The 144,179-nt window shown below is 31.3% G+C and overlaps 1 protein-coding gene across 3 annotated transcripts; it reads left to right on the top strand.

Annotated features, from left to right (window-relative positions):
* The first annotated feature begins 31,741 nt into the window (after positions 1 to 31,741).
* LOC139503897 (innexin unc-9-like) lies at positions 31,742 to 139,490 on the top strand. 3 transcript variants are annotated; one of them, XM_071293895.1, is made up of 2 exons: positions 31,742 to 31,880; positions 132,282 to 136,078. In XM_071293895.1, exons 1-2 carry the CDS (start codon positions 31,804 to 31,806, stop codon positions 133,483 to 133,485), a joined length of 1,281 nt encoding a protein of 426 aa, XP_071149996.1. In that variant the 5' UTR covers positions 31,742 to 31,803; the 3' UTR covers positions 133,486 to 136,078. The 3 variants fall into 3 exon arrangements, with proteins under 3 accessions (XP_071149996.1, XP_071149997.1, XP_071149998.1); XM_071293896.1 differs by lacking the exon at positions 31,742 to 31,880 and adding an exon at positions 57,756 to 58,384; XM_071293897.1 differs by lacking the exon at positions 31,742 to 31,880 and adding an exon at positions 108,315 to 108,723 and having other exon boundaries at positions 132,282 to 139,490.
* The last annotated feature ends 4,689 nt before the right edge of the window (positions 139,491 to 144,179 follow it).

Raw genomic sequence — 144,179 nt, 5'->3', positions numbered from 1 at the left:
GATTGGTCTATAAACTTACAATAAAAAAAGCTTAACATTAGAACTTAATTAATGAGATTAACTTTTTTCTTGAAAACATACAATTAAGTAAATAAATTATTTAAGAAAATGGTATGTAAGTGTTAAATTCTTATATGCATTTTATTGTTTGAACCTAGACCAACAATCAAGACATACTTTTTGTGGTGATTTTTTTTTATTATTGTCATAAATTCTGATTACCGGAACATGAAACAAGGGGAGACCATCTAATCACTATAAATAATGACACACCAGGCGGGAATAGACGTGAAAATTCAATTGTTTTCTAATTTGTATTTCTTCGCATGAATTATTAAACAGTGATAAAATTGCGAAAATTAACCGTTTTATCTCCTAGCCATAATTGTTTTTAGCTCAGTCTGTAAATTTCACAGCTCATGGGTTTCACACCCTGTCATGACAGATAACTTGTTTTAATAGTAGTTTATCAAGGTTAAAGATGCTGGGTATGTGTATTTGTGTCAAATATAACACTGATAAATGGCGGGAAAGGATGCAAAAAAGTGAAAGTAACAAAAGATGGTAACAAAAGAGTATTTGTAGTATATTGTTAGTGCTCGTCATGACAACCAAAAAAGTCCACACATTTATCAATCCGTTGCACGCCTTCACTGAGTATAAATTCCTACACATCCGAAATAGTTCTAGAAATGTTTATGATGTTTATTGGCAGTACATGCCATTTATACAAACTATTAAAAAATAAATGGTATTGTATTGTGTCTGTTGATATCATGTTTACTCGAATTCTGCCTTTTATTCACAATATTCACATCTGATAGAAAAAAGTATCTCTAAGTATGATGTAGAGGTACTCGATTTTGTAGGTTAAAATATAGAACAACGAAGCCTTAAACAGAGCTGTCATCATATTCACTTTATCTCAATAAAATGTGACATTTTATTTAGAATACCTATATCATTTTGTGAACATATATAAAGAGATTATCCTATTTATCATAATATGTACAAAAAGAAGCCAAAAACTACAGTCGGCATTTGATATACCTCAAGATTGGAAACATCTACTAGCTAAGGTCGGGTTCCTGTATTGAAAACTTCTTGTAGACCAGTTTACATGTTAAAAGGATCCCCTCCCTCTTCTGAAAAAAAAAACCCTCAACAAAACAGACATCTTAAAAAATTAAGTGTCAGAAATAAGGAAATGACAGTGTTTCCCTTGAAGAACCGAAAACAATACATCTAAAACATGATAAATAAGGTACAAATACATATATATTATGTATGTGTATGTCCCAAGTCAGGAGCCTATAATGCAGGGGTTGTCGTTTGTTTTTGTGTTACGTATTGTGTTAAGTACATAAATAAGGCCGCTAGTTTTCACTTTTGAATAGTTTTACATTAGTCGTTTCGATTTGTTGTCCATTCGGTTGATGTGTTTTATCATTTGATTTTGCCATTTGAATAGTTTTGAATTTTCCTCGGAGTTCAGTATTTTTGTGATTTTACTTTTTTTTCGAGGCAGTTTTTTTTTATTAGACTATGCGATATGAGCTCTGCTTGTTGTTAAAGGCCGAACGGTGACCAATATTTGTTAATTTATATGTTCCATTAAAACTTGTCTCATTGCCAATCATATCACATCTTTTTTTTTATATATATAATAAAAATACAGTTGTGTTCTCAATGTGACTTATTTGCCAATTACTATTACTTGATTGACAATTGTACATGCTGTTGATAACTCCCTCGTGCTATCATTAGTGGTGAAGCAGAACATTCGCACCTGGTACGTTTAAAAATTCATATCTATGAGGGAGGGTAGGAGGGGTCCTGATCCCGAAATCCACAAGAGACCAAAACGACACAGAAATTAACAACTATATGTCTTCGTATTGGCCTCAACAATGAGAAAAGCCCATACCGCATAGTCAGCTATAAAAGGCCCCGACATTCATCAATATGATATCTCAACTGTTTCCAGAAAGAAGAATTTGGTAGTCATGTGATGACAGGTCTTTTATATTTTCAGTTTTTTTTTAAGTATTACAGCTTTAGACTTGGGACCACTTAGAGTTTGATATTGCATAGAGTAAATATTTATTTACTGTGTGTATTCCTGTAAGTTCATTAATTTTGCATTGACGAGAGGTATTTGGGAGGGTTGAGGTCTCATGAAACATGATTTTACCCCGTCGAATGATTGCGCCTATCCAAGTTCAGAGCCTCTGGCCTTCTTTGATCTTGTATGTTTATTAATTTTAATACAGCTATATGGTTTGGAGTTTAATGTGACGTCCATTGTCACTGACTTTGTACACATTTTGTGTAGTGGCTTTCTTAACCTTCCTATGGAATTTTATTGTTTGTACGTTTTTTTCTGTTTTTTTTTTTTTTTGTATTATCAAAATGCGAGATGTTACTGCATTTTTAGAGTAATGAGCAAATTGACAGTAAGTGTCGCTAGTAATATAAAAACACAAAAATACTGAACTCCGAGGAAAATTCAAAAAGGAAAATCAAAAATCAAAAGGCAAAATCAAAAGTCCAAACACATCAAACGAATGGATAACAACTGCCATATTCCTGACTTGGTACAGGCATTTTCTAATGTAGAAAATGGTGGATTGAACCTGGTTTTATAGCTAGCTAAACCTCTCACTTGTATGACAGTCGCATCAAATTCCATTACATTGTCAACGATGCATGAACAAAACATGTTTTTTTATGTGAAATTCGTGTTCCTCAATCTTTTAACTTTCACTACTATGTATATCAAAGATTCGAAGATAGACTACAAGAACTATACCTTTTAATGAGTATACCTATTATATAAAGTAGTCTTGAAACATTGTGTTTCAACAATACACATAAGGCTTTAATGAGGAATTTGCATTCCTGAATCTTTCAACTTTCACTACTATGTATATTAAAGATTTGAATATAAACTGCAAGAACTCTATTATGAAATTAGTAAACATATGTATATAATATTCTTGAAACTTTGTGTTTACTATTCGGAACATTTCGGTTTATGACTCGTGCTCTTTCTCGACAAACAGACGACAGTGTAATGGAGCAAAAGAGTTATCTTTTGTATAAATAATAAATTCTGTTCATCAAAAATCATTAAATGTCCGTATAATTATTTTACCGCAACAGATAAGACTGGAAAATAGTGTATTGATATTTAATCTGTATGTAATTGGGTCTTATCAGTCCGATGAAATATAGTTCTCACATCAATAATTAACCAGAAGCAATTTTCTAATCTTTAAGCACAAAGAGGCGCTGAAGGGTATTTTTCCCTTGTTATTTTTGTTAAAACTAAATGCACTAAGAACATAATTTCAATGTATCTACTGCAAACATATGATAATAATAGTTATACGTCGGTTGTTCGTTTGGTTCTTTTTTTTCTACAATTATCGGTATTATAAGTTCATGATATACATGACCCGACAAACAGTTCAGGATATATTTCATTAACAGTCTAGCTAGGTGCTACATACAATTAAATGCTTAGATTGTTTCATCTGTCTTTGAAAGGTGATTATATGGGTTTGTTGGTTTCTGATAAGTTATAACTTACCCAACCATGTCAACGTTTGTCAATCAATCAAGTAACAAGATTTCTTTCCAATTTTATGATTTTCTTCTTAATAAATTTGCCATTTTTCTTACTTAGATGATCAAGTGGAATCAGGTTTTTTATAAACTTATGTTCAGTTGACAGTTTTTGATAAATTCCAATTACCAAAAGTTTAGCTTTTAACGGTTAATTTACATGTACCATGACTTTGCAATATACCTACAGGATGTTCGAATAATGTAACGAGACTGTCATTGTAAAATACTGAAAAGATTCGAAAACTTATGAATAAAGGACTTCGTTTTAAACTATTCGTGTAGTTATTTTGTTAGTTTTCTGTCCGTATCATTTTTTTTCTTAAATGAAAGAACAAAGCCGTCAACGACATCATGCATCATCTGGGCACGCTTCCGGTCACGGCAACCAGGGACATCATTCGGGACATATGCATAGTTTATGGTAAGTTCATTTTAAACAACAATGAAAAATCAATACCGTTCATAAATAGTTACTTGTTTTAGCTCGGTCTTAGATATAAGTGTACTAGATTTGTTATTTTACCAAACTCCTATTCCTGATTGTGGATTTTGGACTACGTATGTGTAGAATCGCATGGCATGTGATACTTGTGTAACCGGAGGGGTTTTTACGTTGCGTATTTTCTGTGTCAACTTTTATATATTTTACCCCAGTTTGTATAAAGAGTAGGTATCGGAATCCTGAGTCTCTGATCCTTCATATTCAGTGGCTTTGTATGACTTAACACTAGCAAGTTTTCAAAGTTTATTATAATAAATTACAATTTAGCAAATATCAACTATTATAAAGATAAAAGTATTCAAATGTAAATAAGTTAAAACTCACATAAAAGTGACAAGATATGGCGAGGTCTGTGCAAGACCAGCAGGACTGAAGATGGACATTTTGTTCTATATATAACAATGTCACCTTACAGTTAGTTGTAAGGTCTGTGCAAGACCATCAAGCTTTCTATATGTAATGCTATACTGCAGTGTGACTAATGTCGACAAGCAGTGTTGCGTAGTTTTCCTTTCATAAAAACACTTACCGTAAAAAGTCTCTTTAAAAGACTGTGGCTCTCTAAATGATTAAGCAAATTAACAAATATTAATCTTAGAACTAATTTTACAAGAGCAAGATCAATAGAATAGCTCTATAAGTGAATGATATGTTGCAAATTTATCAAAATCTGTGAATATCTTCAACAAATTAAAGCACAATAAAGTAAATAGATATTATGACATGTAACACAATCAATTTTATCAATAATTTATATCAACAGTAATATTTAAATGTTAATTTCACAACAGTTCATTTTCAAGGGAAGTAATGTTGTTTTTAAAAACTGGCTCTCCGCCACATTTGCATCATTGCAGGACAGCTTGCATTATCGACGCCTTTTGGTTTCGTCTTTTTGAGGTTCAGGTGAATCACTTTGAAATTGTTGTTAGGGAGCTACCATTTGATTTTTATGGGGGGGGCTAGGATGAAATTTGAAAAAAATAGGCAGGACAGGAGTTTTGAGTTAAAAAAAAAAGGCAGGATGAGACACTTGCAAAATTTAGGTAAGAAAAAGTCAGGATAAACTAAAAAAAAAAAAAAAGGCAGGACCGAACAGAGTAAAAAATAAAAAGGCAGGACAGAGATTACAGCTAAAAAAATGCAGGACAAAATTTTTCATCCTAGCCCCCCCCCCCCCCCCCCCCCCCATAAAAATCAAATGGTAGCTCCCTTATTTTCTTTGATTTGTATCTTCAGAATCGATTTATTAGATAAGAACATTGACCTATAATGGTTTAATTTTATTTATAATTTGTCACTTGGATGAAGAGTTGTTTCGTTGGCACTCATACCGCAGCTTCCTATATTTTTTGGCCAAATAAGGTTTCCTGAAAATACTCATATTATTTTCATATCTTTTCGGCGTTGTTAAATTGGATCTATGTGTTTTATTCACTTTTTTATTTATTTTGCAAAACACTCACCCGGACCTCTTCATAAATAAATGACATATCTGACGTGCATGAATGTAAGTGTAATTATAATGTTTAGATTTAAAATGAAATGTTTCTTGTAGATTTTAAATACTTTTAAATGTCTCCTTAAATCCTCTTAATTACAATATTAGAAAAAATAGATTTTTTAAGATCTGACTTCAGAAAAGAAACACATAAAAAAATGACATGTATGCAAAAGGACTTATTCTAATATGAGAGGAGTTTTGGTTATTTGCCGTCGCTGTATGTAGGGTACACTTTGAAATGTGAATGGCGTTCATTATCACGGAACTAGTATACATATTTGTTTAGGTGTCCGCTGGGACTTTCTCGTTACATTGAAGACCAATTGGTGGCCTTCGGCTGTTGTCTGCTCTATGGTCGGGTTGTTGTTGCTTCGACACATTCCCCATTTTCATTCTCAATTTTATTGCATTATGATGACTCTCGATTTGTACAAAAAAAAGCAAATGTAATGCACTTGATTTGCATTTTCTTTCTAGACATTTTAGATGCATTAACAAAGATGAAATTGATGAAGTTATACACAATTGCAACCATCGTGTATCTCTACCGGTTTCATCAAAATTTATCTAAAGTGTTGAAAATGCAAATCTAGTGCATTATATTAAACAACACATAGATATAATTAGATTTCTTAGAAAAAATGTAATATGATATGTATGTCTGACTATATTACGACCAAGGTTAATACATTTGTACGTCATGCATTTAGGATAGTCATAAATTCCAAACGAATGCAATATTTTGAGTATGCAATATAGCTTTCATTTTCCATTTTCCTACATTATGTAAGAATAAGCCTTTCTTGTGTCTTTATGGCCTGCGATAAAACTGATTCTATATATTTGTCAGTATATGACATGATGGAAAAAAGATAAGGATGCTAATATAGAGACAATAAATCTTAAGAGACACTTGGTCTATTTTCTAAGAACAATGTCTTTTGCATTTTCCAGTATTTTACGATTGTCGGTAGTTTCGGATTGTTTCAGTTATATTCAGACCTAATTTTGTGGGATTGTGTGCATTGTTTGAAGACAAATGTCTTGCAAATTTGTTTTTATTAGATTTGTTTCTTTGATAGGACATTTTTATCTTCTTCTTTTTATTCTGTACGAAACAGATGAATGCCTTAGGCAATGCAAACATCTATAAAGGTTTTTTTTCTTCTTCGACTTTAAACATATTAAGTTTGTGGTCATAAATAAGTTCTGTTTGACCTTTTTGAGCCGGAATGATAAGGTTTCCCTTTAATTTTACAAGAACATATAAATTGAGTTTCATACGATTAATGTCATCATGATAAATTGTGTTTTTATTCTGCACCATGAAGGTATTTGGACCATTCGCGTAATGTCATGACCATTGTTACATGTATATACCACTTTTTGGTATTTCTGGTTACCGGATTTAGGACATTATTTGACCTGTTTTATGTTATTTTACGGAACTGTATGCTTGTCGGTGGAGAACAGCTAGTGTCGTCTGTCGGTCATGTGGTTTTATGATGGCAATCTAATTAATTCAGTCCCCCAGACAACAAAGGCCTACGACACCCTCTGCTTATATTCTCGACGTATTGTCAGACCATACCTGTTAATCCGGGTCATCAACACGTTACACGTTAAAAAGGTGTTACATAAATAAAGAGTGACAAAAAACTAAATCTTGATTTATTTAATCACATTGTAGCCATTGTTACATCAATAATTCAGTAAAGTGAAAATTAAATAATTGTAAATACTCAAGCAATTTCTCTTTTTTTACATGGTCATTTAGGATTATCGATTTGTCCTTACGTAAACCAATCTATTGACTTTAAAAAATGACCTCAAGAAATATCTAAATAAACTGTTAAACAATATGTAAATCGCTGAACCCTCTTTCTTTCAGTTCTTTTTCTAAAATTTCTTTTGGTGTTTTAATTTGTTTTTATAATACTATAATTCCTTAAATATTTCTTATTGTTTTTAGTATGTTCATGTGTATTATCATGTATCTATTTATACGATCGTGCAATGACAGTAAGACAGAAGGAATAGGACATAGAAAACAGCTATTTAATAAAAATATAAGGAAATTGTGTTTTAGATGATAATTCAAAACTTAAGAAGACAGGAAAAGAACCATTCCCCTAGCACATAGGGTTTCATAAATATCGGCAGTATAAAAGGTTATTTAAATGGACTTCTCAGCGAATGAAAGGTAGTATCTACACCAATATTCAGACATCATGTAAAAGATAAAAGAATTCAGATAGCAATTTTTGCTGTTTTTGTTCTAATAACGAGTTCCTGTAAAGTGTTATTCGAAAAATACCTATATGGTCAAAATACTCATGTGGTCGCGGGCCTGTTAATAATCCAACGAATGTTAATTGATACTCATATGGTTCGCGCATGGCCCAAATCCGGTCCGGTACATTTACACTACTCTATATCTTGACTATGTTAACAAAATTACAACTCAGACATTTCAAAAATAAATATAAAAAAGTGTTTACAGTTAAAAATTTAAAAATGAGCTTCTTTATTAAGTCACAAGTATTTTTCAATTATTTGATATATTATTCTGATAAAACATCAGTTGCTTACCTAATAGGTAATTAACTTGAAACTAGCAGCTATTAAATATCCAGACATGAATGTTGTGAATTGAAATTTTTTCACACCGAACCAAAGGTTGAATGGGAACAGTGATACATTCATCAACGCCATTTAAGTACAAAGTAAGAAAAGATATTAAAAATTCAGAAGCGTGACCTAATTCGTTTGTTTCTTTTGGTCAATCCTGGTTACCCACACACTTTCAGAAACCTTTAATTGTTTAACAAGATGTAAACACAGACCGGACCCCGATCAACGTAATTAAATTAACCGGATATAAATGGTCATGAATTCTTCATCTGGTATTGTAATTGTTTTATTGTAGTAAGTAACAATATGCCGATCATTTATAACCCCCCTGATAATGCTTTGTTTTGGAAGATCGAAATCCTCTACCTTAAGATTAGTGTAGTTCCAAATATGATAACAAAATGATATCAAGTGGTGGTAGAATTAGTATAATTTCTATATTTTGGGGGATTTAATATCTGGATCATGTTTTCTTGTTTAATGAATGAATTCTTTGGATACTTCTGACAGAATGTAAGTAGATTCTGCATTTAATGTTTTATATATTGATTTATTATACATATTGATATATATAGTGTTTTGTCTGATGATAAAGGCATTGTTCTGTGTTATCTTCTGTCAAAGTTCATAGTGACTAACGCTACAACAAAATAATGTTGTATATTGTAAAATTTGTCATTTGAATATTGTAACTATGTCATTGAATATTGTGGAAATTGTCATCGAATAATGTGTTATTTGCCATTGAATATTTTGGATTTGTCTGATAAAGAGCAAAACTTCTAGTGAGTTCTATCCTTTCCTTCAGTATATAGAAATAATCATGTAAGCTTTTGAATTAATTTTTGTGAGAAAAAAATATGGTTAGAAGACTGCAGTCAAAAGAAGTGTGATAAGATTGGTGAGATGGAAATCTAGAATTACTTGTCATGAGCTTTATAGTTCTTGATTCATGTTAAAGTTGAACGAGTACACATTTTTATTTAGGGGCCAACTAAAGAACGCCATCGGGTGCGAGATTTTCTCCACGTCGTGTTGAAGACCCATTGGTGGCCTTCTGGTATTTTTTACTGTGTCGGATTGTTGTCCCTATGACGCATTCAACATTTCCTTTCTAAATATAACTGGTAAAACGTATTTTGAAAAGTCTTTTTACAATACTGGTAGTTACTAGGTATTTCTGTTTTTGTTTCTAAATTACAATCTTGATATTTTAAATTGTACATGTACATGCATATAACTGACAAGGCAAATAAGACGTTTTAATATTTTAATTTTATTATCACTTTCCAAACGAAATAGTTTTAGTGTCTGCCAAAACATCGTCTATACTGCAATAAATGTTTAGTAAAATAGCGGTACAATGCGGACTCGTGCTGCAGAGCAGTTTGTTCATTTAGAATACAAGAGTGGTTTTTTTTATCATTGAATTTATCTAAATACTGATAAGGAAAGTTAGTCACATCTAGTTCATTTAATCAAATTATAAAGGAATGAATTTTGAAAGAATTTATGCATGCGATTTTTTTTTTATAGAAAGTACGTTAAATAGTTATACAGCATACGCTTAATCAATTTTCTTCTGAAGTTCACCAAAAGTTGAAATGTATTAAAATGTATAAAAATTAAATGTACCAATATTTCCTTGATTTAGAACATACACAACTAATTTGGTACTTATAATAATTTATAAATGTTGACTGGCTGCGAATAAATTACAGATTTTAAGTTGATATTGCTTATTTCTATGTTACGTTTTTGTTCGAGCCGACATTGAGAGGCAAACATTTTAATATGTCTGTACGTTTTTATCCAAACCTATAGAGAAGCAATCTCCACCTTTAAATTGTCGTGAATAAAAATAGTTTTATTCAGGCCAGGAAATTGTTGCGACTATCGAAATATTGATATAATTTATATGTTTTGCAATACTTTGAATTATCCGTTGTATAATTGGTATTTAGAATGTTTAGTTAGGGCTTTCACGAACTCCTGGCACCTATCCGTCTACAGAAACACACATTCGGTTTTTATAAAATATGAGCAAGTTCGAGTGAGAATATATACTGTACAGTAAATTACATATACAGTTTATTGTTACGGTACCAATCCGTCATTTGTTAAAATTTTCACATTTAGTAATCTTGAGCCTTGTTCCTTTAAAGCTTATTACACGGTCTAGAATTTAGTAAAGATTAAGCACCACACGGTATCCTATATATATATATTAGTTTTGTTTTATATTCTCGTCATTGTGGTCATTGGTGGATAGTTGTCTCGTTTGCACATCTCCTCATTTATAGAATAAGTAAATGACAATAGAATCCATGGAGAAGATAGCATCTATCTTTCTTGAAACATAATAAAACATTGCAAACATAAATAAAAATCTATATCGTATGAACTTAGTAATGATTCCGGACAAAGAGGTGAGTGGGTGTGCTAGTCGTAACGTCAAATAATGTTACTTTTGTTGACAGAATGCCTTCAAACCTTACAGGAAAATGTAACAAGCAAAGACGTAAAATAATTAGGCTTGAAATATTGATGAAGTCGCCGATTAGCCTTGACACAATCCTCGGGAGGTATCGTAGAAAAGTTTGAAAGATTTATATGTACAACTGCAAAGTCTGTAATAAACAACCTAATAGAATATCTTAACAAGGCAATGTTACATAAAATTGTTAAATTCAATATATGGGTTCTCCGTTCAAATAAAATTATCATGGAGGAAAACAGTAATGCCAAATACTTCAAATAGTTTACTACTATAGTAAAACTGTATTTCAGTAGTATCTATTGTCTAACTAACCTTATTGACTTTAAAAAGTCTTGTTTGTACCCTGATATTTATAATCGTTGGTGATATTCAAAATTAACAAGAAAAGGAGACACCATTTAGTTTGATGGTAGGACCACAGGCACGTGTCTCTAAAACAAAAGTATTTAATATAACTTAAACATGACACATTAAGGTATATGTTAAGTTTTCTGAGACTAGTGATGGGTGGTACATGTAGGATGGATATATTTTCAGTTTAAGCTGGCACTTGGTTTAATAGGGCCTCCAATTACACCAAGTAGGTCTCTTGTTTTATGAAAAATACACCGAGATCCTTAACCAATGTCACAACAAACTATACCTATCAATATGCAGTGGGTTAAAACAAAATTCTGCAATTTATCGTTCGTGTGAAATAAGCATGTGGAAAATTGGCCCTACCATTTTTAAACGTCAGACTCGCCGTAGTGAAGAAAAATTGTATCGAAGCTAATTGTGCATTTGGTATTTCTGGCAGTCACAATTATAAAATAAAAACAAACTTCAAAATAAAGACAAAAAAAATATGTCGTCATAATGGAACAATAGATGTTTGATCGGTATGGAAAAACATAAATGGAATTAGAATAAGAGAAACTCGATTATATGTTGCATTAAGAAAACCTTTTCATTTAAAGAATGAAATCTGCACATGCTTTTAATTGATAAACAACTATGACAAATTGATATATCGGTATATCATTGCATGTTATTCGAACAAATGTCAATATTAAAAGAATTTCCAACGACAAAATATCTTTAATTGATTTGTTCATCCGTATACAGCCTCATTATTTAATAATTAATTAACGACCAATCTTTTGTTACCGATCAAGCAGTAATTATATGGCGCCTTACGGAAGAATTGTCTTTAAATAATTAATCCGAAGGAAACGCTAGAGAAAAGATCATAACTCATCCGAGTCATCATTTGGCTAAACACCATAGTTTCGTATAAAAATCGAAGTAGAGGTCAATACAATAATTCATTTATTAAAAGAATGGATCTAAAAATTGAGAATTGTTTGATGTTCAGTGGCAAATATAATATGCATATGCAGGACGATAAACTGTTAATACATAGTTCTTTATCAGATTTGAATCATGGAAGTATATTAAATTTTTATAAATGTTCAATATTAAACTTCTATGCTTGGCGGGGACTCAGTTGCACAGTGGTATAAAAATTCTATCAATACTGAGGTTGAAAGTTTGAGCCCCTGAAAATCACATTGGACTCCAAATCTATTAGAATAAATCAAAGGTCAGTGGTTCTCATTAAGTACTCCGGTTTCCTCCACCAGTAACATATGGCCGTAACGAAACAGCTTATAATGCTGAAAGTTGCCTTAATCAAATATCAAACGTGTTCACTGCAATAATTCATTTTCCTCTGCAGATTTCTGCTGAATCCATAAACTCACATCTTTAAGAACCCAATAAAAAATGTATACGTTGGGTACATATAAAAAAGAAGATGTGGTATGACTGCCGATGAGACAACTATCCACAAAAGACCAAAATGACACAGACATTTTAAAACAACTATTGGTCACCGTACGGCCTTCAACAATGAGCAAAGCCCATACCGCATAGTCAGCTATAAAAGGCCCCGATAAGACAATGTAAAACAATTCAAACGAGAAAACTAACGGCCTTATTTATGTAAAAAAAAATGAGCGAAAAACAAATATGTAACACATATAAACAAACGACAACCACTGAATTACAGGCTCCTGACTTGGGACAGGCACATACATAAATTATGTGGCGGGGTTAAACATGTTAGCGGGATCCCAACCCTCCCCCTAACCTGGGACAGTGGTATAACAGTACAACATAAGAACGAACTATAAAAATCAGTTGAAAAAGGCTTAACTCATCAGATGGACAAAAATATGTACATTTGTACATGCATGTCTCATTAAACGACATCCAAAGTGCAAGGTTTTCATCTATGTTCATTGACTCAACATTTTGATTTTCTTTTGTAGAAATATACGGAAGCCATTTTTATGTGTTTGCTTATTAAACTCTTTCACAATAAAACAAAAATCTTTACTTTCAGGGACAAAATTACTCAGTTCTAACCGTTGTGCTATGTTCTCTCGTCCGATTGTTTTTTGTTTAAGTGTTGTTTATTTCATAAGTTGTCAGAAATCTTGAACTAGATTGACACCTGACAGTATGAATCTATTAATTATACTATGAGATATTTAGTGGATTTTAATCTTCTATCAACGCTCCTGTAAGATTTCTTTCACCATGAAATACATGGAATATCTGTTTATTCTCTGGCCACGGATTTTGTTGATGTCTGTACTCTAAGGGATTATAGCTAAGTTTGTATGCTAATTTAAAGACTTGTGTGTTTTGTCAACACTGTACTAAAAGAATTAAAAGTTATTTGATTTACATATTACCATTTATCAAGGCTGGTCAAAAAGTTCAAACTCTCTCTCTTCCTCTCGCGTTCTGTCTCTCAGTATGTCCCCATCTCTCTCTTCTTCTTCATTTAATTATATATATATTTTAAATGAAACTTTTTGTTTCACAACTTGAACAACCAAGACAACTATTTACTATCAATATCTCTGCTTTATAACATATTTACTGATATACCACTTGTAATCTTCTTACTGTGGTATTTTACAAAAATATAGCACAAAAATTTCGAACAAATCTAGTGCACACAAAAATTCGGACTAATCTAGTTCGTTGCCTGTTCTGGTCGTAACTTAAAGAAACCCATTTATGCTATTTTTACATGGTATAGTGCAGAAATGATGATAGAACTAAAAGGATTATGAACTCTGACAGTTTAAATGAAAAAAAAATTGCTAAAGAATTAAAGAGAGCATTACATAAACTTCCTTTATCTCACCTGTTTTCACTACAAGGTCTTAATTTATATAAAAGACAACACTATGGCAAATCTGCAATAGCAAAGCTATACAAGAATCAGCAAGACTACTCTATCACTTTCGGAAATCATAGGTGAATCCAGGGGTCCAGGGGGTCAGGGAGGGGGGGGGGGAGGTGGCCCTCCACCTTTTTGTGGTACAAAATTGGTTGATTATAAAGGGAATCATTAACGCATGACTGGAGCGCCCACCCCTTGGGTCAGTCAGCGCCCCCTTTCCCCCTTATAAAAAGGTTCTTAATCCGCCACTGGGAATGAGATGGTTACTACATTAAACATTAGTATACAGACACAAAAGGCACAAATAGATAAGATAAGATAAGACAAATAGTGATTTTATGGAATTGTAAACCGCAATAAATGCGCATTGAAACCAAATGAAATTGAATAGTAATAGCTATACCTCAAGGGTTACTTAAATTTTTATATATAAAATTGAGAATGGAAATGGGGAATGTGTCAAAGAGACAACAGCCCAACCAAAGAGCAGACAACAGCCTAAGGCAACCAATAGGTCTTCAATATAACCATCTTAATCTTATGGAACAAGGATTAATAAATGTCTCCTTTCCTCTTTCCAGCTTATTTGCTCTTAATATGTTGTATTTATAATACAGTCTCCCGTAAATGGAACTATGAGCCGGAACACATGTTAAATACATTAAGTTATCATGTCCCTGGAGACATGGTACCACGTCTTTGTTCAACCGCCTAATTATTTCTATTATCTGTCCTCATTATACAATTACAGCAATTAAAAATCAATAATCAGTAATTAAGCAGTCTCTCTGTTGTTCTGATATACAAATGATATGCAAATGAGCAGTTGTACGTTGCAATTTATTTAAGTTAATTCCAATAAAATGTAAATGTATCAGTTTATCCATAATAATTACCTTGTATTTGACCATTGGGCATGGTTTGGGGTATTTAATTGTTATTAGCTTTAACAGGGGTTCAGTAAAGGATAATTATATAGAATATTATAATTAGAAGGAAGAAATTGCATTCAATGAAATGTAGAGAACATTATGAGTTTGACTGTCCCTTTGGTATCTTTCGTCCCTCTTTTGTACACGTATGAAGCGCTTTTCTGGATTTATCTAAATCAGGAACGTTCAAACCAAAAAAAATAATATGTTAAATACATGTACTTGAGTAGTTATTTGAGTAACCTGACCAAAAGAGATTACAAAAAGAGATTACAAAGAGTAGCCAAATGGAAATAACCTCAGTTTTGACTGGGCGATTTGGAACCTTAGTTTCTCAATAAGTTTCAATGCAACGACATTTAACACATTCTATACCCAAAGAGAAGGAGGTGAATAGGCATGTACGAGGTTGTAGATGGTAGTTTACAGAAAAAATTACACAAAAAATAAAGAATAGAGAGTACTGAGGTTCTAAAATATGGAGAAAATTAAAATGGCCTGAAAATTTAAAGAATACAAAAGTAAAATGAAAGAATCCCCAACCAGACCTTTTACCAAGAGTAAAAAACAAACAACACAAAACACAAACCAGTAACACGATATCTTTGCTTTTCTCAGTCAGACCCATACATATAAAGTCTATCTATAATTTTGTAAACAAAACTAACGACAAAATTAAAATACACTCTTCGATCAGATTTGATTTTAGATTAAAAAAAAATACAAATAAAAAAAAAACCCAAACATTTGAAATATTCTTTTAAGAATCTCATATTTGTAGAATCGATGTCTCGATAGATGTACTAATGCAGGATACATCTCGATAGATGTACTAATGCAGGATACATCTCGATAGATGTACTAATGCAGGATACATCTCGATAGATGCACTAATGCAGGATACATCTCGATAGATGCACTAATGCAGGATACATCTCGATAGATGTACTAATGCAGGATACATCTCGATAGATGCACTAATGCAGGATACATCTCGATAGATGTACTAATGCAGGATACATCTCGATAGATGTACTAATGCAGGATACATTTCGCAATGGGACTTTAAAAGATTGTGTAAACAAAACTGTACTAATGCAGGATACATTTTTCAATGGGACTTTAAAAGATTGTGTAAACAAAACTGTACTAATGCAGGATACATTTCTCAATGGGACTTTAAAAGATCGTGTAAACAAAACTGTATAGACGTTGAAATATCCTATACTATCAGAATGAAGTTTAAAGTTCTTTGGTTCAAATATATCACTCCCCGATGAGAAATAAAAATATTCAGATTTTCAATAAACGAGCTTGTTTTTGTAGATTCAGGAATTCAATAGATTTACTAATGTTTGGAGAACTCAGCGGGTCGTTAAACAATGTAATGGTACCCTTCAAAATTATCGCAAGAAAAATATAAATAAAACGCTTCTAAAAATACCAGTATCTTTTTAATATGCATTACAAAGCGAGTTTACACGAGTTTCTGTTGTTGTTATTTTTCTCACTCTCTCGAATTAACATGAAAAAGGAAGAGACAAGTTTTATAAACGCCAATAATTGGCTTTCGAATTGGCAACATATTATTTTAAGTTATTTAATTCTTTCAAACGTATGTTACTACTACTAAAGAATGATTGGTTGTATCTTGGGTACTTCACGTCCAGGGGCAAATATTTCATAAATAACTTGTTTTAATGGAAAAAGGCGTCATACTTACTACCCACTATGTGTTGAATCTGTATCTGCACCAACTCATGCTTTCTCGACCATTAGTTGTTCGTTGGTATTTGTTTATGAATTCTCTTCAACTTTGTACTTGTTTGGCTTTATAAATATTTTGATATGAGCGTCACTGATGAGCCTTATGTAGACAAAACGCGCGTCTGGCGTACTAAATTTTAATCCTAGTACCTTTGATAACTATTAGTCTATAATTTCTCAGGATTTAAGATTAGCGGTTTGTGTGCTTTCGTATTGAGCAATCTTTTTGGTAATTCGTGTTATTCTTTTGAATAATCACGGTGCAGGAGATGTTTGTATTCTCCATTTTAACCGGATAATGGTATAAACGTTTGGAATTAGTAGCTGTTAACAGACTACAGTAGCCAGACTCCCAGTTGAATTGATTCAATTGAGTAAACTTGATGTTTATTTGATCAACACAAGAAATCTAGTATGACATAATCAGCTTAAACAATGCATGTGTACTATTATTGTCTTAAAATGAGATTTGTAAATTACAAACATACATTAATCTTTATTGAATACCAATACACTCCGTCAACATCGAGACTTCAAACAAAAGGAATCAACGATTATTGTAAGTTCGATGTTAAAATTAAAAATATTCAAATACGCATAATAATAAGGCTTACAATGCGGTTTATATATCACTCAACATACATTACTCTTTTTTGAATACCAATACACTCCGTCAACATTGAGATTTAAAACAAAAGGAATCAACAATTATTGTAAGTTCGATGTTAAAATTAAAAATATTCAAATACACATTATAATAAGGCTTACAATGCGGTTTGTATATTACTAACCATACATTACTCTTTTATGAATACCAGTACACTCTGTCATCATCGAGACTTAAAACAAAAGAAATCAGCGATTATTGTAAGTTCGATGTTAAAATTAAAAATATTCAAATACACATTATAATAAGGCTTACAATGCGGTTTGTATATCACTCAACATACATTACTCTTTTTTGAATACCAATGCACTCCGTCAACATTGAGATTTAAAACAAAAGGAATCAACAATTATTGTAAGTTCGATGTTAAAATTAAAAATATTCAAATACACATTATAATAAGGCTTACAATGCGGTTTGTATATTACTAACCATACATTACTCTTTTTTGAATACCAATACACTCCGTCAACATTAAGATTTAAAACATAAGGAATCAACGATTATTATAAATTTGATGTTGAAACTTAAAATATTCAAATAACTTTGTATATTACTATCCATACATTATTGAATACCAAAACACTCTTTCAATACCGATATTGTAAGTTTTGTTGGTTAAACTTAATAAGATACCTATATATACCTGGGATATAGTTTGGATATCGCTTAGGAATATTTGATAAGAATATAAAAAATAGGGCGATGTGATATGATTTCCAATGAGACAACTATTTACCAGAGTTAACATGAAGAGATGCATGTAGTAAGCAATTATATGTCGTCATCGTAGGGCCTTCAACATTGAGAAAAAAAATCAATTATAAAGACTGCCATTTTAAAGTCATTTCAAATAGCTTATGCACGGCCAAATTCATATGACAGATGAACGACTAGGGCAATGCGATTTGCTTTCAAGTCGAATAACATATTGAATACAACCATAGCTAGACTAATAGCTCACTTAACTCTTAACACATAGCACGTGGTGAGTTTTTAGTTATTACAATTTTTTTTTCTTTTTTCCTTCGCTCATCTTAATTTTATTTTAAATTTTCTTCATTAAAACACTATGTGTACAAGCGGTAATTGGTCGATGGTTTTTGCTCTAAGACCATAAAGAAAATCGTTCCTTAAGCAGATGGTTTATCGGTTCCATTAAACCAATAAAGACTAGTGTTTATATAACGATTTTTGTTAAAAAAAAATTTCTTCGCGTAGGTGTTTTATCTGTCTTTGATTTTTTCAAATTTCTAAAAGAGATACCAAGATCTTTTAAAGGGTTGGATGAAGATGGAATTGAAAGAAAAGAAAAAAAAGTCAGAAAATATTGAATCGAATAGAATTATAGAACAATAAGTGTTATAAAGAGATGAATGTTTTAAATTGATCATTCGCTCAGTATAGTCAGTGCTTTAGTACTGACGTGATTTATAACATTATTTTATAAATTTCCCGCTGAACTCTTACCTATATATGTGACAGTGATGATACTTAAATGATTCAGTGCACCTCCTTTTATTGTACACACAGTAGTGATTCCAATTTTCGTCGATTTCATGGGTACAAGTGAACCACGAATTTAGATGTTCAACGAAAAACAAATTATCAGTAGACTTTATCAACCACGAAATCAAATATCCCCGAAGTGTTCTTCAATCCACGTAAATAAGAACCAATTAAAATAAATAAAAACACAGTACACAGTTCGGAACACATCTTAATTTAAGTAGATTCATGCATCCGGATTCAATTATTAATTTGTGCTGACATATTTTAGTGCGCAATTATATTTTGCACTTTATGCGTTTTTGTTTTTTTCATATATTCCATTAATGCAATGGATTTCTCGAGTCCGTCAATTACATGCTAAGTAAAAATATTTATGACGGTACAAACACCATTTGGTAAATTAAATGGTATTACCTTATTGAAAAAGGGAAAATCATGCGTAGTTTTATTTTAAATTTCATATCGTATTAGCCAAGAGTTCCCGTACAAGTAACATATGTTTTGCTAATAGAATAATATGTTTTTCTACTGACCCTGATTCTGTACAGTTGCTGGTTTACTACTGAATAAATAAACAGTCTTTCTAAATTTCCCGCTTAACTCTTACCTACATGTGACAGTGCTGATACTGACAACTACTTAAATGTATTAGTGCAACTCATTTTATAGGAAACAGAGTAGTGGTTGATTATTATACAAGTGAACCACGAATTGTCTGTTCCATGATCGGATTGTTGTCTTTTTGACTCATTCCCTATTTCCATTCTCAATTTTATTTCGTATAATCCAAACTACAACCAAGGATGAGTCCTTCTTTACAAAACCTTGCTGCAATGGTGTAAATTAAAAATAAATAGTAGCAATCCATACGACAAACTTGTTCTACCTGTTGTTTAAATCACTATGTGCGTTTGTGCTCTCCAATGGTTAAAGCCAACAGAACTTCAGAGTTGTACGAAAACTAACCATTACATTTAATATATTGTCAATTTGTAGACTTATCCTTGTTGGTATACAAAGAGGAACATATAACTAAAATATATGACTTAAGAGAAGATGATTCCAGATTTTCATGTGGAGCAGGATCTGCTTACCCTTAGTTTCCGAAGCAGTGCGATCTTCCCTAGTTTTCTTTCTCTCTGTAGAAGGCAAAATGAGATGCCTACTATATTTGTCTCTTCTTTGTGTAATATAAAAAAGAAGATGTGGTATGATTGCCAATGAGACAACTATCCACAAAAGACCAAAATGACACAGACATTAACAACTATAGGTCACCGTACAGCCTTCAACAATGAACAAAGCCCATACCGCATAGTCACTCAGCTATAAAAGGCCCAGATAAGACAATGTAAAACAATTCAAACGAGAAAACTAACGGCCTTATTTATGTAAAAAATGAATGTTTTTATAAGAACATACATCGAATGTAATCGATATTTAAAGAAGTACATTGTAATGACAAGCTTATTCCCGAAAATTGACATATAGATACTTTAAAAATAGCACAACTATTTGAAGTGTATTTCGGAAATCTGAGTAGGTGATTTTTACGGATCTAACAATTAAATATTTAAATTGACTTGGTTAAATTGTTATACCTTTTTAAAAATATCGTCTATTAATTTCTGTAAGTTGTTTTATTTATAGACTTGCATATCAAATAATACGCATGCAGTGTTTGATTTAGTTCAGTGGAACATTCGTACAAAATAAATCAAATTTAAGGCACCAATGTTTTTTCTTCACATAAATAAGTTGACATTGCTGTCAAGAGCAACATCTTAGATTTGTACACTAAAGAAAAGCGTTAACAACTTGTATTTTTGTGGAAATCATAAATAATACAGTTGCTGTGATCTCAATGAAAGCTATCAATAACAGCCAAGGAAAATAAAACCAAAACGTATGGCTTTAGAGAAGATAATTCCAACTTTACATGTGGAGCAGGATCTGTTTTACTTTAGCTTCAGGATCCCACCCTAGTTTTTGATGGGGTTCGTGCTGCTCAGTCTTTTTTTCTATTATGTGTTTTGTGATCTACTATTTTATGCTGTTTTTCTACCATGGCGTTGTCAGTTTATTATCTTTTAATGAGTTTGAATGTCCCTCTGGTATCTTTCACTCTGAAAGTTTGAATGTCCCTCTGGTAATTTTCGAAAAACTAAGAATTTTCTTATCCCAGGAATAGATTTCCTTAGCCGTATCTGGCACAACTTTTTGTAATTTTGGATCCTCAATGCTCCTCAACTTCGCACTTGTTTGTCTTTAAAATTTTTTGATATGAGCGTCACTGGTGAGTCATCTGTAGCGAAACGCGCGTTTGGCGTACTAAATTATAATCCTGGTACCTTTGATTCGCGTCTTTTACACAATCACAAGCCTTCCTCTTTCCACGTCTGTTTGAGTGTTTATTTCATAACGTGTTAAAAATCAGTATTCCTCGCCCAATTTAGAAGGTCATAGATACAACTAAAATTTTAAAATAGGATATATTTATATATCAAATCTGGAAACGTCTTATTGTTCTTTCTTCCGTTAGTCTGACTTGTGCATCTCCTAAACGCTGCCATTCGAATTAATGATAGTTTATGCACCTTGCCAATCATGTTTATTATATCTTTGTTTTCTTGAGCGGAAGTATCAAACCAACATTTTAAGCCATTTTCGTATCTTGTTTTAATCCATTAATAAGTTCGTTAGTTTCTCTGCATTAATTGTTTCATCTCCTGTATGCCGGTACTATTTATAGTCACTATACGGTCTGTGTTTTGTTGTTGTTGAAAGCCGTACGTATGAAGACACATGTTTTGCTTATAACAATGTCTTTTGAGTCTTCTCATTTCAATCGTACCCCACCTCGTTGTTCTATATTGGTCGTCAGCTGACAAAGAAATTAACTGCTTTTATAAACAGAAAATAAATGTGTTGTGAATAAAGGGCTGTGCGATAAACGCATAATACGTCTGTCGCTTTTTCAAAGAATAAAATTCCATAACTCCGTAATGTCACATCAGAAATTTATTTAAAAATAAAGGGATATTATTTCATAGTCACAAAAGTTTCATAAAAACAAATCACTGTCACAAAAGAAAAGTTAAACAAATGTAGAAGTAAGATTCAATTTATTGGTTCTGAAAAAAATAAACATTTATATTTTAATCTTTCAACAACTGTAATGACAAAGTTGGAGTAACAAATGTAAAAGTAGGAAATATAAATTATATAAAAAGAAACATTGATCTATCATCTCACTACCTATTCACTAGCTCCATGATAAAGTGTGAATTGTTTATCAAAATCACGATCAGTAATCTTCTACAATATACCTGAAATATATTTCCATTGTCGATGATACGATATGTATTTGTGCGTATAGGTCTTAGTTTAATATAAAAACATGCATCGGTTCAATCATTTCCTTATGATTATAATTTCAAGAAACTTGTCATAAATGACTTTAAGACATTTTTGTCAATACAGAAAACGTCCGTGTGAATTTGTCAAAAAAATGACAAATAAAAAAACGTTTTGAGTTTGTTGACTTAAAGAATAAATTGCTCAGAACACCATAAGGATGGATACGTTCAAAGTTAAACATTTTTATACCACACCTATGTACAAAGTAAAGTATATGCACCAGTAAAAATTTGCCCTAGAGCGCCGATAGTTTGACCTAGGGTTGGTAAGACATCTAAAATGAAAACTGTTATGTAAAAATCTGATAGTATTCAGCACACGTAACAAGTAACATAGGAAATTATATTTCGATATTTTCCTGCTATATTAAAAAATGTCAATTATTCACGTTGTAAATAAATATTACTCCCCATCAATTGACTCTTGATCGGTGACAGACAACGCATCACACAAACAGTTCAGACTTTATTAATATACTGATTATTATAACGTTGGTTTAATTCTTGTTCTAGTTCAAGTCAAATCCATTGCATTTAAGCAAAGTTGACCAGATATATATAGGACAATACAAAATAACATGCTTACATTGAGTTTTTGAAAGAGTTTTCTAAGGTAATCATACACAAAGGCAACAGCAGTATACCGCTGTTCTTAGTGAAAGGAAGACTGTAAAACATATAAAGTAACGCACACACACACACATGCACACCACACTACTACACTGGGGTCATATATCAGCATTATAAGATTTTTAATTTTCAAAAAATTGACATAAACAGTGCGGACGGAAAATTTCATTTTATCGATACAATCTGATTTTAAAAGTATCATGTGTTTTGCTAATCTCACTACTGACAAAAGATCTGACAATGTAATGTTCTACCTTCCTTTTTATAATCATTACGTTAACAAATGAAACAAGTGAAATGTCCAGCTTGAAAGGTTTTAAGGGTAGATGTCTGTTATATAATGACAGGTTGAAAAGGTTTTTTTTCAGAAATAAGCGGTTTTTTTAACAAAATATATCACAATTCAAAGAGGTAATTTCCATGAATGTAATTAATTCCGAATAAAACAGCAACAATAAAAAACCATAAAAATGAAAAAATCATCAGACTTCTATGAACACATTTACGTCTGTTTGATTGTACCCCGACAACCAACAACGACAGTAAAACACTATTGTCGGGTCTAAATAAAACACCGGCTAAGACGGCAGCAAGAAATGAAATAAAGAGCATCTGTCCACCTATTTTGTCAACATCGAAGATCAAGAAAACGCTTCTAAACACGTACAGTATATACACTGGCCCTAGTCTGGCGCGTAGTTCTCTAAAATTGCTCCTAAAGGGTTGACATCTGATGAACTGCGGAACAGCAGCACACAATGCTGTGGCAAATGTCAAACTCGTTCTGATAAGAGGATGTAATGTACATGTAGATGGATCCATATAAATTGCAACAAGAAACGTGAGAAATGTCCACTTATCACATTCTGTTAAAATAGGCCAACTATAATAACTTACAGTTGTTGCAGCGGGCACAGACAACACGTTTAGAGGGTATGATAAACCAGCGGAGTATCCTGGAACTATAAAACCGAGAATCGTCCACATCCATTTTAGCTGGAATGATTTTCTGTAAAATATGGTGGCACCAGCGGCAAGATATGCGGATTGCAAAACCTGCAGCAACATAAGGCAGCTATTGTTTAAATGTAAAAATTCTCAGAATTACAGTTTTTAGTATACTGTTAAAAAATCAGCTGAATAATAAGACCACTTACATTTGACAGATTCTAGTTTTTCCAAGTACATATTATAAAATAAATTCCTCCAAGTATAAGTAACTAACAGTTTACCAAACTTATGCGGTCTATTACGTAACAGTGTTGCATTTTATACTATGCTAGTTAATGTTTTTTTTTAGAAGTTACGGGATATCGAAAGTAAAAGTAGAAATGAAAATAAATAACTACTAGTCGATATTTGAAAAGTTCCTGACTTCCTGAATATTTTTAAAAAATAAAATAAAACAATTGGGGATTTCTTAGCTATAAATATAATGAAAATTTTCAAATAAAACTGTGCTTCGTTTACTTGTGTATGAGTTCTTTTTTTTTCTATATGTGAGCAAAACCATTACTGGTGTAGAAAAGGGGGACACTAGTAGTTTACTGATGATCCAATAACATAAATCCATATAAGTATTGACTAATTAGATACTCATTACCGGTTATATATCATGCCTTTATATATCCGATGATAAACCTTACGTTACTCAAGAACCGTGTCCGTCCGTCTGTTGTTTTTCAGAGAAAAAAAATCATTATGTAATCCCAAAGACATAAATTTAAATTATAGTATAAGTGGTCGCAATTTTTTTTTTGTAACATATCGGTGTGTTCTTGTGCGCAAAAATGTACATAACAGAACGTGTAAACAGTGAAATGCCCACAGCATTTAAATTTATTGTGGGTAAAATTTGTAAATAAGGTATTTGTTGGAATTTTTGACTAGTTTCTAACTACTGATATGTATACATCCAATACTAGCACATTTACTTATTGTTTTCCCCTATACAGACATCTTTGAACGAGTCCGCTATAAAATGAATATAATACTTGTTTTAATATTTCCAAACTTAATGAAACCTATTCAAATATTTAACCTTTATCTTAATGAATTCAATTAGCAGTTTCAGAATTAAAAAAAAAATAATTAGAAAGGATAAATGTGTAATAGCATTGTTCATATCCAGAATTGATATACAATTGATATATGTTTGTGATTTTTTCATAGGACTTCGAAATGTAGATGATTTATATTGTTCCTATTCGATATATAATCACTCGGTTGAAGTCTCTGCAGGTGGACGTTTCGTCAACAATATTATTATCAACCGAGAAGTCAACTCTCCTGACATGAACTATAATTTATGCGCTTATTGTCTCTGATATAAAAAAAAAAAGAAGATATGGTATGATTGCCAATGAGACAACTGTCCACAAGAGACCAAAATGACAATACATTAACAACTATAGGTCACCGTACGGCCTTCAACAATGAGCAAAGCCCATACCGCATAGTTAGTTTACTATTAATAAATTGCACCAAAAGTTTGAAGCACTTATATTTTAGAGGTAGATTGCCAAACATACTTGGCATATTGTTGTTGCATTTTGGAATTCAACTCCCGACTTTATTATACCAGTCTTCTGTTTTGATATCAGCGCATCAACAACTTATATAGACAAACCGCACAACTGACATGTTGAATAATCTTTGATTATGAAGTGTTTTTTTGTAAACAATCGCTCTGTTGAATTCTATGTCATATTCTTTATAATCTGTTTTTGAATGTTTTTTTTTTACTCTATTATATTAACTGAATGTTGTTTATTTCAATTTCCCAGCATTTATTTTTCTTTTTTCACCGTAGAAGTCAAAATGAGATGCCTACTATATTTGTCTCTACTTTATCATATGTTTTTGTAAGAACATACATCAAATGTCATTGGTTTAAAAATATTATGACGAACTTATTTCCCGAAAATTGACATATCTAAATATTGATACTTCTAAAAGTAGGACACCTTTTTCAAGTGTATATTGGAAATCTGAGTAGATGTGTTTACCGGTTCTACTTCTGATCTAACAATGAAATATTTAAATTGACTGGGTTAAATTGATATACCTTTTAAAAAAACCATCTTAATAACTTAAGATGTGTTATTTATAGACTTGTATTTGAAATAATGTACATACAATGCTTATATAGTTCACTGGAATATTCGACAAGGTAAATGACATTTCAGGCACTCAATGTTTTTCTTCCCATTAGTAAGTTGGCATCGCTTTTTAGAGCGACATCTTATGTTTGTAAAGTGAAATGTAAACAATTCGTATTTTTGTGGAAATCACAAACCATACAGTTGCTGTCATATCATTGAATAATTTAAAGTTTGGTGACTATGTTGAATACATAAATCCCATAGATCTTGACATACAGAATACACCAATTACAGTTATGTCTACCTATTAATTTGACTTTTATTTTATAACTGTTCATTACTTTATAGCAGCATTCGAGCAGCATCTCCATGTAAGTAAGATATTTCAAACCAGGAATTTTTATTATGTTTGTCAAGTTTGTCTTGATAGAATGTTATATGAAACGTTCCCTGTGGTGAAGTTGAAACATTCTCTCGAATATTTAACATCCGCAAACACGATTTGGTTGACCGTTATGGAATTAAAATTTCACAGATGATGATAGATATGTTCTGATTGTCGTGATTACAATCCCTATACTTTTTCCTATATGTACGCTACTGAATTAGATTGATCAAAGGATTTGCACTCTCAGTTGCCACAAGATATACCCACCGTAATTCCATTATTGAGTACCTGAGCACATCCCCCAGATTTGGTGTCCATGTATATATTGAGTTATGTTCGGTCGGGTTTTTTCTTCTTTTTTTCACAATATCGTTTTCGACTGATACGTTTTGGCAACCCTTAAGCATTTTTTTTCTCTATTAGTGTTTAATAGCTGACTGTCCAAGAGCAAACTCATGGATCTAAAATAATCTGACAATGCCATGTCTAAAAAAGAAAAAAACAGACAAATAATAGTATACAAGACAAAACACAAATGACGAGTAAGCATTAATTTGGGTTTAATTGTCTATCTTTGATATTTTTAATTAAGCCTAAGATTCTATTTGTCTTTATCTATTTACGATGTATATTTACCGCTTTGATATTCACCGCTTTGATATATTCTATTTTGTTTTTATGTCCAATTTATGGGCATTTTTTTTCTGGTCTGTGCGTCCTTCCGTTCCTCCGTACGTTCGTCCCACTTCAGGTTAAAGTTTTTGGTCAAGTTAGTTTTTTATGAAGTTAAAGTTCAATCAACTTGAAACTAAGTACACATGTTCCCTATGATATGATATTTCTGATTGTAATGCCAAATTAGAATTTTGATCCCGATTTTACGGTCCACTGAACATAGAAAATGATAGTGCGAGTTGGGCATCCGTGTACTATGGATACATTCTTGTAATCACAATTTTGATGGATGGACCCCTGTCATTTTGAGCATCAACATTTCAAATCCGAAAAAGGAATTATCTAAATGGAAGAAAGTATTCATTTCAAACGTAGTCGATTCATGTTTTTTATTGAACCATTTATTGAAGAATGGCGTGGTTTTTTTTAATTTAAAATACAAAATATCCAAAAATAAACCACGGACAGGTCATGATTACAGAAAAAAATGTGAATGTAATAAAAAAAAGTCTTAAAAAAAAGAAAAGACAAACAGTCTTAAAAAATAGAAGAAAAACAAATGACAAAATTCAATGCGATTTTTATAAATCGCTGTTTTTACAATGCTTTATAAAAAAAAGTATTTGTATATCATGTATATCATGTATATGATTTTACAATTAAATAGTAAACACTTCAACATATTGAATTATGTCACTTGAGGTCAAACATATACAACTATATGCATGTATTTCCTAAAAACCAATTGAAAATATGCAAGTCACTTTAGATAGCGCTATTAAATATCAACATTACAAGAAACGTTATCTAGTATAGTTGCATAAATATAACACGATACAACGTAATGCATTATACTTATCAATAATAGACTAGTTTTAAATAATGTCTAGTTATGAATGTATACATTGTTTTAGAAACAAAGGTTTAACTTCCTCAGGCAAAGTAGATTTTGCATGAATTTGGATATTATTTTTATGGCCCTTTTGTTGATATAGTCCTTTAATTGTTGTGGTTCTTTTTCTTCCGTTACTTTTAGGTATTCGGATTTTAGCGTCCCTGATTAAATTAAATCCAGAAAAGAACGCTTCAAACACTTTTCGAATTGCCCTTGGGTCTTTTTGTTAGACTTTTTGTACTTACATGAGTCGTATATGACACGGGATCTGCTAAACCTTCCGGAAGACCTCAGATCACCAAGGATTTGATGAATTGACTCATAAAAGAAGTTATTGTTTTTAAATGACAGGGTTTATGTAAAAAAAAAATGCAGTATGCATTCCAATGAGACAACTCTCCACAAAAGACCAAAATGACACAGAAAGTAACAACTTTACCCATTTTACATTTTTTCTCTTATTTTTGAGTGTAAATTCACATTGCGATAAGACGGTTCACGGTACTTGTCTATCCCAAATTCATGTATTTGGTTTTGATGTTAGATATATATGTTATATTTTTTATTCTCGTGGGATTTTGTCTATATGTGTTACATTTTAGTGTTATGTCGTTGTTCTCCTCTTATATTTAATGCGTTTCCCTCGGTTTTAGTTTGTTATCCCGATTTTGTTTTTTGTCCATGGATTTATGAGTTTTGAACAGCGGTATACTACTGTTGCCTTTATTTAGGTTAGTTTTTGATCGATTGACCTTTCTCTAATTCATCAACAACAAATATAAGAAAAAGGGAAAATCTAATTGGAGGAAAGTTTCCATGTGAAATGCGATTGATTTGCCAATTTATTTCATAAGAGAGAACCAAAAGATGCAAAACAAAAAATAGAAATCTTAAGAACGAACCCCATCGCAGACCGAAAGAGATCCAAGATGCTCTAAAATGGTAAGCTGATCTTGCTTCAAATGTAGAACCCGTCGTGTAATAAAGTAATGCATAGAAATCGTTATTTTAAGATAAGCGTTTAATTTTATTTCATAATTTTTCATATATGATTTGCTTGTTTATAAAATATTCCAAAAAGACTGAAATCAAAATCGTATATTACTAAAGTAATTAACTAATTTTTATATAAGGTCACAGCTTATGAGGAGAAAAAAACATGATTATGTTCCATGCGAGTTTAGTATTTATAACAGAGATTAAAACTGCATGAATGTAGTATTTGTTTACGATTTCAAGATTTCTTAGTAAACAATCAAACGTATCGGATTAGGTAACACGAAATCCAAATATATACAATGATAAACTGTTTTGTTATACGTTGATATAAATAACTTGAAGAACAATTGAAATTATCTGTGTCACTTGAAATATCACTTTAAATTTTAACAGTACGAAGAGGTTATATAGTATGTTGCATAAATATGCCACGATTCAATGGAATATATAATACTGATCAATAATAGAAGACTTTTAAAATATATAAAGTGTACTTGTCCGTTCTAATTACCTTTAACAATCATATCTGATTCAGTTTACATACTAACGGGAAGGATTGTGCCTGATGTTCATATGATGAAATCATAATCTTTCAGTCAGTTTAATTGAAGTCTGGAGCTGGCATGTCAGTTACCTGCTAGTAGTCTGTTGTTATTTATGTATTATTGTCATTTTGTTTATTTTCTTTGGTTACATCTTCTGACATTAGACTCGGACTTCTCTTGAACTGAATTTTAATGTGCGTATTGTTATGCGTTTACTTTTCTACATTGGTTAGAGGTATAGGGGACGGTTGAGATCTCACAAACATGTTTAACCCCGCCGCATTTTTGCGCCTGTCCCAAGTCAGGAGCCTCTGGTCTTTGTAGTCTTGTATTATTTTAATTTTAGTTTCTTGTGTACAATTTGGAAATTAGTATGACGTTCATTATCACTGGACTAGTATATATTTGTTTGGGGGCCGGCTGAGGGACGTCTCCGGGTGCGGGAATTTCTAGCTACATTGAAGACCTGTTGGTGACCCTCTGCTGTTGTTTTTTATTTAGTCGGGTTGTTGTCTCTTTGACACATTCCCCATTTCCATTCTCAATTTTACATATGTATGGAATTCAAGATTTACGAAATTTTACTTTTTTTTTAAAGAAATTTACATTGCAATATTTGATTCAGATATAAAATCTCATAATACAAAGGATTGTTGAAATTTGTTTTTTTTAAAACGTTTTATTACATAGCATTGTTTTAACATAACCTGTACATAAATGTTGCGTTCTCATGTTATGTCCTTTGATATACATTATATGCAATTATCTGTGTCCCATGGACACATTCTCAAATTATTCAAAATATTTAAAAGCAATATTAGTAAAAAGTAATAGAGTGTCATTGGTTAAAAGGATTTTGTAAAATTCGTATTTGAGGGTCTACACATTTAGAAAATCAAAATGACCTGCATTATAATACGTTTTTATCAATTTCATCTGTACTGTTCTAATAAATGGTTGTATTAAGAAAAAAAATCCCAAGACGAGAAAAACTGCATAAAATGTAAATTTACTTCTGACACTATTATAACCTGGACCACCATTAATCTTAGCTTGATTAGTGTAATTATAGAGTCAATTCCGGATTTACGATAAACGCAAAACTTATATCAATTAAACGTTAACTCCTTGGGATGTTTCTTCTGTAAACTTGATATCCAGGGAATTCAAGCTACAGCTTCATTAAACAACAGTGTAATTTGAAGTTACTTCCCAATAAAGTGATTCCTTAATTCATCCTAGATGTAGAAAAACAATGGAAAATAAAGGAAGAATTTCATCACCTCAGTAATCAAGTAATCAGAATTTCAATGTTGTCATGATTTATAACAAACTTTTCTCAAACTGTCCGTTTATAAATTTCAAACTGAGGTTTCAATTCCCTCAGACAAAATTGACCTCAAATAAATTCGGCTATTGGTTTAATGTCTATTTTGGTCATACATCTCTTCAATTCATTTGGTTCTTTGGATCCTTGAATCTCAAATATTCCGCTTTGAGTGTTCCTAGTAGAGGTAAATTCAGAAAAAACACGTCTCCAGACACATGCAATTTATAAACAGTGGGTTTTTTTGGTGGTTTTTTTTCTTCATCGTTTTACGTAAATTTAAGGTTAATGAACGCTTTATTTTACCTTTCCCAATTGTATTACATTTCATCACTTTTATTGCGATCGTAACCTTATCTTTATTCATTGGATATTTCAGTACAATCTGAAAACTTTAAATGAAGAAACTTCATTAACATTGCTTTTAAACTTAGTTTGATCTTGAATAATGACATTCTAAAAAATATATTGAATACGTTTTAATGGTAGTTTAATAATGGAAAAGATATCTGGGAACAAAAGACTTTTTTCCTAGTTTTGTACAGTGAATAGTATACGGTCGATAAAATGTTTGAGAATTTATGCATGTGCAGATGATTGAACTTAGTTTGTCATTAAAACGTTTATTTTTATCGCGATTTATATGCCATTGATTGCATAAGGATAAATCTGAGTCAAATAAGCGCACTGTATTTTTTCAGTGAACAAAAGAAGTTGTCGATAGCATTAATTGAGAATTTATTGCACTGTAGTCTTTTCCAATAAATGTTATTTTAATTATAGTCCAACACGAGGATACGAAATCATCGATTCTTCTGTTATTCTTTGATTTTTTGATAAACTGAACTTTTTTTCCTTTTCACAAAAATATTTACATAGTTTAGATGTGTGGAATTTTACTGGATTTTCTGTGCAATTGGATTTGAATGAAAATTGTTATCAGAAGGAAGTTTTCTGGATTAGTGAACGATCGGGTACGAGCAACCATGCACGATTACTCAAAGTAAGTCTTATTGATTTGTAACCACATTTAAAATGACCCCTGAAAGTGTAATGTCTTTTGGAATGCTCAGTGAATTAAAAAAGGTATAAAACTATTATACTGGTCTTGCAAAACAGAGATATTTCAATTATTATCATTAAAACTGTTTTATTTGTAATTCATTACTTTTAATTTTTATATAACTCAACTTTCAAAGCGTGCTTGCTTCGCTTGAATAATAGCAATAATGCAACGAGTAAAATAAATAGTGGTAGTAGTATTTGTAATAGACTTGTAGTTAGTTTTATGTTTAATACAGTATATGCAAATTTGTATGCGGACCGTGTCTATGCTTAGCACGCTTTCATCATCAAATTGCCTCTCCAAATGAATGGTTACATGTTGAAACACGATTTTCATTATGACGATATTTAAAGAAAACTGCGTTCACTTTTATCTTATAGTATTGTCATTATGTTTTTGTGTAACAAGCTTTGTGATGTTTGCTGTTTTTGTGTCTTCATTATTTATTATATCCTCCTTTTAAAACGTAGATACCCGACTCGGTCTTAGTATCTCTTACAAAAAATACAACAAAACTAACGACCTCTTAAGTAAATTCAAAAAGATGAAGTCCGTAAAAACTGAAAACAAATAAACGCTATGAACTCATGGAACGAGTGATTAACAACTGCATTTCCTGAAGAATATGGTAGGTTTAAACATCGTATTATAGCTAGGATTGTATAGAACAATTGAATTTGAACCAAACTATATGATCAAGTGCTTGTTCCAATCAGATTAATTACCAATCATTTGAATTGACCTTGACCTAACTACAAGTAGTTGACGGTAGTTTCTTATTCCTGACAGCTTTTTTACCACCTTTGTTTGATATCGATATGTATTAACATTTTTTGGACATAAATTATTATGAATGTGGAAAATTAAAGGCAAGCTAACTTAAAATAAACCGCATAAAAAGATACTAGGTTGATGATTTGGTACGCCAGATGCGATTAACCGATGTTATGATCTCGTCAGTCATTTGAAAACAAAACTCAAGCTAAAAAAGGAACTTTACAGAATTAGCCGTTTCAGAATCTAAAGAATAATGGGTAATTTCATTGTTCGTACCCCAAAACGACAATAACGTAACGTCATTGGTTAAATTTCCATTGTTTAGGACATTTTTTACCAAACAAGATGTTTTGGTGTACACTTTTGAAAAAATTACCCAGGATGCATAAGATTCGGAAACGGCGAATTGCATGAATTTAAAACAGTGCGAGACCAGGTGCGTGGACAGAGTATCTGTATTTATGCATGGTCTATCCGTCATGCGAATCCGAACGCATTTCTATAGTGCACTATTGGGGTTCTATAAATCTGTAGATGAAATGACTATTCTTCTTATGATCTACAATGACCAAAATATGTCGCTTGTGAATTGAGACAAACATTGCGTGAAATTCAATCAAATAGTTATCAAAGATACCAGGATTGTAGTTTAATACACCAGACGCGCGTTTCGTCTTCATAAGACTCATCAGTGACGCTCAGATCAAAACGTATTACTTTGATAGCTTTCACTTGAGTAACGTATATATATAAATACATATAAATGCCTACGAACAAGGAAGAGGATACATAATTGTTGAAAAATGGGAAGTGGACAATGGGAAAGCGGAATTAGATTTCCAATTGTGTAAATATAGTACCATGAAAAAGATCTGCATATGAAGGAACATTGTTCGTTAAGATATCATCATCTATTTCCACTATGATCATGTTTATCTAGACGAAGCATCATCAATATATCTGAACTGGAAATTATAGAACGGTAATAAAAAATTCTTTGTTTTGTCCTTCAGAATCTTTTGTATGGGGTCTACTTCATATGAGTACAAAAACAAGTCGTCAGGTGCGATGAACAGACAAATTCTATTGTTATGCCTCCTGTCTGTTCAAATACACATCCATCAAACTCACCGAATATGTTGCTGGACAAATAGTCTAACATTTTAATGATACCGTCTTTTTGGTCGATGGATTCAAAATGATTATTAGAAAAGAATCACCATCCATGACCTTAAGAAATTTGTGTCTTTGATGACCATTTTTTAAAAGAAAAAAATATGTAGTCGGTCTTTCAATTGAGCATGAGCAATAGTAGTGCTGAGCTTAACTTTATAAACGTTTTGATATTTTGAAAAACTGTAAAAGAGGGACGAAAGATACTAGAGGGACAGTCAAACTCATAAATCGAAAATGAACTGACAACGCCTGGCTAAAAATGAAAGAAGACAAACAGACAAACAATAGAACACATGACACAACATATAAAACTAAAGAATAAGCAACAAGTGATTGATTTTTTAGTAGATCTTTAGAATATTTGAGAATCAACAACTGATTAACATCGTTGGTTGAGTATACCTCATCCAAACATGCTTAAAGGCAATAGTTTGCTGTGGAAAGAATGGTGGTAAGCATTCAAGAAGTATGCTCAGTTGAACATCTAAACTAGCAAGCTGAATTTGTTCTTTATAAAAAGGAAAATCACAAAAATACTAAACTCCGTTATAAAAGTCAAAATGGAAAGTTCCTAATCAAATGGCAAAATCAAAAAATAAAACACGTCAAACGAATGGACAACAACTGTCATAAACCTGATTTGGTAAAGTTAAGATATCCAGTATAAAGAACGAATATTTTCTCCTGTACTTTTTTATGTTGATACCAAAGTATAGAGTAACGGATATGAGACTTATTCAAATCTCGTCTTTTGTCGTTTTGACATTTTTGTACTCCTACGTTGTAATGAGTTATTAGTTGTCATCTTATTCTTCATTTTCATAATCCTAACCCTACTCCTAGCCCTATACCAGTGAAATGAAAATAGCTTAATATTCAGGATCAACTTAGTTTTACGGTGTTTGCTAGTTTTTACCGATAAATTCTGTGTACCCTTTTTTTCTTTTAGTTTTCTTTTAAACATGCTTATGATATTATATGGTTTTGTATTCTAACTTTCGAAATCTTCTATTTATTTATATTGATTCTATTTATCCTAAAAGATAGGCTATAACCAAAGATAATCCGTAGTTCCCTAAAAAAAATGAAAGCTTGGAAAAAATACTGTATATATACCTATGGAATGCAAACGCAATTGTGCGGTAAATAGTTCACGACAAAACTTTATTTTATTTCGACCGTGTTTGTGAAATGATTGTAGCGCGGGAAATGTAGCAACACACTTTTTGGGATTAAATATATTTCTTTTGTATTGAGACAATGCTTTTCATTATGGGTATATCTGAAATAATTCATTCAATATTTATTAATTTTTACAAAACATATTGCGTATGTGTTTGAATCACACACCTATAATTACTTTCAAAACATACATTTCATATGCAATTTACGTACTGACTTTCCGTTTAGAATTTTTCCTCGAAGTTCGATATTTTTGTTATTTACTTTTTTATGATTTTAAGAGTGCCATTTTCATAAACTAGCGAAATTCCAAATAAAATGTTATCCTGAGAGATTGAAACATCTATGGTATTTTAATTCTCCGCAGAACAATTCCCAACTTCCAAATGATGGTTTTTGAAGTTGTCCATTTACCAACGGCAAAGTACCAATGCTAATTATCAAGCATTGTGAAATGTATCGTTATGATTATCATGGGAATAAAATTAACAAGTTTTTTATTCCCGCAGTCATCAAGTATAATAAGCAGATGATTTGCTTTTGTATGTTATTTCATAAGAAACGTCTCATTTAAATCTCATGAAATAATAATTTTGTATCATGAAACGATTTTTCCCGCCTTAATTTCCCGCGGGAAATTTAATTAGGGTTTTTATAATCAAGGCATCTCATTTAAAATGGACAATATCTCCGCTTCGGATCAGTGTATGAATATAATTAATATGTTTTGTGAAATACGATTCCATTAATTTATCAAAATATGTCATATGAAATGGATATAAAAAGATTGTTTGTAATGTTAGACCAACAAGTTGCAATTGTGACATAATAGGTCGGAAATTGGTTTGTCTAACGACTGCAATTCGCGTCAATGTGTCTTAACAACTTCGTACATCTATTAGTTTGGCATTGACCGACCTAGTGAAGTACCTTTCTGAAGTGTTATAGATCTATAGATATTTTCTTTAGTTAGACCTACATAATTTTTCATTCAGTGGTTAATAATTCATTTATACCACAATTTTTTTGAGAAGATATGTGAGATGCAAACACTTATTTAACAATTCTTAAACAATTCAAATTAACATTGTTCTTTAACTTTTGATCATAATAGTTGCATCGATATGAAATATATGCATAATAAAGCAAATACACTTGTCATTTTCTTTTTACAACATGTTCAAAATAACATAAACAAAGAATCTTAACATTTAGAAAGATACAAATGAAATTAGGAGTAAACAAGGGTGAAAACAAGTATCCGATTTCCTCTCGACTTATTCCACTTATATTTTTAGTGTCTGGCGTACTAAATTGTAATCCTGGTACCTTTGATAACTATTTACACCACTGGGTCGATGCCTCTGCTGGTGGACGTTTCGTCCCCGAGGGTATCACCAGCCCAGTAGTCAGCACTTCGGTGTTGACATGAATATCAATTATGTAGTCATTTTTATAAATTTCCTGTTAACAAAACTTTGAATTTTTCGAAAAACTAAGGATTTTCTTATCCCAGGCATAGATTACCTTAGCCGTATTTGGCACAACTTTTTGGAATTTTGGATCCTCAATGCTCTTCAACTTTGTATTTGTTTGATTTATAACTATTTTGATATGAGCGTCACTGATGAGTCTTATGTAGACGAAACGCGCGTCTGGCGTACTAAATTGTAATCCTGGTACCTTTGATAACTATTCAAACTCCTTCATATCCTTTAACCCCAATCATTGATATAGAACATCTAATATAGACTATTGTTTCATTGTAAATATAGTACATGAAATAAACTCATTTTTGCAACAAAATCGGAATCGCTATGTATTGTCGAAATGCGCATCTGGTGCAAGAAAATTAGTACCGTCAATGTTATTACATGATGTATGAAAGTTTATTAGACACCAATTTTACATATTCGTCTATTAATATGTATGAGTAAAATAATTAATTAAATAGTTTTTTTGATAATGTAGCAGTATTATTCCTAAATATAAGATGCAAGAAATATTTGAAAGATATATTATGATTTACAATATGTTTTATATTGGTGTACGCCATTAAATATACTAGGTTTCTAATTTGGTACCTTTAAACGCGCGTTTTGTCTACTAAGGAGGTGTCAGTGAAGCTCTATTTAAATAATTGAAAGGCCAAATCAAATGTCACAGTCAGAATAAACTCCTTGGTTAGACACAAGAAAAAAATTGAACTAACATTAAACAATAAGACTACAAGCAAAACTTCAAGAAACGCGAAGCAATTATTGCCAAAGTCACACAAGAGTTAATTTAATGTGAAGTTGAATTATTATATTTACACAAAATAACAACTGCTTAATGGTATAAGAATACGGAGATGGTGTGGTATGATTGCCAATGAGACAACTATCCACAAGAGACCAACGGATAGGGTTGTGAACAATGTCAAATTCTTAGAAATATTTTATGTCTTTTCTTTCAATACATTTGCTCGGTTGAAAATGTTTTAGGCAGTCAGTGAATGTATTCAATTAGGAGAGTTCAATATCCTTTTTTTCTTTACTTTACCTCTTTACTCTTCTTGATTTAACACATTTCCATTTTTTTAGTTCCTTATTCTAATAACTTATTGAAGTGATATACGCAAGTGTATTAATTCTGTATTTAGAAACTTATTAAGATTTCTGCTTTATTATGTTACTGTTATATTTTCCGTTCACAAAATGTATAATCCTTCGAAACACTAGTGTGGTATACCCCCAGGTATAGATGGCCTTTGAGTATATTCAACTTTCATGGATTTAATTTCCGATTGTCTAAATCATCGTATTTCATTTGGCTTTACAACTTAATTGACTCCAGTGATACTGTGTAAACGAAAATCACGTCTTGCGTAGCAATTCCATTTTACAAGCGTTTTATACTTTTGTAAAAAAAAAACAAATACTCAAAATTAGGAATTATTTGTATGCTAACACTAACTATGAATAGAAAATTACTTATTATAAGAGTACCATTTGTTCTTTATTTTCGTGTATACGTTTATACCAAACAAAGACTTACTAGTATATCTTTTTTATTATTATTTAAGTTGTATCCTTACATAAACTATCAAAAATTCAAACTGATTCTGCAAAACCGAAGCTATAGGTTTCCAATATAACAAAATTATACGTACATGCGCAACAATGGAAACTAATATAACCAAAAAATAATTATTATAAAAGAGAAATACATAAGACAATAAATAATTGTATAATTGTAGATATTATATGAATTATAAAGATAAAGTTAGGAATCAATGTCTTAACATTAGATTAAGGATACCAGACCATCGATTGCATTAATGCATATATACTGAATGACTGAAATGAAGGAAAATTAAAAATAAAAATAAAATATTACACGGGTTAGTGTCTGTCGTTTGATTGATTTGTCATCTCTTCAAATCTAAACTATTTTTGAATCAATTGTGATGTATATCTGTAATGTATATTAACACAGTTTTGACTTATGGTTCCAAATTAAAGTCACATTAACATAGTATTTCTGTTTGGGCTGCTCACCCAAATTTGATAATAGAACGAACTATAGACAACTGTCATACAAGTGGTAGGACTAGCCCGGCTCTTCGTCGTTTTTGTTTTTTTTTGCGATGGCGTTTTTCAATTTTTATTTCGTATAAAATAGTGTTCTGGTATTGTAATAACTTTTCGTGTGATTCTTATTCCGTTTCAGCTTGTTTAAATATGTGTACATGCTTTTATGCAGTTCCTGAGTATAGTTATATATGAGCATGGCATTCGAATTTAGGTAAAGTTTGAACCTCTTATTTTGTACAAATACATTTAATGTAAGTGGTCCTGTAATGGGATGTAGAAACTCATAATAAAACACTGACCTCCATAAAACAATTTTAGATATGCCAGATTCCATAACTGACAATAGATTGAAGCTATCATACAAGTGAGGCTCCTGTCGAGTGTGTTAAGTAGCAAATATTCAAAATACATGTCTTTTGTCAACGTTGCACGGAAATGTAATAAATAATAGTTCCAAGTGCACTAGGGTTGTAGGGGATACGGATTTTGATGGTTTTGACGTTCTTTTTCCCCCCAATTTTTTTTCATCATAGTTGGTTGGTGAGGTCTTTCTCGACACTTTTATTATATGGTAAATTTCCAACTTTTAATCTGCTTAAACAAAATACGACTTTTTTTCAACTTTTCTGGAAAGTGTAATAAACATTATCTAAATGGAAATTTAGATGACATTTTGTGGGTGTTTTATTATTATTAAATTAGACAATTATTAATTTATAATGGTTTTTTTACTTTGATATTCTGAAACATTATTTGTCTGTTCTATGGTCGGGTTGTTGTCTCTATGACACATTTCCCATTTCCATTCTCAATTTAATTTACTAATATATTTGGCTTTATAACTATTTTGATCTGAGCGTCACTGGTGAGTCTTATGTAGACGAGACGCGTGTATGGCGTATTAAATTATGATCCTGGTACCTTTGACAACTGTATTATTTTCAATTCCTTGCATTCCATTATAACCATCATAACTAGAACGTTTCCGATGGAGCCTCATTGACTAGTCAGATTCTATAAGCTACAATAAACATTGTCTATTACAGAAGATTTTTATTGTAGTACTGATAGATCGAAATTCGATTTTTCATGAAAGTAGTTATGATTCATAAAGTGTACAACTACGTCATGAATGATATTACACGATAGATAACGAGAGGATGATCCATAACGTACACGATTTATAAGGCCTTACACAATCGTTGTCAATATAATGCGACAATAATCTATGAGTTTGAATGATTGTCCCTTTGGTATCTTTTGTTCCTCTTTTTATACAAGTTAGAGGTTTATCTAGTTATAAAACAGTGTTCAATCCACAATTTCTAACTTAAAAAATGCCTGTTCCAAGTTAGGATGTGATAGTTATTGTTCATTCGTTTGTTGTGTTTGAGATTTTGATTTTGCCATTTGAGTTTTGAGTTTTGAATTCATCAATACAATGTACAAATTCATCATAGATACCTGGGTTAAAACTGTATACGACAGACGCGCGTACAATATAGACCCATATACGTTTGTAAAGTTGAACCAGTCGGTTGCAATATGAAATTGATTCTGATTTTGTTTAGGTACATGATATTTCTGTCTATTGACCTTATATCCATAAATATGTAGAATTAATGTTAATATTGTATTTTTAGAAGTGATGGAGAAAGTAACAAAGCTATGTCCATCTGTTAAAGGAATGTTCGTTGTTCAATTAAACAGTGAAACATATTTTGATATTCCTGTCGAATGTAAATTGTGTTTGTCTATAAGTTTTGACGTCCTATTGTATTATTCGATTTATACCTAAAAATGGTATCTTGTTATGTTTTATTTATAGCAAACTTATGTGATTCAAAGTTAAAATCAAATATTTTAAAATTCAAGTACAAATTAATTTAATTTTTCAAATTTTCAAAGTGTGTAGCATAACTGAAAAGGCGATTTACAGGCCGAATATAAGAATTCATCTATCTTGCATGCCTGACTGGATCTACCTAGTTCTGAATAGAGAACAAATGTAGCGTCGTTGGGAATGATAATCTATGAAATGATACCATATGGCCTACAGGGATGGATATATCTCAGCTTAATGCATTTCTTTACAGAGTAATAAAGAATAAATGTAAATCTGAAGCCATTATTATAGATTTGCATGTTTGATAAGGAAGAGATAAAAACCACAAAGTGCGCATTACCTCATCGCTTCCTGTGATAATGATTATAGATGGCGCTCCATTTCTAGTTATTTTCTCACATATATAGCAGTGTTTTGATTGTGTTTGATTTTTAATGATGTAGAGATTTATATGGTAGTATTTTGACTGTGTTTGATTTTTAATGCAGAAATTAAAAGAAATAAAATCCATGTATATAGACTGATAAGATATGCAAATTGAAATTAAATCTTAAGAGCTTTTTGATACTACTAAATGACGCATACAAAGACAAATGTGGTCTCCTTAAGGAGGTAGACCTAGGTTAAGGGAAATAACTCTTAAAATCATCAGTACGTTTGTGTCAACCATTTTCATAAATATATTCTAAGCTTCTAGGTTACATAGATTATTTTTAATCTGTTTCAGGTAAATGCTTAAAATTCATAGAGGAAACTTGACTTTTACAAACACATAACTGATTTAAAGAGTTATCTCCCTGTACCAAGGTCTACCTCCTTAAACACTGTATATGTTAAACGTTTATTCTGGCATTATAGATCTAGTCGCTAGACATATCGCTAGTGGTCTCCTTAAACACTGTATATGTTAAACGTTTATTCTGGCATTATAGATCTAGTTGCTAGACATATCGCTAGTGAATTCAAACACATACATTCGGTTAGTAGTAATTGTGCATTCAGAAGTCATTGCAAGGTTTTCATTAATTGAAATAATGCGACTAGGATAGTATACATATATCAGTATGCGGGATTTCCTTTAACTCGGAATGGTCAATGTCGCATTTTCCATCCATTTAAAAAAATCACAATAATAAATGATAGCAATAATTTCTAAATTAACAATAAACAGGGACCAGAGTTGACTCCAACATCACCATATCTTAAAAGTTGTCAATTTATTTTTTTACATAAACGACGGATATTCTCAAAAAATGCGGTTCTGCCTATTCTCGGGTTTTAATTATATAACTGTTTGTAAAAGATATGAATCCCTCTGACGATAAAATTTACTGGTAAAACCATTCTAACAAAATGTTATTTAACATGATAATACAATGAGTGTTTCCCTTATGGGTTAACTTTTGGCAGGCTTGTAAAACAGATTAATAATTGATGCACAATTAAAAGATAATAAACCATTCACTGAATAGTACTATTGGTAGAAGTCTTTGTGTTAAACCATAGTCCGTGTTCCTCGTACAACATTCGTATTTAATTACGACACATGTATATATGATTACTCAAACTAAGGATGTTCTATTAAAAAAGAGGCGGAAGATAATAAAGGGACAGTCAAACTCACATGTTTGTTAACACTCTTAGTGCAGTTACATAATCCTATGTTGTGTCTTGTGCACTATTATTCGTCTGTGTGTCGTTATCTTTGTTTAACATGGCGTTGTCAGTTACTTTCGATCTATGAGTTTGACTGTCCCTCTGGTATCTTTCGCCCCCTATTCTTTAGATCTGAGTTTTTGTTTAATAAGCTAATCAGTTGTTCTTAAAACAAAATGATTTTAGTTCGGTTTGTAGTCAATTTGTTATCTCAAACTTTTGTTTTCTATATAGTGGTTTGTGGACTGTTTCTTCACCTTTTGCAGTATATTTTTCTTGTAATGTTTGTAAGTCTGAATTTAGAATGACATTATGCTACAAATATTTTGCTTTTATAGTGATTAAGATTATAACACAATGTTGACTGTTGTACCCCTATATGACAGTTGTCCGTTCGTTTGATGTGTTTGAGCTTTTAATTTTGCCATTTGATTACGGACTTTCCGTTTTAAATTTTCCTCGGAGTTTAGTACTTTTGTGATGTTTTGTTAATGTTTGAAACCATTGCCGAAGCGTTGAGTAAATGCGCCCACTATCAAGAGAAAAAAGGCGCTATTGATTGACATCGTAAATAAAAATATATTTTTCTTTACTGACAGACATTTATGTTATATTTGTAATGGTCAAGTATTGCTCACTTAACTATATTAGTATACTCAATATTAGCAGTTAATGTTTTTAAATGGAGTGGCAGTCTTTCTACAAGGCTTTAATACCACAGGGGAAATTATTCTAAGTTGAAAGAAAATATCATGCTAATTGAAAAATAGTCTCAAATGACTTTAATATTATATCTTGTGTTATTTAATATGTAAGATCAATTTAGAATCGTGCAGAAAAATGAGAAGTGATTTACCGATACGAATGGAAGTGATAAAGACAAATATGTATGCAGTTCAAGATTTAACGATTTGTAATTCAAGATTTAACGAAATGCACATTTGATTGTATCAAATTTTAAAATCAAAACGGTGAATAAAAAGTTTGTTTGAACGTTCTCCCTTATATCCTTTTAAGCAATCAGTTCTTTTACAATGTGATAAATTGTAATATGAAACGCCGTATTTTGATTTTTTAGTATAAAAACAACCAGTATTTTTATTTTATTTTTTCTTATTAAAATTGACAATGATATTTTCAAGTGTATTTTTCTTCACTCACATCGTTTTGAATTGGCATCAACTATTTGTTACTGAACTTTAGAAAAAAACAACAGTAAATCAATTATATACAAAAATCCGAGTTCAGTATTTTTGTGATTTTACTTTTTACTTACATCAAAAATGAACGAGCTGCTGGATGTAGTTAATTGAACATAACAAATGAACATAAATGTATAGATTACAAAACAAGGAGTTGCAACAAAAAAAAGGGACAATGGACAAAAAAGTAAAGAATACAGAAAAATGTCCTAAATATTACACAGAACAAGACACTGAGTGCCACCCTTTTTTTCTACCATTCAGACCTTAATACATTTATGTCTGTTATACCATCGGAGATTTGAATGAAACATAAAATTGACCGTTTTGTTTGACCAAGGACGTATTTTATATATCATTAGTTTGATGTTTTATTTCTCTATTTCTACAATTGTACGTTGTATAATTCCAAAACCACAATAAATCCAATCAAGAAAACTTCGCGCCATTTTAAGTCATTAGCTGTTGACGATTTATATAAATCAGAAAAAGGTTTCGACATCAATTACATGATTGTCACTCCATTTTGAAAGCTTGAATCCTGTAAGATCTTAATTGTACTTGTCTAGTGATAAGATTTTAAGGTTTGCGTAAGGATCTTAGTGAAATTAATGAAGACATCAAGAGAGAAAATTGTAATTGATTTAAGCTATATTTGACGACAATACCCATTTACGACTTCTCAAATATATAGAACCGGAAACGGGGTTGGTGAATTTCTGGCATTTGTATGTATAGTCTCTAAACAAAATAAAACCAACGAATATGGAAAGCGTACATATAGTTTTAAACTGATTTATTCTTTAGAAGGGAACCAGCATTCATGAATTCCATGAAAAAGGATATGAAAAAAATCCACAGGTAAATCATTTCTTTTGTCTCTTACTTAGTCAATTTTACTTTAGTTTCTATGTTTCGTTTTGAGCTTTTGATCAGGGACTTTCCTTTTTGAATTTTACTTCGGAGTTCAGTATTTTTTTGATTTTACCTTTTATCCATATGCAATGATTATCTATATGAGTATCGGTTTTTCAGTGTTTTGTTTAAGTACATGTCTGTAAATAAAAGAACATTAAATTTTGTATAAAAATCAAATCGATTATGACAATTAACTGACAAAACTTGAACTTTTATAGTTTACGCTTTTATTTTTCCACTCACAAAAGATACATCTTTTATAACTTACTAAGGTAAGTTTTGCGGTATTTTCGACTTTTTGTTTGTTTTGTAATGTAAATACAGATTTCACATCAAAAAAGTTTTTAAAAAACATTGAAACGTTCCTCAACGTTTAATTTAATTTGTTCTGTTAATAAGTCTGGCATACAAAACTATGATGAAGCTTGAGCGCGGGAAAATCGGTATGTTCGATTTTACTCATCTAGATATATTATAGATCCATAGCGCTGTACAATTATTTCGAACTTACCTCAATATGAAAGTAAAATTTCGTTAAAAAATTCGGATAATGATTTATCTTTTTCCATTATTATGTACTTTTTGACCGTTTGACACCCCTTTACAAAAAGCAGAAACTAAAATTAAATGAAATCTTACTTTTAAGCCTGCAGTTTCTGTGAGAATGGCTTATGTTTAACCCCGCCAGTCTGTATATTCCTGTCCTAAGTGAAGGGCATCTAATCTAGTGGTTGTAGATTGTTGCTGTATTTCATATTATTTGTTTGTCGTTTATTATTTTGTAAATAAAACTAGCTATTAGTTGATAAAACATCAATCAAAGACTATGTTTATATATATAATTAATAGATTGATACAATGGATGAATTTATTTATATTTGTCATTTCGGGGACTTTAAAGCCTGCTATACGGTGTGAGGTTAGCCATGATTTGCCAGTTGATTTGTCTATTTTTGAATACCGTACTGTGGCTCGTTGCTGTTAACGTCTGCATGATTTAATCTATGGTGGAGACTTATCTCATTGCCCATCATTGCATATCTTTATATTTATCTATTAAAATATACATACCTTTGAATTAAGTCAAAATAATTTAAAGCGAAATTGATTTTTTTATTTAATTTTTACTTGTAAAGTAAAGAAACTCATCATAGATACCAGGATTGAAATTTTGTACTTGCGCCAAACACGCGTATATCTACTTAAGATTCATCAGTGACGCTCGAATAACATGAATAAAAATAACTTAAATAGGCCAAATAAAAGAACAAGGCTGAAGAGCATATATGACCAAAAATTCCTAAAGGTTTTTCTAAATAGAAGACAACAAAATACAATCTAGAAACATCAATCCTATATAGGGTAGTAGTTAAGGTTTAAATTATTGAATTAATATATTCTCTCAAAACTTAATGCACTAAAGGTGTCAAATTTCACCACCGAACAGAAAGTAGGAATTAGAAGATGCGTGGAACTGATTTGTGGTAAATTTACACAAATCAGATTGCTGTCTTAAAGGCTTCTCAAGAAAAGATGTGTATGTTGGTTAATGAAAGGACAGCAGTCATCCAGCTTTAATAAATCTAAAAGAAAATGCATTAAAAGGGCGTATTTTTTCTACTTATTGTAAAAAGATTTATACAAAAGTATCATAAAATATTTAAATAGTATTAACTATGTTTAACAGCATACATGTATCTTTTTTAAATTGATCGACATTTTTAGAAATTTCTATTCCAAAATCTCTTTACATCATTTGCGAAACCTTGAATAAGATATAGCTTTGAACTGGTTATGGCTTTATTTACATGGTAAAATTCACACAAACAATGGCTTCATTATTTGCAATAATTTGAGTTATAATAGAAAATGTTTGTATATCCATGCCACGAATTCAGCATGAGCATAGCAAAAAAAACAAAAAACAACAGAACAGGACAGTGCGTGTATTGCTGTTATTCGTCTTAATTTTGCAAACTTAAGATTTGTTGATACATATAATTAATATTTCAATAGATTATAAACGAATTGTACCGATACAGTATGAGCATGACATGTTTCTAAAATGTTCAATAGCATATAAGTCATACATGTTCCGAAAAATTAACAGTGAATGCAATAGGTAGATTTTGCAAAGTATACGTTTTTTATGCAGAGGACACAACGCAAATAAAACAGTATCAGAGAGAATGGTTTGCAATCTTTATGACTTTGAACTACATCGAGTTTATGATTGAGTCGGCAAAGTTCACACACCAAAAAACTCCGTCAAAACAATCTTTATAACAAATCATAAAACTTGGTCATTATCGATAAATTATAACAAATTCATTCTCCTCAACGTACAAACCTTCTGTTGTAAAGTGCCCCTATAATTGTCAAACATAGGTCATAAAATCATAAAATATGTATTTGATCTATACAGATATCGAATTCAATTCCAGATTAAACAATACGAGAAATTGCTCATTTTCCCATATCGATAATAAAGAGTTGTGATACATGACTTCAGTTGAACGGATAAACCACGTGATGATTTGTTTAGCAATGATTTTTCACGTGACATTGAAATGAACCTGTCATTGTGACGTCATAATTGATGTCTCTCATTGGAACATGTGATTTGTAAACTAAACAACCTTTAAAAAATATGTGTATACAAATATATTTTTGATCTTTAATTCTAATTTTAATCATCAATGATGTTAGGAGCCTCGTTGCAAAGTGGTCTAAGTACTTTAACTTCTGTATCACTAGCCCCTGTTTGTGAGCTCGAACATTGTAGTTCGAATCCAGTTTTAATTGACGAGGATTGTCATGTTCCTGCCGAAGATCGATTTATCTTTGGGAACTTCGGCTTCGACTACCATACTAGCCTGCACGATATACCATTAGATCTGAAAGTGGCGTAAAGAAAGAAAGGACTTTGATAATATTTACTACATAAATCTGATGATTTTCCCCTGGCATGATGGTTTCATAATAGCGTATCTGTGCGCACAGATAACGAAATACATATTAATTGTTTTTTCCCCAATTTAAGTGGTAAAACTATTGTGATCAAGTAGATATTCTGAATCCAGATTTTCCCCATACCTTAAATTGTGTAAAAAACGATAGATAGCGTCGTAAAATTAAAAAAAAAACGTTTGCATTTTAAGAGAAAAGTAAATTCTGACAAAAAAAAAACATAAACTCCCCTCTTTAAGGTTGAATGGTTGCTCTCTTATAAGGTTCTGTGCGAATCCGAATATGTTATGCAATGTTTCTACTAATACGACAACTGTAATTGCCAACGATTTAGAATGCGCAATAGGAACACAATAAAGATCTAGATCCGATAAACAATTCATTGGCTTTCAAAATAATATGTAAAAATTTTAAAAGAAATTACAGATTTTACAACAGAAAAAATCTCCAGGTGTACCTGCATGTACCATAAGTATAGGTTTGATGCAACAATACTTACTAGAAGTAGGTATGCTAATGAAAAAAGGTTAATGGTTAATTCATATTGAAAAGGGTATCATTATGGTTAAAAGTGACCGAAGTTTTGCCAATGAAACATCTATTATAATTGTTAAGGTTAAAAACCCACTGATTGTAATGGTTAAAGTTTAATCACTCACTTAAAAAAATATAATAAGTTTAGATAATATCATCTTTCTTTCATTTTTCTAACCTTTCTGAGTACGAATATTCTTTCAAATTAGCGATATAATAACAAATCAACTTTTTTTTCTAAATTTAGCAATAATAAATCTATTTAAGGGCTGTCAACATGTCAATCGTAACTCTCTTACAACTTGGTTTGGCTCGTCTTAATTTGATTATACTGTTAACGTCTTATTAAATTCAGTTTGAATTGAGTGTTCAGCTCCATCTTATTTATATAAATCGATTGCCTCTCTTCTCGTCAATTCACGTCGATTGTCTCTCTTCTCACGTGATTCTCGTTCAATAGACTCATCACCTTTTGTTTAATGTTTTTAATTTCTATTTTTCTTAAAGCAGATTGATACTATTTGTAAACGCATTTTGTTATGGTTTTCTTGTGCACAATGTGTATTTTCAGGTATAAACTACTACCAATTTAATAACTAGTATTGGAAAAATGAAGAAAAAGAATAGAAAGATTTTAACATGTTAAAAGTTTTAAAAAAAGACATTACGTAAGGGAGCAACCATTTAACTTGAAGGGGGTTTATGCTTTTTGTCTGAGTCAGAATGTTTTTATCGTGCAAAGGGCGAACTATTTCATTAGGTTTTCAACGCGACCAAGCAAATTCTTTTTTTCAAAATGTACACTATAAGGTATGGGGCAAACAAGGATTCAGAATAAATGTTTTTAGGAAAAGGCCATATTGGATTGAATTGTGTATGTACAGTGAAACCTGTTTAAACCGAACCTCTTCGGGACTTAAGATTGTGTTCGGTTTTATCAGGTTCACAACGCATACAATTTGATATGACGGTGCTTTAGAAAATGTTTGGTTTATACAGGTTTTCGGTTTACGCAGGATTCGGTTTAGCCAGGTTTCACTGTATATATTAAGAAGACAGTGAAAGAAAACAAGTTTACATTTGAAAATGCCTGTACCAAGTCAGGAATATGACAATTGTTGTCCATTCGTTTGATGGGTTTTATCCTTTGATCTTGCTATTTGATTAAGGACTTTCCGTTTTGAATTTTCCTCGGAGTTCAGTATTTATGTGATTTTACTTTTTACCTTAAAAATTAAAAGAAACTTCCAAAGGGGAACGACTCTCGCGAAATTTTAAGAACAAAAAGAAATGAAAACGGTTTATGTTTAAAAAAAAACCAATTGGGTTTCTAATAGATTATTTATTAGCTGTTTGAAGAATCGATTCCCAGTCCACTATTTCAATGGCGAAAAGGAGTCGAATCGACCATTTACACCTGACAATAATGGAGAAAAACTAATCAATCAAACACTGGAGGTTTTCCCTTCCAATTGACTGCTGTTTTCATTTACGGCTAATACAAAATGACAACTATCTAATATTACCCCGATTATATTCTTAAACAACCTTTCCAATATTGCTTAACTTGGCCTGTTTTGATATTTATCACCAGTTTTTATGTTATTAACCTATTATATAGATCGATTTATTGGCTTTCTTCTAACCAGCCATATTTTATGACGAACAGAATAATTTCGATTTATTTCCCTTTCCCCAGTCATAGCACTGTAACAATAACTAAAATTGAGAAAGGAAATGGGGAATGTGTCAAAGCGACAACAACCCGACCGTAGAGCAGACAACAGCCGAAGGCCACTAATTGGTCTTCAATGTAGCGAGAATTCCCGCACCCGTAGGTGTCCTTTAGCTGGCCCCTAAAAATATGTATACTAGTACAGTGATAATGGACGTCATACTAAACTCCGAATTATACACAAGAAACTAAAATCAAAAATCATACAAGACTAACAAAGGCCAGAGGCTCTTGACTTGGGACAGGCGCAAAATTGCGGCGGGGTTAACCATGTTTATGAGATCTCAGCCCTCTCCCTATACCTCTAGCCAATGTAGAAAAGTATTTTGTTTTCTAAGCGATTGACATGTAGACAACATTCGATGCGGATTTTTCTCATTGTTAAAGGCCGAACGTTGGTAGATAGTCGTCTCTTTGGCAATCCTATCGCATCTCCTTATTTTTATATTTGTCAATTAGTTGCATTATGGGTAAATATATGATGAAAGGAATAATAATCCTTCTTATTTACAGCCTTACCAGGACAGATATAGATTGGCATGTATTTTACAATAGAATATAGGATATTATCGACGGAAGTTATCTCCTTAAACATGAGTTTGATAATGCCTTCTATAGAATTTTTATCTCATTTGGTAAAGGTCCATATGAAAAAATCTACATGACTTTAAGCATACATATGCACCCTAAAAGATATTAAAACTGTCAGCCCACGAATCACATTTTACATGGTTCTTCAATAGGCATATAAAAAGTATAATTCCCACACTTCTTACAGGTAGTCAACCATGTTCGTAAAATATGTAATTGTTGCCGCTTACATTACACTGACATATGTGCACTTACTTTTGATGTAAAAGATCTTAATTAACTAAACATTTTAACCGTTTAAAAGAAAACTACTAAGAACAAAATCTAGTTTCACCCACCATTTTTTTCCGGGAAATGCATGTACCCTGTCAGGTCTAGGCAGTTGGTTTTAATTTGTTCCGTTAATTGATAGCGTTTAATTTTGGCTAGTTTTTATGGACTTCTACTTTTTGAATTTGTTTTGGAGTTCGATTTTTTTATACTGTTCTTCAGATATTTTTTGTGATATGGTTTGTATTTATAGTAGAAAAAAAAGTATTCTTTTTTTGCGTACCTACAATAGTTGTTACTGAATTCTTTTTCTGAATTTGGATTACATGTAGTCTGTTGAAGCATATATAATCATACATGTATCTTGTTCCTACTAGCATGACTATTGACCTTTTTTCACTTACTATTGTTAAGTGCAATAGAGCCATTCGGAGTCACACTGGTGTGTATTTAGGTAAACATGCAGGCGTAATAAAGTAAAATTAAAAATAGTTTTATTCATATTGTGCCATTTTCCAAAATGTCAGAAATTTCATACAGTACTTGAAATTGTTAATAAATGAATCCTCCGTGCTGACAGATTTAATCTTCATAGATTCTACAAAGAAAAAAAGTGAAATCTTCATTATGCATATAAGTATCGACATATATACACTGGAGAGTAACAAAAACGAAGAATTATAACATAATGTATTTTGAATTAAGATTAATATTGATAAAATTTGTTTTACACTGATTTGTGGCCTTATCTTTTGGGTTAGAGAATATTAGAAAATTACCTCCCCTGAGATTTAGATATCGGAAATTACCTCCCTTAGGAATGAAATAGTTGCCATTTTACTGTTTGTATCATTCTCTATTCTGTCGGTTTGTGTCTATGGGTAAATCATTTCCGATGAACAATTATGTCTAGTTTCCTTAAATGTCTAGAGAATTTCTTGATCTTTTGGATAAAAGAATCAAATCATCATTCTGTTTTGTAGCGGTCTATTTCATCACTGTATAATGTAATTTGTCAATTTAAACGAACTTTTATATCTTATTTTCATATTGATGAATTTCAAGTTAAAAAAAGAATGGATTCTAGCGATTGTTTGATTGAGAAATAAGCTGATAAAAGAGAAATCTACGTAAAGGGCATATATAACTGTATAAAGGGAATCTATTGTGACTAAATCTATATAGAGCTTAATATATATTTTTAAAGCATTAACTTAGAAACAGAAACTGCAACTATGCATGAATTTATTTGTTAAAGTGCATGTTGCTTCATCTTTACTTATCAGTCCTTTTTTAGATAAAAAAGTAAAATCACAAAAATACTGAACTTAGAGGAAAATCAATTCGGAAAGTCCATAATCACATGGCAAAATCAAATAACATAACGCATCAAAAAGGAATGGACAAGAACTGTCATATTCCTGACTTGGTACAGGCATTTTCAAATGTAGAAAATGGTGGATTAAACCTGGTTTTATAACCCTCTCATTTTGATGACAGTCTCATCAATTTCCGTTATATTTACATTGATGCGTTAACTAAACTATAACAGTTCTTTGCTTTTTCCTCTTTTCTTTCTACCCTCCTTGATTGACTTCTTTTCTTTGTATCTTGAAGTTCTTATTTGTGTTTCACATAAGGTTGTGGCTCTGTCAACTTTGAAAAGCGATTTCGACTGCTCGAATGTTTGTTCGTTTGAATATGGAGATATAAGTTTCATATGACGTCATATTCAAAGTCTTCTAATCTTAATGTTGTTCTTAATTCGAGCACGACTATCTGGAATATTAAAAATATACAATCGTTTATATGGGGTAATTTTCATTACTATATCAGGAAGTGAATAAAATGACCCTTTTATACCACAAAAACAACATGACTAAAACCAAAGGATTCTGACTATCTGACTAAAAATTAAAAAAAAAATAAGTGAAGCGAACATCCTCAATACTCAAACCAGTATTGCTCTCTTAAATACCGGGCATAGCCCTTCAAGAATTCTCAAAGACATCATGAAGCATTGAAGTATAAATGGGTGAAATAATTATGACCCCGTTCCTGTCATATTCGGACTCATGACCGGAAGTCTATATGGTATCGTTTGGTGCCTCGAGTAAATTCGATAATATCAAAATTTATTTGCTTCATAATGAATAACATAATAAATACGAACCAGCGGGCATCATTAAAAGGAATAGAAAATTAACAATTGGCTCATCATTGCCAAGTTCCATTTAACTTAATCAATATTGCTTCTTAATATAGGATATAATAACAACTCAAATCATGTCAGTGGCGGATCCAGCCATTTTAAAAAAAGGGGGGGTTCCAACTATATGCTCCCATTCAAATGCATTGATCGGCCAAAAAAAGGGGGGTTCCAACCCCCGGACCCCCCCCCCCCCCCCCCTGGATCCGCCACTGCATGTTATAATAGTACTTTCAGGTATGATTTTCCTGGAACAGCTGTTAAAATATCTACTGTCTCTTTCGATAAAGTATACAAAATTACCTGGCGATTAGAAAATATACTTATTTTATTAGCGCATATGCGTTTTACAATTAAAGTTGTAGAATTTGACATGTTTGCAATGTGGCGGCTATGTTTGTTTGTTTGTTTTACTCAAACATTGTTGTCAATATAATAGAATGCTATGCGACTGTCATACAAGCGAGAGGTTTTGTTAACTATAAGACCAGATTGTATCCATTATTTACAAAATAACGAAATGTCTGTACCAAGTTAGCACTTTGGCAGTTGTTTGATGCGACTAAGGTTTTGATTTTTCATTTTGATAAAAGACTTTCCGTTTTGAACATCATTGACAGTGAGGCATTTTTGTTTGTTTGTTATTTTACTTTTTTGTGAACAAAGATAATAAATAGCCTTCAAGCGGTTAATTGGTGCTAAAATTGTTTTAATTTTTATATGGAATTGCATGAAAGTTGATGTACATTTTACAATACAAATGTCTTTAACTTCTCAGTTGTAAGTGTGTCATATTTAAATAATTCTGTTAATCCTATTTAACAGCCTCGATATCGTTATAATACCGTAATAAGTAACAATCTTGCAAAAGTCTCGTGCAACGACTTAAAAACTGGGGATTTTCACCAATTAAAACGCACCCAGGATAATTTTTGAAAATACCAAAATCAATGCAATTCAAGTTTGACAGATAAACATAATACCACGCCAACGTAAATATTTAAATAGAAACATGTCAATCAATACACCTTCTTTTAAACTTTTAACAATGCCAAGAATTATAGATTATGTATCAGACTACTCCAATACTTTGATTAGTTTTCAATACTCAGGCATTACTCGGGCTGGCTTCTCCAATATTTTGATTTGTTCACGACTCATGACTTACTCGTGCTGGCTACTCCAATATTTTGATTTTTTTCAATACTCTGGCCTGACTCGGGCTGGCTACTCCAATATTTTGATTGTTTTCAATACTCTTGCCTTACTTATGGTTATAGCTTTAATGTAAAAAAATCAGGTTCGATTCATTCCGGAAAATTTGAATATGCTCACTTAAAAATGAATTCACGTGTTTAATATTTTTTCGTTTTATAATTTTATACAAATTTAATTTTCTAAAATGATTTAATTATTGAAGAATGCTTTTTTAAACTTGAACTTTAGTAATCTCAACATATATTTGAATTGCAAACTGTTTAAAATGATTTTTAATCTACAGAACTTTGGTTTATTAAAAGTGCTCCAGATATAATACAATCATCATTAGCAAGGAATATATTGCTTTCTGAGGGCATTATCCGACATCCATTTAGCTGACTTGCATCTTTTTTACTTCTATTCATTCTTTTGTCATAATTATATAATACCAACTCTTAAACAGCAATAAAACAGAAATTTACTCAATACTTTTGTTCCGTGTTGCAAGCAACTTGTTTTATGTACATTGTAAACGACATATCTTTTCTTCAACATGGAAAAGCAGCAATGATTTTTATGAATAAATTTTCAAAATAAGATTAATTGATAGATGTATGCTTTGTGTGCTTTTGTTTCGTGTTGTAAGCGACATGTTTTTATGTGTATTGTAAGCGACATTACTTTTTCTTCAGCAGATCTAGATAGCATGAAAAGGAGCAACGATTTTTTTATAAATACATTTTTAAAATAAGATTAATTAATAGATTTATGTATTTGTACTTTTTAAGCATCCTAACGAATATAGTTTCATTTGTAAAAAAAGAAGAATGCATTTATACTGTATCATTCAACGCACATCAATAACCACGATTCCTACAAACTTTCTTACATTTTAATTTTACTCCTTGTCAGACTTAGCATTAGGCGTAAGAAAGAATTAATTTTGATAGGAAAATCGCAGCCGACATGTAAAAAAGACTTAATCCAAACGGTAATAAGAAACTCGAATTGTCGTCTGCAAGCTAGAAAGTCAATATGTAATAATAGTTTTGACACCTTCTGGTAGCATTTGTATTCAATCATATCTCCCGGACTTAACAGAAAACGTCAAATATAATAATTACGTCATTAATATACGAGAATATTGCATGATGGGAAATATTAGATATTCTTAGTAATTCTGAAGATGTTTATTTAAACATATCAGTTTCTATAAAGAGATTATTAATCCTATACAGGGAAGTCACACGATATCTTAAGTCGTGTTAATGGCGGGAAATAGACTAAAATAACTTTTTGAAGACTTGATTGGAAACATCAATATATAGGAACACTGATACTATTCAAAATAGAAAGAAAAAGCACAAACACTAACACACAAACATAGGGATAGAAAGAAATGATAGTGAAAAATGAAATGATTCAAAACCATGTTTTTTCACTAGTTAATTGCTTGAATAGTTAAGTTCTACCTTCTTAATATTTAAAAAAATATAGTCCAATAATATAAACACATTTTTTAACTCAATGTAGTTCTTTTGGTTTTTCTAAAAAAAATAACGAAAAACAAATTTCCGTTGCTCGCTAATTTATGTTTCACTGTTTCAACCTTTTCGATATATTATATGATGTGTCTGCAGTTCTTTATTGTTGGCGATTATAGATTCTATTTAAATATTTCATCAATTGAATTTTATTTTTCTGAGTCAAATAAAAACATTTGTAATTCTGTACAAAGTCATCAATATGCGGACAACAAAAAATATTTGTGTGATTTTATTGACCATGATACCATAAAGTAGCGCACAAAATATTCTGCAAGTTGATGAAATTATTGATTTATTTAATAGAATTTTAATGTTGAAATACTTTAACGTGAGACTAATTTTAAATTGTTGATATTTTACGTAGAAAAATCATCTCTAAACTACAAAATTGCAGTGCGCATTAAGAACTTCTAGGGCGAGCGAAATGTAATATTTTAACATTTTGGTATATGTTAAGTTTGTTTTATTTTCTACCCTTCATTGTAATTTGGTGTGTTTTTTCGTACACTACGTATACATTCATTTTTGTTGTATTTGTCTTATTTTATAAAGATCTTGTCTGTAAGTTTCTTAATTCTCACGTTCAGTCAGAATGGGCCGGGACTATCAAATTGAATGCCTTATGCAAAGAGAGTGCCACGCTCTTTGCACGTTATTAACACTTGCCAAACCTCCTTGGGGGTTCGTTTGTGACCTGTTACAAGTCTAAATATCTTTCCTTATCCAATGTACCCTCATTTCCCCTACATTCGTGCCCGACTGTCTCTATAGAAGGACCTATCTATTGTACTTATTGTTGTTTTGTTCTCGTTCTTAATATGCATGAAATATTTGCCACTGGACGTAAAGCAACCAGCAATTAATCAATCAATCTTTATTCTATGGATGGTGCATGCACATAAGGGATGAATGTATATTATTCTTATATTAGTTCCGTTATCTTTCTCATTGATACATGTGTTCTATTAGTCTTGAACCATGTACACGCGTTATCTTATTAATCTTGTACCATGTACATATATAATCTTGATCTTCATACAGCATATTTTCATGTCATTTATGGATACTGAACATGACATTCATTGTAAACAATCGACTGGACAAAAACAATCATGTGATTGATACATGTATCTCAGTAATCTGAAGAAAAACATTAGTAAAAAAATATATATACTATTATACAATTCGAATAATATGTGTAATATAACGTTCCGAGCGATATTGGAATTGAACTTCATTAACAACAAAGAGACAAAAGTTAAATATATATATAAAATAGTATGGAGACTTTTAAATAAACTCAATCTTGAACGAGAGAAAACATTACTTCAATCGCTTGAGAGAGCTTAAACCAGTAACCTTTTTTTTTCAAGATTACAAATTCTATATTTTTAGAATTTACCAAAACAAGTTTGATGTATCACAAAAACAGAATACATGGTGTAAACTGAAATTACTAGCCTTTTTTTTAAATCATTAAGTTCAGATATTTTAATGCTACATTCTATATCGGTTTTTTTTTAATATTTACATCACTGGCCAATCTAAGGGCTAATTTAGAAACCTAAAATGGGGTTCCATATGTAATTCCGGGGCGCCAATTTTAATAAATTTTTAATATTGTTTATTTTTTTTATCGACAATTGACCCCCAGATTCGTCTCTTAGCCCTTTGTGTGAAATCAGTAAAATTATTTACCGAATCATGAAGAGCATAAAATCATACGACCCTTCATTGACCTTTTGAAGGGTTTTTTTTAAATGTCTGTATGTGTGCCAGGAAATTTCCAGTTGTCAAAATAATTATGTGTTGTTAACTTCTATATTGGCGTCGACTAACGCCAATGCTTTGTCATATTAGAAAAATGTCCTTAGACAAAAATCTGTTACTTTCTTAAAGAAAAAAATATAATTAGATGATATCTCCCAATGAACATGGGTGCTGTCGCATTTTCGGAGTAATTATTCAAATATTCTGTCATTGTTTGACCTGTAACAGAATATTAGACGTTTTCTCTTTGCTTTAATTATATTTGACTGACAATTTAATATTTCTGAAGCTGTATCTTTCACCGACAAACAATGTTCCATTTCAACGCCAGGAAATTAAAATGGCTTCTAATTTGACGAAACATATTACCTCAATACAGAAGAGTTCTTTTTGCTGTTTTGTCGACGAGCTGCTGACAACATTGACAATCTGGCCAAGATTGTGTAGAATCTTTAAGAATCATTAACAAGAAAATCCTATCAAATTAGTGTAAATAATAAATCTGTTTTACTTGACCACGAATCATCTGTACTATTCTCCTCTTCCGACATAGAACTTTCAATCTCAAAAACCGATAAAATCGACAAGCCAAATTAATTAATCCATTACTTTTGATGGATATGAAAGACGGGAAAATTCCACAAAACTTTCGTCTATTGTGTACAAATATACACAATGATATGACCAATTTTACACACGGAAAATGTTCTGTACGATTTTTGTTTAGAATGTAATAGCATAAACACATCGTATTTCTGAATTGATATAAAATCATTTGTAATTGATAATTGCATGGAATAGACAGTCTTCTACAAAAATGCATTTTATAAATAACTTTGTCAATCGCCATTTCATGCACTTTTTGATATAGCTGAGAAGGATAATTAATTTTTCAATTTGTTCATTGTTTTGGAACAATTGCTTCGTATAATCAGCCACCCACAACATCGTAGTTCGACCACAAGCGGAGATAATTGTTATTTTGAACCTATCGTCAAAACAATGTGTTCCGACTGCTGCCACCATCAAAAGTCAAGCTTCAGATGGATTTTAAAATTTGATTTTAAGAAATCATCTTAACGTTTTAACTTTATCGAGTCTGTCATTATAGTAGTAAAATCACATATTGTGGTTCTTAATGGAGGCTCAAGCTACCTGTTCTTATTGATTTTCCTCGGAGAATTGCGACAACACCACGGCACTATATTTATAATGGTAGACATACTGTTGCAAGGATCAGCATAAAAAATGGTTCACAGTTTTCACCATCACCACGGGTTGTAAGTACAAAATTTAACAATTAAAGGGCGGGGATTAAGGTACTCCTTTTATCGTGTTTGTGTTTTGTTCTGATTAATTTGTTGTGTGCAGTAGAACGATAATTGTTTTTCAATATTGTGTACCACACGTGTTTTTTCTTCCATATTTGTTTTTAACATCTAACGGTATTAATACAATCAATGTAATTAAAAACACAAATCAATGAAATACAATTGTCATAAATAATTGAAAATAGTTCTAAGTTAAATAAATTGGAATTTTCAAAAGCATATATATAGTGATATTACTATAAATTTTCCCTTTCTGATTTTATTGGAGAAGAAATCTATATACCATACAGTATATACATGGTTTAATTGATTAAAAAAATCATTTTTGAATGTTTTTTTTAATATGACATTCCCGTATCAATAAAAAGGGGAAAGGGGTCATGTCCCTAGTTCTTTATTATAAATAGGGTAATGTATTTTAGAATCATATATGTATATGTACAGACATTTCAGATCTAGGTTTGACAAAGTTAGGCCACGTTTGGTAGATACTTTTGAATCAAGTAACACAGATAGTCTGTTAGACAACACAAACACACATACAAACAAAACAAATATGCAAACTTAAGACATTCATTACATTTTGACGCCATATTAAGACATTGCAATTGGTGTTTATTACAATGGTGTGTACCAAAAGCAAAGCACATTCTTTTGTTTAATACTTATCCACAAATGATTTAGAACACACACGAGGGGTTGGATGGAGCTGACAAAATAGAGAACAATGGACTAAAAGATAAACAATACATACATGTATATATGTTGATCGCCTCCTCCAAGACCTTGATACACATAACTGATTCAAATGTCTACATTTAATCATAACATGGTCACTTTCAAAAGATTTTCTACTGTTTAATTTTGTATTATATTTTTTTTTTCATCCTGTCCTTGTTATTTTCTTATCCTGACCTTGAAAAGTTGTTACTTTGTTACCTTGACCTTCAAAAAATAGGTATCAGACAATCGCATACACAATACATAACAACTTTTGACTTAGTTTTTATATTGATATGATTTTAGGAAACCTAAACTTTTGACTTAGTATTTATATTGATATGATTTTAGGAAATCTAAACTTTTGATTTAGTTTTTATATTGATATGATTTTAGGAAATCTAAACTTTACACATGTATTCTAAGGTCAAAAGGCTACTAATAGAGACAAAAGTTACAAAAACCTAACCCTTTCTCTTCATAGACAATCATAAAGAATACAGTCATATACAATCAACATTTATAGTATAGAACATCGGACTTCTCTTGAACTGAATTTTAAATGTGCGTATTGTTATGCGTTTACTTTTCTACATTGGCTAGAGGTACAGGGGGAGGGTTGAGATCTCATAAACATGTTTAACCCCGCCGCATTTTTGCGCCTGTCCCAAGTCAGGAGCCTCTGGCCTTTGTTAGTCTTGTATTATTTTAATTTTAGTTTCTTGTGTACAATTTGGAAATTAGTATGGCGTTCATTATCACTGAACTAGTATATATTTGTTTAGGGGCCAGTTGAAGGACGCCTCCGGGTGCGGGAATTTCTCGCTACATTGAAGACCTGTTGGTGACCTTCTGCTGTTGTTTTTTTCTATGGTCGGGTTGTTATTCCCCATTTCCATTCTCAAATTTATTGTCCTTAACCACCTGACCAGCAAGTATCAGTCATATAAATTTAAGTTTATTTCTGTATATAAACATATTATTCCTAAGTAGCCATAACGTCTGCAGATTCCAACACGTTTGTTGATGCTCTTGACCTCAACAAAGTTAACACATTCAATTAAAGTGATTGCTATAACTGTACATAATGTACATAGCGTGTCTTAAGTAATTATAAAGTCTTTACATAATGTATGCCCACAAGTTTATTTCTGTATATGTACATGTTGTTGTCAAAGGCCACCATGAAGTCCTCATATACAAACAAGTTTATTACTGTACTATACATATTGTTGTCCTTAGCCACCATTAAGTCTTCATATACAAACAAGTTTATTACTGTATGTGTACATTTTACATATTGTTGTCTAAGGCCACCGTAAAGTCTACATATACAAACAAAATTGCTAATTCTATACATGTTGTTGTCCTGGGTCTCTATACAGTCTACATTACAAACAAGTGTATTTCTGTATCTATACATATTGTTGTCGTTAGCCACAATAAAGTCTAGATATACAATAAAGATTATTGCTATATAGATATCTAAACATATTGTTGTCCTAACTCAACACAGAGTCTACATAAGTATAATGCTATATATATATATATACGTTGTTGTCCTAGGCAAACATAAGATCTACATATATAAACAAATATATTCCTATATCTATATACAAATTGTTGTCCTATGCCACTGCACAGTCTAGATATACAAACAAGTTTAATTTTGTATCTAAACATAAACTTGTTCTTAGCACACTAAATCCTACATATACAAACAAGGTAATTGCTATGTCTTTACATATTGTTTTCCTATGACACAATAAAGTCTACATATGTAATCAATTTATTACTGTACCTGTACATAGTGTTCTCCTACGCCATCACAACGTCTATAAATATTGTTGTCTTAGGCCCCATAACGTCTACATACATTGACATATATACAAACAAATGTATTGCTATATCTACAAATATTGTTGTAATATCTTCCACTTTAAAGTCTTTACATACAAACAAGTTTGTAGGTCAATCTATACATATTGTTTTCATGTATTAGGCCACTATGATATCTACATATAAAAACAAGTTTATTGATATATCTATACATAATGTTGTCTTAGGCCACCACAAAGTCTACATATACAAACAAGTTTCTTGTTGTATCTACACACACATGTATTGTTGTCCAATACCACGGCAAAGTCAACATAGACAACAAGTTTGTAGGTCAATCTTTACATACTGTTGTCCTATGCCACCATAAAGTCTACATAAGCAAACAAGTGTATTGCTATATCTATACATAGTATTGTCCATAGCCACCACAAAGTCTACATATACAAACAAGTTTCTTGTTGTATCTACACACACATGTATTGTTGTCCAATACCACGGCAAAGTCAACATAGAAAACAAATGTGTAGGTCAATCTATACATACTGTTGTCCTATGCCACCATAAAGTCTACATAAGCAAACAAGTGTATTGCTATATCTATACATAGTATTGTACATAGCCATTACAAGGTCTACATATACAAATAAGTTCTCTACTGTATCTATACATGTTGTTGTCCTAAGCCACTATAAAGTCTACATATATACATGTATCAACAAGTTTATATCTGTATCTGTACTGGATTTCATGTTTCGAGCATGATTTTTGTGCTCCAAGCACTGAACAAAGTTTTATGACTTCAAGCCCTGATATTACCCCCATTTTTTAGTGGGGTTCGTGTTGCTCATTCTTTAGTTTTCCTATGTTGTGTTGTGTGTACTATTGTTTGTGTGTTGGTCTTTTTTCTTTCTTAGTCATGGCGTTGTCAGCTTTTTTTTCGACTTTTGAATTTGAAAGTCACTCTGGTATCTTTCGCCTGATTTTTACATTTCTGTTCATTTATCATGAATTGGTACACTTTGTCCAAACCTTCATTACGAACGCTAAAACACAAAAATCTGACACCCAAAGATGTAAAAATACTTCAATTCCTGGGCAGCTATATATGAGCAAAAAGAACTACAAAAGTACATTTGAAGGTCAAACTTGTCCGAGTATGTTATAAATCATTTCATTACCAAAGCACTAACGACTGCATGAGCTCAACAGGAACTAGATGTCCACCAGCAGTGCTAGAAACTAAAAATAAAACTCAATGAATTTTGTGCGTTTGAAGCGCTTTTAAAACACGGAAAGCGCACAGTATGAATTATATTTGATTAAAATCTGTGATTACATTTGTTTATTGTTCTCTAATATGATATATTGGCTACTACACAAACGCGTTGCTCTTCTCGCTCGATTTCCGGGCAATTGCAATTATGGAATGACTATTTATTTCATAGCCTTATTGATAGGCTATCTATTCGCCATTTCAAAAACTAAAGGACACGTTGTTCTTTAGATTGAGAAAAGGCGAATCACGAAACTAGTACATTCCCATAAGAAACAGTCATACTTGACACAACAATTTCTTTTAACAAGCAGTCGTATATTACCTTTCCACAAATACACTTCACAAAAAGTAATTTGCCATAGACACTTGATGTTGTCAAATTAAGCAAAAGCGTAATCAACTATTATTAAATTTTGAAGGAGTGAGAATGATAGCAATGTTCGGTTGATAAAATGATAATCGGACAGTACAGCCACACCAATACTTGTACAGTAATAAAACATGAATTGTTGAGAATGATAGCAATGCTCGGTTGATAAAATGATAATCGGACAGTACAGCCACACCAATACTTGTACAGTAATAAAACATGAATTGTTGAGAATGATAGCAATGCTCGGTTGATAAAATGGTAATCGGACAGTACAGCCACAGCAATACTTGTACAGTAATTAAACATGAATTGTTGAGAATGATCGCAATGCTCGGTTGATAAAATGGTAATCGGACAGTACAGCCACACCAATACTTGTACAGTAATAAAACATGAATTGTTGAGAATGATCGCAATGCTCGGTTGATAAAATGATAATCGGACAGTACAGCCACACCAATATTTGTACAGTAATAAAACATGAATTGTTGAGAATGATCGCAATGTTCGGTTGATAAAATGATCATCGGACAGTACAGCCACACCAATACTTGTACAGTAATAAAATATGAATTGTTGAGAATGATCGCAATGCTCAGTTGATAAAATGGTAATCGGACAGTACAGCCACACCAATACTTGTACAGTAATAAAACATGAATTGTTGTGAATGATCGCAATGTTCGGTTGATAAAATGATAATCGGACAGTACAGCCACACCAATACTTGTACAGTAATAAAACATGAATTGTTGAGTTTGATATGCCGTTTACGAAGGTCTCTATGGAGGTCAACATTTCATTGTTCTTCTATTTATTTAATTCCCCATTCTATATTCTGTGTCTATTTTGACTTTGTGTAAATGTCCTTTCTCCAATGTTTGTCCAAACCCTATAGTGTCTTTAAAAAAATCGGTATTTTTAGATTACTTTTTAGACCCTCAAAGAAATATTTTGCTGTGATATCTCAAGATGATAAATCAAGTTTTCTTGCTGTACGCTTTCCTTCTGTGTATTATACATGTAGGCTATTATTTTTAAATTTTCAATCAAGCCATAAAAGAACATGTTATTAAAAAGAAAACGCTTTCCTTCTGTATATTATAGGCTATTATTTTTAAATTTTCAATCAAGCCATAAAAGAACATGTTATTAAAAAGGAAACGCTTTCCTTCTGTATATTATAGGCTATTATTTTTAAATTTTCAATCAAGCCATAAAAGAACATGTTATTAAAAAGAAAACGCTTTCCTTCTGTATATTATAGGCTATTATTTTTAAATTTTCAATCAAGCCATAAAAGAACATGTTATTAAAAAGAAAACAATAAAGTTCATATTGAACACAATAACATACTCAATATTCATCAGTCTAACTAGATTCATGTCCGTTTCAAGTACTTCCTCACATGTTGTTATGTAGGCGATATTGTCCATGGCTGGAGTAATCTGATAAGTCAGTAATTTTATTACAACAGGTTATTTACCCGTTTACGTCTGGTAAATCATTGTAAGCAACAAATGTAAACATCAAAGAGATTCTAATTCATTTACGTAGTTTTCTAGAAACAAAAAGAATTGAACCAAATTTAAAATGACGGTTCTTTCATGATTTAAATAAAAAAAATAAAAAAAAGTGTCCAATACTACAATCGTAATTGTGCCATCATTGGCAAAATTATAAACGATGAAAATCTATGGCCTGACTGTTCGATTTATGTTACATTGAGTATGTATCAGATATGTCTTTTAAATGTTAGGTTGCTGTTTCGTAGACGTTCATCACACTCCTCCTTTTGTTCAAACAAACATGAATCAAGTATTGGCGGATAAAGGGTTGTTCCGGGGATGGGAACTCTCTTTCATTAGCCACTGGTTCCGCGCCTGATCAATCTCTGTGATATCTGCATAGAATGTAATCATTTTGGAATTATAGTTCTTCTATATGTAATCATTTGAAATTATAGTTCTTTCTTGTCTGCTGTTTCATTAAAGGTTACGCCCACATCCGGTTTACGCTTGCTTCAAAGTACTGACATCAGCCGGATATATATTTTTTAGATATAAAATCTATTAAATTATAAGCAGAACCATTGTGTTAGCGTTATTTGTAGTACTGATATTTTACCAAATATCTTTTATTTATATGTACGAGATTGATTGGTTGGTTGTTATTGCTAAATGGCCAGTGTCAAATATTACATGCATGTTCGGGACGAGAACAAATTAACAATAGATATAATAGGTAGTTGAGGAGCACCTGGGATGCCCCCCCTCCCCCCTCTGCAGTATCCTGTTACTTAGTCATGAGTTTTATATGTTGTGTTTTGTAAACCAAGTGTTTGTTGAACAGTTTTCCTTCAGTTAATTTTTGACTTTGTATCTTTCGCCTTTCGTTTACAGTATTCAAGATTTTATTAATAGTATGATAGCAAAGTCGTTTAAATAATTGCTACTTTTCTTAAATGGTTACCACGTTACACGTCGGCCTAACCTTCCGGAGCACCTGAGATATCCCCCCCCCCCTCCCCCAGTATTGGATTCGGTTCCTATTACTTTGTCATAAGTTTTCTATGTTGTGTTTTGTAAACTTTTGTTTGTCAAACATTTTCTTTCTATATTTCTATATTTAATGCGTTTCCCTTATATTTTTTATTCTCATCAGATTTTGTCTAATGCTTAGTCCGTTTCTGTGTATGTTACATTTTAATGTTGTGTCGTTGTTCTCCTCTTATATTTAATGCGTTTCCCTCAGTTCTAGTTTGTTACCCCAATTTTATTTTTGGCCATAGATTTACGAGTTTTGAACAGCGGTATACTACTGTTTCCTTTATTTAGCCATGGCACTGTCAGTTTGTCTTGACTTATGATAGATATAAGATGATGTGGTATGAGTACCAATGAGACAACTCTCCATCCAAGTAACAATTTATAAAAGTAAACCATTATAGGTCAAAGCACGGTCTTCAACACCAAGCATTGGCTCACACCGAATAGCAAACTATAAAGGGCCACAAAAATGACTAGCGTAAAACCATTCATACGGGAACACCAACAATCTTTAATATGAGTTTGGTATCTTTCGCCTGTCTTTAACAGTATTCCAGATTTTATTAATAGTATGACAGCAAAGTCGTACAAATGATAGTTACCTTCCGTGTTGTATATCATTCATTTCTCACGTGATTAATGGACGTCAGACAAACAAACGAAGATGCTTAGCAAGACAATTATATAAACAAAATGTCAAACAATCATAACAATTATTTAAATAATTTGAAAGGTGATCGATGTTCCTTACAATTGTATATTGATATATTTTTTTAAATATTGTAAGAAAACCATATCAAATGTTTCGAATAAACATATGTCTGGTTATTATGTGAAGGAACTGTTATAAATTCCACAAGAGTCACGTCTTTGATCTAAAAGGAATTTTATCATTTGTCTCTCTCCAAAAAGAGAACAAACATTTAGCAGAAATTAAACAAATATTTTGTTTTCATTACAACTGTATTTTTATATTTTATAAGAGAACCAAATCAAATGTATCGAATGAACATCTCAGGTTTTCATGCGAAAGAACTGTACTATCAAATTCCACAGAGTTACGTCTTTAATCTAAGGGAGCTACCATTTGAATTTTATGGGGGGGGGGAGGGGGTGGGGCTAGGATGAAATTTGAAAAGAATAGGCAGAACAGGAGTTCTGAGTAAAAAAAAAGGCAGGATGAGCATCTTGGCAAAAAAAAAGGCTGGATGACAATTTGGGTAAAAAAAGTCAGGATAAACTAGTAAAAACAAGGTAGAACCGACTGAGTAAAAAATAAAAAGGCAGGACAGAGATTACAACTAAAAAAGAGCAGGACAAAATTTTTCATCCTAGCCCCCCCCCCCCCCCCCCCCCCCTCCCTAAAAATCAAATGGTAGCTCCCTAAGAGGAAACATTATCTCCTTGCAATATTATTATTTTCTTTTTCTAAAAATGGGACAAACAATTAGGAGAAATGAAAAGAAACATTTTGGAGATACAAATATAAAAAATGATGAGATATCAATACATAAACATCATCTTTATTTTAACAGTTCATATATAATATATATTAGGGTTTATTCCAAGAGGAGAATAGCCAAGCTTTGAAATCCCATTGCATGTACATGTATACTTGGTGAAAGAGTATATTCATAGTGCATTCCATACAATTTATATTAGAAATGACCTTGAGAAAAGTCACTGTTGACTTTGAATGTAACTTTGTTTACTGTATAATAAATGAAATAGGCTTTCCATCCGGCATAGTTACCTTTCCCTTTATTCTGAGGTAGAGGGATACAATAGATAATAGAAATGTAGAATGTGTCAAAGTGATAAAAAAAAAAAAGAGAGCAGAAAACAGCCTGTTCAATACAGGGAGAAAATCCCGCACCAGGGGGCTTGCTTCAGCTGGCCCCTAAAAAAAATGTGAAATTTTAGAGAAAAAAACAACAAAATCCAATGAGACAACATTTTTCTGTATGATGCCATAAAAAAGATAAACTACAGAAAGGTGTTAAACAATTTAAAGTAATATGGTATGGGGGCGTTCACGCTGACTAAACACAATAGAAATTAATACCGTAGGATGGCCATTGTCCGTAGATAGATCATACTGAACACTATAGAATGTATTACGGTATGGGAACGTTCGCAATAATTGAATACAATAAAACTTTTGATACACCATATGAAGATGTCCACAGTAACTGCACACAATAAAAAGATATAACGTATGATTTCCACAGTTACTGAACACCATTATAATGTATGAGGGAGGGTTCCACTGTTACTGAACACAATAAAAAGTAATACCACATAGAGGTGTCCGCAGTTACTGAACAAAACAAAACGTTATACCTTATCAGGAAGTTCACAGTTACTGAACAAATCAAAACGTTATACCTTATCAGGAAGTTCACAGTTACTGAACAAAACAAAACGTTATACCTTATCATGAAGTCCACAGTTACTGAACAAAACAAAACGTTATACCTCATCAGGAAGTTCACAGTTACTGAACAAAACAAAACGTTATACCTTATCAGGAAGTTCACAGTTACTGAACAAAACAAAACGTTATACCTCATCAGGAAGTTCACAGTTACTGAACAAAACAAAACGTTATACCTTACCAGGAAGTCCATAGTTACTGAACAAAACAAAACGTTATACCTTATCAGGAAGTCCACAGTTACTGAACAAAACAAAACGTTATACCTTATCAGGAAGTTCACAGTTATTAAACAAAACTAAACGTAATACCTTATCAGGATGTCCACAGTTACTGAACAAAACAAAACGTTATACCTTATCAGGAAGTCCACAGTTACTGAACAAAACAAAACGTTATACCTTATCAGGAAGTTCACAGCTACTGAACAAAACAAAACGTAATACCTTATCAGGAAGTCCACAGTTACTGAACAAAACAAAACGTTATACCTTATTAGGAAGTCCACATTTACTGAACAAAACAAAACGTTATACCTTATCAGGAAGTCCACAATTACTGAACAAAACAAAACGTTATACCTTATCAGGAAGTCCACAGTTACTGAAAAAAAAACGTTATACCTTATCAGGAAGTTCACAGTTACTGAACAAAACAAAACGTTATACCTTATCAGGAAGTCCAAAGTTACTGAACAAAACAAAACGTAATACCTTATCAGGAAGTTCACAGTTACTGAACAAAACAAAACGTTATACCTTATCTGGAAGTCCACAGTTACTGAACAAAACAAAACGTTATACCTTATCAGAAAGTCCACAGTTACTGAACAAAACAAAAAGTTATACCTCGTCAGGAAGTCCACAGTTACTAAACACAATTAGAAGAAATACCGTATGGGGTGTCTGCAGTTACTGAACATAAATGTAAATAATCGGGATACAGTATGAGTATGTACACAGTTACTGAACACAATAAGAAGTTCTGCCGTAAGGGGGTGTCCACAGCTACTCAATAAAATAAAATGTAATACCGTATGAGTATGTCCGCAAAAACAATAAAAAGTAATACCGTTTGGGAACGTCTGCATGCAGTTACTGAAAACAAGCTCAACGTTATTAACGTGCTGATAATCAGTCATGTTGGCTTACACTTTGAACTTTTATATTTTATTAATGTAACACACCCATTTTGTGGAAATTTAGATTACTCGGTTTACCTCAGAACTTATATTGCCGCAAAATTACTGTTAAGCATTGTTTAACAAATGGGAGGAATAAACCCTCCATGGCTCACCCTGCATGTAAAACCAAGGGGGTAGCATTTCGTCTAATTTAGTTAGTGTTTTTGTTTATTTTATGTTTTGTAAAATTGGGGTGATGGGTGTAGGGAGGGATGACAGGGGTGCAATTGTTTTTACATGATACCGTTAAGTGGTTTTTTTCTCGTTTATTCTAATATTTCGAAAAAAATTATCCTTCACATTATAAAAACAGAACCTACTTCATCGCAAGTTGATTTTTCCGGAAACTTATTGCGTTCTCTCCGGAATACTTCCTTCCTTAAGCTACTTATAATATTTATTATAAAAGACAATGTTTAGAACTAAGATAATTTGTTGACAGTTGCTTAGTAACGAGTTTTTAAGTAAGTATTACTTAACGATTTTTTTTCTTCTTATACTTAAAAAAATTGCGATCAATAAATTTGTCAAAAATAATGTTTTCTTGATATAGTTTTTATTGTGTTATATTTGATAAGAAGGTGTCGGATTAAAGAATACATGATATTTCATGTTATTATTTTAAAAAGAACTCAAAGGAGATTTCAAAATTGATAATAATGAACAAGAAGGGAAACACATAAATAGACTACGATTTTTTCGACAAATCAGTCTCCAAAACATGTTTAGCCCGACACATTTTGGCGCCTGTCCCAAGTCAGGAGCTGGACTTTGCTAGTCTTAAATGGTTTTTAATTTTAGTTTATTTTATATATTTCGGAGTTTAGTATGACGTCCGTTAACACAGAACTAGACTGAATACATATTTTTGTTTAGGGGCCAGCTGGAACACGCCTGTTTTCCTTCTTTTTAAAACTAGATACTCTTTCTTTAAAACCAAAGTGACAGGTTATTTGTTCCATCAGCATATATAACTACACCATCTTTAGAATAAGATGGATGCGTCATTTTCTTAAATATAATGACTTATTTCGGAGTTAAAACGTTCGACGAAAATAATATTTGCAAAAAGATAAATAAAAAACACAAAATGAAATAACAGGTATAATACATAATTTAAAGGAATATCATAAAATAATCAATATACAAATAAGAGTTATATGGTATGATTGTCAATGAGACAACTTTCCACCAGAGATTAATATAACAACCAAACGACCTTCAACAATGAGCCAAAGCTTGCAACCTGCATGACTAATTTAAAACACTTCAAAGGAGGAAACTAGAAGCAAGATGTATGTACAAACGTACAAAACAATAAACGAAAAATGTATGATACACAGAAACAAACGACAACCATTGAACTGCATACTGTACATTTGTCCTTTTTACGCAATCCTTTTTCATTAAACGATGATACCTATCACTTTTATATAAAAAAAATAAACCTTATTTGAACTTTTGTGGATTTGTTTCTCATTATCCACAAAAGTTCAAATACGGTGGATGAAATCATTTATAGGCAACCGAACGACCTTCAACCTTCAGCAATGCGAAAAACCCATTCCGTATAGTCGATCCCGACATGAAATTAACGGTCTAGTCTATGAAAAATAATTTACGAAAAATAAATATGACAGACATGAACCAATGACAACCGCTAAACTACATGCTTAATAAATGACTTATGACGGTCATCAAAAACCATATTTTTAAAGTTAATAAAAATGTTAAACTTTTTAACATCTTGCTAACAAAATTGAGACAGAAAACACAAAATGTTGAATCAAAACTCACAAGTCTAACATTATCTATTTATAGCTGAAAGAAGGCGTGCCATTAAGATTGACTATTAACTATTGATATATCGAGGCAGACTTAACCATGCTGTTCCTTTAAATCTCTGTGATGTTATATAAGTTTCCTTTTTTAGATTTCCGTCATTATGTTGCAAAATGATTTCTAAATTTTCTAAATTAAGCATTGCATTGGAGTAATCTAATTGGGTTTTCCTTTTTTTCTCTCTATTGCGTAATGGGAATCCCGTATAATTGAAATGATTCACAGTGATGCAACGACATGAAACCATATTGCTTTTTCTGAATTACACCGTGTATAAAAATACCGTGTAAATAATGAAAAGCAATAATGATAAATTATGCATGTTATAAACAAATGTATATACTTGTACGTATGATCATTTACGTCTACATTGCGTTCAGTCATAGCTGTGATATTGCTTTTTTCTGCATTACACCGTTAATTTACACATATGTAAACATTATTTATACTTATTTACATCTAACCTCCGTTCAGTAAGAATAAAAACAATCTTTTTTTGTTGTTGTAAAATTAACCTATCATTTTAAATCAACGCAATGGTAATGATCTTATATATAGTAATGAATTATATCAAATCAATTTTCCAAATATGCTATGGGCTTTGATGATTGTTGAAAATCGTGACATAGCCAGAAATTAGTAGTGGTTTTGCTAATTAATATTCATAATATGTAAATGAGAATTGTACCACGTGATAGTACTTTGAACTGGACTGGCTTGATAGGCTTGATATCATTAAAATCTTTAAAACACGGATATTATAAGTTGCCCGTCACAGAGTCCTTATTTACAATCACTTTGATATTTCCGTAAAGTTGTCAGGTCAAAATCAAAACAATGAACGCGAATTTAGTGAATTTTTCGTGCTTTCGTGAGTTTATTCTTCTTGAAATAGTGACATTTTAATTTTACGTGGGAACCTAGAGTTCAACGACTACACATACAAGGTTTGGATTTGCTTATTCCTTGGAAATTCAAGTTTCATATTTCACTCCGGCAACCTCTTTTTGTAATGACCTTGTAAGCTAATTTTCAACACGAAGTTTGCAAATTTGACGTTTCAGCCATTTTAGCCTGTATTTTACACTGCAATGTTAAGAGCCTTTCGCTTCGATTTTTAAAATAGCTCAGGAACCTGTATTTTTGCAACAACAGTCATTATGTTTCGTTTAAATGGTGTATATTGTTGTGTATATTCATTTTCTGCCCCGGCAACCTGTCTATCACTTAAATTAAAATTAAAACAGACATTATTTCAAAATTCCCTATCATTTTAATGTTATTTCCGTGACCCGTATCCGATTTCTTTAGTATAATATTCAAATAAGCAAAGTGGCGTTGATTTCTGGATATGACCTGAAGTTGTTAATTTCTGTTTCATTTGGTCCCTTGTGAAGAGTTGTCTCATTGCAATCATACCACATCTTCTTTTTTTAAGATATGAAACACAATTTATACCAATATGTGCATATTTCTGTTATTCGTTGCAGGTCAATGTCCTTTGCTCTATATGCTATTAAAAATATCCTGTGCAAATTAAGGCTTTCGTGTGTTCAGTTCCATAAAAAAAAAAAACACAGAAGACAATTACATGATTTTTTTGTCCATTTCCATTCTCAATAATTCTTTTTTAAAAGGGGGTTTCTCCAACTCATTCATATAATTCCCCGAGTCTTTTTTGTTTATTTCTCTCTTCACTTCCTGTTTGTTATTTTTTATCCACGATTACGATTTTTTTTATTATCTTCGACATGAATGAAACAAATGACGAAAAACTAGTATTCAAAATTTCTCAATGACCTAAGTGTCTTTGTAATTCTGGGGGCTCTTTCTTGTCTCTTTCTTTGAGGCAAACTTTAGTGGCACATTAGCACTATGTGTGTAAATGAAATTCATGTACTGATAATTACTATGCCCTGGTTTAAATTGAATCTTGGTATTATGTGTATACATAGAATGGTTGTACTGATAACTATGCCTTTGTTTTAATGACATCTCTATACAATGTGTATAAATAAATTCGCTGTATTGACAAAGATGCTTTATAGTTTTAATAGCATCTTTGTACTATGTGTATAAATAGAATGGTGTATAAATAGAATGGTTGTACCGATAACTATGCCTTTGTTTCTGATGGTATCTTTATACTATGTGTATACATAAATTCGCTGTATTGACAAAGATGCTTTATAGTTTTAATGGCATATTTGTACTATGTGTATAAATAGAATGGTTGTACTGATAAATATGCCTTTGTTTTTAATGGCATCTTTATACTATGTGTATAAATAACATCGCTGTACTGACAAAAATACTTTTTAGTTTTAATGACATCTTTGTACTAAGTGTACAAATAAAAATCGCTGTACTAACAAAGATGCCTTAAAGTCAGACCACAACATAGAACGATATTAAATTACACGTCTATCAAAAATAGATTGACAAAAAGCTAAATTATTATGGGTTTTTTTGTGACATTGTTTCTTGTAGAGGATAAATAGTGATTTAAGGAAAATAATGGAAAATTGATGTTATGATACAGAATTGGAAATAGTATTCGTTTCTAGTAAACATTTTACAATGTAAAACGATAACCATCGTTGTTCGAAAAATCTACGTCAAATTGGCAAATATTGAAAAAATGTCCAGCAACAAAATAGCTTTTATTCTTTAGTTTTCTATGTTGAATCATGTGTACTATTGTGTGTCTGTTTGTACTTTTTTAGCCATTGCGTTGTCAGTTTATTTTCGATTGATGAGTTTGACTGTCCCTCTGGGATCTTTCGTCCCTCTTTTACTTATTTAATGTATATTATGAAGACAGTTAACTGTTTTAAATAAAAAAAGGATAAAACGTCTGCAATCATCTTTATAGTTATTAACAATGGTTTGACTAAATGTATATCTTTCCGTCCGTTCTCATGACTTTTTACTTCAGATTTACTTCAGTGATTGTATCTTCATTTGTCTGTCCGTTTTCATGACTTTTTACTTCAGTGATTGTATCTTCATTTGTCCGTCCGTTCTCATGACTTTTTACTTCATATTTACTTCAGTGATTGTATCTTCATTTGTCCGTCCGTTCTCATGACTTTTTACTTCAGATTTACTTCAGTGATTGTATCTTCATTTGTCCGTCCGTTCTCATGACTTTTTGCTTCAGATTTACTTCAGTGATTGTATCTTCATTTGTCTGTCCGTTCTCATGACTTTTTACTTCATATTTACTTCAGTGATTGTATCTTCATTTGTCCGTCCGTTCTCATGACTTTTTACTTCAGATTTACTTCAGTGATTGTATCTTCATTTGTCCGTCCGTTTTCATGACTTTTTGCTTCAGATTTACTCAGTGATTGTATCTTCATTTGTCTGTCCGTTCTCATGACTTATTACTTCAGATTTACTTCAGTGATTGTATCTTCATTTGTCCGTCCGTTCTCATGACTTTTTACTTCAGATTTACTTCAGTGATTGTATCTTCATTTGTCCGTCCGTTTTCATGACTTTTTGCTTCAGATTTACTCAGTGATTGTATCTTCATTTGTCCGTCCGTTCTCATGACTTATTACTTCAGATTTACTTCAGTGATTGTATCTTCATTTGTCTGTCCGTTCTCATGACTTTTACTTCAGATTTACTTCAGTGATTGTATCTTCATTTGTCCGTCCGTTCTCATGACTTTTTACTTCAGATTTACTTCAGTGATTGTATCTTGATTTGTCTGCCCATTGTCATGTCTTTTTACTTCAGATTTACGTCTAGGATTGTCGTAATCTTGATATCAATTGATGACATTTGTTTAGGTGTACTTGATTTGACATATCTTCTATCTGTTATCTTACTTGTTGGACCTACACATGTAGTGCTGATGGCCTCGGTGTTTTAGTCAAACTTATTTGAAAAGAAAACATTCTTAAATCAAAAGAATATTCATGAAAAAAAAATATCAAGGAACTCGCCACCTTGTTTTTCCTGTATGTATATTTTCTGAAAGGATAATGTTTATATTAAAAATATTACTGGCATAGAGACTTATAAGTGAGGGTTCTTTCAAGTTAGGGGACATTGACGACCATTTGATATTCTGTGGCCGGTGAATTTTATAAATAAGTTTTCTTTCCTAGTCATAACAGAAAGAAGAAAAAACAACAGCCAAAGACTGTAAAAAAATGAATTTTTTTTTCACACAACTTAAAAAATCCTCTCATATTATGAAACAAAGTCACAAAAGTTAATATACAGTTTAATTTCGTTACGAGTTAATAGACTTTATTTTCTTTTCAAGTTGATACAGTTTATAAGTTGATACAGTTTATTTTCAATGACGCGGAATAAGTGTTAAAAATAGAATGCACAATAAATCAATAAGAACGTTTAGTAATTAATAAACTTTCGTGAGTCCTTATAGATTTGTATTCAAAACTGATTTTATCGTTGATAAAATTTAATGTGATCCTTGATTTGATAAAGTAGCGTAAAATGCTGCAAGATGTTTTAATTGAGGAGTGTTGGAGAAAGGATGAAATGAATTTTCTTTTAGAATAAGTTCATTTCTGCTAAATTAAAGAGAATAGCAAACATTAATTCATTTGTACCTCAGTTTTTGTAAGAGCGTTCTTTTTAGGTAATTTATTTTATGACTTGTTTTTCCCTACGTCATTTGTCGTTTAAGGTCCAAAGAATTCGACATTTTTCATGTTTACTTTTTTTTTATCTTTGATAATTTCGTCCAAAAAATGCATGAACTATTTGCCACTGGACGTAATCAAACGACATTGAATCATTCAATCTATAGTTAACAATATTTACATGAATTTTTCTTTAGAAATTTTCTTATTCATATTAAATTAAAAAAAATAGAGATACTTCTCAACACATTTAAAAAAAACAAAGAAAGGTCACTTTTAAAGAACAGCTATCAAAGGATACCCTGGCGAAGTCGAAATATGCGACACATTCAATGTGATCACAACTCCCTCGTATACAGGTGTGTCTGGGTTTTTTTTTTATTATTCGCTTCAGTAATTATTGCAAATCTTTCTTTTATCCAAATTTTTGGGCTTTAAGATTCCTATGCGAAGATTAAGCCTTGCAGAAGTGGGTTTTACACCAGATGCTTCAAATTAAGTATGATTAAGGTTATAAGTCCATTTTGCGGCTGCTGATCATTTGAAATTTGTCCCGTGACCATATTTTTGTAAAGAATGTTGAAAAGCACCGAAGAGTGTACACCCCAATCTTGTACACATGTCACTGAGTCTTTTATAAGAAGTCATCCTTGATTTTAACTTGCAGAGGAAAGTATGTTGTACGCCATATTTGAGGCCTCACTGTGACGTTAAGATGAAACACAGAAATAAAAGCGCTGTTCCTTTGCTTTATGTGTGTGTGTGTGGTTTTTTTTTTCAGTGCATGTACTAATGATGTGTCGTGGATAGATACCATATATCCTTCAGTTTGTTTTCCTAATATCCATTTTCGAAAAGCATAACTTAAGATACTCCGCGGAGGACAAAAGGAAGAGATACATTTTTGTATCTTTACTTTTGATGCGCCGATTGACCTCCTGCTAAAAAAGTGTATACATTAAAATCGCGGAAATAATGAAAAACCGAAATTATTTCACGCGTTTAGAATAGATACCACTACCAATGAGCTTGTAATCTGGGTAATTATACCTTCTGAGATTTAAACACAAATCTAAACAAAATATATGCAGAAAATGATCTTGTTTTTAAAGGAGTTGTTCGATTTGGGTTCAAAATTTTAATATCAAAATTTAGTTCAAATATAAAAATTACATCTATAAAGTGTCTCTAATTTTGTTCAATTCCAAGTGAGAAAAAAAATGGAGGTGATGATTTAGAAGCATACAATGTAGTCACACATTTTACTAGATAAAATACACTTTATAAATGTCACGACTAGACAACGTGGGGAAAAAATCACTCCTTTTCTGAAGCATGTATTTAACATGTCCTTTAATTTGTTCTATCCTTATGTGAATTTGCAACAGACATGTTTACATATTATGCATTCGAGACATTTAAATCCATCATTAAGCCGATTGTTATTACTTGAATTATTGTAGATTTTCTTATGTCTCAACTGAATAGTTTTCTAAAACAGAAGTGTATGAATTATAGATGACGTAAATCAGAGAAAAAAAGTGAAATGAAAGTAGGTTTTTGGTAATTCGTTAGTTTTTCGCAATTGAAAAGTATATGCGGGGTAATTGTTTCATTTTTGTTTCCTAAAGGTCCAGCGACAATTATCTGATGCTTATTCAGGATAAGAAAAAGTTGGCCATAAATCCGATTGGTGGGTTCTGAACAATAGGTCACTGGCTTGAAGGGGGTGGGGTCACTAAAAAAGGGACATTTTCGATAGAGCCACAGATTTTGCAGCAGGCAAGATATTGATCCCTTAAAGCAGTGGCTGATCTGTATTTTTGAAAAAGGGATTTATTTTTATAAAACTATTTATTATATACAAATAGATTTTGGACGACTTTTTGCACATAAGTAATAAATTATCTGACACTGACAAACGTTATAAATTGTATAACTATAGGGGGAAAACATTGAGATATATCTTACCAAAACAATTCTCTTGCTGATGGATTCCCAAAATTAGTTAAGAAAAACCTACTTGAACCTTTTCCCCAATTCATTCATGAACATCCTTAGTAAGATTCTTGTGTTTATTTCTCTCTCCACTTCCTGTTTGGGTAATTCCCCCCACGATTACGATTTTTTTTTATTATCTTCGACATGAATGAAACTGACGAGAAAGCTAATATCTCAAATTTATCAATGACCTAAGCGTCTTTGTAAATCCGGGATATCTTCTTTGTCTCTTTATTTTAGGGAAACCAATTATCGTAGTTAATTTATATATTTACATTTGGGATTCTTCCACTTGTCACCATCAAATAAAATAGTCCACAGGGAGAAGTGTTGTTCAGATTGAAATCAACACTTTAGCGAGTATATTGAAATTAACACTTTAGTGAGTATCTGTTTCACTATAGCTATTGATCTGTCCCCGTTTTGATTCAAAGGGTGTCATTTTGATAGATGTTTGTATAGTTAGTAAAGTGTATTTTTCTCAATTATGTTCATTGATAAAGCATAGTGTTATATTTACTATGTTTAAATATTAAATACTTGTCTACGATTTTTATTTCCAGTTCGTCTGCGATGAGGAGACCTGAGTCATTTATATTTGATTGTATTAATTTATTACGTTATTTGTAAAAACGAAATCCGATTTGAATAGACAATAGACAACATGTTATTTACAGGAACACATTTATTCTTCTTGTTTCGACGAATTGTTTTATTTTTCAAAATTTTATACTAGGATCAGATTAAGATTTGTCATTTGCTTGACCACAATATTTGTATTCATCAAATTCGGGATCAGAACATTTTTATAGGAAAAAACATATTCCCGCCCTTTTTGAAGTTGAAAAGTCGTTTCCAAACTAATTAGCTTAAAGCATACGCTCATCATTACCAATATAAAACGAAACCACACGTTATTTGTTTAATTGTGTCTTTTTTTTTTATAGTTTATATTGGACTTTTTTGGATGATCAATATCATACAATTAATGTGTGATTGCTATGTACACTCTCGCCATAGAGAGCCTCATTAAAGAAAAAGAGGGTTTAAATGATAGATTCAGTGTAGTGCAGTTGATTATGTATTTGTCTGGAATTCACAAAAGGCGTTTTATTTGGAGAGCTCTTTTCCTATATTTACATGTCATTGACAATGACAAATTTTTTACGACCACATTTATTATACTCTTTCGTTTCAATTAAATCAAATAAAAAATATCGTGCTATTTGTCGACATCAATTATCAAGATGGCTGACATTTGAAAGACTAACCTTAACAAAGACAAGTCCCGCACAAATTGATGAAGAGGTTTTTGATTGGCCCATCAATCAGATGATTTTAAAATAGAGTTGTAGGAAACCCTTTTAGACATCCTAAAACCAACATCAGTCTCTTCCGGTGTTTTAACAAATCGATTCATTTTCAAATCTATCATTTTATTTGAATTTATATTACCAGCACTAAACGATGTAAAGAGAGATAGATCATCTGACAAAGTGATAAATTTTCAAGCGTTTGAAAAATGATCGAGTTGGAAAAAAAATAAGGGATTAGTTCGAAAAAAGTAAAATAACAGAAATACCGAACTCTAAGGAAAGTTCAAACGAAAAGTAACAAATGGCAATATCAAAAGTTCCAACACATCAAACGACTGGAAAACAACTGTCATTTTCCTGGATTGACACAGGGATTTCTTTATGTAGAAAGTGGTGGATTAGACCTGGATTTATAGCTAGCTAAACCTCGATCTCTCTTGTATAACAATTGCATAAAATTCCATTATATTGACAACAATTTGTGAGAGAAAAAAACCCAGACACAATCGGTAAAATGTCAGAAAATGGGGTACAGCAGTCAACATTTTGTTATAATCTTAGTTGCTGTAACTTTATATACACACACTTTAACTTTAGAACATATTCGTTCTGTTTCATTACAAATATATATGGGACGTGATTTGCTTACATTCAATGTTGGAAGAGTTGGTATTAGAGGGGCTTTCTACACGAGCAGCTGAAATCATTGCAGGCTATCTTTTCCTTTTAAGTGTCAGCTTATCTTGAAGTTCCTTTTTTAGATAAATAAATAATTTGACATTACACATTATTGATTGATGAGTATAATCAGATACATGTGTCAAACTAATTTCCTAATTTACCAGACCATTCAATTGTATCTGATTTGTTGTTCTTGTATTTCATTTTATCGGTGTGCATATCTGGATTTTGAAATAGACAAATAAACAACAGAAACATCATTGTATGTAAAATTGAGCATGGAAATGGGGAATATGTCAAAGAGTCAAGGAGACATTAACCCGACTAAGGAGCAGATAACCGCCGATGACCACAGTTGTGTCTTAAACATAGCGAGAAAATCACCCGTATGTACACACATGTATGATTGTGTATATAGCGATGTCCAACATCTTGTCTTGCATGCAAATTCTTGAGCTAAAAAGAAAGCAGAATACAATCGGTTTGGATCTTTTCAGAATACAATTCATTGGTGAGATTATTTTCAAAAGCGTACACCAAAACCTTGTTGTTGGTTGGTATCGTCAACAACATCAAGAATTCAAACAATGGTTTGAAATAAAAATACTAAGATGTAATATGATTTTCAATGATACAACTACATGTAGCAAGCAGAGTTCAAATGAAGTGATGGTATTAAAGTAGTTGTTAGGATGTTGGTGTACGTTTAAAGAATTTACGTACACCACAATTCTTTAGATGCTGAAACAGCGAATTGTAAATTATCGATCTTTATGAACGACATGTGATAATTGTTTATAATTATAACGTAATATTGTGCATTGGGTTTTTGAATGACTTTGATTCAACAGTGAAACCCGGCTAAACCGAATCCTTAATAAAACGAAAACTTGTATAAAATAAACATGTTCTTAAGAACCGTCATATCAAATTGTATGCACTGTGAACCTGATAAAACCAAACATCGGCCAAAACAGAACAAAATCTTAAGTCCCGAAGAGGTTCGGTTTCTACAGGTTTCACTATATAAATATTAAATCATCAATCCAATAATGGTAAAGTAAACATATTCAAATCTCTGATTCCATATCCCCTCGTTCTTTAATCATAGAGCATTCTACTTTATCCTCCTTTCATGTTAAAGAATACCAACAAACTCATTTAAACTTCAAAGGATAAGCATGTTAATTCTTCGTTGGGCTTTGTTGGCTAAGCCTTTAGAAATTACTGCATATATGGAAATGTATTCTTGTATAAAAAAAATAACAACAGTTAAAAAAGATGAATAACCATATTAAAAATATGAGGTACAATTTCATAGATTTAATAGAATGTTGTCAAAACGCAATCCAGAAAGTATGTAGTACTTCGGTTTAAATAAAAGCGACTTTCTTTTGAAAATAAAAATTTCCGAAAAGTTTTGTACAATTTTAAGGGTTGAAAAAATATTAAATCATACATGATATCAGTTTATTGAATATGTAATTCTACTTGCATTTCTGAATCTTTTAAAAGAAGCATTGCTTTACCAGCCCATATGATTATATAAAAAATCAGAGAAATATTTTTTTACGACTGATAATCAGTTATGGGATAGTCATATATTTAAAGTGAAAAGCAATATATTGAAGAGAGTACAACCATAATCTATTTTCAGACATTGCAAAGACGAAAACTCATAAGTTCTATTATGGTTTTAGTCAAGTCGATTCCGTTACAAATATTCGACCGTTCTTTGGGTTAAAAGTATTCTTTTAAGCGTAAATATTTAATAGCCTCATTTTCCCTCATGTTTGAAAACTTTTACTATTAAATTTGTTATGTCCAACAATGTACTAAAATTATGTATTAATCTTCTTTCAAAACCATGTTTTCTGCATAAGTGCACTTTGTCTACATTTGTACAATGTCCTAATTAGTGCTCGCTGTCTTCGCAAAGATATGTTTGGTATTCAGGATGTCACGTGATGCTATTAAAAACATATACCTCAAAGAGATAACAATGGTATCGTCATCAGCAACACAAAAATGATTAATGACATTGGAAGAACTTTTACTTGTTCACTTTTCTTGGTCAGTTCCGGGCTAATAAATAGCTATAACGATTAATGATACCCAAGGGAGTCGTAAGTTTGTCGCTAATATCATCGGTATATAAAATAACCAAAGGGCGGAAACCTGACGAGACTATCAAATATATGTCATTTGTATTGTTCACATTGTAATCCTGAACTGTATACTGTTTATTACTTATAGATATATCAAATATACATGATAGATAAAGGTAAAACGATCATTAAACTGATAGCCTATGATTCCCGTAAGAAATGAAATTCATAAAACCATTTACAGATTTATAAGTGTGAAAATAAAAGGATTTGGAATGCTTCATATATGAATATATTTACATGTGAACTTTGCATCCCTGTGGTGAAAGCAATATTTTTTTGTTTGATTTTTTGTAATGTAAGTAGTGCTCTATTGAAAAATACTGTCTAAATCTTAAGTCTCCTAAAATGTTGCAATATCTGATTAAAAAGAATTTTACGTCAGAAACCTGTTGCTCAGTGGTTGTCGTTTGTTGATGTGGCTCATAAGTTATTCTCGTTTCTCTTCTTTTTATATATATATATAAATTTGACCTTTGGTTTACCTGTTTGAATGGTTTTACGCTAGTTTTGTTTGGACCCTTTATAGATTGTTGTTCGGTGTTAGCCGGGGCACCGTGTTGAAGACCGTACTTTGACCTATACAGATTTACTTTTTTACAAATTGTGACAAAGACGAAGAAATGTCTCATTGACATTCTAAACAAATCTTCTTATATCTATTGTTATAGTGTGTTGTTATACAACTCTCCATGTTAAGTGAGGGTTACACAACTCTCCATGTTAAGTGAGGGCTACACAACTCTTCATGTTAAGTGAGGGCTACACAACTCTCCATGTTAAGTGAGGGCTACACAACTCTCCATGTTAAGTGAGGGCTACACAACTCTCCATGTTAAGTGAGGGCTACACAACGTAATCAACCAAACCGTCAGTATGCGCCAAATCCAAATCAGGGTACTGTACATGTGATTCATTAGTGAGCGCACGCAGACGTAATCAACCAAACCGTGAGTATGCGCCAAATCCAAATCAGGGTACTGTACATGTAATTCATTAGTGAGCGCACGCAGACGTAATCAACCAAACCGCGAGTATGCGCCAAATCCAAATCAGGGTACTGTATATGTAATTCATTAGTGAGCGCACGCAGACGTAATCAACCAAACCGTGAGTATGCGCCAAATCCAAATCAGGGTACTGTACATGTAATTCATTAATGAGCACACGCAGACGTAATCAACCAAACCGTGAGTATGCGCCAAATCCAAATCAGGGTACTGTACATGTAATTCATTAGTGAGCGCACGCAGACGTAATCAACCAAACCGTGAGTATGCGCCAAATCCAAATCAGGGTACTGTACATGTAATTCATTAGTGAGCGCACGCAGACGTAATCAACCAAACCGTGAGTATGCGCCAAATCCAAATCAGGGTACTGTACATGTAATTCATTAGTGAGCGCACGCAGACGTAATCAACCAAACCGTGAGTATGCGCCATATCCAAATCAGGGTACTGTACATGTAATTCATTAGTTGACTGCCTGTCGTTTTTTGTTTTTCGTTTATTGTTTGCCTAAATGAGAGTTGAGACCCTTGGTTTTCACGTGTGAACTGTTATACGTGTAGTCTAATTAACGCTTAGTTTAAACATATTCATTTATAGTTGATTAAGAAACAAGTTTTTGCAACTTATATTAATCCCGTTCCACTTGCGGGTGCGAGTGCTGCCTTGTAGCGGCATAAGCCTGCTCTTTTTCGAAATCTACAAGGGTGTCTTTAACGTGCAAGAGATATGGCTCTCTCTCAACATGGGTCAGCCATTTATTGTCCCCTTCCGACGGACTATCATCGTTTCCTCAAGACCATACTCGCAAAAACTCTTAAAATGACATGCGTTGAATGAGGCAAAAGACCATATGGAATTCGCATCAACGGTGTGTTTAAAAAATGTTACGGCGAGCAGATTAATTTGTTATGGACATTTGTTCAGAGTAATCACCACCAAAGGATCGAGTGCACCTTGACATTTCACAAATTGTCTTTTGTTAATGATGTTGCAGAAAAAAAGGTGAAGATAATTGAATGTTAAATGCATTTGTTTGAAAAATTACAAAAGGTTTGACATTTAACAACTTCATTTTTGAATAATTACTAAATCACCATATGTTGTTTTTACCTTAAATAAGCGGAAATGAAAAAACAAAAACAAAAACAAAATAATATTTAATAATAATAATAATAATAATAATAATAATAATAATAATAATAATAATTATTAATATTATTGTATAGCAATATAATATTTACCACAGAAAGTAACCAAAAGTTAGCGTGCAATAAATTCTAATATTGCACTAGTGCAATAAATCGTAAAAATTCATGACGTCATCAACGCCAAAATCTTAGTTTAAACCAATATTTACTTTCAAATATTATATTGCTATGCAATAAAAGGGTTATTGCATGAATATTGGGGAATATTGTCCCTCGTAGAACATATATTGCACTCGCAAGCTCGTGCAATATAAAATTCTACTCGGGACAATATTCCCCAATATTCATGCAATAACCCTATAATAATAATAGTAATAACAATAATAATAATGATAATAATAAATAATAATAATAATAATAATAATAATAATAATAATAATAATAATAATAATAATAATAATAATAATAATAATAATAATAATAATAATAATTAATAATAATAAAAAAAAATATCGATTTAAAAAGAAATCATATTCTCAACACCTAATAAACTAGTTTCAAAGCTACATTTTTTTTTGTAGAAAGGTCATAAAATAGTTCTTACACAAATGGCGCGTAACATTTAAATGTGTCGTCTGCTAATCTCTACACATGGTAAAGCATGCCAATCGACCCAGAACACTGAACACGTGCAAATTATCTCACCAATAAAAAAATATTTATTTATCAGAAAAACCAATCAATAATCAATGTTGCCGTTACCATTAGAAACCAGAAACAAATCTAATAAAGGTTAACATTAGATTGAAATATAATTTTGCAAACTTCCTGTCTGCTGGAATGAGGTATTGATTAGGCTGAACAAAACACATTTAATAAGCGACTTGTAAAGACACATTGTCGTGTTAATTAACTTAACATGTAGAGGCACAGTCGAATCACTTTTTTTCTTTGAGTAAATTGAACTTTCACTTGCTTGTAGATATTCACCGAAAGTTATTATCTTTAACTTACTTATTGACAGTTTTAATGAGAACAATGTAATTATTCTTTGACGTGACTAGAGAATTGTTTAAGCCATTATAGATAAAGCTACATCGTAGTTTTTGTTCTGTTTTAATATGAAATATTTGTCACTGGACGTTAAACCGGTAGCTGATAACCGTACTACAATAACCATATGGTTTCATAGATTTCTGTCTTAAGTTTGCCACATGCAGTTTATTATCCTGAATATATATGTTATATTTGCCACTGAACGTTAAGCCGGTAGCTGATAATCTTACTACAATAGCCATATGGTTTCATAGTTTTCTGTCTCAAGTTTGCCATTGCAGTTTATCGTCCTAAATATATATGGTATATTTGCCACAGGACGTTAGGCCGGTAGCTCATAACCGTTCTACAATAACCATGCAGTAGCATCTTCAGAGGTGGATCCAGAACAACTTTTCATAAGAGGGGGTGGAACACTGACTGATCTAAAGGGCGCTCCATTCATGCTTCAGTGATTCCCTATATAATCAACCAAATATTTCCCATATGATCTTTAGTTTGAAGTGTAATGTTTTGTGAACTTGTTTTGAACTTTCGAAGTTTTTCATTTTGACAATGCTGAAGTATTTCTCTGTTCTACAAATGATTTTTATACAGTATATATTATTTTCTTCTGTTCCTGTCAGTTTTCTTGCTGGCTATTGGTTGTGCTCTTCGGTATTCAGACTTCCTCTGTTATTTATATATGTGGCCACCAGGATATAGGCAAGAGCGCAAAAAGTGGCTTTCAAAACCAACAAAATATCAATCATATCCCTACTCTCCTTTTATTCAAATGGAAATAAACATCCTTATAAGTAAATGCTGAGCAGCAAATTGTTAAAAGATACATTTCTGTAGAACTATATGATGAATTTCAATATTAAATGTCGTCAGAACAATTTAAAAACATAAATTATAAAAACATTGAGCGAAATGAACAACGTCATCCCAGATCAGCTTGGTGTTTATTCTATCCAATACCAGCTAATTGATTCTGTACAGTTCAATCTAGTGTCATGTTTGGCAGCTCGTGTTTTTTAATGTGATATCTGTTTTCGTTCTGTTTATTATGTTATCATAATGTTAATTTTATAATTAATCGAATATAGTGAAACTTTTCGGATTGGGTCGATGTTTTCTTTATGACTTATTATTTTCTTTGGCAGCTTACAGTTCCTTTACCATAAATATGTGAAAAACAAAATACCAATTACGTAGAATCATGTGTTCCCGTTAGAGATATTAAGAATTTTGCGACTGTTTTTACTTCTATGGCTCCTATTACATGAAAACTGTAAATACAACCATGACATATCGTTTCCAACAATTTCGAATATTTGGGAGATATGGTTGTTCAAGCATTGTGGTGTCATCTTCATTTTGTTGGGTTTCTTTTGTTTTATTGTATTATCAAAAAAGTGACATCACAAAAATCTCGAACAGTTCAAAACGGAGAGTCACTAATCAAATGTCAAAACCAAAAGCTCAAAGGCTCAAACACATCAAACGAATCGACAATAACTGTCATGTTTCTGACTTGGAACAGGCATTTTCTTACGTGATAAATGGTGGATTTACTATTTTCTTTTTAAAAAAATCACTAGGTCATTATTTAATAGAGAAATACATTTTTGAGGTTATTATCTTAAAGGGTCTTCATTTTTTTTTTTACCAAATAACACATTTTGTCAGGAAAGAGTTTTTCAGGACCACTCGGCCTCGGTGGCCGAGTGATCTAAGTAGTTACTACTGCAATCACTCGCCAGTCAACACTGATGTTGTGAGTTCGAACCCCACACGTAGTACAGTAATTGCATTGTATAAACTTTCCAAAAAAACACATGGAGCGTGAGGAATGTGGTTTGGTGTTTAAATATTTATTTCGTTTCGTAAAATTGACATTCAAATTTGCATGTATCTCAAACACTTGACGTTGTGGAAAATTTCAAATTGTGTGCAAATCTGTAAATGATTCAAATAAAAAAAATTGAAAGGAAAATGATGTATGTTGCATGGTGTAAATGATCTTGAGAGACACCAAACTTATTAGCCGACAATTGCAATAAATTGACAACGTCATGGCCAAAAACGAAAAAATGTTAACAGACAAACAGACAAATAACAGAACACAATACACAACACAGAAAATTAAACACCGAGCAAGATGAACCTTCCAAAAATGAAGATGAAATCAGATGTTGTGGAAGAGTAAGCAGGTCATCCCGCTCGACATGTGCCACCCGTCGTATTGCAATAGTGAATGATGCATGGTGTATAGTGCATGATGTAATGTTGTATGCTATACTTGGAAAGTTTACACCATTAGTACTGTAAACTATATAAGTCTATAAAGATGGATGTCTTGACACATTAGCAATGATCCTTTTGTGGCAATGTTGGAAACAACCATGCCTTGATTCAATTGATAATGTCTTTATCCAGCCTTCGGCTTATAGAATTATATAGGATCCATTATTTCCACTTTCCCAAATACTTGTTTATACAATAGTAAATCAAATCGTTAGGAAACTGGAGATATAACCACTAATGTTATTTTGTCGGAATTAAGACTTGGTATTATTGGAAATCTATTGTAAAGCTATGGACATGGTTGGTCATTTCCCTGTATAAGGACACGATCTGTCATATTCTATTACTTCGGAAACAATAATATGTTGCAATTTCTCAGAAACCTCAAGCAGAATGTGTTGTGCTTAGAGTTATTTCTTGGCGGGAAGAATTATTCGGTCACGTCTTAAAATATTGAAATCGAGTCTATGTCAATAGCACTTTGAACATTGAATTTTATCTGTTAATTGCTTTATATTACTAAATGGAAACAATTAGTTCGGGGAAATGTTACAGTAGCATCACTATTAAGTATAAGACCTTGATTAAAAATGAATGAGACAATCTTTTGTAAGCCATTACTTTCGAAGCAATGTATGTCAGCAATGTGGAATGATTTGGAGCATATTAAGTATGATATTTAATCAGTTAAACGGTCATCAATAAATTATAAACATTTTTGAAGGATACTGGCAATAGACCTGTCCAGAATTTACAGAATATTTTGCTATAAGCAAAGTGTTTAATTTTGTGTGTGTGTGTGTAAACACAGTGCTTTTTTATATTGTCAGTTTATATATAAAAAAAAAGAAGATGTGGTATGATTGCCAATTTGACAACTCTCCACAAGAGACCAAAATGACACAGAAATTAACAACTATCATAGGTCACCGTACTGTCGTTAACAATGAGCAAAGCCCATATACCGCATGGTCAGCTATAAAATACTTATTTTATTAGATTGTTACATGAAACCGAATTTGTAAAATTAAAGGGTAATATTTTGTATATCTGCAAAATATGCGAAAACCTTGCAATAAATGCATGGATTCTGAAGTAAAATATCAAACAAGTGAAGGGATATTGCGATTAATTTGTACAAAGGGACGATAACTGCCTCGAAAAAAATGTTTAATTTTTTCGACAAAGTCGGGAAATACTTAAAATATCCGTCGTTTGTCAGGAGTCATCATTCCCTGATCATATTTAACTTTTTCCAACATGTATAAGATTGTGAAATAAAAATATTTGAATTTGTTTTGGAATAAAAAAACAAATGAAACACGTGATATCGACCGAATCACGTGATGATTTAACATGACTATTTCGGTAAATGTAATTTGCGACATACAAATGCTACAGTAGGTCACGCGAATTCAATAGGTCACATGATACTTAATAATTGCTATTGCGGGCGTCCTTAACTTCCGGTCTCTTCTAGAATGGTAAAGATAAAGACAATATATGACTCTAGTTTTGTTTGCCATTCAAGAAATAAACTAAAAGTAGCGTCTCTCAAATGGAAATAAATCACCTACGTCAGACTAAATTGGTAAAATTGTTTGATAATGGTGCTATTATAGCCGCTTATGTCATTGCAGTATAAAACTACATCTAAATCCGTCAGTGAAACGTTTATTTCAGACAAAGTGCAATAATTCTTCGCCTTATTTTGTTTACAATGTTCTTCTTTTGGATAACAAATCGATGCCTTCTATTAAATCTCGAATTGAATGATCGTTAAGTGAAATATTTACTCGGGACAAACCGTCTTTACCTCCGAATATCACAAGAAAATTATCACTTGCTCCAGACTTTATAATTAATAAAAAGAAATACTAGCAGTGCATTACGATAACGTAAAAAAAACCCGGAAAAAATACTCAAGGTACTCAGGATAAAGTTAGAGATAAAGAAGGCATATTCAAAATCAAAGCAAGTAAACATCAACCTAAACATATAAGGTTGTTGTGATATTCTCCATGATATAGATTATCCATTGCATTCTTAGAAAATTATATAAAAAAAACATAGAAATAAAATGAGTTTGAATATCCCTCTGGTATTTTTCGCCTCTCTGTTACAGAGCTACGAAAAATAGCGCATGAAAAGGCAGTCGTATTAAAAAAAAAAACTTTCTTGTATGTCAGTAATCAGCCAGAGCAGTCACTGAACTTTTTTAAAGCTTTGAACTCATTCAAATTGTATTTGTCTGTAGTTAATTAAATCATTTCCAATAGCATATAGTGTGTTTAATTGGGTTAAGTGATAACATTGTCTACATGTATATACACCGAGTTAAAATTCGATAGCTGTTCAAAGTAGACTGGTCCGATTCATTATTGACTTTAAACCAAAAGTTGTTCTTCCATTTTAAGATTTTCACAGAGTTTTAGTAGTCGTTCAAATATACAGTATATTCTAGTTTTAACCCCAAAATATGTTTTAAGCAAAAGTATGTTAGTACTCAAACTGAAAATGGAAATTAGTAATGTGTCAATGAGACAACAACCCGACCAAAGAGCAGAAATGGTCAACAGCCACCAATGGATCTTCAACACAACGAGAAAATCCCGCACACGGAGGCGGGCTTCAGCTGGCCCCTAAACAATAATATATATAAGTTCGTTGAAAAGGGGCGACATATTAAACTCCAAAACATAAAAAGGAACTAAAATTAAAAAACATACAAGACTAACAAAATCCAAAGGAAGACTTGACAAAAGAAATTTAACATGACAATAATACTCGAATTCCTGAAAAGCTTTGTACCTGCATGAACAAAGGGGATGAAACAGGCGCTTATATCATTTTCCTATCAACTACTATTTTCAGCGTTACGGCCATATGAGCGATATAAGGAGAATCAGTGTTCTAAAGTGAATCATTCAAACACCATGTTTTAATAAAACTTCGTCACTAATTCGGATAAAGACTTAGTCTTGTCAAAAGTAATTTGTGATTTTTGAAATCAATGCATTTTGCCAGAAATAAGGAAAGAATTTGCAATTTAAAATGATTGCATATAATTTTTACACAAAAATAGCAAAAACAAAGGAAACAATATTCAGACTTTAATTTTATGAAGAAGAGTTTCAGCTAATAAGTAACTTTCTGCATTCCATACAAAGAGAACAATACACCAAGCTGCATACGTCTTATTAAGTTAACTTAATTAATCATATCGCGGACAGCTATACTCTAGTGTATTCCGCCAATATAGTCCCGGTCTACCACATGACAGCGATGTGATAAATGAACTTATTAATGAAACACTATGGTACATAAAACGTATCTCATAGGTAATACCTTTACAATTTGTGAACTATGTTGAAGGCGGATAACTTTTAAATTAGAAGCAAATAATTTGAGAATCTTACGTCAGAGTTATATCTAGACAGCTGCGTTTATTGACCTATGAAATCTTTGTCATAAGTGTGTTTGAAATTAAAACGGTGTCAATGACTGAAATATTTTAGCAGGATCTACTTTCCCTCATGGAACACAACAGATCATCTCAACTTTTTATTGGGTTTGTCTCGCTCAGAATTCTTGTTGTTTATGTAGTGGTTTGTATATTTGTGTTTTCCGGTTCTGGCAGGATTGTATAGTAGTGGTGATACTTTCTTCTGATGGTTTTTAACTTGAACATACGTTCAAAAGTATCTACAAAGTTGTGAGACCACACAAAACAAATAGCATAATGATTTTTGTTTACCGAAAAAAGATAAAGTTAGAATACAAAATAGATAAAAATAAATAAATAATTGTATTAAGAATTTGTTTGATCTGATTTTAAAGTATTCGATAGTTAGTCCAAGGTTTAATAAACTAATTATAAAATATGGTTACAGAAAAAAGAAAAAAGAAAAAAAAACAAAAATTTCTTTCACATTTTGCCTAAAAGCGAATATGCTTGTTACTTGATTTTTGTTTGAATAACGTCCAGAGATAATATGTTCTTGCATATTCAGTATAAGCTATTTAAAAGCAGTATAAATTAGTACATAAAGGTCCCCTGGGATGACGCAATGCAAGACACAATTTCAAAATAATTGTCTATTTTGTGTTGCAGTTATTTCCGAATGAAGCATTTCCGAATGGTCTTTATAGGGCATTTTTAACTGGTACTTATAGAACACAAAATTCTTATCAAGAAATCAATTCTAGCTTTAATTCACTATAGAACTTCATTTCAAAGTTTCCGGGGAAATTGATAGATTTATAATTAACATTTTAATGGTCTTCGAATGTAGAATTAGTTCTCCATTAATGGTTTAACTTCTGCTGTGACGAAATGTAATGTCTTGATTAAAAGCAGGAAACCTTCAGAAAGATTTACCATATATATATATAATGGTTATATTTCATTTTTATAATGAAAAACAGCGAGATCTCGATGGCTTTGAAATATGAACTGGAAGAACTTGATTTAACACTAAATTAGTCAATCGATTGATTGAATATATTAACCTTGAATGGCGAATACATTGATCAAACTGAGTACTTGACTGAGGAGTTCCAGAAGAAGGGCGGGAAAGTGATTGTCAATAGTTTAGGCTCTTTTGACGTTTGTAGTGCCGTTATTCGAGGCAAATAATATCCAAAATATGACCACTTTGTGACGTAATAAGCAGATAGGAATTTTATGCTTTTACACGAGAATATACATGTCTAGCAGGAGACTTAAGGGGTCGCTCCTTTTGGATTTTGGTGCGATCCTATTCGCTGTTTCAGAAACAAGCAAATCTGGGTAATAATCTAAAATATTGTGATTGGTTTAATATAAACTTAACAATGGAAATTTAACCAATGATGTAACGTTATTTTTATTTTGGTGTACGAACAATAAGATTACTCATCGTCTTTTAGATTATACAGAGGCAACTTCAAATATCTCTTTAGAAGTAGATAGGATATAAATAATACTTAGACCTACATACCATTGTCATTACGTTCAATCATAAGTTTAGCCTTGAAAATATAAAATACATCTGATCAGTTTTGTATTCCAATAAACCAAATCATTTTGTGTCCGAGTAACTTCTGTTTTCTTTTGTTATCACGTTTAATTACAATAATTCCAAAGAAAATAATCTGCTGCTCTAAATTTTGGATAAAAAGCCTATACTTTTTCTCAGTTAATCAAATTGTTTATTACTTTGATAACAGTTATTTAAACATGCTAACGAGGATAGCTTTATAATTGTACAAAATGTTTATAATATTTAGCCATCTGCAATGGCAAAAATTACATGTTTTCTTTTATATATTTATTTCATAATTCAAACAAATTGCCCTCTCTGGGTCTTAACACTTGTAGTATATAAACAATAGTCAACATTCCATGTTAGATGACAGATGTAGTTTGATGTAGGTTTATCTTGTAAAAAAAGAATACGCTGAGATAGTGCTGTTGCACTGTTATTACGAAACACCCGAGTCCTACCCTGTTTCGTAGGGAGTTCCTGTTGCTCAGTATTAAGTAATGTTTCTTTATGGTTTTTTGTTATTTTTGTTTATCCTTTTCGTCGTTTTAATCATAAGCCATGGTATCGACTGTTTAACATACCTACCAACTGTCACTATTTGCGGGGGATTTCCCCCATGGAGGCTCCCAAATTGAAATTTTGAAAGAGCAATTTTGTCCACAATTTAAACAGAATAATTAGTTTTACAGTGACTATCGGCTTATAAAAGTACGAAGAAGCCTTAAAACAATATTAAAATGTACTTGCAGGCCCCCTTGAAGGTTTTTTATAACTATGACAGCCATCTTTTACGTAAAACCCCCATGGTCATTTTGAAAAATTGGCAGATATGTGCTTTTATTGTAACATCATGGTTCAATATTTAAAAAAAATAAAAGATCAAGTCAAATATGTATAAAAATTGAAATAAATGTTAACGAAAATTCGGTCCAATATTACGACTTCACTATGTAAACAATATAAAAAATAGTTTCTCCTTTCCGGTATAAATAATTTAAAGAAACAGGTTGACTAAACGAACCACTTATTCCAAAAGAAGAATCGGAAATCGAAGTTAAGACGTCATTATTATAACATACATTTAAAAAACACTGAAGTTTTATTTACTTTAATGAAGTCGATTTTTTAGTCGATATCATTTCATCGGTTACGTGAGAGGTTTAAAGACATTGTTCTCGTTAATTGTGTTATTTAATGTAGAAGTTCAATTGATTCAGACAGATCCATTTATCCTGTACTTGAAAATGTAGAAAATAAAATTCAATCTTTAATACTCTGTGAATTTTATTTTTTCAATGAACAGAAAGTACATTTACATTAATAAAATTAAGAATGGACATGGGGAATGTGTAAAAGAGACAACAACTCGACCATAGAAAAAACAACAGCAGAAGGTCACGAACAGGTCTTCAAGTTAGCGAGAAATTCCCGCACCCGCAGGCGTCCTACTGTGAAAACTGTCTAAACCGAATCTTGCATAAACCGATAACCTATCTTAACCAAACATGTCCTAAAGTTCAGTCGTATCAAAAGTTTTACGTAACTGCTGTGAACTTGAATTAACCGAAAAACTGCGAAATGCAGCCAAAATCTGGAGTCCAGAAGAGGTTCTACCGTTTATACAGGTTTCACTGTAGAGCGTTTCCATTTCCATTTTCCACAGGAAACGAACATTCTGAAGGCTACCCGACTTTTAGTTCAATTTTAATAAAAAAAAAAAAAAAAAAAAAAAAAAAAACTTAGGCCATTTATTCTGTCAATTAACGTGATTAACTTTCGCTCTTTCTTTGTACTTTTAAAAACGCCTTTTTACAATGCTTCTCCAACATTTTATTCTTACGTCATCTGTGAGTGTAACAACTGATTCTAGAGGTCAGATTAATCAGCTAGACCGGAATAATCAATCCATGTCCAATTTTGTATCAGAAATTAAATCGTCCTTTATCAGACGGTCCAATTTATTGACAGACATTTGTTATGTTGCTTAATATAAACGCGGGAATGATATAGATCATCGTTCGCGTCCGCGATAATGGCGGGCTACTTGATAGATGACAACATAACGATTTAATTACATTTTATCAATAGTGACGTTTTGTTCTCCCTAAATTAGTTTTCGGCGACAAATAATAATTTAATGTACAAATATATCCTTATATTAAGTCAAAAGAAATACAGACAAGTAACTGAAACATACATTTTAACATGAATCATTTGGTTTTCACCCACACACTATATTATAGAGGATCGAACACTACGGTATATTATTTATAGTTTTAATGTATTTTTGGAGGAAGGGAAGTTTTTATGTATACTTTTTAACATATACAAAAATAGTTTGTGTTCAAATCTGATACATGTAATCTTGAACCTCAAAACCTTAACACACATTCGTTTGCTATTTGGGACAAACCTTGCTTAACTTTTTGGAATACATGAAATTGAAACACAATAATACATGACAAATAAGATAGCGTATCATACCTTCCCTTTCGACTAAAATTTCGAAAACACGATGATTAACCGAAGCAGCTAAGAATCCAACACGGGCAGTGTATTAATTTAGGCATAATTCACTTACATGAATTTTATTTTTTGGGGGATGACTTTTTTCTTAGTTGAGGTGAATGTTTATACTTCAAAAAAGATATGACTGCATCTTCAATCTACAGTATAAGTAAAATTTACAGTGAGTTTTCCCTTTTTTTCAAGAAGTATTCCGTTTTTTTTAATTTCAGGATTATTTTTTATAGTCAAGTGTAAGTCATTTCCCCTTTCATATCTATTATTATAATTTAACTCATAAATCTATAAAAGTACAAGATAAAGATTTCTACGTTTTGTATACCATGCTTGTATTGTTCTTATGGATAACACATTATTATCGGGAAACTGTCGCATGTTGAAAGCAACCTAGGTTACCATGACATCGGAATAAAGACTTGATTGAAGTTTGTACACCTGTATTTACAAATCGACGTTTTATTAATCATTTGATTGATTCTATATTATTATATTTTATCTCTATTCATTTAAATATTCCCCATTGAGACTACGTTACGGAAATCTTACGGTTCTATTGTGACTTGGTTCCGGAAATTATACAGTTCCATTAAAAATTTAGTTTCAGAAATCTTACCGTTAAAATAAAAATTACTCAATATTTCCTCCTAATGAATGAATTTTATAAAGATTTAAATGTTTATTGCCAATTAAAAGGATTTGGTGTATCTTGTTGCAAGTAGGAGTTATTGAAGGATTTAGTTGAGTATTTGTCAATCCCTGGGAAGTAAAAACATAAAATTTATATAATTTTCCATCCAGCCTTTAATATAGATTAAACAAAATAGATAAGGTATCCGTGAATAGTTGTACTTTCCAAATATGTGACCAATAATTGGGTGTGTAATGCATATTTTGATACTTCTCAGACTTTTTCATAGCAAATGCATTGCCTAAAGATTGCTGCGCAATATGTCAAAAATGTCTGTATATTGTTCTTATGTACCTGCATGAACGATAAAAAAAAAAGATGAATGGATGTAGACTCTATTTATAACCCATCCCTTGCCTTGTGGGAGAAGATGCAGATGTGCCTAAACCGTTTTAAATCATAATTCAACTACGTATCCCTATTCTATATTTAATTCATGTAAGCTTGTTCAATTGTTGTTAAGGGGCAATTGTTTGATTAATATACTAGAAAAGTGAATTCTTTCATCGTCGTTATTTAAATTGGAAACAATCGATGGTGTTTAAATGATACTAAAATGTCATTGTTATAAGAATTGATTTCCTTTTAAATGTGTCGTTCTTTAAATAATTCCAACTGGTTTTATGCAATTCCCCAACGATTTAGGTTTTCGACCTGTAATGGCAATTAGTTTAGGCAAATGAAATAATGCATTCATCGCTTGGCAGGTAAGAATTTTTAACCTTCAGAATGAAGAGCTATGTTATTGTTTTTATCTTCATTGAAGAGCAATTGAAGATCGTGTATTATCCCTATAGTAAAGATATATACAGATGCTTTCAATGCATCGTGTGAAATACGGCATTAATCTCCTCTAGACAGTTATATAATTTAAAATTTGGTACATGTAACACTTTTATATAATCCTAGAGTAAAGAATATACAATTTTACACGATTTACAGTAGAATATGCTTCCTTCACGTGACGTCAGAATATCAAAACATAAGAGAAAGGCAAGGTAAATCGCCAAATAAGGATATAGGAAAAAGCTACCACAAATAGATTGTCCAAATAATCGTGATATTACTATGATGACTGGGAATTGTCTTTTTGTATCCTACTTTTTTTTTGTAGCTATCTACATGTACATATATGTATACCCCACTATTCTATTTTTATGTTTATATATGAAAATGAAAACAGATACATGTAGTTGTGTAACAGCTTCTTATTACTTTGTGAAGGTTTTCTCTTTCATGTTGACAATAATCTTCACCCTCATAAAAAAAAAACCAACATGTATGATGGAGACATTTTTTCGAATTTCGCAGTTTCAGAATCTAATGCATTCTGGGTAATATTTTCAAAAGCGTACAACAAAGCGTTGTGATTAGTTAAGAACGTTCTAAAACAATGGAAATTCAACCAACGATCTGACGTTATTTTCATTTTGGTGTACGAACAATGAGATTACCCATAGTCCTTTAGATTCTGAAAAGGCGAATACGATATGGGCTTTTCTTATTGTGGAATGCCTGACGGTGACCTATAATTGTAATAGTTGCCTTGAGCTTTGTCATTTGAACTTTGGAACTACGGCCAAGTAATCACGTAATAAATTAAAAAAAAACCTGAGAAGGCTCTATGGTATATCAATATACTTTTTGAATGGTTGTTATATACATACAGAGTCTTGAGATAACATTAATGTATTTTGTTGTCCCACTCCGACTCATGATTTGGTATTGTGCTTTGTATCTGTTTATCCTTTCTATGTTCACAGTGTACAATACCAACCTTTTATTGCTGAATAAACGGTATTCGTATTGCTCATTGTTAAAGATCGTACGATAACATATAAATGTAGTTGCTTATACCTCGTCATTGTGACAGTTTTGGATAGTTGTCTGACTGGCAATCATACCAAATCTCCTTATGTTTTTGTAATTTTACCCAAATTGTAAGTAGTTCAATTACACGAAAAGACTACATGTACATTATATGAGAACAAACTAAATAAATGAAGACACTTGTTTAACATAAAAATATCATAAGATCATTATTATCAATATGGATATTATGATTTTTATTATTATTGTGCAATTGTTCCTTAAAAAGGTAGACTGAGTTGATTTTCCCATTTCAATGGTTTTACACAGTGGCTAGTCATATTGGGGGTCCTTTATAGGCTGCTAGCCTGTTCGTTGTAAGTCAAAGCTCCGTGTTGAAGACCGTACTTTGACCTTTAATGGTTTACTCTTAAATTGTGACTTAGATGGAGATTTGTTTCAATGGCACTATGTATATCTATAAACATGTTAAAAGGGTCATTATTCTTTTTCTTTTCTTTTTTCCTTTTATTTCAGATATGTAAGATTTATAAAAAATATATCCATAGATATGACTGCACAACATATTGGCTACGTTTCCATCAGTTTTTTCTCCATCGAACTACACCTTCTTCTTTACGTTTTATGACTTCAAGCTCTCTTCCACAAGTTATGTTCATTTGAATGTGGGAAATTCAAAGGATTGTATCAAATTTCCCTAATTCAACCTACATAAATGGATTTTCTCTCAACATATAAGATGTGTTCATTGTCCATTTGATGTTATTATTGCGCTAAATGAAATCACTCGGAACATTTCTGATGTTATTATCGCGTTGATTCAAATCACTTGGAACATTATGAATTGGAATGAATCGTTAATCACACATATAAGACCGTTTTAATTCTTTTGAAGCAATATGCAATCTACAATTTATTCATAAACTGCTACAGTAATTGTATATCGATCGTCTGCCATCAGTAATCTCTTAGCTCACTTCCGGTATGAGTACAGGTTTTGATTATTTGTAGTTATTATAACAACAAAAAAGTTTGTCCCACCAGTAGCAATTATTTCTCTCATAAAATGTTTTTGAAGTGTAATTTTTATTAGTCTAAAACATAAGTATTTAATATAACTTGATTATCAGACTGTTTGTTTTCCATTCGTACCCCCTCGGAGATTATCGATCATGAGGCTACAAAGAACGTGTGATATGATTAGTTTTCTCTTTACTCATGTATTTGTTAGCCATTGATCAAAGAATTAACTATCGGAAGGCTAAACCGAATTAGTTTGTTATTTTAGATTATCGCTTAATGTGCATTTACTCTACATTGTGCTCTCATGGGTTTTGATGAAAAATATTCCTATAAAGAAAATATATCTATAGTCTAGTGTCTGAAGACTGAGCGTCTCACTTTATTTTTATTTTGAAAAAAAGAACAACATCAGATTTAATTTTTAAACCAATGCAAAGGTTAGCGTTTTATTTCTGTTAATTTTTTTTAATAATCTTGACTGTAAGGGTTTTAATTTTAAGTTATTTTTGAATTGGTGGGAATTTACGGAGACCTAGATCCCTTTATAGTAACATATGGTTTGCTTATTACAATTAGAGTAATGCTAAATTTATAATTCAGTGAATGTTAATTTGATTAATAGAATTTATATTTTACAATACGTTGTCAATAGAGATACATTACAGCCATGAAAGGATATTTAAAAAAAATCAAGTTTTGTCTAAAATACAAAACAAATTGGCCATAATTGCTTTTGAAAACAGTAAATTTCTTGATATTGCTAAATTAATGTTGAACGTAAAATTGAACTAAACAACATGTTTTTGTTCTTGGTTGTATGCGATTGAAAAACAAGAATTTGAACATTATCAATTGGCCAAATAAAATGTAAAAGGTACGCGTATAAAAAAAATGACAGATACTAGAAAACATTGAGTTTGTAAAACATTAAACAAAAAAAGACCTTTTTACATTATATCTTCTCAACCCTTTTTCTGTCTACAAAAACAGTTTAATGCAGCCATTTTATAAAATTGTAAAAAAATATATTTCCTGCTTTGTGATTTATTTTTTGGCTTTCAATCTTACAGGTATTTTTAACTTAAATAAAAGATAACTTACCGTTGCAGATTCTAAGTTGAGACATAGTGGTCACTTTTGGTTTTCGTGAGACGAAATATTCGTGCGTTAGATTTGTACATGTAATTTGATGACGAGAATGTATTCACGTATTAACGCGACATTTGTGAAGGAAATAACCCTAGAGAGTTCCCGAATGTGCAAATTTTGGCTAATTGCACTGACGGTGTCCCTTTGAGGACATCTGCATTTTTATCAAACAAACAAAATAATTATCATTAGTCACAATTAACCAGTTATTAATATGTAACCTGCCTAAGAGAGTAATCTGGTTCTATAGGTGCTCATTTAAGAATACGCGCGGGGATGTCGGCGTTTACTGAAACAATATAAAGAAAATTTCCACCTAATATGCACAATAATTATTGCTGATTTATTATATAATTCATAACTCTTTGTTTATCATCGCCAATTGATCTCTTATACATAGTGGGGAGATATTCTTTAGTAAAATGTACCAAGGGGTTACGAATAATTGAATAAAATGAGCGCTCCCTTGGGTGATGATAAATGTATCAATTATTTATGCATTTTTTGACGTCCATATAAGATCTTCTTCTTGAGGTCTTGCACATGTCCTCACCCGAAAGTCTTTCTGAGAGTAACTGTTAGTACTGGATCTGTTTTTAACTATTAACTTGGGCATATATCTTATACAAAAACAGTGTAACCCAGTTTTATTAGAGAAATAGGAACGGCGTCTGGAAAGTGTTTTACTGGATAAAGACACTTTCTCATTTTGATCTGTATGGGCAAACACTCAACGAAGGCAAGTCATGAATGTTTTAACACAAATTTACTGGAACTGTTTTCAAAGATTTTGCATTTATGTTTCAAAGTGTAACAGAAACAATTTAACATTCAGAAAGGATTAAGAGCTGTATTATGAAAACGTGAAACAAATTTAGGGACAAGAGTCTGGTTTTCAGTTCTAGAGAAGCTTTTCGGATGTTTGAATTTAGGATTACTTCCTGGATCTACAAATTCTGAAATCTCCATAACAAATGTAAGTCTAGAAGTTGGATTAATACTAAATAGTGATGCCTGGGAAAAAAGGAGGCGGAGGGGGTGGGGGTCGACACCACCACCATCACCGTCACAACGAGCGTCGCCACCAGGATGGAGCGGGAGGTGGTGGCGGGTCAGATCCTTCCCACCCTTCCGGTCATGAAATACCAATGGGCGATTTGCAAGCCCCTTTAATGGATTACTTTTTACCGGACGGGTAAGAGTCGATATCTGATAAACTAAGTTGTCTTTGTCGTTCAGTTGCTGTCTCACTGACGTATACCCCATATTTCCTTTTCTTCCTAAAAGTTATTCACGAAGAATCAAGTGAAACATATATTTTGTTTAGCATATTTCATATTTTTCTTTAAATTTTGAAAGATAAAAAAAGAAGAAGAAATTACAGATGTTTTCCTGATAGATTCTTATGCATAAATTCAAAAGCAACTAATATATGTCATTACAAAATATTGACCATAACTTCTAGTTACAATATTAATAACCATTTGATGTGTTTTTTAATTAACCAGTGAAATTTTATCCGATTTAATAAAAACCCTTTGTTCTGTCTTTTGAAGTTACAATGTTAATAGATTTTTTATTTTGAAGGTAGCCTTTTATTATCAACAGAGGCATCAATTTATTGGCCATTGTTCATTGATTTCTGTTAGAATGTCTTTTGATTAACGTAATTATCTGCCAATGTGCCATTTAAACTGAACCTAAAACATCTATCGTTGTCACTCTTTTCTTACTGGTTAATTTAAATACGTCACCGCTATAGATCTAACGGCACAACATGTGCTGGACGACAAATTGAAGAACTGACCAGTCTAAATATTTGCGTCCTCATACTTTGTGATAATCCAGCGTCATTGTAAATGATTGATTGATGTTTGCCTCCCCAGCGTCATCGCACATACTAGGGTCTTATATCGTATTGAGTCCTTGAAATAATGCCAAATCAAGCGTTATTCCATCAATCATTGCCTTGCAAATGCTGATTTGGATCATTTTAAACGATTAAAAACCAGCATTGTTCCCATAATGCCTTGTAAATTTTGCTTTGGACCAATCAGAATGGAAAAAAATAACCCATCATCGTTCCCATAATGCCTTGTAAATGATGCTTTGGACCAATCAGAATCGAAAAAAAACCAACATCATCGTTCCCATAATGCCTTGTAAATGATGATTTGGACCAATCAAAACAGCCAAACACATGAACATCGTTCCAAAAATCAGTTCTTACATTTGAAAATATTCTAATTTAATTTTTTGATAGTATTACAATACGATGTTTTAGAAATTTTGTTTCAATCTGAGAGTAGCATTAGAATTTTCGATACATATGTTGAACATTGTGCATGATTTTACAAGCAAAAATTCGCCGATAATAGAAAAGGTGATATCGTCCAAACTCTCCTTTGCCAGTTGTTATCCATTCGTTTGATGTGTTTGAGTTTTTGATTTTGCCATTAGTTTAGGAAATTTCCGTTTTGAATTTTTCGTTATGTTTGGTATTTTACTTTTTTCTCGAATGCTGCATAAGAAGTAACGATCTCGTCCCAGACAAAATGATGTACTTTACAGTAATTAAAACTTTGTCGATTTTATTGGTCTTATCCGCTGAACAATTTCCTTTTTTCTGTCCTGAAGATTTTATTATTGTTGCAATCGTCATAAAAGATTGGAATTAGGTCATGTTAATTGTTGTTTAATTCTATCAATACGTCCCGAGAATATCGAAATTATTGATGCAAAGAAGATTCATCCGAACTTGTATTTCTTTGTTTTTCGAATGGTTGCGGGTATGTTTTCAATGGTTTGAGATCATGAAAAAAATATACATGAATAATGCATTTGTTATATAACGCTGCCCTCTTCCATGGTTATACATTGTGAGTGAGATAGTCGATCACGGAGAGAGACTGAATTATTCGAATTAGAGCATACATTTTATTAAAATAAAACGTTTTAAAAAATATTTGAAAATGAAGAATTAAAAGTCAGGCTTTTGTTATTAAATCAGTGTTTAGTTTGAAAGCTTTCTTTGCATGTAAATATTTGTAAAGTACTAATGGTTATGCTGAGGATAAACATGTTAAAACTCTATATTTTGACGCTTAACATTTTTGTACTAAGTAAAGTCTATCTTATATTTGATGCTACTGTATTTGAACTTTCATTTACTTAATTATCAAATTATTTCCCTCGGTATTCCTTTTTATGACTAATGTAAACGATATGTTAAATGAAATTGAAAAACAACCAAAAAAAATGACGTCGAAGGTCTGTATATTGAATTTTCATGTTTACAACTCTTATCAAAAGAGAAATTATATTAATTGATTTATATGTCTACGAGGCATCGTTAAAAATTGATATTAAAAAATGTAAACAGACGTTTACAATAAACGGAACGCTTTATAGTTCTGCGTCGGAAGATCATTGTTTTATCGACCATTGGTCGGCTGCTATCATAACCGTAATAAAGCGTTTCAATGACCAAGTTGTGTAATCGATGTTAATCTGAAGCTTACGTTGTCCTTGCATTAACTACAAGAAATGGTCAGTGCTATCATAACCATAATAAAACTTTTCAATGACCAAGTTGTGTAATCAATGTTATTCTGAAGCTTAAGTTGTCCTTGCATTTTTAACTACAAATGGTCGGTGCTATCATAACCATAATAGAACGTTTCAATGAATAAGTTGTGTAATCAATGTTATTCTGAAGCTTAAGTTGTCCTTGCATTGACTACCAAAAGGACATCTGCATAAATAATTAAAATCATCATCGATTTGTTTACACGTTTAGGACAGGAGTTAATATGGTTAATTGAAATAGAATCCACTTTTAATAATCAATGACAACGTATCCGTAATTGTACATGAAGATTCTATTTTTGTTCACGCATGACTAAAGATGGCTGTCAAGTTTTACACTTCATTTACATGAAAGGTCTGTTGGGATCACACCAAAAATGAATAGTAAATAATTACCAACAGAAAAATGAATATGTTAGTAAAATATATATGGGAAAACAATTTTTAGTAGATTGCAACATATAAAAAGTTTTTTTTAGATGTTTGGTAGGATATTCTAGCTCGTATTTTGACACATGCACAGAAGGCTGAACTCTTGAAGGCTACATTTTATATTTTTTAAAACAGGTCACTGCAATCTGTATAAAAAGTAAAATCACAAAAATTCTGAACTCCGAGGAAAATTCAAACCGGAAAGTCCCTAATAATTTCTCTTTCGTAATGCCAATGCAAGTTTTTAATGTTTGAACCAGACCGATTCTTGTAATGGCAATTATAACACAAGGAGGCTTATAAGGTGATCACTTATGTCTACAGCATCACTGTAATTGTGAAGTCAAATTGATGTTCACTTGGCAATTTTGCCAAATTTCATTACCCTTGTCAGGAGGTCTGAGAAACTTGAAAAGGTACACTGTACTAATAGTTTAATAACTCAAACACGTCTCATATCACTTTTGTTTAATCTAGTGATGTCAGGCAAGAACAAAATGATATCGAGTTTTGTGTCAGCCGATATAATATTAGTTGACAGCACTGTCAAAATAAAAAAATTTAGAATAATATGAACTAATTTTGTTGAGATTTATACCATGGGGGATAGAAATGTAATTGTTTTTTTTTTAAAAAGTCGCGTTCTTGCACAGAGCTATACACATTTGTCATTTCTTTTAATTTTTAATTTTGTCTTCATCTTTTTTTTAGAATTCGATAGTTGACATAATCTTTTTTTTTTGTTCTGATTGTCCACCTTTATTGTCCATTCTCGTCTGCTTCTGTTCTCTATTAATAACTTTCTGTATTTATACCTATTTGACATTAATTTATAAAGCATAGTTAGAGGGTGAGAATGAAGTTTACAGAAAAGATAAAACATATTGAAATATTGAAAAATAAAGAAATAGAGAAAATTGGGCGAACTTATCACCAAGGAAAATGATGGTGCACGTATTATCTATAAAGAATAGATAATAACGGCGAAAAATAATAGTGAAACATTTCCCTAATATTAAAAAGTTCAGAAACGAAAACTTTTAGTTAAGACTAACTTATAAAGTAAACCATCCTTCGCAAAAAGCTTTTAACGTAAATAAATGACTTTACAACCTTTATACGATGGATTTCGGATGCGAAGCCTTATCTGCTTATCCCCCTTTAAAGCACCTGAAGCCAGTTCCGGTTTCGAGAGGTTAGTTTCTCATGTCTAAATATAAACAACAAAACAAAAGGTCGGTATAGGTCAATGAGACAGCAACACCGTCGACATAAATAACCAATACCTGTCAATTTTTCAAAATGCTCATGGGGGTTTTACGTGCCAGATGGCTGATATAATTCTACAAAACCTTCAAGAGGGCCTTAAAATATATTTTAATGTTGTTTTTTGGCTTCTTCATACTTTAACAAGTCCATAGCCATTGCAAATTAATTGCTTTGTTTAAAATTGTGGACCAAATAGCTCTTTCAAAATTTCCATTTGAGAGCCTCCATTGGGGAAATCCCCCGCAAATAGTGACAGTTGGCAGGTATGCAAATCAAATATCGACTTTAACTTACAGTTTAAAATAAGTATATACCATATGCCTTTTCTTGCTTGCTTGTCTGTATACATTTCCATTTTAAACGTGATTTTGTACTCTCTACTTAAAAGCATATATATATAGATATCTTTTTTTTTTATCTTGTTAAAGCCATTTTATTGTTTCAGGTTAGGGTGAAGGTTGACACCTGTTAGAACGTTAAAACCCGCTCCACATAGTCAGGAGCCTGTTCCTCAGTCATTTGTTGATTTGGTTCATAAGTGTTTCTCGATTTTGTTTATATAGATTAGACCGTTGATCTTTCCTGTTTGATTTTTTTTAAACTAGTTATTTTTGGGCCCTTTAGAGCTTGCTGTTCGGTGTGAGTCAAGTTTCCGTGTTAAAGATCGTACTTTGACCTATAATTAACTATAATATTGTTAACTTTTATGCATTGCGACTTGGATGGTGAGTTGTTTCATTGACTCTCATACCGCATCTTTTTATTTCTATATATGATACAATTGATTTAGTAATCCATAAAAGGTACGACATAAACGTTTAAATCTTATTTGCGTCATTGTAATACAATTTCAAATGCGATATTTAGATTTTGAAATCCGATATCGCCATTAAATTTGAAATAAAAGAACTGCATAATATCAACTTTATATATCTGAATGTTGCATTTGAAATTTAAAGTAGATTTCTGAAATACGCTGTTTCCTATAGAATATCACAAACCGTGTCTCGTTTCATTTCTTTGCTTTGCTATTTCAGAACTTTTACAAAAAGATTCTAAGCAAACATTGTAAAAAATTTGAGAGGCCCCTCATGGGGGGGGGTCCTAGTAATCACATAATCACCATTTTTTTGCCAATATAATCACATAATCATTAAATATTTATTTATCTTTAGTAATCAAATAATCATAAACTAAAAATACAGTCCTAGGTAATCAAATAATCATGAAATATTTGGCTTAATAATCAAATAATCATTAAAAAAACGGCCAAGTAATCACATAATCAAAAACCCCATGAGGGCCCTCATTGTAAAAAATTTGAAACCACAGATTAAAGTCCGTTCTTTATTTTAACATATTGTATACTGAGATAAAATATCAAAGTATTTTATAATGATTAAAGAGAAATAAAACAAATGTAAATTTGATATTCAGAACAGCGGAAATGACGTCACTGTTTGAAATGCATGACAATCTTTATGAGTGCGGCAAGTACTCTATATTGATTGCTGTAAAGTAAAAACATTTCGTAAAAAATAAAATCTTGTTGCTGTAAAGTAAAAACAATTTCGTAAAAAATAAAATCTTGTTGATGTTTAGAATCCCGTTAGCGGTTATTTTGTGACTTTCTAAATGTTTTTGCTTTTTTTGAAGAAGTTTTGTTACCTGTTGAGGTTTGGTATCAACATGATCAACTGTTTGATTATTTACAGATTTTATAGACTCGCTTATTTGTTTTAGTTCACCGGTTATATTGTGGAAGACTATATTTTGTCCTTGTAGTGTTATTTTTACATCTCCTTACATGCACATTGTTTGCCTTAGATTTAATTACTGTGTATAATGATAAAGTTTTAAGTCTTCCAGCTATTTTCTATAATCTTTTCCATCATGAAAGTTATCTCACACGAAGGGCCTTAAATAGAAACAACATATGTTTAAAACCAAACATGAAAACTTCAAATATTCTTTGAAATATGTCCATGTGTGGTTATAAATAAAATTTTCTGAAATTATAATCATTTTATTTACTTCAAACGAAAATTAATAGAATTTTAAGTATTGATGATAAAAAGAATATTTCATGTTTTTAAGCATATTTTCAGTACTTCGGCGCCACTTGATGAAACATTTCAAAATTTCAAAGCTTTAAGTGACATATTTAAATGGCCTGTCATTTTGAAATTACACGAAAAAGTGCCTAGCAACTTCTAGATCATGCTGAAGGTACATGATAATTTTGCAAGCGTTAAGGTGAAATACTTGTACTAATAATATGAATCAATATGACGTGCAAAATATGACTTGAACATTACTTTTCCGGAGCATCTATAATTACACAATCGGCAATTCTCGGGAGAATCCGCTACTCTCCGTCTATTCGTTAGAAGGAGAACCGAAATGTGCCGAGTTAACACGAAGTTAACAGAACAATGTTACCAAAGTTAAATATCGTTTGGAAAGTTTCACCGAGCTCCCAAGAAGACTGAGAAGAACAAGTCAAACTGTTAAGCGTGTTTTATTCATCATGTGTGCGGTTGGTTTTTTTTTTGCTTCTTTTTGGTTGGTTAGATTTTGACGGAAAAAGATAAGAATTACCATATTTTTGTACCAAGCTCCAATATATACATGATTGGCTATCGACTTGTTTATGTTTTCTTTTAAATCCATTACTATATGATGCACATTAAGATATATTTGTCTCACCTAAATTGACATTAATCTGCCAAGAAAAGTTTCAGTAGCTACATTGAATGATAAATGTTCTAATGATTTTTCTCACTTCAGTTCTGCTCTGTTTTGAAGATATCAACAGCTTAAAATATACCTGAGTGAGGAATAATCATTCTTTCTTTTCAATAAAATCTGTCAATATTATGTATATATAGAATACCTTATGTTTTTTGACGATATAGAAAGAACTCATTCTGATCTAAATTTAAAATGGATCTGATTAACTTAAATAATGTTGTCAAAAGCATAAATGGAACGACATAAACAAAAAAAGTGATTAATTTCCCAAAACAAGACTGGAGAAACAAAAGCATAGACAATAAAACACATAGAAATGAAGACCTTCTTTCCATGGCCTCTAACATACTCCAGATTAAAATCTTGGGAACTCTTCGCTTCTCTTATCTTCATAGTAGATATCAAATTAGTGAACTGAAAAAAGAAATTACTAATAGTATCATAAAAAAACGTACGGTGACCTATAGTTGCTTTTTTCTGTGTCATTTGGTCTCGTGTGGTGAGTTGTCTCAATGGCAATCATACTACCACATCTTCTTGTTTTTATATTAACTGTCAGTATGATAAATACTTTATAAATAAACATGTGCATCTATAATAAACCTATATCCAGCACGCGCAAGTCTCAAAGTAACTCATAAAACATTTAAGAGCATCACAACAAATATTTATAAACCTGAAAAGATCAACAAAAAATCATTAAGCTCAACCTTGCCTCAGGAGTCTTGTAACATTAAAAACAAGATTTAAATGACAAGGAATAAATCTCAATACTACGTAATTCATTGACCTTTAATCAAATGTTTACTACATTTTCACAAATTATTTTTTCTTCACGTATTAATTAGCATTTATTTTGAATTAGGAGTGTACCTCATAGTATGATTAAACCATTCCTTATACATTTCTTACATTAACCCACGTGGTTGTTTTGTCTAATGCACTATTGCCATACAATCTAGTAAAATGACGCAACATCTCTTTCTAATTCATTATGATTCAACGAGATCATAATACGCTTTCCCGCCATTAAAAATTCGAAACTATTGCTGAATAATTGATTTTGATTATTTATCAGTTCTAACGCTATTCATCAGGTCTGCATACAATAATAACCCTTTACTATTTACTTACACGTTCTCCGATCCTCTGTTTAAATTATTGATGTCCAACGATAGCAATGGAACCGGTGAATGTAAATATATTCCAGTTTATAATAGGTGAACAAGGTAGAAGCATCGATTGCTACCTTCGGAACATACCTTCGGAAGAACATACCTTCGGAATAAAGTATGGCAGATTTTGTTCAGTAAAGGCAGCAGGATTGTTATAGGAATAATTATAGAAGTTAAGAATGAGTTGCAGGATATTGGCGGTGGAGATTTATTTGCATCTAGGGATTTGAATTAGAAATGATATGTTTTCTTTTTCGAAAGAAATTTGCGTATAAACCTATTCCTAAAGACGAAATGATGTAAGTTTTGTTATAATATTTTTTTACTTATGATTTTTCTTCCCTGGTTTTTCTAATATGGACGCTATATATGAAATTGTCATTGATTATCTATCGTTGATTCTGTAGCATAGCAGCTTTATTCAACGTTTACATCGATTAACATGTATCACAAATAACAGCCAATAATTCATTATAAACAATCACACATAATTTGTATTTGATCTTGAAAATATATTTTTGTCTTTCTCAATTTATTATTTTTCTACTGTAAATATTTATAGATATTATATTTTGTCTAAAATCATCCGCGAGTTATTGTTATAACGTTTTTCATAGCAATTAACATCTAGCGATATTTAAAACATAGTATTATTAAAATAACATGTTTGCTATTTCACGCATTCATATTGCAATTAATTTTTAATAAACGAGTGCATTTGAGATATATATTTATATATCCATAATTATTTTTTAAACGTTGTTATTGTAATGAGTGGTTGAACTACAGGACTTAATTTTAAAATGGTTATATTTACATTCAATAACCAACTTTGAAATTGACTTGTGACATAAAACCCATAGTATATTAAGGGACTTAAACCAACTGATGAAACCAAATTTGCCCACTTAAACTGTGCTTGATTTAAACAAATAATCATTTAACCTCAATGAAGATTGTTAAAATTGCAATTGCATAAAACAGAGACGTGTTTTTTAAAAGTGTTTATGTTGGCATAATTTGTTAATACATAAAACGAGTGTAAATTTGCAAAACACATTTTTCCGACTTTGCTTTTTTTCAATAGTATTTGACTTGACTTTTCTTTTTGTAAATGATCTGACCATACCATTAAATAGGAATGAAACACTTAACGGTATTATTTTTAGAATGATATAGAATAACTTTGGTTTCGAAAGGCTTTAAACAATTTCTAGTCTTCTTATCATCTGAAATGTAGTTTGTACCAACTGCAGAAAATCATGACAATTAAAATCGTTTTATTTTTGAGATTACAAATCATTTGTTGTTAAATATGAGCATTTATTTTACAATAATAGAGTGAAACAGTTTTTATTTTGAACATCTTTTTCTTAGACTACTACTTTTGGTACCCCTTAATCTAGGTCAAATTTTTAAAACAATTACTTTACATATTTTGGTACCAATATTTAGTATACTATACCAGATTTCTGACATGCTTTCACCCTGATTTGTGAATTAAGTATTGTGTGTGCTGTTGCTATAAATTAAGAAATTAATCGGTCAATGTCTATATGTTTGTTCCATGTTTATCAACAAATAAAAAAACCACATTAATTTCATGCCGAGTTCAACAAAGGTCATCTCCCTCAGTTGTCTTATCCTGTTCTGTATGTAAACATAATGTCTACAAGTTTTTTATTAAGCCTCTAGTGGGTCGCAAAGAGCAACTATTTTTTACTTGCCATCTGGGATACAAAGATACTGCTTAGATATAACCTTGGCATTCAACAACATACTTAATATACTAGTATACATACTTGTTTAGGGTCCAGCTGAAGTTCTCCTCCGGGTGCGGGAGTTTCTCGTTGCACTGAAGACCCATTGGTGGCCTTCGACTGTTGTCTGCTCTATGGTCGGGTTGTTGTCTTTTTGACACATTCCCCATTTCCATTCTCGATTTTATTAATAACTGTGACATGTTTTTCATACCATACTTTGGCATGTTTTGAGTTGTCTCATTGAATTTTCCTTTTGGTACTCCACTAGGGTTTAAGGCGAGACTCAATTCACATAATCTTTAAGAAAATGAAACAAACCTTGCATATTAAGTAGTCATTGTAGAATTAAAAATTAAGGTAAGGATGTTAACATTATCTCTTATCTCTATTTAAATATTTTACATAAAATAGATAGCAAAACTCTGAACTTTAATCAGACTTTGAAAATGCTTTAACGTCACTAAACAAAAACTGTTGAACCCTTCCCATTCAGCTCAGATGCTAGTAGGAATGTTTGTTTCTGTATAGTGTTTTATAGGCTTTTGGTTATTATTTTGTCTGTTTTCATAGACTTATAGTTTTAGCTTAACATGTTTAGATTAAAATGTTCATACTGTAAAATGGATATATAAGTGTACGAAGGCTAGTTATGGAAATGCATGTTAAATAGGACAACATGTGCTATAACAATGTTTAAGTTTTTTTTAAAGAATCAAGACTCAAACAAAATTGCAATACTAGAGACCCTCTTATCCTATTATTCGATTTTATATTTTATGCAATTTTAAAATGTTTGACTTATACTTTTTACATATAATGTATTGTTTAAGGGTGAAAAATTACAGTTGTCATCTGAATAAGATAATTTCAAGCTGAAATATATTTTAAATTTCAATTAATCTTAAAAACATCAATTGACTATACATTTTCCTTGTTTTGATGTTTCTAGCGACATAATTTAAGTATCAAGATATAAATTGAGATAGTAAGATTCAGTATCAAATCAACTATAACTCATCCCCACCACACCGTCCCAAATCACAAACTTTGTCAGTGGTTGTCTTATATTAAGTCTGAATGTTCTGTCATTAGGATGAGTTGGTGTGCTCACAAATATTCCATAGTACTACTATCTGTTCAATTTATTCACAACTGTTCGACACTCGGGGTGATTAACTTTTTGCATACATTTGTCTATTGTTGAAAGTCTTATATTGACCTCTCGATGTCTTATTTGTATGGTTTCTGTTTTGTGCCATTGCAATTATAAAGGATGAATGTTTTTATAATTTAAATCGTGTAGTCTTGCGATAAAGGAGTTGATAATGATGGCACACCGATAGCATAAGGTTTCTATAGGGATTTACAGAACTAGGGATGGGTGAGGGTGGTGATGAGGTATTGGTTGGAGGGGGGGTAAAGTATAGAGAAAACATCGAATAAAAGTACTGAAAATAACGTATTGCTGAACCATAAAGAATAGAGAATGTTAGAAAAAACATAGTAAATAACAGATTGAAGAATAAATTTGAGAATGGAAATGGTGGAATTTACCATAAACCAATTTTTTGAAGTATAAAGAATAGGGAATATTGGTTAACATAAAGAATATAAGGAATAGAGAAACATGAAATATGAACTTAGACATAAAGAGCCTCATTAAAACATATATGCCTCTTGATAATTATCTGGTTGATTTAATGTTTCATTTAAATCATTCGACCTATCACATGTTTCTCCAAAACATTCCTAAAACAATGATATACGACACGGTTCTAATAACAAACAATTAGCACAAATATGGCTACTTATCCAAAACACTCCAAAGCAAGTGTTAATCGATAAAATGATTTGTCTCTGTGATGGTGGTTGCATTAGATGGCGATCCATCATGATTAAATACAAGTAGTAATAAATAAAAACGTCGAATGACCATGGCGTTTACGCTATATTTTTCCTAATGGACATGCGTTTATAACTTGCAAGGTTATGTTTCGATCATATCTATTGATTATTTGTTTACATATTTTTTTTCTTGTTTCTTGTTAGCTTGAATGCAGTCAGTTTGGTTCTTTATATTTGAAAGTGTTTATTTCATAGCTTTTGTTTTTGTTTGTGCTACCTTGTACTGTGCACAGTCGAATTGGTTCTGTATGTATTCCAAAAGTGTTTATTTCATAACTTTTGTTTTTGTTTGTGCTACCTTGTACTGTACACAGTCGAATTGGTTCTGTATGTATTCCAAAAGTGTTTATTTCATAACCAAGTCTTTCTATCTTTGAGAATAACTAAACATAGCCAGTACCATTAAAACAATAGTGTAATAACGTTGATTACAGAGGGTCTTTGATAGGGGTCATACAAATCTGTTTTCTTTTTAATCCATTTTCACTGTTCTATATAAAATTTGCCTATTTTTTCCTCTTTTTTTGTATATATTTTAGCACCTCATTATTCTCTAGTCTTTTTTTGGCTTATTTTACTCTCTTCGTTTTCATTTTCATGTAGGCTGGACCTATAATTCTTTATTCTATAACTCCTTGCAGGCCCTCGTACTATGCAAAATATATTTTATTTGTCTGTTACGTTGCGAAATGATGAATAAATAATCTTTATCTGACTGTAAACAATGATATTAACTAATAATAGGGATAGTCGTAGGTTTTTACTAGTGAAGCTAGAGAAAAATACAAAAAAGGTCCTGAACCTTACAATTTTAAAGTTCTATATTGGGTAATTTAATGGTTTTAAATAAAATGTGTGCCCACGTCTCGTCTAGCCGAGAGTTGAATGGATCCCTGACTAAAAGGGCAAATAAAAACACCATGTTAAATATAACCACTAGATAGCAGTTTTCGATGACGATGCACAATAAAAATCGTTTATATTCTGCTCAATTTTTTCATTTTATGTTGAAAGATAAGAATTTACAAATTAAGCAGTTTTGGAGGTTTAAAACTTCTTCGCATACAAATAACATATTTTCGAATGTCTATTTAGACTTATATCTATTGTTTTACATCGCCCTACGTGAATGGAATTTTTAATTCGCCTAAGTAACTGCAAAAAATCTATAGATATTTCCATAACAATTTCCAGGAAAATATTTCTATACATTAAACTTGCATGGCAACCAAAATTGATTATAAATTGATTTCAAAACGTGTATGAGCATTAAATGTGAAGAATTGTTCGTATGAAATTTTCCAAAGGAATAGATCTTTTATAATATCTGAATTTAAAATGAGCAAACTTCTTTTATTCGATTAAGAAATTAGGGCAAAGCCAAAAATAATTTAAAGCTATTGAATAAAATAGGTTTAATCATTGAAATAAGATGCTTTAGTTTCCCCCTCATGATGTATTGCGGCTTGGACTTGTGAATTTTGATTGCCCCCTTGGTAGCGTCTCCTCTTTTTAGGTAGAAATTTAATATGCTTTTTCTTACAACTTATTTCCGGAATTATGGTGTTAATATCGAAATTAGAATTTCCAGCAAATAAATGGGATCATTGATGTCTCGAAACCACAATTACTATCCCCATATGTTTTTTATATTGTTTTGTCACGTTATAAAACCACACCGGTGCTTTCGGCAAATCCTTTGAGTATAATATGTAATAAAAGACATAAAATATATCCAAAATCTAGAAATAGCACATACATATTTAAAAAATAAACCATGATTACACATCTCTTCTTGCAAGTAACATGTACACGTCATGAGATATCACATGAATGGAAATAATACCCTCCTGCTCCATCCCTGAAACCTTCTTTAATTTTCAATCATTACAACTAAAGTATTAAAATTAAAAATCTATTTTAACTCTCTTCTCTTTGTCCCTTACATAAAACATAGAAATTAATAAAAAAGGGAAATGACAAATGTACTATCTTAAGGGAACTGTATTTGAACATAAAAGAGGATTCTTAAATGCGGTTTCTTGCCTGGTGTAGGGCATACCTAGTTTGCTGTAGTGTATAAACGATGAATTGGGAATGTGAAAATCTTTTTCAGTGGAATAGACAAAACTACTAGTTTTTTGTTACATTCATATGCTACCTATGGCAGAAGACATGATACGTGTTTCTAAATTAGCCTTGCACACTTGTCTGTGAAGCCAAATAACTGAATAGAACTAAAGAGATCAGACAAATTGTCAAGGTCTTGGTTTCACCACAATCAAATTACTTATAAAAGAAAAATCTATAATATATTACACAAAAATGTTGCAAGCAGAAATACCATACATTTAAGTAATTCCTAAATGTATAAAAGTTAAATTTTACATGCAAATAATTGAAAACGTGAAAATTTTAAACTAGTCTTCATTGCTGTTATCAATACTTAAATAACTTGTGTAAATGCTGAATCCCTCTCTTTCATCACATGTGTTTATCCCGGGATGATAGTAGGTGTTTTGTCTGATGTCACAGTCACTTTCAACATGAACTGATTGCACAAATGAATAAAACGTATAATTTATGCAACAATCTATGTTTTGTCTGATGCTTGGTCCGTTTCTGTGTGTGTTAAGTACATTGTAGTGTTGTGTCGTTGTTCTCCTCTGATATGCGTTTCCCTCAGTTTTAGTTTGTTACCCCGATTTTGTTTTTTGTCCATGGATTTATGAGTTTGAACAGCGGTATACTACTGTTGCCTTTATTTATAGTTTTGTTTGGCAACTCAAACACGCCCTAACATAAAAAGGTGCACTCGATTTTTTCTTTTCAATACAATTGTTACCCATTTTTTGGAATTTTTTCTTCAGTCACATAATAAAAGGGAAGACTCGAAAATTACTGAACTTATGGATTGATATGTTTTCCGTCCGTGGTAACTTTTTCAAAAAAATCGGAGGTTATGCATTTTCTTCATCCACCTTGAAAGATATCCATGTCGTCGACTTGATATCGAATTGTTCTGCTCAACTATGTACTAGATAAATTGAAAACTTATGCAAATGGTGTTTTTAAAATAAAACACATCGTTATTGAGAAGAAAATTGCAATTTTGTTTGTTTCCATCAACTTTTTAAAATGTTGTCACTATAGTAAATAAAGGCAACTAAAATAATAAAAATCAACCCATGAAACTTTACAGAATCAAAAATAAAGGCAACAGTATTTTTGATTCTGTAAAGTTTCATGGGTTGATTTTTATTATTTTAGTTATTATTTTGTTTGTTTTTCATAGACTTAAAGTTTTTGGTTACACCTAGGTTACTTCTTCCCCTCCCCTTTTTTTGTATAAATTATACGTCTTATTCATTTGTACAATCAGTTCATGTTGAATGTGACTGTGACATCAGAATTGACCTCTGAACTTGTTACTTCCTGGACCTTTAGTGTGTTAATTTCAGACTTGATGCCTTTTCTGTTCAGTGACGTTATGAATTAGTAATTTATTTTCTAATGAAATATCACATTCCCTTTGTATTAACGCGTGTTTCATTTATAGTTTATATTGCATTTAAATTACAATATACCTTATCGTGTTGGCATTACGTAAAATAAAATGATATAAAATATGTTTATAGGGTTGGGTTAAAAATATGTATCATTTTTCATGTAGGATATATTTATTTACTCCTTTTTACGTAAATCAGCTACAATAATTGCAAAAATAGGAATGTTCATTTATAGAATAATTCGTTGCTATGGCAATGCATCATGATTTATGAAAATAAAAGAAATTATAGATTTTGATTTGTTTTTGCTTTATATTAAGGGTTAAATGTGGCTTAAACTTTTTTTTCATACCACATCTCCCTTTTTTTACATCATGTATGGCACACATTTGTCCCTTATATATGAAACGAGTAAAATAACAGAAATACTGATCTCCAAGAAAAATTCAAAGCGGAAAGTCCGTAGTCAAATGACAAAATCAAAAGCTCAAACACATCAAACAAATGGATAACAACGGTCATATTCCTGACAACCATATTGTGTTTGGTTATTTCAAATTGCCATTTATTTTGAATTTTGTTAAGATATCAGATGACACAATGATCGACATGACGCATGATACGAATGACATCATTCAGTCAGTTGAGTCAGAAGTTCACAGTAGTACAACCAATGATGTCATCACAAAACATGTGTAAAGAAGATGGCTGCCACTAATGTCTAATTAATCAATCTGTCGGTGTGCAAATAGACTTTGTTTTTCTGGGAAAATCAATGAAATCTATTAACGATGATAGAAAATTTATTTGATTAGTTTCTGTTCTTTGGTCCCATTCGAAATAAATATTGATAATTTTTATATCTTTTTTCTTTACCTCAAATAAACCGTTCTGTCAAGTGAAACAATAAAACAATTTTCCATCAAAAATATTTTCATTGGAAACCGATAATATGCTGCAAACATGTATAATCATTCAAAAAAATCTTCATATATCTGTATAAAATAAGCAATAAATATTAAAATTAACATTTTTGATCTTAGAAACATGTATTTCACGGGTAATTACGTATTTTAACAATATTATTCTAATGATGAATGTGTAGATAACATGACATTGCATTACAATTCTCTCGTTCCTATCTTTTTTTCTGATATATAAGGATGTAAAAATGTAGTCAGGTGAAATTTAAAAAAAAACTAGAATTTTAAAGTGATACTTTAAACCAGAAGAGCATTGGCTTATGAATAAGATAAGCTAAAAAAAAGTATCCTTTTTTTTGGATATTTAACTTTTAACAAAATAGTGGGAAAATGCTGAATCAGATTTATATATCTTAAATGTAGCATTAGCATTATTTGAGTCTCAAATCGTAAGAAAATTTATGAGCTTTTTGTGAGCTATTGAAGTCTTTTATGAAAAGAAAAGTGGGTGAAATGGGGCAAAATATTCAACCCTGTTTTGTAGGCAAAATAACAAGTAGTCCGTAAATCCTAAACCTGACATGAATATATCTTTAACGTACAACGGAAGCAAACGCATGTATGACTCCATGAAAAAGATTTTCATGAATCTAAGGTTTAATAAATGTTTGATCAATTGAGGAATTTCTGACCAAAACTACAGCTGTACAATTTGTTCAATGTAAGTGTTTGTTATACTTACGGTTTCAGAGGACAAAGTAAATTACATTCGTTTAGAGTTCTGTTGTGACCTCTCATAGTTGGTTGCAACTTCATAATATATCAGGTTGTATTGGCACTATATTTATGCCCCACCTCCGTTCGTCCGTCTGTCCCGCTTCAGGTTAAAGTTTTTGGTCAAGGTAGTTTTTGATGAAGATGAAGTCCAATCGACTTCAAACTTAGTACACATGTTCCCTATGATATGATCTTTCTAATTTTAATGCCAAATTAGAGTTTTTACCCCAATTTCACGGTCCACTGAATATGGAAAATGATAGTGCGAGTGGGGCATTCGTGTACTGAGGACACATTCTTGTTTTTAAATGACTTGATTTAAGATATTTGTTGGTTATCTCTGATCATTTTGTGTTGTCTCTCGTTAGTTCCTTGTATAACACTGCACATGGTGCAATTTCAGAAATAAAATACACAAGATCAGTTTGTAAACCCAAAGGCTTTAAACTTGAGTGTGCATCAAAACAAAATAGCTATAAATAGAAGTCAAAGCAGTATATTGCCATATTAGCCCGAAGTAGTTTTAATTTTCCTTTATTAAATAGTTTTAGAACTGAAGACATTATATCCCATAAACCTTGGGTGATTACAATAAGCATGTGGTACATATGAGTACACAGGAAAAGTGTTTCCTTTATGTCTTATGTAAAGGAATCCCGAGGCTAAAGCTTTAAAAGAAGCAAAATATATTAAACGATTGGAAGCATATGTCAGATTGGGAAATCAAAATTTATCTATTGATATGCAATATTTCCTTATTATAAAAACATTTCTAAATATAGATACACTTCTGAAACATATATATATAATAACTGTGTGATCTTCTTTTCATATATTCTGTGTTCATGTGCATTGGTTTAGCTGGCTATAAAACCAGGTTTTATTCACCATTTTCCACATAGGAAAATGCATGTACCAAGTCAGGAATATGACAGCTGTTAACCTTTCATTTGATGTTTTTTATGTTTAAGGGCTTTTGATTTTGCCATTTGATAAGAGACTTTCCTTTTTGAATATTTCTCGGTGATTCTGTGATTTTTCTTTTTAAATTACCATCATGCATTGTAAATCTAGAATAATTTAATTGCGTATTTGCATGACTGCAAATGCATGCTAGCCGGAGACGCTTACCCCGTTGATGCACTTAGTCTACCTCTTTCTGGGTTTAATGGGATCCCAAAAGTTTTTGTATGTTATCTTGATTTGCATATTTCTAAAGGATCAATCATATTTGAACATCAATAAACTATACATAAAATTGAGAATGGAAATGGGGAAGGTGTCAAAGAGACAACAACCCGACCAAATAAAAAACAACAGCAGAGGGTCACCAACAGGTCTTCAATGTAGCGAGAAATTCCCGCACCCGGAGGCGTCCATCAACTGGCCCCTAAACAAATATATACTAGTCCAGTGATAATGAACGCCATACTAATTTCCAAATTGTACACAAGAAACTAAAATTAAAATAATACAAGACTAACAAAGGCCAGAGGCTCCTGACTTGGACAAAAATGCGGCGGGGTTAAACATGTTTGTGAGATCTCAACCCTCCCCCTATACCTCTAACCAATGTAGAAAAGTAAATACATTACCTCTTATTTATCAGTATATACTAAAATAACAAAAATAGCGAACTGCGGGGAAAATTTAAAAGTCCCAAAGCAAATGTCAAGATCATCATTTCAAACACATCACACGAATGGATATACCTGTCAATTACAAGTATGACGGTAACAAAATAATCTATTAAATTGACAACGGTGTGTGTACAATCCACAGAGTCATAATATGTAAAAATGTCAAACATAGGGGTACAATAGTATTCGTTGTGTTATAATCTTAATCACAATATATTAAGTCTAATATTTGTCATAAATGTTTGTACAGTAACTTATGATATTAAAAAAAAGTAAAATCACAAAAATACTGAACACCGATGAAAATTCAATACGGAAAGTCCCTAATCAAATGGCAAAATCAAATGATAAAACACATCAAACGAATGGACAACAACTGTCATATTCCTGACTTGATTCAGGCATTTTCAAATGTAGACAATGGTGGATTGAATCTTGTTTTATAGCGCCAAACCTCTCATCAATTTCCATTATATCGACAATGATGCATGAACAAAATGTCACAAATAGGGGTACAAAAAAATAAAGTTCTTAAAAAATCAAACCCGCTCTTTATGTTCCAAACATATTCAGCAGACCATTTGATATAATCTTAGGTTGACTAGATCTTTCTTGGTTTTATTAGTCTCAGATCTAATAGTACTTAGTTTCCAACTTAATGTCGGTAGCGTGTTAAAATGGTATTACACCACAAAGTCTTTCGTGTACATTTCAAATAAACATTAATGAAATATTGAACATTTAGTTCTAAGACTTTTAAAGACTCAGACAACTAATCACATGATACGTATCGACAACTAATCACATGATACGTATCGACAACTAATCACATGATACATATCAGTTTTGTTTTGTTTTGTTTTATTTTGGTCCGGTGAATTAGTATTACAAAATAGGATAATTTTTATTCCAATTAGAATCATATTTAAAACAGTGTGGCTGTGGCCATTGATTGACGACCTAAATTATCCCATTGACTGGGACAGATTTGGTGAACGTTTGTCTATAACGATCACTGCTCACTACTCACTTATTTTAGAATTTAAACTGTGGGGCCACCAAAGGTTCTTAACGCCTTTAATAATGAAAAAATCGAAAAATAATCAGGAATAACCTTTATGTTTTGATTTATATTATTGATGTAAATCAAAACATCGTGTTATTCCTGATTAATTTTTCGAATTACTTTATTAAGGTTTTGAGAACCTTTGGTGACCCCACAGTTACAGTGTCTTTAATAAGTACCTAAAGAGCCGTGGTCGTTACAGACAAACGTTCACATAATCTGTCCCAGTCAAAGGGATAATTTAGGTCGTCATTCAATGGCCACAGCCACACTGTTTTGAATATGATTCTATATACCCCCTCTATAGTATAGGGAAAGTTTACAAAAAAATGACAAATGCACTTAATAAGTCAACAGTCAACTAGGTGGATCTCATAACATCATATAAAGCACACACACTATACAATATAACACAAACAAGCGCTTGAAATAAAAGCAACAACAACAATAGCTCGATATCTGTCATTGAAGCATCTTTATTTTGAATATGTTGTCAATTGGAGATTTTCCACGTAAAGAATTATTTTATAGATTGAAAAGTAAGACAATTATTTGATATACTGTAAACCAACTTAATTTCGCGGATACTTTATTTCGCGTTTTACCCTTTCTTGACCTCTTCGCGGCTATTTATTTTCGCGATTTTCTTATTTACTTGATAAAGGGTTATAAGGAAAGATCCAAGTTTTACATATTCGCGACAATTAATATTCGCGTTATTTTCCTACTCGCGAAAGTCGCGAAAATAAATCGATCGCGAAAATAAATCGATCGCAAAAAAAAGTTGGTTTACAGTATATGCACTTATTGAAATTATATATTTCTTGAAACATGTAGTTAGCACTTTGATTGAGGAGCTATTTAAAGCATTTGAACTTTTCTCGTACGTGCATATTAATAAGTGAATTATACCATAACTGTCAAATAGTGCAGTTTCTTTTGTAAGTTTTATAATATCTATTAAATCATTTTTACAACACATAATGAACAAGCAAATATAAAACTAGAACAGATTTAACCTTGGATTCTACTTCACTAGATATCTAAGTTACTAATAATGAAAATAACTTGTTTATTCCATTTTATTTAGTTGACGAATTAAAAGTTTGATTAATCAGAAATTGCTTTAGAAAAGAATCATTTCATCTCTTCAGATTTGGTTTTAAACAGGCGAATGTGTAATGAATATGCACGCATCGCTTAACTTTTTAATTAGTTTTATTCTAGCAACAGGGTCTTGCTGTTTAAGGGTTGTTTCAAAATCGAAAATCAATTCAAATTTACAACTGCTGGTTGGTAAATGACAGCTACAGGGAATATATATATATATATTTTCTTAAATTTGTACAAAAGAAAAATAGGCGACAATAGTTTATCAATGTTTTATCCTTTTAAAACGCATTTGGGGGATATGCCAACCAAGCAAGCTATAAAAACATGTTAAGTCTACCATGTTCGTCTAAGGAAAATGCCTGTACCAAGTCAGGAACATAACAGTTGTTATCCATTCGTTTGATGTGTTTGGGCTTTTGATGTTGCCATATGATTACAGACTTTCTGTTTTAATTTTCGTCGGAGTTCAGTAATATTGTGATTAACATTTTGGTATATACCGATGTATGCTATAAGTAAATATAACAGTAGTTTACCCATTTTCAAATCTCTTAAATCGATTGACAATAGAATAATCAAGGTATCAAACTAAAACTGAAATATCGCATGAACTTAAAAATAAATTACGGCCATGTGCGTCTCGTGCTATTCATGCATATAACTTTGACATTCATTCATTGTAAAAAAAAAACAATCTTAGTTTGACTGCTTCTATTTTGATGTTGTTTGTCTGTCCATACATTGAGTAGACTTATCATTCTTGCATCTTGACTCCACTCATCACATTTTTGCCTTGACTAAACTCATATACTTAAACTGAAATCAATCTATTATCTTATATATTTGATTCTTGTCTTCTCTTTATGTGGCATTGTAAAAAGTCAGCAAAATTACTGTTCTACACTTTTGGGTTACTTATTGTGTCTCCCAATATTTCCTTAATAATCGAATCTTGAAATGTGTATTCATTTTTTCTTTCATTTTTGCTACCCTCAAATCCCAATCGTACTATTCCAAGATTTTGACCTTTTCTGTACTTATTGATGGTTGGGGGTACCTAATTTAAAAATTCCGTCGTTCCCCGAAGTAGGACACATGTGCAATCGAATATATGTTTTGATAGGACGTGTGCTGTTGCATCAGATCTTATATTTTACGTTCAATATTTGATGAATTTGACATTTCACAGTTGCAATGTACAGCATTGTTCTTATCTGAAAAATGATCAGAACAATCTCTTATGTAATATATTGATGGCATAAATATTTATGTTGTTACTGCTTCAATAATTTTAATCATTATTTTAATGACTTCGAACTGTTAACATAGATGTTGTTTTACACTAGAAGTTTAAACAATGTAAAATTTGCTTCATTATTGATAGTTTTAACCTTATGTCTTTTTTTTGTTTCGTACGAATCATGATTTTGTTATTTTGTTATTTTCTTTTCAAGCGAATTCTTTTTATATATTATTAAAAGGCGCTTTTGAATTTTGTTTTTCTCTTATTTATTTTCACTTGGGCAATGTAGAAAAATTCTATGAATGTACACTACAATGACAGTATCATATTTTCTTGTTTAATCTTTGGTGATTATATAATGTATACCATATCGGTTAATGAATTCGCAAAGGACGTAACGGTTATGTAGGTCTAAAAGTTCCTTCATCTGAAATGTATAGCGCTTAGTTGTATATAGATATTTGATATGGTGATATGTAGAACTGATTTGGAAATGTTTGATTTTTTGATATAGTCAAATCCAATTGACCGTTTCAGAATCTAAAGCATCATGGGTAATTTCATTGTTCGTACCCCAAAGTGAAAATAACGTTACGTCATTGGTTGAATTTCCATTGTTTATAACGTTTTAAACCAATCAAAACGCTTTGGTGTACGCTTTTGAAAATATTACCCAGGATGCATTAGATTCTGAAACGGCGAATTTATCGTCATAACTTTTTGACTTTCATCCTGTCAACGAAATTAGTTCTGAAAAGTTGGTGACAAACCCCTGTCATTCCTGCTAAAATATACACTTTTTCTGACACTTTGTTTACCAAGGAAGCTATTTAAAAGTTAGAAATTAAGAATCTAAAAAGGAAAACAGATTTGTGCATGTAATAAAAGTTCACCTTGCATGCTGAGATGTATCCTGGGAAGATGGAAAACAAATTCTGACATATTGATTTTTGTTTTTTTACGATTGCATAACTGATTTAATGGAAATTGATAATTATAAAACCCTTAATTGAAAGGAAGTGAAAAAACGCATCCTCCGAACGAGGCAAGATTTCGAACAGTTTAAACATCCACCTGAGAGAAAGGATTAAGATATGATAGCAAGCATAAGAAAACTTTGAATTTAAGAAATCATATCATTACCAGATGGATATTAGCTAAATCGGCTTCCGAAAGACATATACGCATATCACATGCTTAAGCTAACGTTTAAGAGGCTGTCCAAGTAAATATCAGGCAAATCCTTTAATATGGGTGGCACAACATAATTTTTTTTCCCACTGAATTTTTGGTTCCAATGCAATGTTTATATCATACAAAGGATATATATGTCAAAGATATTTTTGAATCAACAGTGGATGGCTCAGAAAATGATTTTAAAGTTCATTAACAATACAACAAAATTTTGTACAAAATGAAGTGTTATCTCCCCTTTTCAATGAATTTTCAGTGCTTTCTATGTATTTTTTTTTCTGTTTATATGTTGCAGTTAAAAGAATGAATTTGTGATATGAAATAGATGAAAAAATTTTGAAAACAAAATATGTCATGTGCCATCCACTGCCTGGTTTTTCTATGGACACCCTCTTAAATACACGCAAAAAGTGAGTGGTAAATTTTAACGAAAAACTGAACGAAAAGATACATCCACTGTATGCAATCTAGACTTAAACGACATGACAGAGAGAAATTTAGGTAGCTAAAAAAACAAGATTTAATCCACCGTTTTCTGCATAAAAAAAACTCATGAATATGACAGTTGTAATTCATTCGTTTGATATATTTAAGCTTTTGATTTTGCCATTTGCTTAAGGACTTTCCGTTTATAATTGTCTTCGGAGTTCGGTATTTTTGTTATTTTACTTTTTACACACTACTACATATAAAAAAGTAAAATCACAAAAATCGTGAACTCCGAGGAAAAATTCAAAAAGGAGAGTCCCTTATCAAATAGCAAATAATGGTATACATATAAAACTTGAGTTTAACATTTGGTTTTTATTTCCTGTTTTCTTTCAAACAAAATAGTGTTTGATCTCGCTTAGTTTCTTTTAACCTTTTGCTTTTGTTAACAAAATACTAATCCCAACAAAATAAGCTTAGAGTCTTAAACCTTTTGCGTTTGTTCAGAAAATACTAATCCCAACAAAGTAAGCTTGACCACTGAAGGGAGATTTAATTATACCGTATATATATAGAAGAACGTGTTCATTCATGGTATTGATTTCACTACATAAACGGTATCTGGGTATATTAACACGATAGTACTCATCCATTAAGAAAACCTTCTAAATTATTCATCTAGAAAGAATGGTAGAGCGACCTGTACTTCAGGGACTCATTTAACTAATTACTACAAAAGTTATATATCACTTTTGCCTTTTATAAACATCATTGTTTAATTCCCAGTGGTCAAATTAATATTAGAAAGTAGTAAAATACTTTTGTATGTGCATACAAAAATAGCAATTTTATCTGGGCCTACATCTATCTACCAGCTACTTACTATAGATATTTCATTGATTTTAAAATTCAGTCTTTACTATATCACTGCCTATGGCTGATTTTAATGTGAGGTCGTTATTAATCCGGAACAGGGATGATGGGGTAAATGGTCATGAGTCAACATTTAAAAGATTTAACAGGGAATAATAATGTTTCAAATGAATCGCTTATTCTGTGTCTATATTATTTACCACAAGCGATAGTCGATAGAGAAAACTGAATTATTTATTATGCTTGTAACTGCTTAATCTGTATAAGATTTGTTTTTTTATGCCTTTTTAATTTCTTCCTGAAATTCAATTATCTAGTTAACAATCAGGTGGCAAAGTACCAGTCTTTCCTAACAAATAGAGCGCAAGAACAATATTTTTTCATGTTTTGTCTCCTAACACGAACATTTTTTTTTAGAAAAACGTTATTTACATGAATTAAATGAAACATATATAACATTTTCCTTTTACAAATTACAAAAAGATAGTTAAGATTTCAATTCAGGGAAAGTTGTAGTTAGATCGTATTTAGTAATATTTTTTAAAGTCCTTTTTTGGTCATAAAGACCTTCAATCTTTTGGTTTTTATACATCTGTTGCTTTAAAATGCTTATCTTTGAGCTTTACTTATGAAGATAGAAAGCGCTACAAACGCATGTAATTAATAAAGTGATGTTTCCTCTTTATTATACCCGACTAGAAAAGTATACAAAGTTTGAAACAAAACAAAAATGTTAGTTTTAGCAATATAGATTTTTATAATTTTACATTATTGCTTAATTCCCTATGCATGCATTTTCTTGGCGTCTTTCTTACTTGAAAAAAACGAAATCGAATCAATTTTCTTTCAACAACCTCTTGTTTATTTCATTATAAAAACAGAAATTTTCATACAAATCAATTCAAACGTAACATGACACGCTTTCTATCAAAACACATGATCATTCTCAAGAATCTAATTATTTTGATTGTCTTTTTCATATTTCAATTATAGATCTGAAATTCAATTAAAAGGCCATACCAAATGAATACGTAGATTTTGATGGTACTTTGATTCTCACCTGATCTGTCATGCGAAAAAAATGAATCCAACGATATGGTTACATATTTTGGCAAAGTTCGTGTGTCATTTTGATACGCCTTGTGAAAATGAAGTTTTTTTTATAATCTGATATTATTTTTTGTTCAATGATACTGGTTGATTAAAACTTACAATTTATTTATTTTGGCGGAACTGGCATTATCAATAAAGAGTGAATGGTGTATACTATAAGATTAAAAGATCACTATAGTTTGTAATTCCATTGGGTATCAATGGTGCTCCGTATATTTATTTTTTAAAATTAAACAAACTTGAAAAATGGGTATCAGTTCCTGATAATACAAATGCTAGATTTGTATTACCACAAAAAAGCGATGTGTTCATGCGGGAAAATATGACTGACATAACATAAATGGATCAACCAATTGTTTTTTTTTCTGACTCTTTTGTTAAAACATAGAATATATGTTCAGCATTTTGCCAAATATATGTATATTTTTCTAAAGTTTTTAAAATGAAAGAGACAAGTTTAATTAAAAATAATCATAACTCGTATATTTCAATCAAGTATCGAAAAACATTTTATTAGTACAATCTGAGAGGGAAAAATGCAATGATATGTTAATAAATACATTTGCCTTATTAATTTACCTTTAATATGCAGTGGAAAATTTGACTGTGACACCTGTCCTATATCAAACTACAAATCATTTAAAACGTTGACAATTTTAGGAAGGTGCAAATTTAATTGTTAAGAAGAACTAGAGAAAAAACTGAAATTATTTGTGTGGCCTTTAAGCCTTGGAATTAAAAAGAAAATAAAACAATTGTGTAAAATACAGAGACAGTATGACTGATATCTGGAATCGATAATAATGACGCAACAAATGTATGTAAATAACTCAAAGGTATTGCATTCTTACTTCAAGTGGTACGACACTGACAATTAAGACAATATAGTTCAAACTATGGCTTGATATTCTCAACGTCTTGTAAGAAATTGGTCATATGTCTCATTTAATCAATATATGTTGCTTTTGTTAGTAAACATATACTTATTGCAGTCGATTTAAAAATAATAATTAGTTTTGTCGTACATATTTTTCTACCTAGGTCTTTTTCGGTCATATGTCTCCTAACGTCGTTGCGTTGTTCTAACATTATCCATCAATTGATTGAAAAATTCAAAATTCCAAAATAAAATAATGCTGACATATAAAATTGAAAAAATTGAAAAAAAACTCGTCTTTGGTACTTTTGTGAGTAAAGTGCATACGCATTTAAAACTTGCATCATTAACCATCCCATTTTAAATCAAATATTCATGAATTGTAATACTGATCGTCAGTTGATGTTTCTTGTTGAAAGTATATCTTTCATGCGATGAACAAAGATCGTTGAATTGATTTTTATATCCTATTAAAATATATAAAAATAAAATTATTTGAATTAAGAATTTATAAGGTATACTATTTTTAATGTAGATGTGCTATTAAAATAATTTCTGGATAGTCGGATTTCAAAACATAGTTTACAGTTGATAGATAATTCTACAAATGACTTATGAGAAATTCTGGATGATGGACCACACTTATTTTGTTATTAAGAAGCTTGTTTTCAAGTTATTTCCCCATTTCCCAGATTGAATTTGTAACATGGTTGTTTTTTTTTTTTTTTACAATCGATACACAATATATTAATCTGTTTGATTTGGAGCACTTATTTCTAATTGTTTCGTGTTTCCTTTATGTTTCGCTTTTGATAAAAAAAAAATATGTCTTTAAATGGAGTTAAAAACTGTTTTCTCTTATTCAAAATCAATGTCAAAAGTGAAAAGTATTGATTAAATATTTATTGAAACAATTTTTATATGATGTTAACCATAGGATTTAGTAAAAGATTATTTACCGATTACATTTTGTAATTCTTTTTTTTTTATTTAATGAAAAATGTGACGTTACAAGCTGAAAAAACATTCATTTGGTTCAAATCATCGGAGCTCATGTGATGTCCTCTTTTATTTTGTATCATTATTTTATTATTGGAAGATATCCTTGGGATTTTTTTAACTCAAAAGTCGAAACAAAATTTGATAATAACTGGCAAAATAACGAAAAACGACAAACAGACAAATAATATTAAAAAAAACAACAATGAAAAACTAAAGACTGAGCAACACGAATCCGACCTAAAGCCAGGGGTAATCCCAAGAGTTCTGGAAGGGTAAGAAGTTCCTGCTCCAGATGGATGTATGAAATTTAAACTTCGAAGAACTACTGTTGCCTCTAATGTGTACCGCTTCAAGTTATGTCTGTTTTAACATGTCTAAATCTGTATTTTAACTGATTCTGAATGTTGGACAATGTCCAGAAATCTATTCATTAGAAGAAAAACTGGTGTATTATTATTATAATTTCTGAACCTTGTCATAATGTGAGCATGGATACCTTATTTGCTGTTAGGTGTTACAATCTTTCAAATTGATAGATATTTGCCATTGCATTCGGGTCATTGATTCAATCGGTCACTTTTATTAAATTATCTATTTGCTAGTATCATTGTTCGAAGACAATAAAATAAATATGAGTGCAGACAAGAAAAAAAGTCTCCCTCATTTGGTTAATGAACCAACTTTGTGTGACGGAAACAATTTGTTACAGACACAGGAGTATAAAGATGTGAAGAAAGCTAATTGACAGCTTTATATGCTTTTAAACAAACGGAGAAGACAGGGTGTAAATTATTATCACGGATGTGTCTTGTCTCGAGTCTCAAGATAGGTCAAAGTAAGGACATTGTGTTTTCATGTAAGCATTAGTCCGTAAGTTGGAACAGAAGTTTAGTATAAATCTTTAAAACCAGGTTAAATCTACTATTTTCTACATAAAAAAATATGTCTGTACCAAGTCAAGAATATGACAGTTGTTTATTATCAATTTGTTTGATGTGTTTGAGCTTTTGATTTTGCCTTTTGATTACGGACTTTCCCTTATGAATAGCCGATCGTTTTTTGTTGTTGTTTTTTTACTTTTTAAACACAAATTTGTTCACTGATGTTTACAGATCGTATTAGATCTTTACTCAGTTATTAGTTCAATTGTATCTGAATATTTGCTTATCTTTAAAACATCAGCCGAAAAAATACAGATATTTGTTCTGAAAAGTACAATATTCTGCTTATGATGGAAATAGTCTAATGAGAGAGATTTGTTTTACAAATGTGTTAGAACTACCTGTTGCATTAGTATAAGCCTGTTTGAGTAAAACGACGGGTGGCACACGTGAAGCAAGATCTGCTTACCGTTCCGAGCAACCAAGATTACCTTCACTTTTTTATGCGGGATACGGGTGCTTTGTGTTTATGGTAGATATGTAATATTCTGCTTTTAATACATTTTATTCATTTGTTAATATATTTACATATAATGATGTATACACGTGACAACTTTTGGAATTGTGGTTCCTCAATGCTCTTCAACGTTATATTTGTTTGGCTTTCTAACTAGTTATATTCTGAGCGTAACTGATGAGTCTTGTATCGACGATAAGAGCGTCTGGTGTATCAAATAATAAGCCCGGTACTTTTGATAACTGATCACGTGATTGTTTTTGTCTGGTTTGTTTTCTCATTGTTGACGTATATCCCATTTTTGATATGAGCGTCACTGGCGAGTCTTATGTAGACGAAACTTGCGTCTGGCATACTAAATTATAATCCTGGTACCTTTGATAACTAACTACCATGATACCGTTTTCATTAGAAAAATGTCACTGATTGAAAGAATAAATGTAATACATACATTTGATAAGTGCACATTTAACTAACATATTTAAACAAACGTATTAAATAGAGAAAAAAACAATATATACATCATGTAACATTCATGGCAATACATTATTAGAATAATCTAACACTATTTTCTATTAACTTTTTTCAGTTCAATAACTCTTATCTTTGTTGAATCTGCAGATGCTATGATTGACGATTTCTAAATTACATTAGATAACTTGAATAAATAAAAACATGTGGGTTAATTGCAAGTTATAAAAATCATGATTTTGCAAAAATTTAGAAATAACAAAAATAATTGAAGCTGAATAAAACTATAATAGGATTTTGTACAAGTATTGTAAACCGATGTTTAGCGATTCTTGACGATGTTTACCGAAGTCATTATTTCCATTGTAATTGAAGATCCCCGTATCAAATCAAAACATTCTTATTGCAAATTTAAATTTTGACATTCATGGAGTATTTTTCTATAGAATTTTAGATTGTGTATCAATAGTATACAACTAGTAATAAATCACTCGTCAAAACAATAGACCAATATTTAGCAAACACAAATAGTATTTGGAATTTAGGTATTAATAATAGAAATTGACAATAATGTTTGCTAACTCTTTATCTAATATTCTCTTTTATTGATCTCAATGGATTTCTTTTCATTGTGGCAAAAATTGCTATTCAAACATGTTTTATATAAAATGGGGCACAATAAGGAGAATTGACGCTTTAGATGCAACAAGGGAAAGACCTTACAAAACTACAAACCAATTCTGATTTGTTATATATTGAGTAGCACGACAATAGATATGGAAAGAGAAAAGGACTTCCTTAAACATTTCTTTAACAGTAATTGTTAATATAAAAATACATTTCTAATATTTATTTTTTGTTGACTAAACGCATGACAAAGATATAAACATTGAGATTTATACTTGGTATGCATGCTATATATGTTCTACAGGCCCTTACATGTGAATATATTGGCTATTAGAGTTTGTACTCTACGTTCAAGACACAGTTTTCAATTTTCTATGGTCTATTTAAAATCAAACCAATAATTTACAATTGTAAACACAAGATATTAGAGGTAGCTGTAACATTGCCAGAAACCCTTTTTGATATCCAACTTTGAATAACCGATAAATGATATTTTTTCCAGACTCAGTAGGTTAGTCATACCATGTTATTGAATCATACAATAACTTTTACCTGTCAAAATATGATAACATTAATTGTCAATAGAAAATTGATTTCTATCATGCAAAAATGATATTTTGTATATGATCTCCTGCTGTTCACCTCAAACACCAACATAACTAGTTTGCACACTCCATACTGGTTAACCAGAGATTAAAAAAAAGTCTCATTGTATTAAAAGTTCATTAGTTGTTCAACAATAAATAATTAATTAATTAACATGTTTTACAGTTACCTAAACATCAACTTTAGATGACGCAACTGTATCCCGCCATCATAACTGGTCTAGATCATGGAAGTGTTTATTGATATGTCTTATAATATAGCAGTATTAAACATTTTAATCACCCTGGACATGCGATGCATGTTAACGCCATATTAAATTTTCATCAACAAGAATAATGCTTCCTCTGGTTCATTACCTGATGTCTTTCATTTAACTAAATTTGCATGTCTATTGCTGCGCATGACATTAACAGAGGATGTTGTTTCAGTGCACGGAAATTGATCTCGTTTCATATTCTGTACTTTTTTGTTCATTAGCATTGAAATGTAATAACACTATTACTTTATTACTTGTCTACCGACAATAAAAACAACTACTAAAAGTTGTGGTTCTGAGCATTCAAATTGCATATCAAACCTTTTGTTCATTGTTAAATGATTAATAAGCTTTTAATTTCATACATAGTGCATTGCACATCATTGCTGACGTATTATAAGATAAAAGCATCATATACACAACGATTAAAATGTTGTACGCAAGACGCGCGTTTCGTCTTTGAACGACTCGTCAGCTACGCTCGAATCTGAAATGTTAAAAACGCCAATTGTAGTAGGATGGAGATTCACAGTCTGTTAAATAATGTAATGTATCTTCTATCTGGCATGCAGGATATCACCAGCAATCTCCATGAACTAGGCTGGTATTATTTTGAGTTAATTATCCATCGAATACGCAAAAAGAAAAGAATTGTGTTAGCTCTAAGTATTCTTGTTCACCCGATCGTTGTAAATGTTGGCATATATCATGTATAAATATAATATATAGCATAAGTCTACACATATTCGTTGTGTTTTGTTTTTTGTTTTTGTTTTGCTGTTTAAAAAAAAAATGTAATCATCGAACTTCATGAGAAGGTTATTATGTCTTATAGTTACTGTACAATACGAAGCTCCACGCATGGATGCACATATACCTAGAGACTGTATGTATCATGCTACCCTACCTCCACTGAAAATACATGTATATCTGTGAAGCAGATATCCAGTATAGCATATGAATTTTCTCTTTACTCAAACGTACTTTCTTTCACGACTTGTTATACCAGTATTTGCATTAAACTATTTCAGAGTCAATTTTATTAATTTTTCATTTTCTTTTATCTTTTTAGGCTTGACAGTGTCCTCGGAAGCTTCGCCACATATGCAAGGTTAAAAGGTCGTTACGATGACGACTGGATCGATAGGTTAAATCATTTATACACGACTATAATTTTCATCATTTTTACCATTGTTGTTAGTACGAAGCAGTATGTGGGCGAGCCAATCCACTGCTGGTGTCCGGCTGAATTCAAGGAGTCTATGGTTGACTACACTAACAATGTATGTTGGATATCCAATACATACTACGTCCATATTGACAAAGATATTCCGAAGTACAATCACGCGAGATATGAAAGCGAGATTACATACTACCAGTGGGTTCCGATGATCTTGTTATTCCAAGCCTTGTTGTTTAAGGTCCCATGTATTATGTGGAGAATTTTAACAGCGTCGGCTGGTGTCAATTTGGATAAAATAGTCACACTTGCAGCGGAAACACAGTATATTTCTCCAGATGATAGGGAACGAACTATAAAACACATAGTACGTTACATGGACAGATGGTTGGAAAATGCACGTGAATATAGATCCGGATGTTTTATACGCTTGCGTCAAACTATTTCAAAATACTGTTGTATAGTATGTGGAAAACGTTATGGAAATTATCTTGTCACCATATATATGTTTATTAAATTACTATACATGTCGAATGCTATTGGACAGTTATTCATTTTAAATGAATTTCTAGGGACAAATTACAACGCATATGGACTTGAAGTATTAAGCCATCTGGCCAGTGGTGAAGAATGGGACGAATCAGCAAGGTTCCCAAGGGTGACACTATGTGATTTTAAAATTCGTAAACTCGCTACACTCCAACAGTACACTGTACAATGTGTACTACCAATAAATCTTTTTAATGAGAAGATTTTTATATTTATCTGGTTTTGGCTTGTATTTGTGTCTATTTTAAGTTCGGCGAATTTCTTAGTATGGTGTTATACTATGATATTTAGACAACACCGAATTCGTTATTTGAAAAAATTTCTCAGGATTAATGAATGTTACAAATCAGAATTAGACAAGAAAATGGCCGTCAAATTCGCTGAGCAGTATTTGCGACAAGATGGCATTTTTGTTTTGAGACTTGTAGGTAAAAACGCTAATGATGTTTTAGTGTCAGAAATAGTTTTACACCTATGGAACCATTATAGAAACAAACCATTATTTAAACATGCTAATCAGGTCAGCGATGACAATAGTAATGTCTGACTAACCGCACAAAAACTACTGAAACTTGTTAAAATCCAGTATTATGCATTTGATGATGGAGAAGGTACACAAGGTCAGAGAGTTTCCGATATTTTACTATCAGATGATCTCAACCTTCCGAATGGTGATATCAGCCAATCATCTTTCGAAACCGAGGTTTAAACAATTAGCGCAGACACAGACTCCGAGTCTCTGAAGAACAGTGTTTTGAACATTGCATTTCTCTTAATCATTACATAAATGCATGTTTCATAATAATAAGAATCACCGTCCAATTAAGCGAAGAATGACAGTAATATCAGAGGGTCTGGAAGGGGATTAGAGAATACAGAACAAAAAAATACTTGAATATAAAGAACAGAAAATAATTGAAAAAATAGATCAAGCAAATAAAATTTTGCAGAAAAATTAACGATAAGATAAAAAAAAAACCTTTTCAGACCCTCAAAGAATGTGGAAGGTGATGTATACACATTTCTGGAAATTGTTTCGTTATTTCCAACCAACGGTGCTACTGTATTTCAAGAGACAAGTCACGTGACAGCTGTTTGTTGTTAGATAATTATGGAATTGATGATGGAAATTGCATATTATGCAAATACTTATTTTGCAGTTGTGTTTTCATATTTTATTATGTTAAGTAAATGTACATTTCAATTGTAAAATGTAAATAGTAACCATCGGATAGATTATTGGTAGTTTTTAGAATTATATATGTTTGTATTATGTATTTGAAGAATGTAAAATTGGATGGAAATGATAGATCGTGGTTTAATTTGTACCGTTGAAAGTACATTTTTATATTTTCTCTAATAAACTTAAATTTAAAAAAAAAAATACCATCTCAAAAATTCCAATTCATGATAATTTTGAGCACCAAATGAATAATATTAAACACAATTTACTTAGAAGCGCTGCTTTAAAATAAGGAAAATAAAAAAAGGTTGATAAAACAATAATGAACAAGAAAACATGTTTCTACTGTGAGTAACTATAACATATTTCTACTGTGAGTAACTATAACATGTTTCTACTGTGAGTTACTATGTGTCAAACTAATCATTCAATCATTAATAGATAAAAGAAACTCTTTTACGATCGCTTAAAAAAATGTAATCGTTATGTGAATGTAAACCTCATAATCAGATATGGCATATCATTGTATTTTTTCCATTCAATGTGCCTTGTTTTCTGACAACTATGTAGCAAAGTCAAATTTTGTTAGAACTATACATATTTATATATAAAACAATGATTATTGCAATGGAGCAATTCATATGCAAAATTCAAAATCATAAAATGTTTTTATATAACGCATATTATTTTGACATATTCATCACAAAAACATATTCAAATCAAAACCCAGACATAAAAATTCATATCTTAACTTCACAATGTGCATCGAACAAAACCAGACTAGAGAATTTAAGGGGTTTTGGCATTAAATTCAATGCAAAATGGAACTTTATAATTTCTTCTGAATAAGTACCTATTTGTAGATGGCACAATTTAACATAGTACATATACAGTCTAAAGATATACCATTTATTACTACGATATCTTGTTCAAATTTAATGTATTCTCATCTTTTTATCATTCATTTATGAACATGATGGGCGGAAATAGCAAATAATGTAATAGTGCTAACCTTCAAAATCATTAGCATCATTCTGACGCCTTTTTACATAGAATATCATAGTATAAAACCTGAAAGATGTACTTTTTTTATAACCTCAAAATATTCGGAAAAAAAATCTATTTATATATTTTTTTCAATACATATACACAGTAGTATATATTCACTTTCCCAACTGCAATTTGAGCTTAAAAACTAGTATTCTTTTACTTTTTGCATTGATTAAGTTTATGATTTTTCTAAAATAACGACATGTTGCAGCAAACAGTTGTTATATTTCATCTTGTTAACCTCATAATGAATCTTTCTTGTTCAAAATGAAAAGATAACTTTCATAACTCATTATATTTACATTTGGAATTTCTAATTATCTGCCAAAAACGTAATATGTTTGCCAAATAATGATATGATTGTCAAATTAGTTATCACCAGTCGCCACAATAAAGCATAATTCATCATGAGGCAAACGCCACGATATAGCATGCTATAGCATTGAGTCATATTTGTAAATATCCATCAAACCATTTGATTTTAAAGGAATCGGTATAGATTAAATAACATAAAGATATATACCTTTAAGTATCTTTTTACAAAATTCAACCTTTTAAATTTCAGATAACCTGTGTAAAATAATATATTATCGAATTATGACTACTGAACAACGGTATACTACTGTAGCCTATATATTTATTCATTGATATTTTCAATTAACTACATTATTTCTGACCTTCCAATTGCAAATAAAAATGTTAAAAAAACAAAATTGTATTTCTTTGATCCAAATTTATGATATGAAAAAAAGGTCTGATATAGTACTATGATTTCAAAAAAGAGAAAAAGTTTTTTGAGGTTTTGACCAGTTTTTTATTATTCAAAATAAAAATGAATTCCAGGACGCTTCATACTTCTAATAAAGATTAATCAGATTTTACTTTGGGGCAAATGTATGGTTTTGGAAAAAAATTAATGAAAATAACATAGCCGGGTTTTGTTCCTTCAAATTTAATTTTTTTAATTAAATTAGTGTGTGTCTTTCTATTAAGACATAGCTTAATTTGAACTAGCAAACTGTCTATTTTGTTATTTGTTTATTGTTTCACCGAATCTAGCTTGTACAAGTGATTTGAAATTAGACTAATTCTAACATGTTTAAAATAAACTGTACTTTGACATTGTAACACATAAGTTTAGTCGAACCTTTTAAAGAATTAATGAACATATTTTTTTTTTATGTATGCTTTAGTATGCCTGTGTTAACTAGTAACTAACTCAGCAATAGTATTTGCCATTGTAAAGCATGACATTAATGGTGTTCTCTGAAAACGATCTAGCGACAAGTATTTTCAATTTCAGAATCTGATGCATTCTGGGTAATATTATTAAACACGTTATTTAACGTAGTAGTTGTTTAAGATCTCCTGTATCAATTTGGGATTCAAAAAATACCATGATGGGTTGTTGTTAATTATTTATGGGTACTAACATTTACATAGGAATTAAAAAGTGTCTGAAATGTGTTCAACAATGAATTGCTTTTAAATATAACATACTGTTTTCCATCTTATCATAGGATGTATGTCTAGTCTATACTTGTGAATATATTTTAAACTTGTATTTAGCATTAATGTTATGTAAATATTGTACAAATCATGATTTTTATACAAATCAGATATCTCATTGTAGTAAGCACTAAACTGTGATCATTCCTTTTTTTTTGGTTCTTTATTGGTTATCACCAGGTCATAGTATAAAACCAGTGAAAACAGTTTATTTATTACTTATTTATGTATTATGCAAATGTTCTAGTTTATCATTAAAACTTTTTCTATTAGCATTAACATTAATCTTGCATTCATCTCTCGTTTTTTTTCGTGTGTACCAATTTTCGTGGATTGAGGAAAACTTGCATTTTCGTGGATACTTGATTTCGTTGTTTTACAAATCTTTGCATACAAAACCTAGAGAAATCTTATAATTCGTTGAACATTTGAAACCTACGAAAATTGGTATCCAACTAATGATAACGAAACCACAGTAGATAGCAAATGGACATTTTATTATAAATGCTGATCTACTGAATATGACATAATGTTTTGAGGAAACAATAGCGGACCACGTTATATATGAAAGAACCAGCATTTGTAAAGTCTTTGATACTTAATTGACCCTCCGATTACGGCCTCGACCAGCAATATACCAATTTGCTTCTCATAGGTTGTATTTTCATGTTGAAAATCGTTTAATGTCGATACGTATACGTCCCTCTATTAATTGGATTTAAAAATTTAGCATGCAAGCTAAAACATCACCAATTTAGTCCTGACAAAATCCAAAAAGCTCGGAGCGATTTCTATTTTCTTTAGTTGCATGGGATTCAAAAATTAAGATATCGTCATTAATACGATTTCATTTGCTGTATTTATAACAAGATTCAGGCACAACCGTGATATAATACAAAACCATTGCATAGTGTTTAAATTACATTTAAAGTTTTACGCCATTAAATTATTCAACAATTATTGCTCTCAAATCATCAAAAACAAATGTAATGGACCAAATCAAGTTATCATTCGAACATTTATGCCTTTAATTGAATTATCTCCTTCAACATGAATCTATTTAAAATGTGCAATAATTGTGACTTGAATCAAAATCTCTTGTGTTGTGTTTGTTAATGACATAAGATTTAAGACATTAGGGAGTAAAGTGTTAAAAGAATAACTAGTTCATGATTTTGATTTTGAATAATAACATGACGAAAAAGAAATCGTTAAGTATTAAAGACAGAGTTAAACCATGATCTATAAACTTACATTGATGCAAAAGAAATCATCAGAACTTATCGTTATTACTGTTTAGGGGAGGGGGTGATACCAAATAGGTATGGATATAATAGACAATACATTTCACAAATTTGTGTGATTTGTCAATAATAATGTTTATAGCTTGGACATGCGCTTTATATATAAAGATTCCCTTTTTATATTTTTTCTATCAATGTTTGTGGGGAGGGGGCTCGAAAATGTCATTTATGCTTCTTTTGTGCTCTCAATTTGTTTATATTAACAATTTAACTTTTATAACACAGAGTGAGGTTCCGCGATCGTTATTGAAAGGTTCCGAGATGGTTATTAAAATCTAATTGTACCTTTTGAGTACTAAAACGTACTCATTGTGTGTCTGCAGCTGTTCGTATTATTACAAATTAGTTTTTACATTTAAGATAATGAATATGTCTTGTTTTATTAGCTATTTTCTTTATAATAACAAATCATCCAGAGACAACACCACAATCAGGTCAACGTATCTATTTGGAAGTATGAAATTTTAATAAATCTAATATAGTTTTGAGAAATAAGTACATTAAAAGTAGCTTCATCCAAGCGTTATTGTTAAAAGCATTTATTTTGAGATTTACTAATTACTTTTGAATTAAATGAACAGCATTTACTAACTGATCCGATCCGCTATCATTATAAGTCAAAGTTAAGGTAGAGTGAGTCAGTACATTTGTAGCATGTTGTTAGACGGCCTGAATTTATAATATTTCTTTTTACCTTTGTCTATGACAATTACCAATCAAGCTACATAATCTTATTTTCATATACATGATTAGATAAGCGCAGATGTGACATGTTTTCATTATATGATACTCGTACAACACGATAATATGAAATCTTGTTTTGAAAATCTCTTTTGTCTTAAGGGATATTTTCTTACATAGAGCATTGACTATATTGTAATTTCACGGGTTATGTACAATTATAAAAGCATTCCATATCACATGTAAGTCCCATTAATGTACAGACATTCCAAAAATCAAGGCTGACATTTTTTATTTGTGTTCATATGACATTGTCAAACTGTGATAGCATTACTGTTTTATCATCACACTTCTTCCCTATCTGGCGTTGTTATAATTACCTGTATTCAATTTTGGGGATATGGGGAATTCGTGTAATGGAAATAAGTGAATATGATATATCAAACAGCATTGTGACAAAATTGAACACTTCAAATAATGTTCAAGGGAATTTCATTTAAAAATTTAAAAATTTAAATGACTATAAAAGATACCAGATATTTACTTTTCTTTTCTAAGAAAGATTTGGACACCACTTCAATGGGAAACTATGATTTGCGTTAATATCAATATTCTTATGACCAACCCACCTGTCCCCCAAAACCAAAAGACTAAGTATTATTGGTTAAACTGAATACTTGTACTTGATGTGTATATAATGTTTTTCTATGTTTAGTGGATAATTTTCAGCTTTTTCACAAAATATAAAAAGTAAATTTTCATAATTTTCATAACCTGTAGCATTGTAATTTAGTAAAATTTGTTGAATAAACTATGCACATACAACTCGTTTTATTATGTTTAACCCACTAATCATCGATATTCAACATGAATAGACCGACGTGAGTTAGTAATTAGGAATGATGTACTCGAGTTCACTGTCTGACTTTAATGAGGTTCTTGTTATTAAATTCGTACGTTTCTGTATAATTTATTATGCATGTTCTTTGACCATTCTGTTTTAACCTCGATTGTACATGGTCACATCGTCTTCTTAAAAATGTTCAAATGAGCAACACGACGGGTGCCACATGTGGAGCACGCTTACCTTTCTGGGTCACCAGACAGCCCTCAAGTTTTGGTGGCGTTCGTGTTGCTAAGTTTTTAGTTTTCTATGTTTATTTCGAGTACTATTGTGTGAATGTTGAACTTTTTAGCCATGACGTTGTCAGTTTATTTTCGACTTATGAATTTAAATGTCCCTCTGGTAACTTTTGCCTCTCTTATTCAAACAAATCGGAGACTAAGAAATAACTACTGTTCAGCCATCAGTTAAGTACTTCCAATCACTATTGTATAATACATATACGTGAAATGAGGAAACTGCAGTACTTTTTAAGAGTTGTTTCTAGTAACAGCTTAGATTGAATAATTTGGAAAACTCATCAGATACCAAGCTTATAAATTCAGCACGTCAGCTTCATGTTTCGTCTTAAAACACTCATTGTTGTCACTAAAATCAAAACATGTAAAAAGTCAAATAAAGTCAAAAGTTGAAGATCATTGATGATCCAAGATTTCTAAAAGTTTTGCCAACTGAGGCTATCGATTCCTGATTTCAGAAATCCTGACTATTTTGAACAATTCATAGTTTTGTAAACTTTGTATACAAGTATTGGTTCAAACATATGAAATCGAAAATCAAAAAGAGTGAAGCAGATTTTTTTTTAAATCATCACTCTTGCAAGTTTACAAATAGTAAAATTGCAATTCATATACACAATAAACCAAGTGTTACTTAATACTTAAGATTTAATCCAGGCTCATTTTTTTCGAATCAAATAAATGAATCAAGTATTATAATGAGATAACTTTAAAATTCTGGTAATGAAAAGACATTGGATTGTCGGAGAACTCTTCTAGTTAAAATATAAATAATCATAACACAAAGGAGTAATGGCAAACACAAAACTATGAGAAGGATAGCGATTATACCTTTGCAAGAACGTAAACAGAACCAATTTTTCTGCAGCATTTGGATAATGCCTTTGTGAAAATCCAAAACCTAGTACACGTAGAGGTGATAACTGAAAAGGCCAAAAACTTAATCAAAAGAATTAAAATAATGAACGAGGAAGATCCCAACGGTGTATAATATGATATCCAAAACGTCATAAGAACAAATGTTAATTACAACTGCATGTTAAAAGATGTATGGATATTTATTAGCCTAAAGTATATATCTATCGGACTAAGTTGATATTTCATTTGAATTCACAGGAAAAGTTCATTTGACAGCTTACTCTCCAGATATATCAGTTGGAACCTAAATGAAATAGACTAAATGTATCGGCGAGAGTACGAAACAAAGTGGAAGCAAAATTGGACTAAATACAAGGCAGAAATTCAGTAAAGTCAATGAATTGAACTTCATGTATTGACCAGATAAAAAAAGAGCTGAAATGAATACATCCGATAAAAAATCATAAGTAAATAGAGAAGATAAAGAAGTATCAATGTTGAAGATGCGGAAGATACGAAAAGGGTTTTACACTCATAAGTCGAAGGCAAACTGAAAACGCCATTGCAAAAAAAAACCCACCAAAAACAACAAAGAGACAAACAGTCTATTAAACACTACATAGAAATATGAAGACTCGGCTGTATATATTATTAACTTTCTATTAAGTTACTAAGTCCTAATGGTTTATTCGTTCCTGTTTGTACCGAACTCAAACGAAAATTTAAAAAGGCGGTCCATGTTACCTGACCAAATCAAACGCCCTACTATATCAGCCAAGAAAACAAATCGAAAACAGTGAACAGATATCGATCATTAAGTAAAGTCGTGACAGTTACAACTGTAATTGTTGCCTACACATTATATTTGTAACATTGATATTTAAACTCATAATTCGCAGATATACGAACAAAGCCGTTGTAAATACGAAAAACAACAAAGAGAGAGTCTACAAAATACTACATGAAATATAAAGACTCGGCTGAATACTGAGCAGCCACCAAATCATCATGATATATTTATTCCTTTTTGTACCAAACTCGAACGTAAATTCAAAAGGAAGTACATATAAACTGACAAAATCAAACGCTCTACTATATCAGAGAGAGGAAACAAATCGAAAACAGTAAAATAAAACTCATATCCCTGATTAAGTAAAGTCGTGACAGTTACAGCTGTAATTGTTGCCTACACATTGTAGTTGTTGCACATGTAGATATTATGTTATGTCTTTATCAAGCAGAGTCTGCGTGTTGAAGACCGTACTTTGAACTATAATGGTTTACTTTTACGAATTGTGAGAGTTGTCATATTGGCACTCATACTGCATCTATCTATATCGTGTTGGCATTTCATTTAGGATTACCAACCTGTCCAGAAATAAGTCAATACCCTTGGAGTATTAAATAAGTTATTATTTTAGTCTTCTATGTTGGGTTTTGTGTACAGTTGTTTGTATTATGCTCCTCCTCGTGTTTTGCAATGTCGTTGCCAGTTTGTTTTTCGACCTATAAGTTTGAATGTTCCTGTAGTATCTTTTGCCTCTCGTTTATAGATGTCATATTATATTTTTTTTCTTTTCTTTTAAATGACCAGCGGAACCAGTCCAAAGTACCTAAATCCACGTCCTTTATTGTCATGATTGTGTTGCGTTCGTGTTAGCCAGTCCTTAGTCTTTTGTGTAGTATTATGTATAGACTGTTGTGTGTAAGCGACTTCCTTTTACTTAGATGTTACTCGTGGCTTTCAAATGGTTCTTTAGTACAATTAAATTCATTATCGATAACAGAACTAACACTTTGTATGACAGACGAGCGTTCGGTCTACGAAAGACTCATCAGTTACGCTCGAATCAAAAGTCATAAAGACCAAATCATGGTCTTCTTTTCCTTTTTTTGTCTAGATTCATACCGATTGTAATATTGACATATTGATTTGAAGCGTGTCAATCGTTGAAGGTTATGCAGTGATCTGAATGTCTTATTGACGTACACAAAACGCCCATCTCTTTTTTCCCTTTACATCACAAGATTCTTAAATTTCAAATATTTCTATTTTGTTAATCTCAATACTAATTATATATAATTAAAATACTTGAATCATATTTGTTCAGACTAAAGTTACATTTGCTGTCTTTATGATTATTTGCGTATTAAAAATGCATTGTTAAGCCAGCTTAATTGTCTGCCTATCTAAACACTATTATATATAAGAAGCAAAAAAAATGAAAAGAACACTTTATAAATTTCATGCGTCTAAAGCACTTTTTTTTTTATTTATTTAACTGCTCAAGGTCGTATATTTGAAAGCCAACGATGTAAAGGAACATAAAAAGTTAAAGAACTATATGAACAATAAAAGACTTTAATGAAATAACCCAAACTATCTAAGGTTAACTTTGCCCTAGGAAGTTGAAACACAAGTGTCTTTGTATTTTTTTTAATTAATAAACAGACAATTCCATAAATATTTCTTATAGATCATGTTATAGATATGAACTCTCCATCCAAGTCATAATCTGTAAAAGTAAACCATTATAGACCAGAACACAACTTCAACACGAAGCCCTGTCTAAAACAGGAGTATTGAGGGCTGATGATGCGCACATGAATTGAAGGAAAACAACGCTGATAAATTTTATGCGTCCGAGTCCGAAGTTTCAAGCCAACTGATGTTCAAAACTGAAACGAAAGAACTCAAAGAATAACACCAATTCAAAACAGAGTCAGACCCAGGTGGACAAAATATGCGTGTCCTGCTTTACATGCTTCATCGACATTGTAAATGCTCACAGACAAAGTTTTACGATAGGAACATTAAGTATTTACCAGAAAATACATTGCCTTTTATTATTTGTTGCTGCTATAAATTCTGATAGTGTTTATATGAAAGCCTCAATGTCATCAGAAACTAAAATACTAGTAGTTGCCCAACGTGATACTACCAGTTGATTCAAAATTATTGTTTTTCTGGATAATCTGAGTTCCACGGAGGTTCATTGTGGGATGATATTGCAAAGCCGTTTCTTTCCCTGTAAAGGTTCAATAATTATTTCCCTTGTGACCTTATTTAACTAACATATTTTTCGTAATCGTCCCCTTTGTAAAAGGTGTATATACGAGATCCGGGATGAAATTAATAATGAAGAGAATATTGAACCAAAATAAGAAAGAATAGGTAAAATTAGAATAATTACAAAATGAGAATAATTGGTTGCTACAATATTAAGAACTGAGATTAACATGATTAAGGAGCAAAAAACAATGCAGAATTAAAAATAACATAAAAATTAAAGATAACAAAAATGAAAAGTACCCCTCCAGACCCTCATATACCCCGTAATATATGACACGGTTTTATAGTATGTAATGCTTGCAAAGCAACATCAACGAAAACAATTGATTCGTAAGTTGAACTGAAAGCCATCGTGTTCTATTAGTGCAACATATATAATATCTACAAAGAATATAGTATTACTCAAAGGAATATATCCCTTTGCTCTGGTGTATTATGCA

This window comes from Mytilus edulis, chromosome 14 (assembly GCF_963676685.1).
Source record: "Mytilus edulis chromosome 14, xbMytEdul2.2, whole genome shotgun sequence".
Lineage (NCBI taxonomy): Eukaryota > Metazoa > Mollusca > Bivalvia > Mytilida > Mytilidae > Mytilus > Mytilus edulis.
The sequence above is the reverse complement of the archived record's forward strand: the minus strand, read 5'-3'. Positions and strand labels throughout refer to the sequence as shown.

Excerpts from the sequence above, each read along its gene's own strand:
- LOC139503897 (XM_071293895.1), top strand. The coding sequence starts at position 31,804 with ATGAAAATTGTTATCAGAAGGAAGTTTTCTGGATTAGTGAACGATCGG. Across the intron at positions 31,881-132,281 it reads ACCATGCACGATTACTCAAA|GCTTGACAGTGTCCTCGGAA; the intron begins GTAAGTCTTATT and ends TTATCTTTTTAG.